This window comes from Ostrinia furnacalis, unplaced genomic scaffold (assembly GCF_004193835.3).
Source record: "Ostrinia furnacalis isolate ACB-3 unplaced genomic scaffold, ASM419383v2 OfSCF0890, whole genome shotgun sequence".
Lineage (NCBI taxonomy): Eukaryota > Metazoa > Arthropoda > Insecta > Lepidoptera > Crambidae > Ostrinia > Ostrinia furnacalis.
Genome location: NW_021131129.1, coordinates 335,946 through 457,841, shown reverse-complemented (window position 1 = coordinate 457,841; position 121,896 = coordinate 335,946). Strand labels below are relative to the sequence as shown.

At 35.1% G+C, this 121,896-nt stretch overlaps 1 protein-coding gene across 5 annotated transcripts; it reads right to left on the bottom strand.

Moving 5' to 3' along the window:
• Window positions 1-23,546: 23,546 nt before the first annotated feature.
• LOC114350424 (collagen alpha-1(XXV) chain) lies at window positions 23,547-117,052 on the bottom strand. 5 transcript variants are annotated; one of them, XM_028301231.1, is made up of 29 exons: window positions 116,905-117,052; window positions 69,305-69,354; window positions 66,746-67,245; window positions 41,885-41,947; window positions 41,492-41,512; window positions 40,662-40,685; window positions 39,271-39,292; window positions 39,145-39,185; window positions 38,982-39,062; window positions 38,753-38,875; window positions 38,450-38,644; window positions 38,052-38,201; window positions 37,606-37,723; window positions 37,349-37,438; window positions 35,067-35,128; window positions 34,773-34,970; window positions 34,553-34,687; window positions 34,319-34,405; window positions 33,922-34,162; window positions 33,489-33,571; window positions 31,952-32,044; window positions 31,049-31,147; window positions 30,532-30,588; window positions 30,289-30,342; window positions 27,199-27,341; window positions 26,005-26,190; window positions 25,253-25,396; window positions 24,763-24,849; window positions 23,547-24,517 (listed from the first exon to the last, which is right to left on the bottom strand). In XM_028301231.1, exons 1-29 carry the CDS (start codon window positions 116,916-116,918, stop codon window positions 24,442-24,444), a joined length of 3,237 nt encoding a protein of 1,078 aa, XP_028157032.1. In that variant the 5' UTR covers window positions 116,919-117,052; the 3' UTR covers window positions 23,547-24,441. The 5 variants fall into 5 exon arrangements, with proteins under 5 accessions (XP_028157032.1, XP_028157034.1, XP_028157033.1 ...); XM_028301233.1 differs by lacking the exon at window positions 40,662-40,685; XM_028301232.1 differs by lacking the exon at window positions 41,492-41,512 and having other exon boundaries at window positions 31,049-31,159.
• Between the last annotated feature and the right edge of the window lie 4,844 nt (window positions 117,053-121,896).

Genomic DNA, 121,896 nt, shown 5'->3' with positions numbered 1-121,896 from the left:
TCAACATGATTATCCGATAAAGGATGACTCCGTGTTTTGCATATCTTTGGCCCAATAATTCATGTCAAATGCCGGCTGATGAAGGCTGAAACTGAATTTGTGAGGAAATAGTAGTTGGAATGTTTACGTTTGGAGTTAGTTAGTCAACTATTTTTTAATTTAGTGAAAACGTTTTTTAATATTTTGATGCGTGTTTATTTGTTTGTGGCTAAATACTTGGCCAGAAAATTTATGAAAATAAGAATAATTATAAAACAATACTTTGAGCACAATTTAAAGCTCTTTCACTTACCAGTAAAGGTAAAAAGGTGTTTACTGACTGAAAACTATTTTTTCCCTTTATCATGCTTTGTCGAACACAATAGCAGATTTGCGTGGTTTCCAAACTCCACCTGCGAAAAAAATCGTTTGAAATCGTTTGAATATCGTTCGCCAGAATAACCTCTCGGGCTGCAGTCAGCAGGATTTGTGAATAAGCCCCGCTCACCCAGTTCTATTTGTTGCCAGATATTCACGTTCCTACGAAACTACTGGTTTTATGGTATATTAAAATATTTTAAGGCTTCCAACTCTTCAACAATGAGTCGTACAAAAATTTCACGAGATTCGCTGGCTAATGGAGAAAATGTGGGAAGTTGATCTGAATTTTTTAAAGTTTTATGCTACGGTAGCTTTTAGTTGATATTACTCGTACCTATGAAACTAGGTACAGTCTTAGGGAGAATATCTTTATAAGATTATTCTCTTAGCCTACAATTTTTACGAGTGTCTAGTCTATCTAACGTTAAATTCGCCACCTAAATATGAATGAAGGTTAAACAGCTCAAATGATCAAAATTATTGTGCTTTTCCGTTAGGCCTCAAGATCTTCTAGAACAAAAACCCTTTATAATTTGTAGTATTGTGTCTTTTGTTCCAATAGCTCCTTGTTCGCCAGCGAATCGGGATATAACCTAGTTCCAGGAATCACTTGCCTTTTGTACTATAAATGTGAATAATATTATAATTGTAACCACTACAGCGTTTACTCAGACATCAATTGATATTGATACAACAAAGCTGAGTAAATATTCTTCAGAATTGAGAAATATCTATTTGTAACAGTACTACAATAGATTTCGTAACATAAAAGCTTATTAAAATTTTATGTAAGTATACGAGCTTACCATAAATGTAAAAATGTTTAAAGGTTTAATCATACATATTTTGCTGAGAAAAATACTTAATTTTTCACTCTATGTATCTCTTCAAATAAGTAATCTAATTTGACTGAAACTGCGTGAATGACAAATGGGAGTGCGCTGAGTGATAAGACAGCCGGGGTCGAGTGGGACACACCATTTTCATTAGTTATTAGTTACTTTCTTCATAACAGGCGTATCAACTTGAGAAGAAAGCTCGAAGTATGATACTTCTCTTTCTCAAAATTGAGTGAAAGAGCGTTCAGTAAATTATGTTTTTATTATTGCAACTATAACTTCAACGAACTATTATGGTAAATTAAGTGTTTATTGATATTGTAACGATACGTAATAAAGAGCTACTAGACCTAATACCTAATTATCTCTTCAAATAAGTAATCTAATTTGACTGAAACTGCGGGAATGACAAATGCGAGTGCGCTGAGTGATAAGACAGCCGGGGTCGAGTGGGACACACCATTTTCATTAGTTATTGGTTACTTTCTTCATAACAGGCGTATCAACTTGAGAAGAGAGCGCAAAGTAGTATGATACTTCTCTTTCTCAAAATTGAGTGAAAGAGCGTTCAGTAAATTATGTTTATATTATTGCAACTATAACTTCAACAAACTATTATGGTAAATTAAGTGTTTATTGATATTGTAACGATACGTAATAAAGAGCTACTAGACTTAATACCTAAATAAGTAAGATTTCAATCAACTTGAGTAATTTTTGATTGAATAAAGTGGAACAATTCATGTAGCTTCATTCCGTACGGCATAAATTCGCTTATAGAAATAGATTTAAATCAAACAATATTTTTTTATTAAACAAATAAAGTTTAGTATAACTGTCTGCCCTAAATGGTTTCAGATAAGGTCTAATCCTACCCCTTTTATCTGTCCCGCGTCTTTTATTATTTGTCTGCAATTGCGTGAAAGACAAATGAGAGCGCGCGAGTGATTAGGAGCCGAGGCTGAGCGCTGACGCGTGATGTGTGCTAATTAGAGAGACGATTGGCCATACTAGAGATAATTGGATTGCTTGTTGGTTATTCTAAGAAGGTTTTTATTACATAGGTAGTGGGTTTGATTTAAGTTTTTAAAGGAAGAAAAAACCTTTTCACACTTTAAAATATTATGTGTTTTTGTATTAAACGTGCAATCTAAGGCGGTTATCACACTGCGCCGCGCTCCGCCGGGGACGCGTGATTTTCATATAAAAAATCACGCGCGCGGACGCGTTGTCAGTGTGAAGTGCCGCGCGTGTTTTCGGAGCGCGGCGCAGTGTGATAACCGCCTAACAGCGTGCTTGAAGAACTAAGCTTTCTCCTTGGAAAAGGTAAAATTTTGAATAGGGACAGTTTTCTTATTAATGGCTGATATATACTCAACATCAAATAAACCGCACCTTCCGCGACGCGAACTTTAACGATTTTCTTCTGACACAATCATGGTACCCCAACAATATTGGTGTTATTTGAAAGCCCAATAAATATCCTTAAAGAAAAACACATTTAATTTCTTAATAAATGATTAACATATACCATAAATGTGACTTGAAAAAATACCTCACTTTGGGTCCACCTATGGGATCAATTAGACCAATTTTTATGGTTATAAAACCAAATAATGATTTCACGTATCCTCTTTAACAGATGGATAGCAATTAAACCCAACTTAACAGTTTTATAGCCATAAAAGTTGGCTCTAGCGTAACTACCTATTTTTTGAAGAAGTGACTCTGGATCCTTGTAAAGACACATTTTTGGGGTAAAAACCTTTCCTTTAATGAAATGAAGGTTAGAACTAGGCTTTTAAATGGTATTAATATTGGTGGGAAGTGGGGATGCATACGTTTGAAAATGCTTGTTGCGGGAGGTGCGATTTATTTGACGTCGAGTGTATTTAAGAATCTTGCCTGTATTAATTGAAAAAAATGCACACGAATATTCAGGAAAAAGCTAATAAAAATGTGACTTTTTGTTTGTTCACGTCTCTCCTATTATTCGGCTGCAATTGCGTGAAAGACAAATGAGAGCGCGCGAGTGATTAGGCGCCGAGGCGAGCGCTGACGCGTGATGTGTGCTAATTAGAGAGACTATTGGCCATACTAGGGATAATTGGATTGCTGGTTGGTTATTCTAAGAAGGTTTTTATTACATAGGTAGTGGGTTTGATTTAAGTTTTTAAAGGAAGAAAAAACCTTTTCACACTTTAAAATATTATGTGTTTTTGTATTAAACGTGCAATCTAAGGCGGTTATCACACTGTGCCGCGCTCCGCCGCGGAGCGCGTGATTTTCATATAAAAAATCACGCGCGCGGACGCGTTGTCAGTGTGAAGTGCCGCGCGTGTTTTCGGAGCGCGGCGCAGTGTGATAACCGCCTAACAGCGTGCTTGAAGGACTAAGCTTTCTCCTTGGAAAAGGTAAAATTTTGAATAGGGACAGTTTTCTTATTAATGGCTGATATATTTAAGAATCTTGCCTGTATTAATTGAAAAAAATGCACACGAATATTCAGGAAAAAGCTAATAAAAATGTGACTTTTTGTTTGTTCACGTCTCTCCTATTATTCGGCTGCAATTGCGTGAAAGACAAATGAGAGCGCGCGAGTGATTAGGCGCCGAGGCGAGCGCTGACGCGTGATGTGTGCTAATTAGAGAGACGATTGGCCATAATAGGGATAATTGAATCGTTTTTTTGGTTATGGATAATGATTTTACTAGTTTGACACAAAAAATGATTCCTGGTTATACACAAATATTATCTTCACTAATATTATAAACAGGAAAACTTTGTTTGTTTGGTTGTAATGAATAGGCTCAAAAACTACTGGAACGTTTTAAAAAATTCTTTCACCATTCGAAAGCTACATTATCCACGAGTAACATAGGCTACATTTTATTTTGGAATAAAATATAGTATAATCCACGCGGGCGAAGCCGCGGGCGGAAAGCTAGTGTTTTATAAAATTATGTATTACAAAAATACATAAAGCGCAGGCATAAAACCGCCTTGTTTGAATACATGGCTTCAAAATATATTACCAATTTGGTAAGACAAAGTCAATTTAATTATACATGCTTTGAATAGCATGCCAAGCTTTTAACGGCTTAATTAAATGCCAGGCTGGGACGTACATAAGCTATAACAACCCAACAGTCTAGATTAGAAATGTAAGACGAGATACTTATTATATTGTAGTCCTCACTTGTGACTAAGTGCAGTTACTTTATTCTAATAGAAAAACATCTCCATGCCACCGCCATTGTGAATAAAATTCACTCTAGCGGAAAAAACGGCAAAAATTCCCCCTCGACATTGATTTATTACAATTTTTTTCGTGTAATTGTAAATATTTTCATATTGAATACAGAGCAAACCATGAAAGAAATCCATTCCGACGGTGTACTATGAATGTTTCAGTTTCAGCACATTTTCATTGGGTTCTGCAGCAAAATCTTTGAAATAATCTTCGGTTCAATTTGAAAATCTTCATCTATAAATTGTAACGAATAATACTTTTACAGAAATAAAAGTGAAACACTGAAATTTTCAGCTGCGTAACTATCAAGATAAATAAAACTGAAAAATATTTCATTTTGAACATCATTTGAATTGGTATTTTTCAGTTAAATCAAATGTTTCAAGAAAAAACAAAGATTTACATGATAACATTTTCAAGTAGCATGAAATCATGTTCGTAGATGTAATACCTTATCACGTGACATTTTTGTAAAATAACGCACGAAGAAATGCTGCTGTTTTTCAAACCATTTTACGGCGTTAGTTCACCAACTCGCCCACAAGCCTTTGGTCCTATTAAACGAACTGTTACTTTTTTCTTATAGATTTTGAAACGTTGTTATGGTTAAAGTACAAAATAGGAACTATAATTTTTTTTAAATATTGAAATGTTGCAATTGTTTACACTGGTTTTTTTTTTTTACAAAATATAGGTTTTAAGTAACACTTGTCCTTTTGCCTGCTGGTCTCCAAAACTCCAACGGCGAAAGGCGCGTTCAATTTATCCATGTCAACTCTCACGGGGCAGACACCGTGCTATACAAATTTCCCGATACGCTGTTGATCTGTACGTCAAGCCGTGATTATGTATCCAATTTCTTTTGAATACACCATTATTTGATGGCTTATTTAAGTGATTCTGTTGGAGCTTGAATTGAAATATTGTTTAAACATAATATTTTCCTCATTTTAATAATTGATATGAAAAAATAAGATTTTACCCACTTTATATTTTTCGGTAGACATTTACAGCAGCGGATTGTGTGAGCGAATTCTATTACGCGTCTTACACGTACTCGATAAATTAAACTCCCTGTCAGCAGTCGGTTAAAACCATATTTCTCTGAAATAAATAGGTAAGTCTTACTCAAGTAGGATACTATAGAATAGTACATTATGTACATTTATGTTCATTCTAATCTGTACCAAAATATACCGTCCAAATGTATCTTTCGACATTAAATCTACGCAACAAAAAATACATTACTTTGATGGAGTGCTAAAAAGGTGCCGGTTTCCATCGCTGCAGGGTACATCGATATATTTCCCGTCCTTTTAATTTCGGATTCGATATAAAATTCGTCACCCTGCCTATTATAATCCAGAAAATACCCGGCATACGTGTTAAAAGAAGGTTTTCGTCTCATTTATTAGGGCAGGTGAGCCCTGCTTAAGTGGATCGGCCTGCAAGCACGGTAGTGTTGTAACCGTGTCCTGAAAATATGTCGATATTACTGTCAATATTTTTATAATTATTATTTATTTAATTTAATAAATTTTTTTTTGGGGTAATGATATAGTTATAAGCACGTATTACTTTCTTATAATATTATTTGTGTTTGTTACTTGTTGTGCTTGCCTTTATATGAATAAAAAAAAACCTACAATTTGTTATCTTTATCGCAACGGACCGCATTGTTTTAGCTTAGTAATTGCATGAAATATAACACGATAAGTACACCATTTTTCCCTCCGTTAATTTACCTCTCAGATTGAACACAATGTGTTGTATGTATAGCATAGACCAGCTATAGTTATAAAATAACTTCTTTTCATAGCAGTAGAAGATAAAACTCCTGCACTGTATAATTAATTATGCATTAAGCTTTGAATTATAATGTCGACGTATCTATAATCTATATCCATAACAATCATTTTCAACAACACTACAATTTCCAAATCCACAGTATCAATAACAAAAAGAAATTTGCAATTACACCACATTAATTACGTATTCACTCCATTTGTCGACTACCGAAAGTTATCGACTCAAAAATGTATATTTAAAAGGCGATATCTTGACGTGCATCTCTACGTCGACGTTGATTGATGGGCCCAGTCACACGTTGGGCGCCAATAAGTCCATACTTTTGGAACTGGCTAGAAAATGTACAGAGAATTTTATAGATTTTTATTAGACGACAGAATACGTGGTGGTACCTGTACTCAAAATGCAATTGAACTTAGAACCTCTGAAAGCAGAGATTTAATTTTTGTATGTCATATAAAAAAAACTAGATTGAAGTTATTTTCTTTCTATAGATAGGACGTGGAATGTAGGCTAAAATCATCAATTTGCTTCCAAAAAATAGAGAGGGTCGTGATTCTGGAGCTGGTAATAATTGACCTGCTGAAGAAATCAATCCTAGGTGTCTCTACTCTCCATTTTTAAAAGACTTGATGACATTTATTATTCAAGGTGCAAAGTAAAACGCCAAATTCAAGTCAATTACAGCCGATGAATATTAAAATAATCTTTATGTTAAAAAATAAAATCGTTCTTTGGCCACGGCTCATGGCTGTCAACTTTATAATGACAGATTTAAATCCTGGACTCAACGTCAGCACAAAGATTGCTTGCGTGTTTTCCTATTGTTGTAAATAAAAGTTACACTCTAATATAGTATTTTGTTCCAGAAATGATTATACATTGTAAAACATACCCCGTTTCTATTTTAACTTGGTATACATTGGAATGCAATCATCGTTATAACACAACAGTGTTAGTTTCAAAAGCGTGTGACTGCTGAATGGTGACCGCGCTAACGGGCCAAACATTAGGGACAAATTACAAAGGACTAACCCCAATCCCATTAGCATTGCAGTGGGATTCAAACGGTGCTATACATCTATTGTATGCCCTGTTTCAATCAAGGGATAAGGGAATGAGCATGGACCTATAAAAAAATAGGTCCATGGGAATGAGGTAGAACTTTATTGACATTTTCGTATTGTATATTTTTGAGAGTATTGTAGTACTTATTATTATTCTGTGGTATTATATTGATTATTTAATTAAATGCGAAAGTCGTGCATTTGTTATAACAAAATTTACATTAATTATAAACAAAAGCATAAGTTGTGTCAAGATCAAAAGCTATTTGCTTTCAATCGAGCGTCTCGAATATCACGAATCAAATAATTCAATATAAAAACTCATTTTCCAAATTTCATCAATAATGTGAACGTGTGTAATATGAAAATTCAATATTCTCCATATCCATAGCATCTGAATCAAGGTTTTCCGCTTTTGATACATATAACACGAGTTCAGTACATTTGATTATCATATTTTTTTGTTTCTCCTTTCCTTTATTTTCCCCTTGTGATTTCGGGGTACGCCTATTTACATATTGAATTTCGATATGCCACTCATATTTATTACTCCCCAGGATATATTGTGTTGCATAATGTTAGTTTTGCATAGAATATTTATTTATTTTATCGTGCCTGGTAGGCTGGAGCATCTGTACCTGAAATTATTTCTCGTTCTTATTCCTTTTTATGTTTTTTGTTAGAGCATTTGTAACGCCTCCTGCGTCGCTTTTATTTTGTGACGCCATTTTCTTGTTCGCTACAACTTGGCGGGGACTAAAACGTGAATGATTTTTATTTCTATGGAAATACTCGTAAAGGCGCGCATTGTCTGTTATACAATTTTATGCTGAATTGTCAGTATCCATTTGTTTAATAGCATTAACTTCACATAAGTTTAAACTTCAGAAGCAAAAGCAGTAGGTAACTTACAAGTATATTATGAAATCTATGAAGAATATTAGAAGTTTTAATCGTCATCATCATTTATTCAGATTTAAAATGTCCACTGCTGAACATAGGTGGTGGCCCAATGATTGGTAGCGGCTTGCATCCAGCGCCTTCTTCCTGCCTTTATGAGGTCGTCGGTCCACCTTGATGTAGACATTTTAATACAAGCTAACTAATTTATTTAATGTATGACTGAATACTCGTGTGCATAGTAACATTTGACCAAGCTTTGATTTAAATTAAACCGCAAATAACTTTGTAGGGACCATGAACCACCAGGCCATAGATTACTTTGACATTCACATAATAAACCTTCGCACTAAATAACCACTTGAAATCTTTAAGACCAGTTTCGCTCTAGCATCTTGTAACCAAGTATAAATCAAGGCAAGGGGCTAACATTTTTGCGACTATTGTGTCAAGTTTGAGCGATGCCCTAATATCCGGCTGGGGATGGCGACTGTAATAATGCCATGAAACCGCAGATCGAACGAACAGATGGTGGTGGAGAATATGAAATACTGGAGAATGTGTTTACAATGTCTTCTTCTCTTAGATTATAAAAAATATAAGCTTCTCCTGAATAGCAGAGTACCTTTTCCTCACTGACACAGTAATACAGACTCCATTATGTATGAGTCTTAATAAACTTCGGATTCCTAATTTATTTCTGATTTTCTTTGCTGGTAGAAACCAGTGTAAAGCTACTACTATGGTTTTCCTTTTCTATCTGTAGTGAAAACTAAATGACCTGACGATAATGATGAACCTACTATGGTTTGATTCGACCGATGGTCAAACTGATTGTGATGGAAGTTTCAGTAGTTCAATTTTCAAAGACTATTCCAGCCTGAACGTAGAAATGAGTGTACTAGATAGATGGGTATGGTAGCCTCTTGCTTAAATCAAAAAAGTCAGACTAAGAATTTAAGAAATACCTATGGACTTTTCGACTTTCAGTTACTTCTAAGCTTTCAGCCTTTAAACATTGAAGATAAGCTTTTACTATCAAAAATCAAAGGAACAAGGGAGTAATGCTCTCAGCGCAAGCACGGAATAGCCGACAGTGAGAAACAAGTGGCTACGGCAGACAAATGGTGGCCCGTGTTATATATTATGAGTCCGTTCCCACTGCCATTGACCAAGTGTAGAAGGAGGCAAATGCCACTGAAAAAAAATGTTTGATATGCTTACACAACAAAAGTGACCACCGAACACTTTGGTTATGAGGAACAAAATGTTGTGTAAATTAAACAAATAATTCTGTAGTGAGCTAGACTTAGTTTGGTTATAGTTAACACTTAGTTTGGTGGTCACTTTTGTTGTGTAAACAGTAACCAAACATTTTTTTTGTTTAAACGTTATGAAGCCAGTAAACAGACCTTTATGGACTCGTTGGTTTCAGCCAATTGACGTCCACTGCTGGACAAAGGTTTCCTTCAAGGATTTCCACAATAACCGGTCCTGCACTGCCCGCACCCAAGCACCTCCCGCGACCTTCACCAGACTCCAGACATATGGACTCGTGCAAAGCAAATGATATGTTGTAAGATAAATCATAATATTATTTGCTCACAAGATTATTATTAAGTTTCAAAGAACGCTTATCAGACTATATAACTAGTCTCTTAATAATACTCAAGGAGCTTTCGAATAGAACAACTCTGAAAAAACGAGAATAATAAATTGCTTTGTGTTGTTACGAGTTTTATTTTTCGACTGTGTATAAAATGTGATTCGCTAGTAAAAAGGAGGATTTCGCGCAGGTAAAGCAGGACTTAGAAAATGTACACTCAGCGATACTTTTATTTAATCATCTGTTCATTAAAATGCTATTTAAATAAGTGTCTTTATAACTATCTTGTAAGCCAATTTTACAATTACTTAAAGAAGATTAATTCTTCTTTAAGTAGTAGTAATTACAGTGTGAAAAAAGATTGCTAACAATTTTTTTTCTCGTTGCTGCATTTTATACTAGGACAGTATACTTCCTTTAGTGCAGCGGTGTAACTTGTACGCGGTAATTGCAATTTGGCCGTAAAAAGTGTTGGTGATTATTCCGGAAAGTTTACAAGTAAAAAGGTTCTAGCTTTGAGATTAATAAAAGCCAATTTTAAGACCAACAGTTTAATGTAACAGTCTGAAGCACGAACCTTTAGGAACATGTTGATTCTAGCTTGAAATGTTCTGAAATAAACTGAAAAAACTTACATTTAAGTATCGTTTCAACGTCGCTCTTGGAACTGATCTTAGAACTTAGAAGTAAAGAGTACCTATGTATTTGAAATAATTTATGAAATATTATTAAAGATAACGTTTATATTTTTATGTTTCAATCATTTAAAAAAAAAAGAAATATTACGGCTGGTCGAACTTTAAAGTTTCTTTTAAGACAACATTTTTATTGATATTATAATAATTTGATAGAAATAGACTTTTGTTGAGTTTTCTTTGCGCAGAAAAAGTACCATAGTAGGTAGGTAAGTACTAACTTGATAATTGTAGAGTAGTCCGTCTCAAAAGTCAAATAATACATATACAAGCAGTACAAACTTTTTCCCCAAAAGACGGGGGAAATGTGTATGTGCTATTATTAGTAGGCATAATTTATTAAGATTCACAGCTACATAACACTGAATATCGTTAGTTGTTACTTTGACTGTAGACATGCTACCGAATTCCTATCTCTCTAGTAACGCCCAAATTGTCGATAAATGAAATATCGAGTGTTTGAATTGAATTGATGATAGCAATATTTAAAACACTATCACATAGTAGGATTATGATGGCTGAAGGATTATAGGTTTTCTATTACTTCTAATAAATTACTCGAATTGAAAATTCCTTAAATTGCGTTACTACCTACCAGATTGCGTCGTATGCAGCTTTCTCGTTGAGGATAACAAAAAAACTACATAGTAAACGTTTTTTTATCGACTTGTAGTACCTACTTAATCAAATCTTATCGATGGTGGCATACCGTACAACACTACTCCCTTGCATTCTCCAAATTCCCCGGCATCATTTATGTAAGAGGGAAAATATCAAAGCGACCAAAGCTGAAAGCACAATTTGGTCGTTGATAAGTAACTTAGTATTTGTGGAACGATAGTTAAGTTATAAGCCGTTGGAAGTTGCGGTTGAATTTGGCTCAGTTCCAGGAGCTAAATACTAAGGGACAAAAACCATCAGTTTTTGTTCACTACATTCAACTTGAATGGTACTTAGTAGTGCTTTACAGTGACAACGGCGCTTATCTGTGCTTTGGCTGCAGTTAGTTCTTGAGGTGGGTTTGAACGACTTACTGTTTTCTAAGTTAGTCGGCCGTTTGGTGTAGTGGTTCGAAACGGACTTCTATTCCGGAGGTTGCGGGTTCGATTCCCGCACAGTACAAACATTTGTGTGCATGAACATATTTGTTTGTATTGGACTGGGTGTTTTCTATGTATAATATGTATGTATTTACAAAAAAAAAAGTATTTAAGTATGTTTATATCCGTTGTCTAGTACCCATAGTACAAGCTTTGCTTAGTTTGGGACTAGAAGCGCAGTGTAAAATGTCCAAGGATCCAAGGATATTACTAGGAATTTTATAGAGTTGTGTTGTGTAACTTAATTGACACTAAGAATAATTTCTTTTATTGTTTAACGAGAAAGTTCTTGGCCTGCATCTCAGCTCTTCCTCAAGGTGGAAGTAAGCTTCACTTGAAATCTTCAACCACAGAGGAATTGGCTATCTACTCGTACAACCCGATCGAGCTAACTGCGCGCGGTATAAGTTTACATTGATTGCGTAGTTTTAAAGATTATTCAAACGTTAAATACTGATACCGCAGTGGATAATGAGCACACTCAAACTATAAGAATACATTTAATCGAACGTCACTGCGTATCTGTAGTGGTGCTGTATGTACACTACTTGCAACTTGGTAGGCGAACGAATCGGAATGCATTGTGTGCATGACACATTCTATGCGGTTTTGTTTTTATTTTGATTACTTTGTATGTGTGAATTCTAATGCGACGCTGGGTTTCGAACTCAGCGCATTAGTTGGCGTCTCTCTAAATCTCTATGACTGAGACATAAAGGATCAAGAAAGGACCTACCTAATCAGAACCTAACCTAACCTACCGATCCTAAGCTAGGCTTTACTCAGTGAATCGAATTATCCTGGCTTTATTATACCTCGGCATGCCAGTCATATCCCCGCTAATCATCTTTAATTGCGATAAACCTATTACGATAAAATTGAATCACAGACAAAGCTTCGTTAGGTATTTAATAATGTCTAGCCATCGTGACCGAGTTTAGGTATCTATTTCAATATGTGATTGGATTAGAGTTAGTGTAACCTTTGTCATTCAGATATAGGCTGACAATGAACAGACTTATTGTTTGACCTTTAATGAGATCAAAATCAAGTGATCTTAATAGGTAATGAGTCATTAGATCGAAATGTCATTGTTTAGATTGATGAACAGCCCCCCTAGACAAAACGCACTTTTTGATCGAATCGAAAATCGAATCCGTCAAAACTCCATACAAAAAAGGGGCTTTTCGACCACTTTGCGACTGGTTTGCGATTATAATTTGCACTTTGTCTAGACCCACTGTAACTGTTACCATAGAATAAAAATGATAATATTGCAAACAGTGCCAACTGAACAAAGTCTGTTCTTCGAGCAAAACAAAGTGGCATCGTAAGTTTGGATATTGTGATAGGTAATGACATATCGCGTGGACTGTCATTTGCCTATGATCGCGCCAGCGATGGCGATCTGCACGCGTTGGTGTGGTTGAAACTTTAGAAATGTTTTAATGTGCTCTCGACTGAAAAATGAAAAACGTGACGTCCTTGTTCATTAAGTTTAAATTCCAAATTATAATTTAATTATGAGACTGTACGAATCAAAATGATCTCCTTTTATGATGGCTGTTGTTACAAAAATACATCAGTTTTTAATATTCACAAATGGTTAGATCTAGCTAAATATAATTTGAAAAGCCTCAACATCGTTCAAAAACAGCTTTTAATGTATTGTGAAACTTCTTAGTATTTTACTTAGTATCAAAAGAGGTTCCCGAGAAGAACTGTCTGTCTCAATAATATACCACTTTGAAATCTTATTTCATAGTAAGACTGAAGATAATTCGATGAATTAAATTATTCTTTTAGGTTTCAATGTCGCTACACAAATAATATTTTATTCGTCAAAGAAGATTTTCGAGAATAACTACACATTTTTTCAGACGCGTTAGTTTTACTGATATAAAAAAACTGCTATTCCAAATTTAACTAAAATATTGAGTTGCTTTTTCTAATAATGTTTGAAGTTATTTCAAAGTATTTTATAATTAGACTAATAATTACTTAGGTACTTCTGAAAGCGTGAGAGTAAACAGATGCTGACAAATGAGACTATACCTACTCTAGCAGAAAAGTAGATAGGTAGTACCTAAGTATGAGTTTTTGAGAAATGTTGAAGCTTTACATAAAGATTAACTTACCTTTAGTCTGCTTACTTGCTAAGGTTTTGAGAAAATCCTCAATCCACATTCTGTTCGTTTCAGCCAAATGACGTCCACTACTGGACCAAGGAAAGATTTCATCGTATCTAGGTACTTCCCGCGACATTTACCAGGTCGTCGGTCCAATTAGTGGGAGGCCTGCTCACCATGTCTACGTCTTCCAGCTTGTGGTCGTCACACGAGTACGTTTCTGCCCCAGCGGACATCAGCTCTACGAGCTATTTGTCCCCCCCACTGCCATTTAAGTTTGGCAGTTCTGCGGGGTATGTCGGTTATTTTGGTTTTCTCTATGCATCTTCTCATTTCTGATTCGATCACACATGAAACTATTATGTACCTTCATGTAAGTACTAGATTTTAACCTGAAAAAGTGTAATGCAAATACAGGAGATACGAATAAATGTTCGTAGTTTTTTGTAGGTTCTGTATTGTTCGTTAAAAATTCACGGTTGAAAAATGTTCACGCATATTAAGTTTATCGTTGGTATGACTATTGAAAGACTGAAATGCATAAGTATGAAGTAACTGTACCTGCATCATGTGTGTTGCAGATTAAAATAAGAAACATTATTAATAAAGATTCTTGCAAAATAATGACTTGAAGAGTCATTTTGACATACCTAGTTGTACATTGGGTGGGACTAAGATAAATGTAATATTATTATGATTGTTGAAATAATATCTGGTGATTAAAATTTGTTCGTTTTCACTGCTGTGACCCCACATATACCTACTCGTACCTATGACATCTCATATAACCTGTCCTCTCCCTGAGTGCTCTGGAAGAGATTGCTTCCTAGCGATAAGCCTGTCCAAATTGTTCAGTTTTGTATTTCTTTTATTTAATTTTGTGTAATTTGCGCAACAAAGAGTAAAGCTATAAGAGAGTACTAATCAATTTTTAATCCGGCGTAAAAAGTACCAAAATACACTCTGAAAACAAATAAAACATATAACAGACAAATTGAAATACTCCTCTTTTTTGAGGTCGGTTAAAATAGCTGCCTATTCCACTCACAAACGCCCGTGACCATTGTGCATAATATGTCTGGTCTAACTCTACATTTATACGAAACTCAAATTGTGTCACCGTCGTTATATTAAAAAACTTTTCAGGCTGAAACTTTGTAGCGGTCCACATTTGTTATTAATAAATGATGAGAAAACTTTCTACTATTTGTAGTCATAAAAAGCTTTTCATTCCGGAGAAATAAGCTCGCAGTCAGCTTTATTAAATTCACGTCGGAACACCTTTAGTTGTTGTATATTTCGAAGAATTCTAGATTCAATTTTGTTCGTTTTCGTTTAATGAACGAGATAAATATTGAACCATATTTTCCCGACATGAACTGAACTGTATTGAAACATTTTATAAGACGTTTTGCGAAGTTTTTCAAAGGAATCATAGGGCTTCATTAATATTGCGTTTTGCAAAATTATTACATGGCTGCAATGGAATAAAGTCGACCTGTTTCTTAATTACTGGTTTTCGTATTGCAAGATTTTTAGTTTTCTTACTATGCATTTGTAAGATTCCAATTTTAAAAGGTTTTTCCTTTCCCTTTATCATCAGCATTATTATCATTTCAGCCACAGGACGTCCACGTTAAACATAGGCCTCTCCCAATGGTTGATAGCGGCCTACCTTTATGAGATCGTCTGTCCACCTTGTGGGTGGAAGTCACACGCTGCGTTTTCCGGTACGTGGCCTCCTCTCCAGAACCTTGCTGCCCCACCGAACTGCGTTTTGCGTACTATGTGCCCTGCCCTGTCTTCTGCCATTTCAGCTTGCTAGTTCGTCGGGCTATGTCAGCAACTTTAGTTACGGGACTATTCCCACTTCTCGTTCCCACCACCGCGACTCTTGTGTAGCCAGGATCTACAGCTTGACCGCCAATAAAAACCCAACCAGAGAAGCCCAAGTTTGTCCCGGGGGAAAGTTAACTTTCATTGGACAGCGACTTTAGTTAGACTGTATTTAAATAGCTAAATAGGTAAATGTACCTACCTGTAGGGTAAGGGTAGGTATAAAATATCTGAAATCCAGGAAACACAAAAGCAAATGTCAGATTACCCTCGAGATTTTCTTTCACAAATCACGGGCAAAGAAGCTAAAACACCGTAAACCCTAAATTCAAATATTTCAGACAGAAATTACTTCGTCTCAGATCATAAATTAGAACATGAAACGTTGATGTTTGAGACAAAGCCTTGTCGGATGTTCCTAAGTGAAATATTCGAAGGTAAGTGACAAACATATTAGTCTCTTAAGGGCTATCTGTTCGATAAGACAGAGTAGGGCTTCCTTCAGGGGCGGATTTGGTGAAAGAATTTGGAGAAAAAAAACATTCTATTGAACTTTATTGTACCTAATATTGAATCCAGAGTTCTATAAAATTGTTCTCCAAATTTAATTCAATAAAATGCTTAACATAAATACACTTAGCTTACCTTTAAGACAAGTATAACTAGACTTTAACTTCTTATATCATTGATTGTCATAATAAAAATTATGACAATCAAACCTACAAATTGCTAAGTACCTACTCGTAGGAGTAGGTACTTAGTTTGTAGGTGACCTGTAACATTAGATTTTATTTTGTGTTCCTTGTCACTTCGCTTAATCCGTCCATTTTATTAGGAATGTAACAGCAGCAGATTTTGACCCGCTATGAATGTTACAGCGTCCAAAGTACCTAACGCCCTTATTCACAAACATTACTATGAGGTCTCACAGTGCGCGTGGACGCACACGGTCACACACGAACCAATCACAGAGTTTTATTTAATGCTGTGCGTTCGATTTGTTGCTTCACTTAAGCAAGTATCGTTTGTGAATACGGGCGATAGTGTTAGTTCTAGAGTCGAGTAATCAAAAGGGAGCCCGGAGTATAAATGGCAATGCCAGATTTTGTATGGAAGGTGGCGTCTTTTTTTTTCGCGCGGCCATCGACCAATCCTTGTTTTTTGATTATAAAATAGTGTAATAAACCAAACTTACTATGACATGTATACCTCTAAACTCAGTCTGAACTGAGTTACGAGCATTAGAAGTTTGATGATTTCACATACTAGATTTGCTTTTTGCGCGCAAGTTTTGTAAGAAATTGCAACAAAATTCATTATCAAATCATTTATTCCCCTTTCGGATCGTGAGTACATCCCTGGTTTGCGAGTACCGACGGCGGGCCATTAACGGCCCTCCCAACCTCAAGTGTTCTGTGTAATGAGGCGTCCAAGGTCAGGCCCTCTATTCGATAGTTCACATCTTTGGATAGACAAATTGGGCTGTCTTGACGGACTTAGCTTTGATTAATTCGATACCACTGAATGAGTTAAAAAAACTATCCTAAAAATGAATCTACGGATGCTTTTGTGTCTTTACTCTTACTTGTAGCTGTGGATGGATGGAAGATGTGGAAAACGGGATGTGATAAAAATATTATTTCATGCCTAAACTGAAAAAAAAATAATTAAATATAATAGGTACTTATAACTGTCAAATACGTACTTAGGTGTATGTAAGATGATTTACTATTTAATTTAAGCTGCGTAATCGAATCAGAAATGAGGAGATCCGCAGGAGAACCAAAGTAACCGACATAGCTCGCGGAATTGCTAAAATCAAGTATTTAGTGGCAGTGGGCGGGGCACATAGCTCGTAGAGACGATGGCCGTTGGGGCAGGAAAGTTCTCGAGTGGCGACCACGGGCTGGAAGACGTAGCGTGGGCAGGCCTCCTACACTAGGTGGACCGACGATCTGGTAAAGGTCGCGGGAAGAGCCTGGAAGCGGGCAGCGCAGGACCGTTCATTGTGGAAAGCCTTGGGGGAGGCCTTTGTCCAGCAGTGGACGTCATTTGGCTGAAAAGAAGAAGAAGAAGAAGATTTAATTTAAGACAAAGAAGTAGGCGTTTGCCTATCACGTTATTGTTATTTGACGATGCGTTTTGTTTAAACGTAGTAGAAGCTCGACTCTCTGAGTTAAAGGCAGACCGCTTACAAACTAAAAGCTGAACAGTTGCTGTTATCGCAAAAGAAAAGCAACCCCCAAGTTGGTATTTATGTTTGAGCTTCAATTATATCGGACCAAGATTGGTGGCTGGAGCGACGCCAAATTCAGTCTTACAGCTTAGCTCGTTCATGTGTTAATCTTAAGCTTTGAGTTTCGTCGTATACGAGATTGATGTTTTAAACAAATTCTTATTGGACGATACGAGTAATGCGTCTGACATTATTAGATGGCTTATTTATCTTGTGATGAATATCGTGCTTGGTCATAGATGAATCCACGTCCACTAGCTAGACTACTAGTATAAGAGTGCCTAGAGGGTTATCTTAATAATCTATGTGGTCTAGTAACCACCTGATTCAGACCCAAAGCCCAGTGGGCAAAAATCTCTGGTCTGGCCTTACTCTCACAGCCCTGAGTTTTCCGTGATGAAAAAACTCTCCCAAGCTTGGTTCACTTCGTGAGAGCCTTTCAAAATCAAAATCTAAAATATTTTATTCAATTTAGACAACTGGTGGCACTTATGAACGTCAAAATATAGTAAATAAAAAAAAGGTAGCCCTTATGGGGCACTTTACATGTCTCCTTATCTTTTGGGCCCTACCAGCGCTTCGAGACAAACATAAGGCAAGGGCTGAGAAGAAACGCCGGAACAAACTCAGTCACCACCATTTGCCAGTAATTTTATCTAACGGTAAGAATAGCCAAATTCAAGTAGGTACATGAAATATGTGCAGACTGAACTGACCACGCATCCTTGTTATCAATATAGTCTCGAACCTTGTAGTACCCTTTGGGCATAAGGTTATTTGGAGGGCTTTGAAATTTCCTTACTGTCTTTTTCCTACTCCACTTACTGGCTACACACGAGCACTACTACACAGAAGTTTTGTGTTGCGAATAACTCAGTATAAGTAGTGATAGTGTAAAAGAGCACACGTCTAAGGAAATACCACTAGTGGCAAGAGGAACTCGCGCCGTGAGCAAAATTTAATTATATTCCGTTTCTTGGAATCTCACATGAAATTAATGCTAAGATTTACGTCAGTTAAACATTTAATTACGCTCCAGAAATGAAAGATTAAGGCACTGTGACAAGATTTGTAAATGAAATGTGGTTTTGAACTTTGCCAAAACTTTACTAATTAATGTGAACGTGTACAGGGGCGTAAGATATGTGGTTACCCGTGTAAAATATAGGTATATGTATGCTTAACTTAGGTATGAGGGGATTGAGAAACTTCAAACATTGTTACGTTTCTTGATTAGGGTATGATACCCTTATTTTTAGATAGATGAACCTACGTTACGTGTTACTTGGAAAAGGAAGCCCCTTCTATCGTGTGGGTTGTAAGAATTAAGTTCGCAATCCTAGACTTAGTCGCCGCAGGTATTTAACGGCTTAACGGCGCCTACGCACCCGGGATACCTTTTCGGAACATTCAGGCTCATTCAAACTTGCGACGTCTTAGCTAAAACAAAGTAAAAAATAGTTACCTTACAAGAAGAATCAATAGTTCCTTCAAGTCTACTTTTTGGTATAGTCAGCGTGAAATAGTTCATGACATCAAAATAGCTAAAAAGTCTGTGTTACAATTGGAATAAGGTTGTGTTGACAACTTTTTGGCCATTTTGGGTGTCATGAACTATTTGACCGTGACTGTATAAGACTCTCCCATAATATAATGCCACAGAGCTATGTCTCTCGGCCAATTTTTTCATGCATTCCTTGCTACGTCATGGGTACATCTGCAGTGAGGCCAACCTGGTCAGCCAGAGGTCACACCAAAAGCTTTCTACTGATGCGGAATCACACAAATAATACAATTAATGTCTCCTGTGGCCAAAATGATTCGTATCTCACTTAGGTACGTCTAACTATAAGACCTTTACACTCAATTAATGTGTTATCAAACTTTACCTAAAGTACTAAAACAACTCACTCGAAAAATACAGAAAACACTGACATCCTGTTGTTCCCGTTTTTCAACGAAACATACAGTTGAAATTAAATTTGCTTGTACACAGTGTTTATTATACTTTCAGCAACTTTATTTTAAACTATCCGTGTTGTGCGACATTAAACAGTGTTTACAGAACAACTATTATCCAACAAAAAAGCTGGTTGTGTTGGACAAATGTTTTGTTCAAACGACGAATCAAGCTAAGCATTATGGTACTTTATCTACTTGTAATAGGAGTTATATTACAACAAAAATGTCCACTCTACAGCTAACATGAATTGAATGGATCTGAAATAGATGCTACTTGTTTGATACTGTCCAAACTTTTTGCTTTGAAACTGCCGAGTGATTTGGGAAAACGTCCGATCGTGGTAATCATTTGTTTGTAGAGTTTACAAATCGGAACGAGTTGCGTTGGTGAAACATTTTTTGTAGTGTCCGACCGAATATGGATTTTCAGCCGAAAACGGAAACGAAAACGAAGCTTCGGCTGCAGTCTCATTTTCGGCCGAAAACGAAAACGAAAACGAAAATGACCTTCAACTCTTAAATTTCAATCTGAAATTATGTAAACACTTCGAAAACCAAAAACATAATGACGTTTGACAGTTGTTTTTGATAAGGATTGATTAAAGAAAACCGGCATTAAAACACAAAAAATTGAATTATGAATTCTTAGTAGAATATTATTTCCGGTGTATATTGAAATATTGGGAAGTTAAGAAGAAAAAAAGGGTGTCCAGTGGGAATTTTTCAACTTCAAAAGTGATTCATACAAATAAATTAATGATTTTTTATTATTTATTACTATTAATGCAAACTGGAGTTTAACAATGCGGATTTATTTTTTTATAGGCAATGTCTTTTAAATGATGCCCGTTTTACTATAAGCACTCTCACAGCCGGACCCTTACATTCGCAACTATGCGAAAGCAAATCGCGCTAATAATTTTCCTGCAACTTCACGGCGGATATTTTCTTACAGAACCTGAATTATTTAAGGATTGTTTGCTGTAAACTTTTGACTTGAGATATCCCCACAAGAAAAAGTCGCATGGTGTGAGATCTGGTGACCGAGGCGGCTAGAAAAAAATAGTCCTCAGTGTCTCCATCGAGGTACTCTCCGTGTGTGGTGAGACACCTTCTTGCTGAAATAGTAGTTGGCCGGGATGCAGTTGTAGTTGTGGTATCAGACATTCATCGATCATTCACAATACATTTCAAATACTTATTGCTCAACTGCGAACGCTCTGTAGGCTCCCGACCAGTGTAGACTCATGGCGTATTTCAAATCCGCATTAGACTCGTATTTTGAAACAATTAAACTTAATGAAAACTCTTTGGTTTTATTTGTATTCAATTTTGAACTTGGAAAATTTTCACTGGATTACAACGTAACCTCACTTCAAAACTTCAAAAGAGTGTGACAATACCTCGTCCGTTCAAGTCTGATTGGAACCATGAGTGCATCAGATTCACTCCCGAAGATATCGGAACGATAAACGTCCCTATCTTATTCACGTATTTCTGATATTCGGTTTGGCCGAAGCTTCGGCTGGTTTTTGGCCGAAAACGAAAATATGGCCGAATGTCCATTTTTTGGCCGAAAATGGCCGAAAACGAAAACGAAAACGAAAACGAATATTCGGTCGGTCACTAATTTTTTGTTAATTTATAGACGTTTGAAGTCAAACATTTTGCTTCTTCAAATTCTTTTTCTATGTGTAGGTCTTTTTTGTCTGGATTCACCTATTGGGAAGACACTGGCTCCTGAAATACAGTTTACACTAGTTTAGGAGCCAGGGTTTCAATATAAAATGTTACAGTGTATTACATCAATAAAAATAATCTTATTTTTATTATTCTTATTTTTACACTGAAAAATGTGTTTAAAGTAGCTAAACATTTTTTTCAGTGTAGAGCGTCGTTTCAGGGTAAATTGGTAAGTAGGTACATTTACAATAAAAATTAAGACCCAAAACTTAGAACAATTTCATGTCTAAGTTGTCTTTTTCACTATAAAACCAGAATACTCTTGTCTCCAAAGAAACCGAACAAACGACTCTATCTGCAGTACACAGTGGGGCAATCCCTTAAAAATCCCGGCAATGAGTTCCGGAACGACCCCGGTTATTGCACTGTGGGTGCAAATGCAGCGGAAAGCAGCCAAGTCGCATTAGACCTATCGTTGTGGTCGCACTTATGGCAAATGAGCTGTGCAGCTTAGGAGGAATTTGTCATGAAGGACTATAGTTCTGTGAATGGAAGAAAATTAGTATCATGTCGCAAAGGATTCCAAATCATTGTGTGGATATTTTTATAGGTAACGATCGTAACATCCACGAAGACGCGCTCCACCACTTTTTGGTCGAGGGAAGCGCGCGGTGTAGGGAGTTTGATCCGAGCAATCAGAGTGAGTAGTGTGCGTGTACAACAATAATCACGCATCCATGAGTGCACATGTACTTACAGTGTCCGATCAGTGTGTGATCAAACTCCCCGCACCCCGCGCTTTTCTCGACCAAAAATTGGAGGGGCGCGTTTTCGTGGCTGGAACGATCTTTAGCTACAGCGTCTCTGTAATAAAGCGCATAAAGCGCACATCACCATCATCTTTATCAAGTCATTTAGTCTCCACAACATGAGGTAGATGGTCTCTAATTTACTAAAGGCAAATGGAGGATTTATATCGCTGGCCAGGCGAATTAGAGTCCAAAGAAATTGAACTGAAATTAAAACAAAAGGCAAGTTTCAAGGTTTTAACTGAAAGATTTTTTTAAATGAAACATGTTTAGTTTTGTACCAAAAACTGTATTTTGATAAAATTATCTTTTATTATGGCACACACTTATTGAACATAAGATAATAAATAAAAAGAAACTTGTAATCTTACCAATAACTAAAATACTTTTCATCTTAATAAGTAGAACGACTGAACATAAAGATATAGACTGTGACCTCTTATGTAATGGTAATAGCTACTATTTTCCATTGAAAATTTAGTTTATTCGGATGTGTTGATTTCTGATAGTAAAAATGTTATAGACATACTATTTAATATACATTTTGTCACAGACTTATTCTTAAAACTATAAAGTTAGTAAGCAAAAAGAGTAGTTCGAAGGCAGTAAAAATATATCTAAATCAATGGTATTTACGTACTTTCAATATCTTATTTGGAATTCGAGACATTTTTTACAAAATACTTCTACCTTATTACAAAAACAAAGAATTTACTATTTAAACATTTGATAAAGAAGCTTAGGTATTTAAATATGAGTGTTATGTATTATGAGGTAGGTAAACTATAAAGACTTGTAAAATACTTTACCTATACCTAAATATTTTTAAAACTACATAAATGATATATTGGTGGTGGTTAGGTTATTAACCAGCGTTGCCAGTTTTTTTTTTCGCCAAGTCGGGACTTTGGAACTTTTTGAGTGAAAATAGCGGGATTCTTACGTCAAAAGCGGGACATAGTAAAAAAACGTATACAATCAAAGGTTTTCAAATATTTATCTTTTTATTTGACTTAAAATTACGTTTACGTGACAATATATAGCAAAAGTAGCCATAGACAATGTATTTTAACAAAAAAATAATATTTTAAATCAGATTTACTCTATCGTTAAATTCTTAGAATACTTTAGAATTAAAAAAAGAAAAAAAAAAACAGAATCGAAATAAAAAAAAATATTCTTTAGAATAATGTGGCGTTTCAAACGTCTGGTGAAGTGAGTGTCTCTCTCCGAAAAGCGGGACCGAGCCTGTCCCGCGCGGGACATATAAATTTTATTTAAAAATTGGGACGTCCCGCCAAAATCGGGACGTCTGGCAACGCTGTTTATAACCCTCTGAAATTAACTTTAAGTTCGTTAACCATTAACCAACAAGGGTTAATAAGTTAACAGGTTTAAAATATTTAGAGCTCTTTTCATCAGTTCTTGATGAAGTTCCAGATGATAAAAAGTCACTGATTCAACAAAATTGCCACCAATATAAAAGTAACTAAACAAACTTAAGTATAAGTTTTAATAATAAATTAAGCGTTTTACACAGTCATGTATTTGCATCTATCCTATAGTTAGGAAAATATTATATTGCTACCAATAACTTTATAAAAATGACTTAATAAACTGATAACATTTAACTTATCAAACGACTAAAAACTTTTGTAGTGTTAAGCTTAGTATAAAACACAATCAAATTCATTCATTCTTCTCGGTTACCAAACTCAACCAACAAAATTATTTTGGTAAGTTATTTATTACATTTCACTGTCAAATATTTTAAATCTTCGATTTCCAAATAACTGACCATTATTTTAATCATTCAAAGGACCTAGTGCAAGTTTACATCAAACGCGCTCACTAGTGAGCGCGTCAAAAAATGACATTTAATGTATGACGGATTGTACAGCGCCTCTAGCGGGAAACGTTCAAAAACTAAAATTTTCATACATTTTTTAAACGCGCTCACTAGGGAGCGTATTTGATGTAAACTGACACTAAGCCCACTGTTCTGTAGACATTTAACAAGCAAGTCAACCTCCCACGAAATGATCATCTCAATTAATCTTAAACCTTATGCTACAGACATAAAGTCCAGATAACACTAATAGGCTTACATTACTCACACAGTTATAATAATATATACAAACATTACATAGTTAATACCTATGAGGCTGGTATATGATTTTGATTATATGTCGGTGCTATACTGGACCGATAGTTTCGCCTTCGAGGTGGGTAACTGAAAATTATAAATGGTCTTATAAGTTTTATACATAATAGTTACGAGCAATTAGTGTAAAAAAACATTGTAATTAGAATCTCTCTGAATTCATAAAAAAGAACACTTAAAAAGTGATAATGTAGTAACTTTTTTTACAAGAAGCAGCTGCCAAGTTGTACGTGTATAATAGTAGTATCCATACCAGTATTATCATAATAATTATTGAATTTTTATACAACTTATATTTTTATATTATAACTTACTCAGTTCGTCGTCTTCTTAGAACAGCATTTGAGTGTGTTGATTTTACTTCAACACACAATACTATCAGCTTTCGTTGACAAGATACTCTGTCACCAAAAATAAACCAATGATGTAGATATTTTATATCAAGAGAAGAACGTTAATTACTTTCCTAATTGCTTATGTTACTCTTTGCTTTAATATGGGAAATGCATGAAGCCATAATAAAAAGAAAAAAAGTTACTTCTTTTACCATTATCTATATGCCAGTCAAGCAAGCCAAGCATTATTGTCATTTAAAACCGACAACTCTATCATTTTCACCCACAAGGTTGACCGATGACATTTTAAAGGTAGCAGGAAGGCGCTGAACGCATGCCGCTACCAACAGGGCAACATGTAAAGCATTGAGGGACGCATAATGTTCAGCAGTGCACATCCTATGGCTGAGATGATGATAATTATGAGGTATTTTAAATAACTAAACATTTTTGTAAAAAAAAAAATTACCTTTCTTGTCCTAAAAGCATGTGTCGTTCTAGTGGCGATGCATATGCAAAGTCGTAGGGATTGTCGCTTCTCCACTTATCGCATGAGCTGACATGGTCGATGCTGCCTGTGGCATTGGCGCCATGCCACATTAGTTTTTCAAGCCTGTAAGAAAAAGGTTAATATAAAGCATGGGTGAAATAATAAATATTAAATCCTTATGAGTATAGGTACAGGTGGTGATGGTGATACGGGACTATGAGTATTCCCAATTTCCCACCTCTTGTTCCATCTGCAACATTTGTGTATCCAGGATCTACAGCTTGACCGTCAATAAATAAACCCTACCAATGAAGGTCAATTTTGTCAAGGTAAGAAGTCCGATCCGGATCCGCAACGAAATTAATCAGAAGAACAAGAGGAGTTCGAAATTAAAGTTCCAATCCTCTTGTTCTTCCCTCCAGTGCAAAGGGAATGACAGGTGACAAAGAATGCTTAAGTAACCTAAGAAAAGATACATTTACACACCTTTAGGCGGTGGTGACGCTGATCATCAAAATAGTCGTTGTAAAAGGACTTTATCGAACAAGAACCAATAAGATTATTATAGTACGGTCTAAGTTATGGATAGGTGGACCGACGATCTGGTGAAGGCCGCGGGAGGTGCCTGGATGCGGGAGGCGCTGGACTGGTCGTTGTTGAATTCCTTGGAAGCTTTTGTCCAACAGTGACGTCAGTTGGCTGAAACGAAACGAAACTGTCTTAGGACTTACCAGGTATAGTTGTCATTCATGACGTTCTTCCCATCGAAACTGAAGATATGCGCGTTGGAAGAAGCAAATCTTGCTCCAGATCCGTCAAAAATGCTCTCCCAGGAATGGAAGAGCTTCTCTCCTCGTAGATTCAGCACGGGAAGGTGTCTGTGCGCAGGGTCCACTATGTACGGCAGCGCTTGAATGCTAAAAAAGAGAAAAATACTGCATTAAGCGAAGATACCAGTGACGTCACTCATTGCAAGAATTAAGTAAGTATGCGATTGATTAAAATGCTTTCCCTTAAGATCTAAATGCAAATTTGAGTTTTTATTGCAAAAAAATCCTATACTTTATTAGATTCTAGGGCAGTGCATAGCTAAGTTTTACAGTAGGTACACAATTTTAAAATTATACCATTTGTAATAACAAATGGTATAATTTTTTGTTCTAGGAAATAAGGTATCGAAAGAAAGGGCTGGTTTTTTATCAGGGTTTTTATTTTACGATGCGGATCTCTAACAAACATTGAAAAAGATATTTTATTTTTAATTTGACTAGACAAGACATTGATAGAATTATGTTATTATACGATATGAAACATTTACGAATGCGAGCAATAAATTCCGTTTAAAAACCAACAGATGTTGCGTACTTATTGCGCATTCGCTAAATGTGGCAAGATATTTTTCATACTAGTTGTGACTAAAATGAATCGTTTCTGATATTTCATTCTAAAATTCATGTCTTGTTTTGCTTTGTTGAACTGTACACTATGATATTATAACCCTTTATTTTTTAGTAAAATACTGAAGCAATAATGTTTTTCTTAAAAAAACAGGTAGGTATGTAAATGTATAAATTAACAGATAACAATAATGTTTTTTCTTAAAAAAAACAGGTAGGTATGTGAATGTATAAATTAACAGATAAAATATCGTCTAAACATCAAAGCTAAAGAGATAACTATAACAGTATGAATATAATTTATTATCCCAGAAATGTACCTATCTATTATGGCACTTTGAAATAAAATACGACACACTAAGATATAGGAATAGTCATCGATATCTTAAATGAGACCGCCATTTACACTATCTAGGCATTATCAAAGCCATATCCATTTACATCTGTTAAATTACGAACTGGAACATCTAGATTTTGGAACCTTACTTCGAATGTTACGTTCCTAAAATGAAAAACAAATCAACTTACTCAGAAGCCAGGAACGCTTTGAAGGTGCCACCTACAATGGCCTTCACTGACTGCCGGTGACACCTATTATTGGCTGCATTCCATCCAGATGTCTTTGATAGCATGTTGCCTGGATATGGCTGGTTGAGAGCTGCGATGCGAATCTGTGAGAAAGGATCATTTGTTGTAATGGGGCCTTAGACTTTTAGGATCAGATATCGGTGATTTTCAAAAATAGTCAAATCGATTCCGATATTAGACTTAATGAAAAAAATCATCATCATAATCATCACTTCAAATACAGGACTGCTGAACAAAGGCCTCCGACAATCCTCCCATTAAGTGAGGACGTGGTAGGTCCCGCCGTGTAGGACTTGGTTGTTTATAGTACCCAAAACGCCGACCACTATGCGGCAGAGGGATCACCCCAGGTTTTAGTGGGTTAGAGCCCCACATAACCTGCCATCCCCCGCCGGTAGTTATGGATACTATCTATTGGATAGGTCATTTTCCTGGGTAAATAAGGCCTCCCCCAATGATTTCCATGATTGGCCGGTTGACAGCGGCGGCCTGCATCCAGTGCCTTTCTGCAACCTTTATGAGGTCAGACGGGTTCACAGGGGTGGAATGCGATGCGCTTACAGCGGCTTCCATTCCAGAACCTCGATGCCCGACCGACCGTTAAAAAGTTTATTAAAAGTATGTTTATTTAAATGTATAATTTCAAGGAATACATAAATGAACAAGCTGTTATTTTGGCAGAACTAGCACAGGGTAAATTTTAAACACCACCTGAGTGAAATCGACGCATGTTAGTTTATTGCATTCATGTATTATTATGATATTTTTTCATTCAATGGGCCATGCTTCTATTTAAAATATGTACAGGCATAATAATAATACATATACAGTGGTAACTAAAAAACATACTTTGTCATGGTAAGGTAAGAGGGTCAAGCAGATTAATTTCGTCTAATCGGGAGTTTTTTATGCTTAACAAGGCAGTTTGCAATCGAATTCATTTCTCTTGTTCATACCCAAGTAACATTTTACTCCATTTAAGAGTTCACATTTAGTTCCAATGTGTACTTAAAGCATTAGTACAGTTCACTCGTGATGTATAAGCTGTATTATTGCAATTAATTACACCTATACCTGTCTAAGGGACTTATAGGAGTGTAGACTAGTGTAGAGTTATACTTTTATACGATTGTTGGTGTTATAATACTCTAACAACTATCCTTTAGTCAGCCGTCTGACTAAGAGCATTATAGGAGGGTAGAGATACGGCAACCGCTGTTTAACGGCCTACTTGTACGATGTTATAGAGCTAGCATTTTAATAGAACATACGTGGTCATTTATAAAGCCAAAGGCTGTTATGTTTACTTGTTTTAGACTGTTATACAGCTAGTAGCTGTAGTAGGACTTGTTTGTGTTAATAAAATAACCTTTTTTTACTATCTGTACAAAAGTGTTTCAATGGTTCGCATGTGCACTGTAGGCTGTTAAAAGGACTATATTAATATGTGTTGTCCATTAACATCAATAGCAGTTTATTTGTCCACAAGTACTACTCTTATTTGCTTTAAGCTGAAAATGAATGTGAATGTGATATTCTATTACACTTTTCCCCAAGCCTGTTTTTAGTTGTATTTATGGTGGTTCTGTACATGATGCAGAGGAAAATATTATGCCTGAACCTGAAAGTTCCCTTCAAAATATACAGATATCAGAGTGTGATGATTGCAGTTCTAGTGATAGTGAATACAATTTTGATTTAGACAATTATTTAACCTTTAGCAAAAAAATAAGAACATGGGCTATTGAAAATCGTATTCCTCATTCCGCTTTGAATAAATTGTCAGGCATAATAAACGAATTTAAACCGGGAACACTACCGTCTGATGCTTTAGGTATTCATACTTGACTATTAGTACCTGGGCTAGGCGATTTAACGGACATTAATAATTTTTATTGCGGATCTCTAAAATTTCAGTATTTGAAAGAATTAAAGATACACAATTGACCTGAACTAGGTACATCTTAAAGCTGTACATAAGTTCACATTAGAATAAATTTATAGACATTAGCGCTGTAGTGGTACAAATGTGGAACTTAATATAGATAACAGCATTCTAACAGAACACATGTGAACCTAATATACGCTCACCGCATTAAATTGGAGTTATAACAGTTCACATAGCCGTATTTCATTTCCACCATTTTGTTCTACATAACCTAAAATATTTACCAAATAAATCTCCAAAATTAATGCAGATTTATCACAAAATTCGCAGATAGAGCGATTGAGTTTTGGTTTCATGTTATAATTAATTACCGTAGTATAATTATAATGCCAATACAATATCAAAAACTGAAAATTGTAGATTTCCTCTCAGCCAGTTTTAAATATTTTAAAATGAATATCGCGTTTTTACAGAGGCGCGTAAATATTTTAGCTGTAAATATGTATACATTTCACGATAAAGTTGCATTCCCAATGGCATTAACATTATTAAGTATTTAAAACCCGTGTTATTATTTGCATAAATGATTATATTATCCGCCCGAGTTGTTTCCTCTTGGCACTCACGTACAAATACCAAACTAATATTAAAATGTGGAAATAATTTAGGACACACGTGAACTTTATGTAGCATTGGAGTACTTTTGTCGGACTTTATAACTTTGAAAGCTGTGCATTTAGCCACTTGTTACTCTTTATTGTCCTCACGTACGTTGTATGGTTCACACTGCGTCCCATATAGTGCCGTAAGTCAGCCTTAAGTACGATGTTACTACTTAAACTGCTATTATAATGCTATTATACTGCTAATGTACAGCCATAGTGAACTTAAAGCTGTCTAATTTGTGCCCAAACTGGTTCTATAAAAGCATTATAGCAAGCTATACAGCTCGTATACAGCTGACATACACAGCTTGTGGAGTACATGTGAACGACTATTGAACTCTTAAATGGAGTAAAATGTTACTTGGGTAATTAATATAGAGCATAAAGTAATGATTTTATATTGTTAGGCAATGACTTAATTGAGGTATTTGATTAATTGAATGATGTATTTATTGTAGCAAACATTAATTTACTCACACTGGTTCGTGGCCTAAGCGTTGTGGTACCAGATGGCTCTAACGTAGAGACCATCTGTAAAATATTGATAATAAATCAATAGGAAATTCATACTTTACAAAAGTTTTTTAAAAACATGCTTGCTAGACTTTTTAGAGAAAGTGGAAAAACTTGATCGACTTTAAAGTACCTTTTTGTCTTAACTCTAAAAAATCGTATCTATAACAAAGATATTAAAAACCAAATTTTTAGATCGATACTTACGTATTTTCCACGGACACTTCTACTCGTATCGTAGCCGTATCTAGGCGAAGATGTGACCTATGAATCAGATTGAGTAAAATAATTATTAAATATCAATAAATAAGTAATGGTTCCGAGGTGAAATGAGGACATTAAAAATTTACTTTGTACAGTGTTCACCCAGGTGATCAAAGTGGAATAAACCTTTTGGTCAAATGGCGGTCAGCTTGACCGCAGCACCGTAGATCCTGGATATCACAGAAGTTGTAGCGGTGGGAATATTATTCTATACTAGGTACGATATGTGTCGAATTAGCGATTATCAAAGCCACGATAGCCGAATGGTGAAGGGGTCGGACTGGCCGACTCGTGATCCGGGGAACGCGGGTTCGGTCCCCGCCGCCGCTCGACTATTTGTGGTGAGCTCACTCGTGATACAAGCATATACATTTTAGCTTTAGTACGAGGGGCTAATGGGGCTATTAGTAATTTGTGTAATAACGAATATATAATAATCTTAAAAAAAAGTTTAACTTACATGGGTTTCTTCAACAGGATAGTATCTTCTTGTTGTTGTTGGTTCCGTAGTTGTTTGTGGTGTGGTGCTTGCGTCAGCCGGATCTATTACGGCGCCCATCTGTGAAACCAACTTTATTGTCATTATTATAAAGACTTTAGTGTGACAGATCGTTTTGGGGTGTGAATTTATCACACTTTTGGAAAAAGATCCCAAAAGATATACGAATTTATGTAAATTTACATAATAATATTGTGATTACGTTAGCTGGTTGAAAAAGTTAGACAATTTGTTTGCAAAATAATTAACAAACTTTTTTAACATAACAATTTATTATTCCAAAGTAATCACAGGATTCATATTAAAATAAGTTGGGATATAAAAAGCTTTTTAAAAGCTTACATATTTACAGGAAATACAGTCATTATAATTTATGAGATGAATATTTATTACATTGCGTAAATAGTAATACTTTTTTAAATAACAATTTTCTATTACGTTTCGCGTCATAAAACATATTGTGCATTCAGACGAATGCATTTTATACTCGTACAGTAAGCGTCAAATAGGTCGTGACACCCAAAGTAGTCAAAAAGTTCGCAACACGTCTTTGTTACAATGAGGGCTATCGTTTTAGCGCTCACCAGTTGGCGCCACTGTAGAGTAAGGTCCTGTCACTTGCTAGTCGCGAAGACAGTGGCGCCAACTTGTGAGTGCTAAAGTGGTAGGAGGACTATCGCATTTGCACTCATCAAGAAGGCGCCACTGTAGAGTAAGGTCCTGTCAATCGCCAGGGGTGCCAACTGTTAAGTATAAAAACGATAGCTCTCATTGGAATAAGGTTGTGTTATCAACTTTTTGGTCACTTTGGGTGTCACGAACTATTTGACGCTGCCTGTACCATATGCATTATACCATACTCACAGAAACGTGTTGCCATCCCCTATCCACTCTTAGCAGCAGTATTTTCTCGTGCAGCACATACGCTAGTGTTCCCTCGCGGATGCTTGAGGTTCTCTGTGTAAGACATTAACACAAATGGTTCCGGTAATTGAAATATCTTCAAAATGTAAGGGTGGCTCCACATTCGTACTGTTAGAAAGAGCAAAGAACAAGCGCGTGAGCAACGCGAGATTATTAAATTCGAGTTAACTAAATACGGGTTCCGAATGTGAAATCAACTTAACGTCTTAGGCTGGATTGCACCATCTTTCTTTAACTTTGACAAACATCAAGTGTCAAACTCCATACAAAAAACATCGGTTATCATTATACTAGTTACGGTCAAAGTTAGGTGGTCGCAACTCAGCCTTATGGTTCCTTTTAAAATATTAATAAAATTCGTTACAATTTTATGTTTATAAGTGAGCCATCTATGCAGATTTACAGCGTAAGAGTCTACGCGAAAATGTTTTTGAAATACATACAGCTAAACTTTGTGAATTCATTCAGAGTAACAAAACGTTCACTAGAGTGACACCAATGCAACTAGGGACATCCTTCATATTATGAGGCAACGCATGTTGCGTTACTTGTTAACGACACAGTCTTTTGTGATGAGCTTTTATGCAACACACTTATTGCAATGAATGCAGAATGCGCCGTGGTGTACCGTTCTTTATAAGTAAAGTGAATTGTAAGAACCTAGTTCGTGGCTCCGTTTCTTTGGATTACGGTGGACACCGTTGGGTTTTAGTGGGTAGGCCCAGCCTTTAGTGAGAGTCCCACATTCATATAATTATAACCCACTGACCGTCCCCATCGAAAAGCATTTCCCGACGTTAAAAAAAATATGGCCTCCAAAAGTTACTATTTAAATGCTATTACCGGTGTATATTCGGGCAATTTTATTGTAATGTTACAGTGGAATGTGGAAGCACCCTTACTGAAATGTTGTTGTTTTGATAATAGTCCTGAGGCGAAGTAAGTTATTAACATTAAGGGAACAGTTTAGTTTTGTTATGGAAAGTCAACAAACGGTCTTGTAATATTATTGACTAATATTGGAATATTTTACAAATAAAGGTAGGTAATAGTAGTTTATTCTAAAAGTTACGTGAACATTTGACACTATTTTATCAGAATTTCAACGAATTGCAGTTTCCTGTTACGGAAGCCTAGTATACCAATACTACCTAGGTATACTATCTAGTTTTTCATCCAGCCGCTGATAGCTACTTTCTTGAAATCATCGGTCCATCGAACATGGCGTCTTACACTTTATTTGTGTGTGGTATTAAATTTTTGGACCTCTTAAAATTTACTCTCATTTTTAAGTGCGTAAATATTAAAGAAATAAAGCTTCAATCAAACCAACGCATGCAGATCGCCATCGCCATAGGGAAATGACAGGTCGCGTGAACTGTCATGGGTCGCGCGACCTGTCATTGGCCTTTGATCGCGCCGGCGATGACTATCTGCACGCGTTGGTGTGGTTGAAGCTTTAGGAAGTACGACCAACCTTAAAGAGAGCAGTTGTTGTTTTGTAGATCACAGTTGCTACGGTCACGGGTTCATCGTCATCATCATTGTTGTTTGGATTCGCTATAAAAAATTAAGTTGGTGAAAGGTGAATTTATTAAGATTCGGCCAAACCTACGCGATCACACGCGATCAGCCGGCGTGCAGCGATGGCGATCAGACTTAAATGCATTGATCGCCATCGCTGCACGCCGGCTGATCGCGTGTTATCGCGTTGGTTTGGCTGTACCCTTAGGGAGAATTAAGGAAAAAATCTTATATTTCAATATAGAGAATTGCTAATAAAAAATTAAATGTTTGAGCCGATGAAATAACATAATTATGTTAAACATTTTTATTAATAGTCAAAGATACCTTGAACAACATTCAATTTAAATAATATAATAATGTTAATTATTATTAAATGGTCTTACCAGCAACACTATCAGTGAATTTAAAATACGTCTGCTGTGATACAATGCCTCCAGGCTCGCCTTTAGGTCCAGTTATTGACAAACCCGGTGGGCCTGGTGGCCCTGGAGGTCCAGGGGGTCCCGGAGGGCCAATGACTGGTTTTTGAGCTGCTGCACAAGTTGAGTTGGCCCCAGGGGGTCCAGGTTTACCCGCTTCACCAGGTGGTCCGATTTCACCCCTGTCTCCTTTATCACCTTTCAACTGAAAGTTAAGTAAAATTAATAATTAATCCTTTAAATGCAGATCGATTTCAGTGGCAAAATCTATTCTTATAAAAGAAAGAAAGCCAACTTTGACTATATGAATGAATAATCTTAATTATAGGGTTCTACTGAAAATCAGTAAAAAAGTACCTACCTTTTTCAGATCAATAAACGGTGCACTTTCACCTTTCTCTCCCTTCTCGCCATGCGTTCCATTGATCCCAGGTGGTCCTATGGGGCCCTAAAATATTTAAATACTACAAAATATTAAGGTTTTAGATGCCTTATGTTCTATAAAGTTGATGAGTTTTCCTAATTTTACTATATTTTTTCATCTTTCATGGAAGATTGAAAAAAAACAAAAATGGACTATTAGAGCATTGCTTACCACAGGTCCTGTTTGACCCGTATATCCCCTGTCTCCTCTAAGTCCTTTTGATCCTTTGATACCTTTATCTCCCTTTTCTCCAGTTTTTCCTTGAGGCCCAGGGCTACCCTGGGGACCTGGACTACCTTCTGCACCCTAAAAACATATGATAAAAAACAATAAATAATGTTACATTTCACCGGATGAGATGACAATCATATTTGTAGTAGTCATAGAATACCTTTAAAACAGTAACATCTATGTTGACCGGTAGCCCAGGTGGTCCGATATCACCCCGGTCTCCCTTCGAGCCTTTTGGGCCAATATCGCCCTTTTCTCCTCTCTTTCCTGGTTCACCATCAGCCCCATCACTCCCAGGGTCACCGTCCCTGCCATCTCTTCCTGGTAGGCCAATCTCGCCTGCTTTACCCGTATCACCCTGTGCAATGTTAAAGTTAACGTGAAAATATGACATATCTGTGTATATTTGACACGTTATTTGCCACAACCCAGAATTTAAGCAGTGTCTGATTACCTTTGCTCCGTCAACTCCTGGTTCTCCTTTTGGTCCTCTGAGCAGCTTGGCGATTTCTTCTTCTGTAAAGGTTAAAACAAAAAATAAATAACTGACAAATTATTTTAGGTTATTTTAAAACAATAATAGGTTAGTTTGTATATTCAAAAACAAAAGCTTAACATTAATTTTTTTCCACAGATCTGTTCTTGAAAATTGATTAAGTAAAACAAATAAAACCTTACTATGTTCTCATTAGGGCATGAATATCGGAATCTCGGAATCTCGTAATATCGGAATCTCGGAAGACAAGATCCGATATTACAATTCCGATATTGAGCGACCCAATATCGTAATATCGGAATCAGATAAAGGTTTTAATTGAGACTTTAAACAAAGCGTTTAAAAGCGCCATAACCTTCTACAAAGCTCAAAGTACATGATTGGCAAAGACCAATGATTTTCTCATGTCTTTCAACATCACTTTTTCCACTGCAAATAATTATTAACCTATAACATGTTCTAAAACAATTTTAGCACTTGCCGTACTTGGTCTTAGCAATGAAAAACGACATCTCAACTCCCTTCCAAACATTAATAAAATTGGACTATGGCCCGTCAGTTCTGCGTACTATGTGCCCTGCCCATTGCCACTTCAGCTTGGTATTCCGTCGGACTATGTCAGCGACTTTAGTTCGTAAACAGAGCTTCTGATTCGAACTCGTAAAGAAACACCAAGCACAGCCCTCTTCATAGCACGCTGTGCAACTTTGAGAGGCCACGTTTCCGAGCCTTATATTATCACTGGTAACACACATTGTTTGAGGACTTTCGTCTTTAAGCACTGAGGTATTTTGGACGAAAAGATGTTGTGTAGTTTCCCGAACGCGGCCCAGCCGAGTAGGATTTGATGATTTACCGCTTTCTCGAAATTGAATCTACTTAGCTGAATCGTTTATCCGAGGTTGACATGCTTGTCAACAATCTCGAAAATCAGGCTCCCAACCGAAAATAGGTAGGGCGGAACATGGTCATAAGCTTCGTTTTGTCCATGTCCAAGGCCTACCTGTTGGGAGACTCGATTAGGTCTTCGAGCATTGTGCCGAGGTCTTCCAGCGATTCCGCCCTAGTACGCAAAACTGACGGCCGATGGGGCAGCAAGGTTCTGGAGTGGAGGCCACGTACCGGAAAGCGCAGCATAAGGCTGCCATCCACAAGGTAGACCGACGGCCTCATAAAGGTAGCAGGAAAGCGCTGGATGCAGGCCGCCACCAACCAGCCATTGTGGAAATTATTGGGGGAGGCCTATGTTCAGCAGTGGACGTCTTAGGGTTGAAATGATGACGATGATGATGCCCCGTGGTTTGTGTGTTGTACATCGATAATCAAAAAGGAACAAATTACAAGCATATTCAAGTTTTATACCACTGTCTAAAATTTTTGTAACATGTGACTTGAATGACTACAAATCGTTCGCCAGTATTGGTTGAAGGAGTAAAAGTTTGTTTGATACCTGTTTTACAAAAACACTTAAATTCTTTGCTAGTCCATTTCCATAATTGGCCCATTATCAGTTACCAAAATGCAATGGTTACCCATAACATACAAAATGGTTTTAAATACTTCAATATTATAATTTTAAGAAGTGTTATTTTGTACTAAATTAAAGATTTTGATTAAAATCATTATTTTACTGTATACAATCGAGAAATTATACGAATATAACCAAATATTTAAAATTTATAATACAAAACTCGATTCCGATATTAATATCGGAATTCCGATATTGAGATCGAATATCGGAATCCAATATCGGAATTGAAAACCTTCCGATATTACATGCCCTAGTTCTCATATCAATAAATATGAGTTACAAAAAATATGGGTTCCATTTTATATAAGAATGAGGCTTTGATAAGGATCCCCAAACGCGTTTCGTTCAACCGAAAAATGACAGAAGCAGCTGCGGTATCCAGTTATTCGGGCGAGAAAATTTTATAGGACAACCTCAGCTTAGTATCTTTCACCACTCTTTTCACTCATACGCTGACAAAAAGGGACAAATGCACAAAGCCGCCTTAATAAATCGACGAAACAAAACGCACTAGGGGCAGGATAAGGATCAAAGCCAATAAAGCCAATAGCAGCAAAAAATTCTTGGGGATTCAATCCACTTACGTTATTACACACACGTGAGCAGAATACTCTGTTTGGTATTGAAATTTATTCGGTGTATATGTCTTTTCAACTTGGTAAGGTTAAATAAACAGTGGATTGGTTGGAGGCGGGGTAGATTGACTTACTTTCTGTAGGGTCTGTATCTGAATCTAGTAGTGAAGACAGTTTCGCTGGAATACCAGGTTCGCCTGTGTTTCCTTTTGCACCAAAATCTCCTAGAAATAATAACAATCACATCAAATATTTAATAAAAGGGTACTTAAAATACATCTTGGCAAGTATTTTGAAGGATCGTATTTTCAAAATGGTTTTAAAATTAGTTTTTAGTTTTACTCGATATAAACAAAAAAGAATTTGGAAAGGTTGTTGATCAAGTTTTAACCTGTCATGCCCTTTTCACCACGAGGACCTTGGTCGCCTGGCGTCCCTGGTATGCCGTTCAACCCTGGTTCACCACGGCTGCCGGTTTCACCTCTGGGTCCTTGAACACCTGTATTACCCTGAATATAATTATATTAAATATAAAAATATACCTAAACGCCTTTTAAGTAAATACTCAAAAAGTATTTAGAAAAGTGCAACAATCGACATCAAATCATTTGCTATCTGCTCACAAGTCAAGGCAAACTGGAAACTATTCAATTTATCCAGCTTCCAAAATAATTTCCATTAAAAAAGTTACCAGACTACAATAAAAATATGACTGTTTTGTTAATATTAGCATAATTATTATACATAAAAGTTACTCAAACAAGATAAATCGGTCAAATAAACGTAGTTCCAGTTTCTAACTGGATACTGAATAATATTGAGCTTGATTCAACTTACCTGTTCTCCTTTTTGTCCTTTTAACCCCTCGGATCCTTTTTGGCCCTTATCACCAGCGACACCTTGAGGGCCAGGTGATCCTGGGGGTCCTATTGGCCCCTGTTCACCCCTTGGTCCAACGACTGGAATTTCTTTTCTCACTTCTGTGTCCTGTCAAAATAAACTCGGAGACAATTTTTCTCGGAATATTATTTTCTTACATTCTAAAATAGAATTATTCAATAAAAGATATTTTATTTATGAATCTTTCATTCCTGCACAACTTGGTCAAAACAGTAATTTTTAAAATTACTACAGGTAAGCTCATCTGATCTTGATCTCCGATCTTTAGCAATGATAAAGCCAAAAGTGACTGCTAAGCAGCTTAAAATAATGCAGCAGTGTTTAAATTTATTCACCTTAGCGCTAGGTCCAGGTGGACCTGGTGGACCAGGGTTCCCTTGAATGCCTTGTGGTCCAGGCTCTCCGTCTTTTCCTGCTGGTCCTCTAGGCCCTTCTATCCCATCGTGTCCAGGAATGCCGTCATCTCCTCTATCCCCCTTATCCCCTTTTGGACCTCTTGAACCTCTCTCACCTTGCTCCCCTGGTAAACCCTGTTCGGAAAGAGTACGGTGAGGCGAATACGAAAATGAATAAGATTAAAAAGTAAAGATAAATATTATTTACAGTAGGTAATTGACAGGTAGTAATAGTAAACAGACCGTCAGACCCATTGGACCTGGTTTTCCGGATTCTCCAATAGGCCCAGGATCACCAGAGGGGCCTCTCATCTCCGGCATTGTCTTCAGCAGGCTTGAAACTACAGTTTCTGTACATCTGCAATCCTATTAATTTGCAAAGCGAAAAATAACAGTTAATTATAAAATGAAAATAGTTACCATATTATCATAATATTAAACATTTTTGGTTCGTAAAGCTAAAAATTCTTACCCCAGTATCTCCTTTTAATCCAGGCTTTCCAGGGGGACCTATGGGACCTGATGGGCCTGTTACAAATTCTCCTGGTTCACCCTGTGAAAATATCATCACAATAAACACTTAGCTTATAGTTATGGAAATAAAATATTTTTTTAAACATGCTTTAATCTCTCACCTTAATTCCTTTATCTCCCTTTTCCCCCTTCTCACCCTTTTCTGTAAACAGAACAGAATTTGGTAACTAATAATATTTTGGTACAAAAAACATTCATAATAAACTTGATTATAAAAAAAATCTTACCACCAGGTTCACCTTGTGTAAACTGAAAAATTATACAACAAAATATAAATATCTTTATGGAAATTTTTTGGAGTTCTGTTATTATGTTAAGAAATTACTTATTTTGCTTAAAGCTTACTAGTTAGTTTTCTACTTTTGTTACATTAACTACAATGTATTATTGAACTACGCAGTGTACTTTTTAACATTTTATTAGTGTCAAGATTATAATTCAATTATTTGCTTGAAGCTTTCTACTTTTGTTACAATATTGCTACAATTAATGCAGTGCATTATTATTTTTATTATAAGTGCCAAGAATAAAATTTAATTATTTGGTTAATATTGTTTTTAAAGATGTTAAAATGTTTAGTATCCTTTTGATTTACTGTACAACTGTACAAGTCAATAGACGCGTTTTCAGCACTCACACCATTCAAACATTCAAATCCAATTTTTATGTAACTTCTTTTAGTTTTTTTTTGTTCAACATCTACTTATATCTTTTGTTGATAAGAAACTGTATCGCATGAAAATATCCCATATCCAAAACGACAGATTATCCCAATTAATTTTGAACTTTATTTCTCCATCGCTTTTAAGTTCAAAGTGATTGAGTGAATTTCTCACATTGTTATAGCTTGATGTGCTGACGATTGTTTTGAATCATGCGTTCATTTTCATGAAAATAGCCCCGTGACTGAATGAGTGAATGATTTTTATTGTTTTATGTTATGAGACAAAATAAAATCTATAAGTATATAAATATGATTAATAATAAACTAATTAGTTGCAAAATAGAAGTTAACACTTGAGGACTCGCGCCTTAATTTGTAACATCCATACTCGCTACCGGGTGCGCTGGACCCAGTATATAAAGTCCTATGTATTTTTCAAAAACACTTATTAAAAGTGAAAACTACTTTATTACAAGGATAAATGATATAAACAAAGACAATTAGTAAACCAAATAGTAATATTTATTACCTTTTTCTAAAATAACAACTTATTTCAAAAATTGTAGATATTTTGGCAAAATTATGGTTATTTTTGAAAATTTCTGTAATTAATTATTTTGAAAAATACCTTGTATATTTTCGTAAACTACTATGATTTGCTTACTTATACTAATTAACAAATAATGAGAAATTAGTACAGAACATTACAAAAATCATTTTATTTACCGGGTCCAGCGGACTCAAAAACACCTTTTTCGTCTGTAGCACTCACATGCATTGGGCTATCTGACGAGTACGACCGCTATTGGCCGTGCTACACAGTCGTGGAAAGGTACTAAGAGCGACAACATGGCAAACGTAAAAACTTAAAAGTTATTACACAAAAATTGAAGAACTGGGTCCGTTAGACCCATTAGCGAGTCCTTAAGTGTTAAAAAGCAAACTGGAACTTACGTCTTCCTCACCCTCCTCTTCAAACTAGGAAACAAAGTATAATTTGTTAATACATCGAAAGCAAATTAAAGCAGCAAAAGTTTATTATTATTTATATTTTCATCATTTTCATTATTATTATTATAGAAAATAATAGTAAGCTTTTGCTGCTGCTAATATTTAGCGAATGAAGTAATGTAAAATGGTTTAGAAAACATCATTATCTATTATCTAATTACATAAAGAGTCACGTAATTTTTTTCTAAACCATTTAACTTAGGATATAAAATTACATAAATATAACGAATAAAATTAGATTCCATAATATTTTTATGCTTGATTCAAAGCAAAGCACCTTTTGCATGTCATTAATTAATGAAAAAAAGAATTAAGTGATGATAATAATAAGTAGGTACTAGTTTTGTTGAAACTCTGTGCGTAGAAATGAAAAGGTGTTCCTGAAAAAGCAGCGACAGTACAATTTTGCCCCAATTTTTCGCCAAATACTCTGTAATTTGGAGTTAAATATTAATTGTTATTTTTTGACCGTAGCCGAAGTTTTCATGAAACTTATCTCCATATTAGTTGTTATCATTTTTTGTGCGTTTGTCTGTAATTGTTTGAAATAAGAAATAAAGTGACACACAGACAATAACACATGAAGGAATTTAGTGGAAAAACAAGAATTTACATTTTTGTAAGTAATTATTTCCGTACCAAAAGACAAATTATCCAAATTGTCCCCCCAATTTTGATTACCGAGATTTTAAAAGGAGTTTTGTGAGTTTAGAACATTGACAGCCTTCGAAGCATTTTTTAGACATAAAGATATACCAATGAATCATACTAACGCTATCTGGCAATTTGATATCCTGGAAAATAATGGTAATAACATAAATATTTTACTGATAAATAAAAAAAAATGTGAAAAGTTACAGAGAAATACAAATTCTGGTAAAACACAATAAAATAAACTTAAATCTACATTAAAATATTTTATTTTGGGATTGATTAAATAATAAAAACAGAAAAATCATTTAATATCTTTACTTAGATAAATAATTTTGTTCCATTGAACTCGTATTTTGTATAATTACTGCAAATACCTAATAATAATAATGCCTAATATGTATTTCTTATGATTGATTTTTAATTTACTAAGGATTAAGGATTTTTTCCTAATCAAACAAACCATAATTTTATTCCTAATTCTATTTAAATGAACATTTAAGTGGGCTACTTACCTCTGCTTTGCAAATACTCTCGTCGACTACGTTATAGTATATTTTAATTTGTCTCACTGCACCCTGCAAAAACATGAAACATTACATTAAATTATTACCTGGTTTTAAATAAAAAAATTATGGTTATTTTAACAAAAGAAGACGATTAATATTAGACAGAGCTGTAAAAAAAACTTTGTGGTCTATAAAATAAGTATGATACTATCAAAAATATTGAGCACAGCCATTTCTCAAGCTAAAATTTTACTATTTGGTAGACTATAAGGTAGTACGCAAAATAAGTATATACAAACTCTAAAAGGAAGAAAAATAACTAAAATCCTTCTTTCCAGCATCAACTATATAAAAATCCAATCTCATAAACCAGTGTCGATGGCAAGCGAATCTTTTCCAGCTTCAGTTTCATTAAAAATCTCGCTCCATCTCCTCACAAAAGAGTACCTACTGACTCCCGTCATATTTTTAATCTCAAGCGGACAATGAGACGGCGTGGGCGCAAAGAAAAATGATTTTACCGAGTCGCCTCTTGCCATTGTATCGTCTACCACAGCGTAGAAACACAGCTGAGTCAACCATTCAAAGTTTTCAGCTGACCAGTTGAACGGTAGAGATATTTTTCGTCTATGACCCAGTACTCATCCTGGCAACTTGGGGATTATTTCTTTATTGCTTAGAGAAAACGTGCGCTATTTCATTTTGACTTGACTACTCATGTAGTCTCATATAGTAGGTAAGCACCTAGGGGTTATGTAATGTGACACATTTTGCTCTTTATACCCTTTTATTTACTATGAGATACAAGATTTCTTTTGAGACTGTTCATGTTCATGATCTCGATCCTTCATGAACTGTAGTAGAATATAAATGAAAAGAATTACTTAGCTATATTAACTGAATTACTTACAAAACTATATTAGGGTCCATAATGATTAAGTAGTTCATTTAAGTTGCAGACCGTAGTAACCGGTTTGAAATAAAATAGGTAGTATAGGTACAAGACAATATTTGTTAGTCTATGTATTTTTGCTGTGATATTATAAAAAGGCATCAATTCAACATAATACACAATGAAAATAAATAAATAGACACTCAATACATAAACTCTATGTAACAGCGATAAAATCAGAATTTTCAATGAGCATTGAAGCAATTACTTTACAATGGTCTTCTAATTTCCCAGTATTAAATCCGGTTGCGCGGACTTAGATTTTAATCTTCGTAATCCCTTAAGTTGCTGTTCCTAAACTGATTTTCGGCTTTGATATCTGCCAAAGACTACTCGAATATTGATTTAGTACAGCTTAAGCCGGAGCAAGTTGTCATCCTTTACAAAGGTACCAACATTATTTTTAAACGGAAAATGTAAAACAAAACTTACAGCATTATAACTATGGTGATTGTTTATAAACTGATGCCTGTTTTCACCATCAATCCCTAATTTTTAAAGTGACCCCTATGAAAACAAAGTTCCTGTTATGTGTTACCATAGCGGTCACTTAAAAATTAGGGATTGATGGTGAAAACGGACATAAGGCTGAGTTGCACCACCTAACTTTAACAGTAACTATAACGATAACCAGTGTTTTTTGTATGGATTTTGACAGATTATTGACGTTAGTCAAAGTTAAAGTAAGATGGTGCAACCCAGCCTTAATGTTCATAGAGTCTGTACGACCCGCGACGTTAAATCAAAAAATATTAATATTATACACTTTACCCTATATTTAAAATTGAATCTTCGTTCCACTAATCGTAACTGACATAGTGTGTGCCAATCGTTAATACCAACAACTGTAAAATGCTTTCAAACATCTGAAATATTTTCTTTATCGTCTTCTTTTATAACCAGTTTGTGTTCGAGTGAAAATCGCGTCACCGCGGGAATATTGAATTTTATTACTTCTAAAATAAACGCTGTTAAATTTAAAATTAAATACTAGATCCAGCACGAGCAAGACTAGGTTTATGATCTCAAGTCAGATATAACTGTGACATTTCTAGGGTTGTCTAAGATTCGTTTCAGATGAGATTAAATCTTTAATCATCTACAGGATTAAATGTTTGATTTTACGAGGAAGTCCTCAAAGATGGTAATATCATGTTATTATTTTAAGTATTAATTTTGTTTTAGAATTAAAAATAAGCTTCAAATACGTTTTATTTGATCTTTCCTTCAAACCATGTCAAGGTAAGCTAAAAACATTATGCAGGTATACATACACATCATTATTGCTTCAGTACAAAATGGAGTAGGTCCAGTATAAATATTGAAACGTTGAACAAACTAGTCGAGTGTGCTTAATTGGCGATCCGATGGATAAACTAAAATCCTAAGGCTTTTATTGTCGCCTTAGGCCCGATTCGACCAAACTTTTATCCGAGAATAACTCCTGGTATAACTGGCACATTGGCAGTTTCAGTATGAGAAAATTATTTATTTATTTTTCATTTCTTAGGAAAACTTACAGCTAAATGTTACGTTAAGTGATATTTATAATAAAGTAAAGCCAATTACAAGTTTCCACCTATAACAATTAATTAATTTTATCGCGGATAAATATCGAATAATCAGTTATATGCTGAGATTAATATTTAGGTACAGCTGTTGTTTGGTCGAATCCTTCTTAGCTTATCTTCCTCTGAAACACAATATTCTGTTTTAAAACACAAAGTTATTTTATTTGTATTCTGGTTTTATTTCACCTTTATCTTACCAACACTATAAAAATATTCCCGCGGATCCCGAAATATTCTTCACGCCGCGCTATCTATAAAACTTATCCAACTTTCTAAGCGAAGTTATAAGAATGCAAAATTTCTGAACGTTATAACAACTCACGTACTTTTAGTTTAGAAGTTAGATTTCGAAACCTTACAACAAGGTAAGAGTGAGGTAACTGAGCGGTCCTTACGAGTTTAAGCCTTAAGCTGTTTTATTTTCTTGGAAATCTTGTTATATTTTAGCTTGGGGTTTTAATGTTCTTCGAGTTTTCTTGGGACATTTTTATTGCATTTTACTAGAAAGAGTGGGAAAAGGATTAATGCTTGTATGCATCAATGCAACTCCTGCATAACCTGAATCTAGAATATGGCTGCCATTGAAACCCAATCAGCAAAGGTTTAATTAGGGATATAGCCTGTCTTAGAAGGAAGTTAACCAAAGGAAAAATAAGTATAATAGATAGATAGATGACTGAACTGTATGAAATCTTTCTAGTTTATACATGATGAAATGTAAGGGCTCGTTCCCACGGCCAAACTGGACTGTCCTGTGAACATTCAATAATTATGTGTGTTTGAAATTCGAATCACAAATTCGAACGAATCGGTTTTTTGGGGGCACTACAGACAGGATAATTCGTATGACTGTAAATATTAAAACACGTACGAGTATACTACGGGATCCTGCAAAAAACGGATTGTACAGACGACGGTACGTCAACGTAACCACTGTGGGTTCTTGTGCAGTTGAAATGAATCCGTGTGAACAAGATTATTAACATAGCGTACGACATAGCGTGAGCGCAGTGTTACAATTATTCTAAGCTATTTGACAGCCAAGCGTGTTACAAAATTTAATGTAAACCAACTTTATAACAAGTGAAGCTTAAAAATAATTACAGTTGAGGTATTTAACTGCTAACAAGTCGAGTAACACCTACTAATTTGGCAACAAACTTGCGCCCCGTATTTATGGCGTCGCAGCTGCGAGTACGGCGAACTCTAGTTTTGGACTGTTTCGTAGTTTGATTCGGTACCTTAATTTAGTAAAAGGTGAAGAATCCTGTTTTAGACCGTACTTTAGTTAGGAGATACTGGCATTGTATTATCAAAATAGTTCGCATATTTTTTTTTAAAGAATATCAGCAGTTTGTTTGACCGCCTCTGTGGTCTAGTGGTAAGACCACCTGTTTCAGACGCAGAGGTCCCGGGTTCGATTCTCAGTTGGGGCAGATTTTTCTGTTCGGTTTGATTGGTGGTAGGGCTTGTTCTAAGTCCGCCTGGCTAGCTACCACCATCTTACCTAAGTCTGTCGCTGCAACAATGTTAACAGCATTGTTGTGTTCCGGCAGTTAGAGGTAAGATAGCCAGTTCCTCCGTGGTTGAGGATTCCGGGTGAAGCTCGCTTCCACCTTCGGCCTGATCATCACTTACCATCAGGTGAGATACAGGCCAAGAGCTTCCTCGTTGTGGATAAAAAAAGTACTATAACCGAAATCTAGTCCCTCCATCTAAGCTTGTGTTAGGAATGGGTAGGTTACACCATAAAATGTACAATAATCCAGCGCACTAGGTTCGAACTACCGGCCCTCGAATTTGCAGTCCGACATTGACACCATATTAATGTTACTGTCGCATTTCTGTGTATTCTTTAAGTACTTACCATCTCGCGGTATAGTTTTACTAACACATGATTTATATCATCTGTGTTCGTATTCGTGCAAATTATGCCACATGTGCTAACACTCGTAACAAAATAGAATTATGATATTTACGATGACACTTCAGCCGACATTAACTGACTCAAGCCAGACTATTCCGTCGCAGTTTGATTCGGCACGGAATCCTCCACCTCAATTTGAGGGTCAAGGATGGAAGAATCAGTGAGAACACCAGTTTATTTTATACCAAAATTTTAGGCTGAGGTTCACCACTTTACTTTAATCGTAACTATTAGCATAACTGGTGGATTTTGTATGGAATTTGACAGACTTTTGACGACTGTTAAAGTTAAAGTGGTGAAACTCAGCCTTATAAAATCAGTAAATGTTAGTTATCTGGGACATACTATGTTAAACTGCACTTGCTTTGCAAAGTTTGCAAGTTGAGTGTGATTTTTTCTCTAAGCTAATTCGTGACTTCTGTTCGTACTTCTTCTAGAGCTTCAATTTTCAAAGTATTCTAGCTTTAACCGCGACATAAATTATAGCCTATAGGTAGGTACTTATGTTAGTCTGGGTTACAAACAAAGATTCTGTAAAGTTGCAACAAAATCCGTTCAGTAGTTTTCCATACAAACTTTCGCATTTATAACATTAGTAGGAAGGATGTAGATCCTTTGTGAATATCACCTACCTACTGCGGTCAGATTTTTGTCACAAGTTTAAATCCTAACCAAAAGAGTAGGTAAAGCAAAAAATAGCTCTATGATACTTCACATCAATTTCTTAAACATAATTAGGTATTTAAGATGAAGAAATAGTCATTTCATCGGATGCCATATCATTGCGTTCGTGAATGAAGGTCCAAAAGGAAGTAGATCTGAAGCAGCTGTGAAGTTATGACACAACGGATATTACCCAACCGAACCTGAAGGTACTACCATTGCTCACTTTATACCTCTTTGCGGGAATACAGGATACTGAATAAATAGTAACAATAATGTTTCCTGGGTAAAAAAGCAAGAGTTTGAATTAGTCCGTCGGTTAACATATCAAAAAATACTCAACACGTTTTTTTAAAATTAACGAAAATTGGAAGAGATAAAGCGCGCCAAAGCTAAAAAAAAGAGGCCCGTGGCGTCAAGGCGTGCTTAAAAGTGTAGCACTTTGTGACGACGCGGAATTTCAACGCATCATAACTTCGTAAATACTTGATTGGTTGACAAATAAAAATATACGTTCCCAACATTTTTTGATAATGTACGGACATTTTTTTTTAAATAGAACCATAAAAGTATTTGTAACACTCATAAAATTTACAACTGATAGAGTTCTACATTTTTCTAGCAATAAGACACTCTGAATCATGCTGTTTAAACAATTTTATATTTCCTGCACTGCACCTAAAATATATTGTAAGGTACGTCATACAGATACCTATACCTCACCTCTTAAAATCGCGCCAAAAATAAAGTCGAAATAAGTATTACACTCGCATAAAAAAACGTTTTTTTTTTAAATATCTCACTCACACCCTTTTAGCCGTAAATAAAAATCTTTGTTATTTTTATAATGCAAATTAAGAAAGAGGTTGGGTCAAAAACATCCGGATTTGCAAAAAAGGGACAACCTAGGTACTTTAGAGGTTGATCCGAATATGCTCAGTTTTAATTCGATGTTAATTGCTACAATGATAAATAATTATACCTACTTACCTACGTCATAAACAACTATGCATTTTAATTGTGGTTTTGGTGATTCATGATCGAAGATTACTCCCATTTTTATACATTGGGGTTAGTACTTTATAGGGTTGTAATACGCGCTAATAGGAAAGCGCTGGACGTAGGCCGCTACCAACCGAATAACATGGAAAGCATTGGGGGAGGCCTATGTTCAGCAGTCTGTGGACATCCTATGGCTTAGATGATGATGATGATGAATACGCGCTAGTTTGCAACAAACTAATGTAGGATGCAATAAATTATACTGTTGACTATGACAAGGATAATAAGATTGTAACATTTAACACTTTATCTCTCTATGCTTAAACATCAATCTCCCAGAACCTGTGACGTTAACATACTCAAGTTAAACTTGGCAATTGCTGAAGATTCAGGCCAACCTTTAAAAACAAACGGTACAAGGCAAAATGAAACTGGCAACACTTGAGAACCCGGGTATTCAAACGTCAGCCGGGTGATGTATCTCCTGAATATATGGCAGTACTTTTTGCAAGTTTACAACTCCACGCGTAAAATTTACGGTTAGAAGGCTCACTTACAAATTAGCCGTTTCGAGAACATTCAGCCTCAGAGGTAGCAGTATAATTTGCCACCCTCATATTTTTTCGCACAATAAAAATGCAAAATTTGAATAGGATTTTCGTACGGTGCGCTTTGAACTCATTCCGTGGGTATATTCAATGCAAACTTCCTCGGCGTACCCTCAATTTTTCTTTTGAGAAATTTTTTACTCGGCCAAACATGAAAGAGCGTAATAAAACTCAATTTAGCTTATTTCACACGTCTCGTGTTATGAATTAAGGATGAAATACGGAATTCAAATGCATTCATGATGTACCCATTGTTCTGATGTATGCGCATGCTACTGCTACTCGTATTTTAGAGTTGTCATTAATAGCTCGGATACAAGCTTTAGATAAGAAGATTTCTTATGATCTAAGTGAATATTTTTCAGAGCTCTGATGAAAAGTCGTAAAACGCAATTTATTCAGAAATACTTTTCACAACTTTAGAATTTTACGTTTGGTTAGAACCTACAACCGCGCCCAATTTTGGGCTAATTATTATTAAATTTACTAAATTAAGTACCTTCATAGTTACCTTAAAATGTTCCGGTTAGTGTAACAAAATTAATGAAAATAGGTTTTCTGGGAATTTTTGAGTGTACAAATAATCCCCATCCAATATTTGTTATTTGTAATTCAATAATACTTACTAATTACATAAACCAATGACATTTCAATACAAGTTTTAGTGGTTGAACGATGTGTTTTATGATCAAATCGTTTGTAACTGAAAGCTCTCATGTTACGTGATAAATTCTAATTGATTTACAAATAGTAAAATGCGGTATCATACTATGTTAGTCAATGCAAACACTTACCTATTATAAATAAACTAAATTGGTCCTATTTTACTTTGAAACTAAATTGGTGATAGCAATTAATACAAACGTGGCGGCAATCTCGAACTAGGTATGTATACCTAAAGTGGCCATAAAGTTTAGAACACAACCTTATTCCAATTGTAACAAAGACGTGTTGCGAAATCTTTGACTACTTTGGGTGTCATGAACTATTTGACGCTGACTGTACAACACAACACTTCACCACAAAATAAACATTACTAGGAGGACTCACAGTACGCGTGGACGCACAGGGACACACACGAACGAATCACAGAGCTCTATTCAACGCTGTGCGTTCGATTTTCTGCTTCATTTAAGCAAGCATCGTTTGTGAATACGGGTGTAAGACTCTCATGGCTATTGGGAACAAAATTAATCACGTCTTGGGGTATAGAAATCCCATAACTGCATACAGAGACCAGATTATCCAATCTCTGGAAATTCAATTTTCTAGTTAAATTGTAATGAAGTTATTATAAACTTCAACCCTTCAACCTACGGTTAAAATCATATTATGTAATTCTAACTACGATTAATAGAGGAACGTCCATAAGTTTACGTGGGTTCATCAATAACTCTTGTTAACATAATTGAACCAAACAGGATTAGCAGCTAACCGATACCCGGCGTTGTAGTTGTCAGCTTGTTTAGTTACGATGAAATAGTTAAATTAACACAAAACTTCATGGTATGTATAACTAAGGCTGAGTTGAATTGCGTAACTTTGACGGTAAGTAGGTATAACTATAACCGGTGTTTTTTGTATGGAGTTTGACAGTTTTTTGACGTTTAAGAGAATAAACAAACATGAACCTATTAGAATCTAACATTATTTAAATATACTGTCTTAAGAATAACATGCAATGTATTTTTAAAAGCATAAATATGTTTTATGAAAGCAAATTTGAATAAGCGGATATTATTGTTACTCAAAATCCCTACGGTGTTGTATGTTACGTGTATTTTTACGCACAATGATAAATCATTGACTATTGAAATAAAATTTAGGTCCTTGTTTCCTTGATTTATCTTTAATACTCTGTTCTCTAAGGCTGAGTTGCACCACCAAACTTTAACGGTAATTATAACGATAACCAGTGGTTTTGTATGGAGTTTGACAGATTTTTGATGTTTGTCAAAGTTAAAGTAAGATGGTGCAACTCAGCCTAAGTATAGTTAAAATTATACGTTTAACGAGTATATTTACGAGTCAACAATTGTAAAACTTAGTACTTTAGGTCTAGCGCCTTAAACCCACAACATACTGTGAAACGCAACTGCAACTGCTAGTTACTTTTGAGTTTCATCTAAGTTTCTGCCATAGCGTCCGTTGAGAGACCACAGTCACATGACGCGACCAGTTTAAAACTTATAACACCGTCTGTTCTGGACCTTACTCAGTCAGTGCCTGAGGTATGGGAGCGGCGAGGGAGGGGTGACATTGACATATCCTGACGTCATAGAGCATACAAATCTGAAGTGTCGCTGACTCTTGATATTTCAAAAACACCCTCCCGTGCCGCTTTCATACATTAGGCACTGATAAGCGAGACCTTAAAATATTAACCCTTTACCTACGGGGCCCTTGGAAACCAAAGTCGCCTCTCAATACTCAAAAAATTAAAATACCTTACGTTAAAATACCCCTAACCTATAAAATTGTTTGCTCCACTTTACATCAAGATATTTTAAAAAGTATGAGGCTTGCGGTATTGAAATTTGGAATATTATATTTTGCAACTAATGTAGTTTCATAATTACAAGCGCATTTTACACTTAATTTGCAATTTTATTGTTTTATTGTCGTAAACCGTGATTTAGTATTGGCTTTGCTAAAATAACAAAAGATGCCACCCGTATTGAGAAGTGACTTTTGACTTGGCAACTTATAGGTGCCTCCCGTAGGTAAGAGGTTAAATTCATCATCATCATCATCATTTCAGCCATAGGACGTCCACTGCTGAACATAGGCCTCCCCTAATGCTTTCCACTTTGATCGATTGGTAGCAGCCTGCATCCAGCATTTCCCTGCCACCTTTACGATGTCGTATTGTCGTCAGTCTACCTTGTAGGTGGACGTCCCACGCTGCGTTTTCCGGTACGCGGCCTCCATTCCAGAACCTTGCTGCCCCATCGGCCGTCAGTTCTGCGTACTATATGCCCTACCCTACCCATTGCTACTTCAGCTTGCTAATCCGTCGGGCTATGTCAGCAACTTTAGTTTGTTTACTGGTGGTAATGGCCTCCCCCAATTATTTCCACAATGGTGGTAGGTAATATTAAAAATATCTATGAGTTTTTAAGAAAATGAAAATAATGTTCCTGAGTTTTAAATGTCCAGTTTAGAAGAACTACTGGTCATAAGTGTTAATAGACTTTATTTCTACAGAAGACCCATATTTCATAGCAGGTTGCGGCTTGGCACAGCGCCAGATACAACAGTATACACTTATATGGATACAGAAAAATAAAACTCATTGACTCTACAATACTTTTAGTAGCACATGCTTGATCATTAAAATCATTAAAATATAGGTTTGTTATACTTAACTAAAGTATTAAGTAGTAAGTATTGAAAATAATTTACTCTACAAAAGATAGATCCTTCAAAATTATTTTCTCCGGTGATAAATATAATTTTTGCACATCCTCTTTTTAATGCCATTTAATAAGTAGTATAAGATCTTAAGTTGGCGCTGCAGACTCCCAAAGTCCCAAACCTTGCGAGAGGTTTTTTTCTTATGGTCGAATAGATTTGCATTGTAGGTAATCCGTTTAACGAATGTTTTTACAGCAGAATAATACTATTCATGAATATGACTGGCTGTTCTATTTCAAGCTATGTCAGAGACTAGTGTCAACCAGCGTCTAGACTAGATGAATGGACCCTGCTTTAAGTTTTGCTATTATTTTTCTGTTTTGCTTTTGTTGGAGCATTTCATTTCACCTGAAATGTTTGGGAAAATTATCTGGATTCTCTTAGTATTTTTTGCTGATTTTAAGCCATCGTCAGGCTTTTGGTTTATGATGCTTTGAGTTTTGATTTGAGAATGAATGAAAATTATTATTTTCTACAAGTTATGGATTTTTTCATTTAATGTATGAAATAAATACTTTTGAAATACTTTGTGGTATCAATAATTTTTCATTTCTTATTCATAACAAACCCAAAATTCCATCCTGGAAAACTGTTTTCTCGACAGTAGCTACATCAAAGATGCAAAAGTAAAACTCCATTATTTCAAAGTAGGTACAGATGACAGCAAAGGATGATGGGCACAAATGTATGGAAAGTGGTACCCGCTCCAATAGCCATAACCAATATATATTTTAAAAGGCCTTTAGATGTAGGAAAATTTCTGCTATGGGGCCAGATCTAATTCACGTTTTGAAAGCAGTAATTCCACTAAGTATTATAATGAAAGTATAACACAATCATCCATGTATACGAGTATGTATTATGACTACAATCTATTAATATAACTAAAAGAAGCATTGAAAAGGAAATTATTATACCTACGATGAACTACCCAAGCTATTAGACCTTTATTCGCTTTCATCATCATCATCGTGATCATTTTAGCCATAGGACGTCCAGTTGAACATAGGCCTCCCCCAATGATTTCCACAATGCAATGGTCGGTTGGTGGCGGCCTGCATCCAGCGCCTTCCCGCTACCTTTGTGAGGTCATCGGTCCATCTTGTGGGTGGACTTGTTGGGTCTTGTGGGTTTATTCGCTTTAGCAACCCATAATAAAACCCTTAAGAAGTAATAAAACTTTAACCCCTTTATTAATAAAAGTTACACCCTAGTTGAACTCTGGCTTAAATTGTCATTTGGTATGGAAATGACATTTTAATCCAAGGTTCTTCCTAGGTGTAACTTTTTATTAATAAGGGGGTAGTACTTCTTTAAATAAAAATATTTATTTCACAATCATCCCCATCAATAATTATAGAGCTAAGGAACGATGCTGGAACAGTAAACCCTTCCTGACTCGCATAACCTAAGTACCATACGATGGACACGTATGATACTTCTTCTTTTTCTTCCTCGGTCTCTTCCTCCCTCACTGATGAGGATCGCGACCACAGATAGTGTTCCTCCACAGACTGCGGTCATAAGCTGTGTGGACCGCACGATGCAAACTCCCGCCCACCGTCTTCCTCACCGCGTCCGACCATCTCGTCGGTGCCTTAGATTAATAAAATAATCTAAGGTCGGTGCCCTGCCCCGAGCGCGTCCCCCTTCATACTGTATGATACTTAGGTTACACAAAAAGTATCTTTATCTTCGAACGCAACCAGATCTGAGGCTGGTGGCCATAGTAAATGTTGTTCGTCTTGGTAAGACCTTTCAAATGACACTACAAACATTACTATTGGAGCCGGGTACCATTCTGCAAAAAAGTATGTATATCTTCGTACACAACCAGATCTGAGGCTGGTGGTCATAGTAAAAGTTGTTCATCTTGGTAAGACCTTTCAAACGATACTAGACTCATATCTATTGGAGCCGGGTACCATTTTGCCCATTGTCCTTTAACTAAATACTGTAGAACCTTATGTAGGACCTTAATAAAACTCATTTTGCAATAAAATATAGTTGGATTTTTGTCGACTGTTCAACAAAATACAAATTGAAAGGACGCAGTCTAACTGTCATTCAATAAGATATTTGTTGCAAAAATACGAAAAGAACGTTCAAATATTATGAAAATAGGATGATTTCTCGGTTACTGTTCTTATTTTATTCATCAACTAGCGGCCGCCCGCGGCATCGTACGCGTGGATCCCGTTTTACCCCCTTAGGGGTTGAGTTTCGTAAAATCCTTTCTTAGCGGATGCCTACGTCATAATATTAGCATCTACCTGCATGCCAAAAGACAATGCCGGAAATTGGCGTCTTTTTTTTTTCGCGCGGCCATCGACCAAACTTTGTTTTTTGATTACAAAATAGTGTAATAAACCAAACTTACTATGACATGTATACCTCTAAACTCAGTCTGAACTGAGTTACGAGCATTAGAAGTTTGATGATTTTCATACTAGATTTGCTTTTTGCGCGCAAAGTTTTGTAAGAAATTGCAACAAAATAGTGACATTGTATGTGTAAACAAACAACACCATCCATTAAAGGCTCCAGACATCAGTATGGAGCAGAATCATCGCAATAAAAAAATAGCGCAATATTTTGTTGCAATTTCTTACAAAACTTGCGCACAAAAAGCAAATTTAGTATGAAAATCACCAAACTTCTAATGCTCGTAACTCAGTTCAGACTGAGTTTAGAGGTATACATGTCATAGTAAGTTTGGTTTATTACACTATTTTGTAATCAAAAAACAAAGTTTGGTCGATGGCCGCGCGAAAAAAAAAAGACGCCACTTTCCATACAAAATCTGGCATTGCCAAAATCAGCCCAATCCAACCAGTGGTTTGGGCTGTGCGTTGATAGATCACTATGTCAGTCAGTCAGTCAGTCAATTTGTATATAAAATAAATGTGTCGCGCGTGCTTTTAAAGATATATTATCCTAAAATATGTCGGTAATAGGTGCGAAGAGGAAATGAGTCAACCATTTTTAAGTCAAGGATATTTAAATTAAAATAAACTGAAACCTGCTTTCAGATACTTTTATTTAAGACAAGTTTTTATCTTCAGCTTTACCCGCGTGTTGTCTGCCAATGAAAAGCTTAATCGGAATAAAAACTATCCTATATCCTTTCGCGAAACTCTGACTTCTTCAAAAAGTTAAAGTTTTTTTCGCATGTTATAATATTAGTAGGGATTTCTTTAAATATTATCTTCTCACGTTGAGTCACATCGCTCCATCATTGTAAGCTAATATTACCCTTAACCTCTCCCAAGTGAAAATTCATGTTCTGCCTACTTTGAATATTGTACTTGTTTAGTTTTGGTACGTACCTTTAAAGAACATGGTACAACAAGAAGATGTAAGGTTAATGTACTCTTTAGGTAGCCATAACATCGTATTTTACAACTTTTAAATTACGTAGCGTAGTTATTTGGTTATGGGCTTTCTCTTGACAAAAATTTCACTACTACCTACATACAAACATTATGGAAAACTGCGTCAGCTAGCTGAGCTAAACTAACTCAGATTGGCCTGTTTGCATCTACACCCCCAATTGTCCTATGTCCCCTAGATGGGGCAGAGGGCGTCCACAACTGTCCTCCATCGCGTTCGGTCTTGAGCTTCGCGTTTGATCTCGCTCCAAGTCTTGCCGATCCTCTTCGCCTCGTCTGCCACAGTGCGCCGCCAAGTTTGCGTTTTTCTTGGGGGTTCCAATCCAGAGCCTGCTTGGGGATGTGACCGGGATCCCTTCGGAGAGTGTGGCCAATCCACTTCCACTTGCGGCGCTTGATCTGCTGGTCGATCGGAATTTCGTTACAGTGTTCCAATAGCTAGCTAGCAGAACATATTCTAGCTTTCTTTTAGCATTTTAAGGGATGTATGTACCATAGCGCTAAGTGCGAGTTGGATTTTATGTTTATCATGAAAGGTTGGTCCGTCCTGCAAATATTATGTTGACATTCGAAGACAGAAAGACGTAAGCAGAAGAAGTAGTGACCTTATTCAATTTTTATTCACCTTTTTTGTGAATTTTCGTTCACCTTTCCATGGAAGAAAGAGCTATTAACAAGGGCCACATCATTGAAAGTAGATTTGAAATGACATTGACAATGGGGATGTTGCCTGGGTCAAAAAGCAAGAGTTTTAATTAGTCCGTCAGTTAACTTATCAAAAAATACTCTACACGTATTTTTCACTTTTTCAAACTAATGAAAATTTAAAGAGATAAAGCGCCCCAAAGTTCATAAGAAGAGGCCCGTGACGTCAACGCTTGCTTAAAAATGCCGCACGTTGTGACGTCGTGCGCAACTTCAACGCACCATAACTATGTAATTATTTGTTAGATTGACAAATAAAAATATATGTGTCCAATATTTTTTGATATTAAACATTACGGACTAAAAATTTTTTTTAGGCAACTAGCCTATTCAATTACGCCCGTATGCACAAACTTTACTATGAGGCCTCACAGTGGGCGTGGACGCAATCACAGAGCTCTATCCAGAGCTGTGCGTTCGATTTGCTGCTTCACTTAAGCAAGTATCGTTTATGAATACGAGCATAATAGGATTGTACAAGCAAGATAATAATGATTTTTCATTGTAATACTTTGAAACTTTGAATATTCCTTTTAACCACAAAGAGAAAGGAAAATATGTTATCTCGAACTTAAAAGTTGGAAGAGTAAAATATTTTATTGAAAATTCTTTGAATGTAAGAAACAGTTGCTTTGATATTCGGACCTTTGTGTTAAAACTTGGGTTGGTATTTCAAGAAAGCCTTGTAAGTTATAACTTGAGCATTTTATAATTGTTTATCTAGTAACGTAAAGTAGGTACTTACATAAAAATAGTGGTAGCTTAGTAAGGCTGGTCCCACAAAACTAACCAAATATACTTAGTCTTGTTTGTTAACGTGATAATACCCAAGTTGTATAGGTCCTGAAAGGCCAATTATATTAATCAATCAATGAAAATTGTATAGAACTAATAAGCAAAATCGATCATTTACTCATTCACGTTCCTTCTAGAACAATCCAAATGAGGCAACCCCCGGTTAACATGCCGTTGACACCCCGGCCGGTACGGCCACACTGACTAGCTTCGGCCGTATCAGAAGTATGTTATGATGGTTCAGAATATTTACGCAGTTTACACTCTCGACAGACAGATTATTATAAACTAACGCTGCTGTAAAATAATACGATGACATAGGTAATTTTGTTTCAAGGTAAAAATGGCCATGCTGTTAAACAACTTTTAATTACATAATTACCAATTTATTGATCCTTACTTTTCATACCAATTAGTGTTAAGTTCTTTCTAAATGTAGCAACCCGAATGAAGCTACTGCCCCGGTAAGCATCCCGTTGAAACCCCGGCCGGTACGGGAGCGGCAAATCCGCTGATTTACCGGCTTCGGCCTTATCATAATCTGCCACGTCCCTCATACTTCACGCTGAGTTACTGCCCGCCTCCACTATTCAAATATCTCAAGTGAAAAAGTTTTGTGGGATATATTGGCAAGATTTTTAAGTTGAGATTAAAAGTTTGATTTTTTTATTTTCATACTTTATTTTTATATTCCCAAGAACAGTATATTCTAAACATTGTAAAAGAATCACATTTTGTTTAACATTGGTATTTGGGAACGATAACACTCGTAGTTCTATTAAGTAAGTTTTTATTAAAATAAATAAAAGTATTTTTATACGAACTATATAGCTAAAAACTATAAAGCTTTTAAGTGATTGCCCGGTGAAGCTGGAAAAGCTCATCAAGCTACCAGCGCGCGTCCCTTATAAAAAAACGTTATTACCTACGCATAAAATTATTAGCGAATAAACTAGAAGGTACCTATACCTCAGTATAAAATGAATTCTTTCATTTTCATTAAAAAAAATTAAATGAAATGCAAACGAACGTTATCATTCATCATCATCATTTCAGCCACAGGACGTCCACTGCTGAACATAGGCCTCCCCCAATGCTTTCCATGTTGATCGATTGGTAGCGGCCTGCGTCCAGCGCTTCCCTGCTACCTTTACGATGTCGTCGGTCCACCTTGTAGGTGGACGTCCCACGCTGCGTTTTCCGGTACGCGGCCTCCATTCCAGAACCTTTCTGCCCCATCGGCCGTCAGTTCTGCGTACTATGTGCCCTGCCCAACGAACGTTAAATACCTCATTAATATTGTCACGATTCCACATTCAATCTTATTAAATCTGGGTCAAATATTCAAAATACTTTCGTCTACATCTTTCTATCAGTGTCGCTCTTAGACTCCATAACTCTTCATTAATTATCCCAATTTACACATGAAATAAGACTTCAAAGGCCCTTGATACAATCGTCATAAATCTTGGTGTAGCGGGTTATCAAGCGGGGTTTACACGTTGCTATCCTACTAATATTATAAATGCGAAAGTTTGTAAGGATGTATGTTTGTTACTGTTTCACGCAAAAACTGAATTGCACGCGGGCAAAAGCTAGTTTCTTAATACTGAATAACCCATATTCACAAAGATTACGAGTACCTACTTTGAACTCCCACAGTGCGCGTGGACGCACAGGGTGATATACGAAGAAATCACAGAGCTCTATTCAACGCCGTGCGTTAGATTTGCTGCTTCACTTAAGCAAGCATCGGTTGTAAATACGGGTGTAAGTTTCTTGCGCTGCTCAAAAGTCCAAAAACATGTAACTTTTCCTATTTAGTACCTACCATTTCTAGAATTCTTAAAAAAAGCCAAACTTTCATAAAAACATCGCTATACTATAATATGTGGGTGTGTTTTTCAAATCATTTAATTTTGTTAAATTGATTTCAAAATTACGTAGCTTGAACACATTACACAAATAGTAAATACGTACTACATATTATTAAACTAAGATTAAACACCAAACTAAGATTAAACTAAGATTAAATACATCGGTAGAAATTTTTTTAAGATTTTTCCATCTTGTCGTGTCGACAACAAACCTATACACTGTCAGCCAAAAACTATATCATATTATATCTTAATTATATTAAAATAGAACAGTGTAAATTCACCCACCGAATGAGATCACGTATGAAGCGAGTTAGTTCGAAATGAAACGACGAGTTTTTCAACGTGTCTCACCTAATGGCAGTCGAGTTTCGTTTGTCTACAATATCTGATGATTTATGGCGTAAGAAATACAAGTTTGTATTTTTCCGAGCACTGTGAGTAAGAGAAAGATGGATTATCATGACAGCCTCTTTCTGATACGTCGGGTAATACAGATCTAATTTCATACTCTAGGAAATATGGAAGGCAGTTTGTCTCTGAGGTTCATATGGTGTCTAGTCTAGGAGCTGATTTAGTTGTCATAATTTCATGCATATTTTTACATTAACATTAGTACGGATTGTCTTGTTTGCCTTAGCGCTCCTGCACATGACGCCGCCGCCGCGCCGCCACCGCGCTATTAAAGCATAATTTCGCCCGCGGCGCGGCGGCGGCGCGGCGGTGGCGCGGCGGCGGCGCGGTGGCGGCGTAATTCGTTACCAGTTTTTAATAAGGAAGCAAGTACCTACTTAAGTCTCTTTCGTGAACTTATTTATTAACCAAAGACAACTGTAATTTCCGTAGTACTCTCAAAAGTAAATAAGTAAATGAAGTATTTAGACTCAATAAGCTACAGGTGCGCTAGAGCACTAGAGGCACTTGATATTTCGTGATTGACCAGCAAATATTAGTAACAAATAATTAATGTAACTAAACGGTAAGCATGCATACGACGAAGATAACACTGATTTTACTAGTAAATGCGCAATTGGAAGGAAAAACAAAGGATACGTATGCACCCGGAAAGGAAATGTACAAAACAAATTGTCTACTCGTTCCTTTAGAGGTCTCTTCAAAGAAAGTTCGAACAAAAACGTAGCGGACTTCTCCGAGAAACCCCACTCAAATCCTTGGGAAAGAGTCCCAAACCACCGTTTGGTCTCTTATGTGGATGTTGTGGGTCAAGTTAAGAGTGAGGAATATAGCTAGAATTTAAGCAGTGCTCCTAAAAACTTAACACCTCGGACATCGTTAAAAATTATGATTCCTCTACAACTTCTTAGATATTAATATTTGTATTTCCTTAAGCAGCTCAATAGCAGTTCAATGAATTATTCAGTTTTATTTTGCTTTCATGTGGAATATAGCAGAAAATTTTGGCTATTATGTTGGCAGAATCACTGCGTAGCGCTCTACGCACCAGCGGCATAGCAGCCATTATGGATCATGTACTTGACAACCACATTATGTAAAGGTTTCTTATTTAATTTCTGCACAATACAGACATTTTTGAGCATATTGGTTATATTAATTGTTTGAGATTTCTTTGTACAATTTTTTATCAAGAAAAAGTATGTAGGTATGATAGTATGTCCGTCATCTGTATCCATTGCACTTCAGCTTGAATTAGGATGTTCTTCTTCTTTTTTGCCTAGCCCTTTCTATTTTATCTGGGATCGGCCCTCCGTATCATGCGTCTCCTTGAATCTTCAGCTTGAATTAGGATGCTGTGTGGAAATTCCCAAGGACATTTTCCACCCGCTCATTCTCACAGCTTGGGCGCCACAAAGCTGTTCAAAGTTCGAAGCTGTGTGCCCACAGTTAATACAGGTACAGAGTTAGGAACTGTGTTAATAAAAGTTGCGTTTATGAGGTGATGGCTGAAAATCGTTTATTTAAAGTTTACTTTCTGCTTTGTAGAAAAATTAATTAGTATTAACGAACCAAAATGTCTTTATTGATTTACCTATGCATCATTGACATACTTATTTCTTTTATTCATGAATAATTATAGAGTCTTTGAGTCTTTTATCCACAAGGAGATAGCTCTCGGTATGCATCACACCTAATGGAAACTGATGATTAGGCTTAAGGTGGATGCGAGCTTCACCCGGAATTCTCAACTACTGAGGAACTGGCTATCCTTCCTCTAACTGCAACAACGCTGTTGTCTTAGTACCTACCTTAATTAAAGACCCAATCAAAAAATGTTAACACGCTTACTGTCAAAACAATCCGCCTAAAAACAATTGCCGTCTGTCTTTTAATATAACAGCAGTCAAACTGTTCACGACTTCATAACACATTATCACAATAAAGGAATATCTTTTCCTCATAACAGATAATATCTCCGCAACACAATCCATGGAGTCCCATAGATATAGATAATACGTGTAATATTGTCCCATTGAAGCAAACGCCACATATAAGAAATGGAGAGGAATCGGAAAAATTGGATTCTGCTAAAGCCAGTTCAATATAAAATTGAGGCCAGCTTGGAAGTGATACTGAAACACTGTGTTATGAAAGTGAGCTATAAAATTGAAATGTATGTGTAGATATACACACGTTAAATGTTTTGATTATGATTTTAAGCTTTACTTTATACAATAAAAAACTTGAAAAAATCGAGCTGCCTCGAACCCACGACTTTTCGCTTGCTTTGCTTTAGCTCTACTTATTTTTTAATTAAACGAATGTGAAGAAGACTACACACTTTTAAGAGTTTCTGTTAAGATTCAGCCAAACCAACGCGATCACACGCGATCAGCCGGCGTGCAGCGATGGCGATCAATGCATTTAAGTCTGATCGCCATCGCTGCACGCCGGCTGATCGCGTTGGTTTGACTGAACCTTTAGATGGAGATTATTAACTGGTTGATAGTTTTAAGTGGAGATTACATGAATAGGGGTGTGTGACAGTACAAAAATATTATTTTTTATAAATATTTATGAATTGCTCGTTATTATTATCACATTTCCTGGTTAGATACTTTTTACTAGATAGCGAAGTGTCAGTAAACTGTTCACCTTAGCAAAATGGGTCTGAAATATTCTGTCACTTTATAACAAATTACGATTAGCAAAAAACATTGTAATATACTATTTTTATTTAAAACTTCACTACTATCAACCAAAAATTCTCAGAGCTCTCAACTTTTCCATTTCCACTTAACCTAAAGGATTTAAACTCCGCTAAGTTATTCGTCGTCACTTTAAAAACTCGAATACTCAGCTTAAGCTATTTTTTAAACGTACTGAGCTATCCTAAATGGCATATTTATCGTCCGCCGTCAGGCACACTGAACGGGCGCAGACACTCATAAAAAGCACATAAAGTGTTTGACGAATTTGCATGAGCTCTGTTTCTATTGAATTCTAAACCAAATTGTCGTTGTAAAATGCGCTTTTTCCTCTATAGTCGAGGTCTTACGCTGTACAAACGATGCTTGCTTGTGAAGCAGCAAATCGTACGAACAGTATTGAATGGAGCTCTGTGATTTTGTTCGTGTTCGGGCGTCAAAGTTATAAATTAATAACATCTTTCTCATTTTCTTACGTGTAAGTACTTACTAGGCTTAACAAATATGCTGAAACCTTGAAAGGCCTGAATATTTACTTCAAAGACCTCTCATAATATCTTAGCTTGAATCTGAATTCTGAGTTTGAATTTGAGACTTGCGTCATTTCCTATTTTGGAACTCAAGTTTAATTCAGTGTGACATGTTTAAAAATACTTTGTGATTCAGTTATTCGAATATCAATAGGACAGATGTATTCGGTATGCGCATAATATCGGGTTAGTTCTAAATAAGCTGGTTTAAGTGAAACATTGTTAAACAAATAAATTAAAATAAAATAAAAGTATAAAGATTGTTATGCACAAAATATTCAAGAATATAATATGAAGTTCAAGTACTTATTGATAGATTTCCATTATGAGGCCATACGGGATCATCGCATTCTTGTCACAGATCAAATATCGTGTTCAAGTATATTCACACTTGCGAAAGTAAGCAAATACACACTGCTTTGTGTTTGACAATAAAAATCCATTCACTCCTAGGTGTGAAAATTCACATAAATACTATCATCATACCCAAACTGTTTGCTATTTTGTGCCTCTAATACTAAAGTTCAAAATGGAGTCTGTAATTGATTCAACATAATACTTACAAAATGTCAAATTAATGTAAACTTATCGCAACAAACAATCGCGGCAATGTGAATATTTGCATGAGATTTTGTATTTTTATCCAATGTTTTCTTTCGAAGCATTGAAAGACAAAAGCAGACACTACAGGATTTTTTTCATTCAATTATTATAATTAAGTTACACAATAAAATAGCTCTGAATTTGAGTTTTCTTTCGTCCTAACAAACTTTGTTGAATCCACAATCCTAACCATGTCTTACCCTAACCATACTTTGGTAGAAATAAGACTACTTTTTCTGAACTAATCTATTAGAGTTAGACTTAAATTATAATAACTACGTAGGTACCTGTGACTGCCTGTAGCTGACAGTAGTAAATATAAAGTACTAAAACGTACCCTTCTAAATGTTTACTAATAAAACTTAAAAGGGTTCACATTTCACTTCCAAATAAAACCATACACTCAAATGTACGACCTTCCAGTTACAGGGCTGATATTAGCGTATGGACGCCCCAAAATTAGATAACAATTTTCGGGTACAGTCACGCGTAATAAACTCAAACTCCAATTAGCGTTTTAGAACGCCGCACACTTAGCCACTAATCGCTACACTTTCTTGCTTTCTTATTGTGCTGGCGGCTGAGTGGCCCGTCCAAGACACTCGTACAAGCACCAAAGAACTTGTGGCGGCTGCTTGCTACTAGTAATGGTGAAGTGTGCGGCGCTTAGTACTGCCGTGTACTTTATAAGTGGCTTTTATAAAACGCAGGCATAAGTAGTTAGATACTCGTAAGGCAACGCACTGAATGCTGCAACTAGTAGCGGACTGTAATCATCGTGCGTAATTTCTTGGGGATGCGAAGTTTTTGACTGATTTCGGTGCATTTAACTCGTACCTAATAAATTACCATAGTTAATGCATGAAATACTGTCTAGTATGAGCGACGCAATACAGTAACAAGTTGCAGGGCAATTTCAGTTTACTTTGATTCCTAAGATATAAAAATGCATTGCCTTTTGTGGCGGCTTGTAGTGGCCAAGTGTGCGGCAGCGTCATAAGGAGTTTACCGTAAATAGTACAGTCAACAGCAAATCTGACAATACATTTTGTTGCATATCAGCACTTGTTACCACTACATAAGATGCAACTGTTCAAGTTAATGTGCTCATTCGTACTTACACCGCCGAATTCATATAAACAATAACTCTGCCTAACACGTGCTACGCCGAGTGCGAAAACGTAGCGGGGTGTTAGCTTAATGAACTCATAACGGCTGATTTAATATCGGGCTGGTTACATTAGCGTTAGAATGAAACCGAGTTTAGTCAGCTGTAGTTATGGAAGGAGACACACGAATGCTACGGATTGTTAACAATCGTACAAACTCTACCCTGATAACCTATAGTTTATTTGAACTGATAAAAGATAAAAAAAAAAAAAAAAAACTGTAACCCAACTACCAAAACAAATCCGTTTCGTTCGACTCGTTCTGATAAAATTAAATGCACGTTCACATTAAAAAGTCGATTCAAACTAGCAAACAAAGACGGATTTAGGACGATTAGATGATTTAATCAAGATACTCATTTTTTAAACATGAGACTTCATCCAGGATGTTAGTGTCAGAATAATTTTTATCAATACCCATATTATTTTAGTTACGGAGTCAAGAGGTAACATAGTTTTCGTACACAGAGTATAGATAGCCTATATTATCCTAAGTCTTAAGGGCAAGTATAATTTTTTTCTTCTCCAGTCCTACCTACAGAGCTGGATGCAAGGCGCTACTATCTGAATCATTAGGGTTTGCTCATCATCATAGGGGTGTCATTCAGCAGTGACTGAGATGACGATGAGAGAGAGACATTTTATAGTCTTATCAAAAACTTTAGACCTAGGGTGCTACTTAAAAAACAACGCGCTGTCTAAACTCAGGAACCGTGTGTGCGAAGCCACGGAGAATTCCAAATAGCGGGCCAATTTAACAAGGAAGCACTATAATTATGTACATAACACTAATCCGTTTAACGTTTATGTACCAGGCCATTGTCATAGAGAATTCTAAACCGACTATTACGCGAATCAGTTTGATTGATCTTAGTAATCAATCTCATTAGATATGTTAATGATACAACAACAAGGGTATAATATGCTTAACCTTTGTGCGTGTGTTGTTAAGTTGGATTTGTGTAAGCTGTGATTATGTTGATATCAATGAAGTACAAGGCACGTGATGTGAAACAGTTCGCCTGCAAAATTCGACTTTATTTTCGTGAAATAAGGATCAAATCAGATCAACTAACCATCTATTTTTTAATTCAGATAATCTATCTATATCTATACTTATAATAAATCTGTAGAGAGGTCAATTCTGTACATGAAATATATTTTCAAAATAACTATTTAAGGGTGATTAGTGATCGATACTGATGCCAAAAATGCAATCAGTAAAATTTTTGTCTGTCTGTCTGTATGTTCCTTATAGAAACAAAAACTGCTAGACGGATTTTAACGAAACTTGGTACAATTATTCTTCATACTCCTGGGCAGGTTATAGTATACTTAGGAATGCCCACGGGAACGGGAATTAGCGGGAAAATCCTTTTGTATGAAAAATCTGAACCGCTTAAGTTAGACGCTTGAAATTTGGCATGCAGGTACCTTAGTAAAGGACATTGTCAGAAACCGCCTTAGATTCCTGGGCACAGCAGTAAAGTATCAAAATTAATCTCTTACTTTTTGANTACAATTTGGCTGCGACAACTACAATACAGAACATCTCCCAAATCGATGTGCATAAAATAATATAATACAATACTAGTAAGTAAGAGGTTATGATAACAATATTGCTATCAATAAGTTTATAGAATTGGTCCGCCAGGAATAATTGTTCTTACATAAAGATTTGTGTCATTTAGAACCTAGAAAGTATTATTTCGGCACTGTTGATCTAACGGCGAACAATGTATGGAGAACGAACATTGTCCTTTAAAGCTTAGTTACAACAGGATATTGCAAAATTCCCACGGGAACGGGAGTTAGCGGGAGAAAAAATTTGTATGAAAAAATCTAAACCTCGTAAGATAGATGAATTGGGTAAAACGGGATCCACGCGAACGAAGTCGCGGGCGGCCGCTAGTAAAAACTAAAATTGTTAACATTTCTTAAACATAGGTTACTCATAGGCTAATGAAAAATGGGAGACAACTCACAAAGAAATGTTAACACCACAAATAACAAATTGCTTCTATCACGATATTTGACTTTGACTATATTTTACATATTTTTTCGAACACCTAGAATATTTTACAGAATACAGACTGATGTGGGTTACGAGCTGTAGAGTTCGACATCGCACAAAGCAAAACTGGATTGAAAGCAAACAAAAGATGAGCAGGTGAAAGAAACGTAATTTCACTCGGGACTGTGAATGAATCAAAGTTTCCTTATAAAATTAATAACATAGAAGCAGAGGATTTAATAGTGACTGATAGAATCTTGACCTGTTAAGGTTAAAGTTAAGGTAGTGTAACTTAGCTTTTAAATAAAGGCAGATTTATTTTGAAATGACTGTGCTCAAAGATAACTAAGGCGAAACAACTCATCAAGACGATGTTCTTTTAAATCTTTAAAATTCCTGGTGTGGCATAATAATAATAATCTATCAAATGTAGGGAGCAAGTGGGTGTCAACCAGGACGGACAATATTTTTTTACTAGGAATATTATTAAGTATTTATGAAAATAATTATTTCTTACCTCAGCTGCCGTAGTTTCCTCAATCTCACTTCTTCCCATAAACAAAGTGTCATCCGTGTCCAGATAAATTTCTCCAACTGGTCCCGAAAGCTTTTCAGTGTTGATCTCCAAGCAATCAGCGTATAACTTTACACTGTTTTCTTTCACATAAAACAGTAGTTGTGTCCATATTCCTTCTTTGACGATACGATTTACGAAATTTACTTCGCCCTTCGGTAGATGCTTGCTTTTGAGAGATATTGTGACTACGTCTGAATTGACTGGCGTGAAACACAATGCTAGTGTCATATCCTTGTCGTTCTCAATCGAAAATAGGCATGTTTTCTTGAAAACATCCAATCTGAATTCCACGGTTAGGGCGAAAGGTTGCGTTATTGTGTTACCGCTGGATGGTAACAGGCCAACATTTACAGCGATTGACGTCGTTTCGTCATTGAGGGTCAAATCATCGGTAGGTAAACCACGATTATCTTCGTACTCAAAAAAAATGTTGTAAACGTCTGAAAAAGAAAAAAAAAGTTGTATTTTGGTTAAAGTAATCATAAAAAATGTTCATAAAAAAAGAAAATACAATCTGAATATTTTTGTGTGTGTTGTTGAAGTGATTTTTACGAAACCTTATTCTATTTTTAAGTCCCAAAGCAACCTCAATCGAAACTTTAAAATTAGGTCAATTTTTTGGGCATAAACATCTCCATTTACACGAATTTCTTATCTATTGCTATTTGTCAAAGTGGAGGCAAACAAATTGCTGAATTAGCAGCGCCTCCCTACTGTAGAGGTGCGTTTAGACAAGTTTGCTGTTTGTTTGTTGTTTCAATCATTTAAATCACCTGTACATATACTTTAAAATAGGCATGTTTAATGTACAGGTGATCTAACAGCACATACACTTTATATTAATATATACGACAGAATATTTATTATAATAAACCAAATTAAAATTTTTAATGTCGTAAGCGACAGACATAATTTATGACAATAATTTTAATTTATGCGATAATTTCCTAGTATCCTCATGACAATATTGTTTACATCGTCTAGATAGTCTAGACAGTTTTTTCAAGAAGTCTTTAAGTTATAAATTAAGCTTATTTAAAACCTTCGGGTGTATAATAACACAATGTAGATTTGAGACATCGAATTTATTGGAACGCGAAAGTAAAAATTGTATAAATGTAGATATTACGTCTTAAAGACCAACCGGCTAATCTTTAAATCATTGGGGTGACACCTATGTTTAGGAGTGGACGTGTGTGTGGCTAAAATAATGATGATCTCATAGAGTAAAAAGTCGAAAGAGATAAACTGAATTTCTTTGCGCTGCAGCGCTGTTTCCCAAATGGCTTATTTATTGTCCCGAAGCAACTAACCTACTGGTTAAGGTAATACTGAAACGTGTGAAAAAGCTTTTTAAAAGCTACTAACATAATAAATGAACTTGAATTTGACTATAAGGTAATAAACCGTGTACCACATAATTCAGTGATAATCTAAACGAGGCTCCAAGACGCGCCTTTATATTAGCAGAAGCTGTTTTACTAATCTTGATCGAGTACTAATGGCGTCAGTCACGGTAGCTCTTCACTCCAATACAGTTGGTGTTAACAAACACGCCTCTGAACAATCTTCGAGTATCACGAAAGCATTAATACAAAACATTGTTGGTGTTTACGTCACTTTGAGTATTTAATTTTATGCGTGCCTAAGGGCCACTGTATCAATGCAGCTTCACGATTAGGCGACTTCATGCGTTTTAGCGACTGCTGTCACTGCGCCGAACTTCCGAAAAGCGTCTCAATCGCCACGTTTGGCGTTTTTAGGTGTGTGGTCGCTGCATACAGCTACTAAAAACGGCTTAATCACCCATCGCCGATGTTAATAATAGCAGTGTGCTGTGTCTATAATAAAAAAGAATAAGTAAAGATAGAGCGTACCAGGCACTGATTCGTTTCAGCCGAATGACGTCTACTGCTGGACAAAAGCCTCCCCAAGGATTTCCACAAAGACCGGTCCTGCGCCTCCTCGCATCTTAGTTTATAGTGATATTGACATCAATATTACTGACATTTCTTTCTTCGGTAAATCTCCCCGCATACAAATAGACGTGTCGCACTCAAGCTGTAAATTTTTCTTCATTCCAACCACCACACTGTCAGTATGTATTAAAGTAGTAATTATATTATTTCAATGTAACTGACAGTGGCTGATGTAACTTATTTGCAGATAGAAAGTAATCTTGAATTTCGGTGATTTTTGATTTACTTCAATTTGAGAATCATGTTACAATAGAGCTTAAAAGGCTTAAAAGCTTAAACAGAGCTTAATCCTTTAAATAGAGTTTCCAAACCGAAACAAAACACGTTTTCACTTTACAGAGACGTAATCTCAGAAAAAAAAAGAATTAATCAGTAAATCGTAGGCGTGAAAATACGGCAACTTTTAAATTGCTTAAATTCTTTGATAAACGAAGTGATACTTAAAGATTGTATTTATAAGCTTAATCCAGATTCTGTCTTTTCCATTTGTGAAAACCTACAAATACTAAAAAGCGCTTACCTTCTGATTGACAGTTTACTGTTTGCAGCCACGAATAAATAATTATGTACCTGAAAAGAAACAAACATGATTTAATATTACCTGAATAAATTAAATACTACCTACTTAAAGGGTCAATATTAAATAAATTATAATTTCATTTAAACTGTTTATTTTTCCTACTTAATTAACAAATAAATCTAAATTGAATATTTGGAATTAAGAATAATCAGAAATAATATAAAATTGTAATAAGTAATTTTGTCACTTAAGTATCTCTGTAAATTATGTTCCTTTCGTACTAGTAGTAGCCAGAGCGGTTAGAGTTAACAAAATAATGGAGATTTTTTTAAAAGTTACAACTGAGCTTTATACAAACACGTGCTATGAAGAAATACATTATCCCCAATTATTATGTTATATGTCTAATTGTCTATTCTTCTATGTGCAAAGAAGAATGCTTTCTTAAACAATTTCCTCTCGGTTGTTTCATGTATACAGTGTGTCCGGGCATGTAGTGATCAAACTTTAAGGGCGTAATCTATGGACAATTTTATCGGTGAAAATACTTTAAATTTGGGGCTTGACCCATTTCTCGCATATTTACAAGGATTTAAGTTTTTAAATTTAAGTTTTCACCTCTTCCTTCAAAAACAAGTGATAGCGTGGGTAGTTTAACATTAATAAGCAAAAATTTTATATCATGCGATAGCCAATAAAATTATCTATTAGTAGAAGTAGAAAACAGATACAAGTTTCATACATTTTAAGGGTGTAAGAATGGATTTCATTAGAAATAAACATGACTTTTTTCACATCTTTTTCAGTTATTTCCCAACACAAGAAAAACTAGGTCGTTAAGGTATGTTTTATTTGCATTGTATTATTAGTATTTGAGCTATTCTACAAAATGAATGTAAATTTATTACTCTACGTCTATTAGTTTCGACGTAATTGTTGAACAAAGATACCCCTTCCCAGCGGTTTCCATAGCGCACGCGACATGCGAAAATGCATTGCCTGAAAGAATCACACAACCTATTCCGATTACTATGGAAACCGCTGGGAATGGGTATCTCTGTTCAACAATTACGTCGAAACTAGTAGACGTAGAATAATAAATTTACATTCGTTTTGAAGAATGGCTCAAATACTAATAATACAATGCAAATAAAACATACCTTAACGACCTGGTTTTTCTTGTGTTGGGAAAAAACTGAAAAAGATGTGAAAAAAATCATGTTTATTTCTAATTAAATCCATTCTTACTCCCTTAAAATGTATGAAACTTGTGTCTGTTTTCTGCTTCTACTAATAGATAATTTTATTGGCTATCGCATGTTATAAAATTTTTGCTTATTAATGTTAAACTACCCACGCTATTACTTGTTTTTGAAGGAAGAGGTGAAAACTTAAAATTAAAAACTTAAATCCTTGTAAATATGCGAGAAATGGGTCAAGCCCCAAATTTAAAGTATTTTCACCGATAAAATTGTCCATAGATTACGCCCTTAAAGTTTGATCACTACAAGCCCGGACACACTGTATTTATTACGTAGTATTTTTATCATCTCAAGGAGGGAAAATATATTTTTTCTCCCCTAAATTCCGTTTTCCTTGTCGGCCTTTATATTAGCAGATCGCTTATTACATAAGCAAGTAATACGATATTGTGATATAACGGATCTTCGTTTAATTATAACGATGATAATGTTTTGTTCGTAATAATTATTAGAACACATCAAAATGACTAGTACTTATTTATAGGTACAAATTGTGAGTTGTAATGACCAAATAATTACATCCCAAAAGCTATGCTTTAATAGCATCATTATTACAATTTAATAGGTTTAAGATATTTATTTTCTCAAAAGATTACAAAAATCACTTACAGAGAAAATACAATTCAACAAAAATATTAATTATGTAAACGCGCGAACACAAAAGTGGGTACATATAAAAACATTCATAATAGTATGTAATGACACGTTAATAATTTAGACCAATAATTTATCTAACATTCTAGGACATTTTCGTCTTTTGATTCAATATTACAAGGAAAGAAAATGTACAATTAAAGAAAGTAAACCTAGAATCGTTTGTTTTTAAGCCACAAGGCTGACTTCAGACTATTTTAAAAAAAAAAAACATGTTTTTAAGTCAAAATTACAGAAGGAAGAAAATGTAAAGTTACAAATAAAACTTTATATGGATGGAACAACGTTATGGCTGGGTTGCATCATCTAAATCTAATGGTAACTTTAACGATAACTGGTGTTATTGTATGAAGTTTTACAGTTTTTTGACATTAATGTTAAAGTTAAATAAAGTAAGATGGTGTAACCCAGCCTATAACTATAAAATTTACAATAACATTGATTTCAGTTTCATTGAACTGCAATCATTTCATAAAGTCTAAAAATTGACTTAATCTCTTCTCCCACCCTCGTGACCCCGATAGATCATCTATCAACACGGTCACTCAAACGAGTTAACCTTTTACCGTGTCAGTTGACATCTCACAGATCCCTTAGGGATGAAAAATGGGGGTCCAAACTTTACGAAATTGGAATAGTTAGAAACCCTAAACGGTCCCTGAAACTATAACTGCGATAAATATGTGTCACGTTACTTCTGCTGACCCATTTGGTATGGAGAAATGTTATTGATGACATTATTGTACCTTTTTACCTTTGGACGGTAGTCAGCATTTTTTTATCGATACTTCTGAGTTTTCTGGGTCAAGTTCCCAATCCCAGAAAAAAGTAAATGGCAACCCTACAGATCTCATTTATTTTTTTATTTTTATTTTTTCCCCTTTTTATATCTGCAATCGACTTAGGTCATAATCAGATGTTTTGTTTTGCTTTTTTGTTTGTGTTCATGAGGAGGGGTATTCCAGTAAATTCTCTCCCTCGGTTTTTACTAATTCACGTAGCAATCTAGNTTCGGACGACTGACGGTGGTGAAGCCACCGTCATCGGCGTCTGAGACAGAGTCACATTCCATGTCCCTACTGGGGGCATGGGATTGGTGATCTATCACAATAGAGTGCTCGTTCGTGAGCGGGATTGGTAGCGGGGCCGAGTTAGGATCGCACATGGCGTCCTCGGGACATGACGGGGAAGCAGGCTCCTCATAGACGGAGCTTGCGAGGGATTTTGCCCGTATGTGGGCTTTAAACCCGGAGAGAACCTCCGGGTGAGTGGCCCGGAGGAACTTTAATAGTTCCTCCGTGTCCATGACATGGAGGGTGTATTCGCGACGCGTGAATCTACACCGGTTCGCAAGTCGCAACCACCGAGAAGAGCCGGCAAGAAACTCGGTGGTTATAGCGGTGTGTACCGAGTAAACGGGCGAGACAGTAAAATGTTTACTCGGTCGAGACAGTTGGGTGAGCGAGTCACATACTCGAGCGCTCGGCCGAGCACTCGGCATAATGTTCATACACACCGAGTACTCGGCCGAGAGCACTGTCTCGCCCGTTTGCTCAGTACATGTGATCAAGGCTTAAGATACTCGTATTAAACTTGAATATTGAACGAAAGACATTTATTCAAAATTTCTGTTCATTCAAAAGCATAATTATGGTCAGCCATTTCACAAAACATTGAATACAGATAATATTCTTGCACGTGTTAAGTGTTCTAATTAATTAGCGTTCCACGTGTATTTGAAATACGGTTATTATGAAATGTAAGATGGTTTCCGCACAGAGAAGCTTTATCGACGTGGTTTAACTAAACAATATAACAAGAATGGGTAGGTCTGCTAACCTCCGAAGTGAGAGGAGATAGGAGTCCGTTGGGTACTTTTTCACTGTCTGCTAGAGTCTATCTAGCAAGTTGTAGATCCTGGCTATAGAGGAGTTGAAGCGGTGTTAACGAGAGGTATAGATCCATGCCTATACGCGACGCAAAGACTCCTTGTAGGTTTCAAAAATTACTTACGGCCGCCATAAGTATTTTTTGAAACAGAGATACACTCTCCAATCATAATATAAACCGCTATGCCTGCCTCTGTGTGAAGTCCATAACCAGTGTAAGTGGGAGAAAAAACGTGATATGCACTGTCTTATTATTACACCGCCTGCCACGAGTCTTTCCGCCGATTAAAGTATTGGAATATAAGCCTTTGTCCAGCTTACAATAGAGGAAGCTGATAGTGGATGCTGCTTTGGATGGTGGACAATGAATCCATTTCAAACGGCATATCAGTCTAATAGTAGTAATCAATAAGTGCTTGAAGACGAAAGTCTACAACTAATGTGTGTTACCTGTGATGACTTATGGCTCGGAATCGTGGCCTCTCACTATAGGCCTTATTCAGAAGCTCAAAGTTGCACAGCGTGCAATGGAGAGGGCTATGCTCGGTGTTTCTTTACGAGATCGAATCAGAAATGAGGAGATCCGTAAAGGAACTAAAGTCGCTGAAAGTGGCCGTGGGCAGGGCACATAGTACGCAGAACTGACGGACGATGGGGCAGCAAGGTTCTGGAATGGAGGCTGCGTACCGGAAAACGCAGCGTGGGACGTCCACCCACAATGTGGACCGACGACCTGATAAAGGTAGCAGGAAGGCGCTGGATGCAGGCCGCTACCAACCGTGCGATGTAGAAGTCATTGGGGGAGGCCTATGTTCAGCAGAGGACGTCCTGTGGCTGAAATGATGATGATGATCAGTCTAATAAGTAAATGTAGAGTTGGCATAGTCTCTAAATTGAAAACTGCAGTCTTTAAGAAAATGTTGAAAGCCCCTGGTCTAAATAAAGCGCCTCTAATTTTAACCCTCCGTGTACGAGGTGACTAAAAGTTACGTCCCGTACCAGGTGGGGTATGACACACCCCAATATACAAAGTGATAAAATTTTCATTCAACATTTTTTTGGGTGGAATTTAATATTTAATATTGATTATTTACGTATGCTAATTAGGTTTAAGAAATGTTCTGAGCTGAAAATATGTATTATAACATTTTTATCATAAAAAACAAAAAGACACAATTTCCGTTGTTCTTGTAATTTAGGAATCAGTTTCTTATGTATAATTTTTAATTAGTGCCTTTAATTATGACAACCGTTTTTATTTAACAAAGTACAAGTCTTTACTTATAATTTAAAAGTAAATTAAAAACTGGAAGGGTATAAATTTGTTTTGATCATCGGTTTTCAATTTACCACAATTCTGATGAAAGAAAATGAGTATGCTCAATGCATAAAATGGGAGCGTAATAATTTTATTTATTTATAAAATATGTTATTCCATTTCAGTAGCCCATAAATTGTATCACCAAGTATAAATTGTAGCCCATAAGTGTATGTTCACATACATCTTTGGATCTCAGTACTAAACTTCCAGATTTGCACTAAAAGTCATCTCATTTGACTAAAAGTGCTTGAAAATTTCAGATACCGTAAAAATCACGAAAAATAATATTTGTACTGAATTCTATTCAATTGACAAAGCTAAAAATATATAAATTACACCAAAACTGTTAGATTTTTTTTTTAACTTTTTAACAACGTCCCGTACCAGGTGGGGTGTGTGACACCCACACGCACTTTAAAGCCATGTAACTCAGTTGGTAGTCACCGCTGGACTGATTTTGCAACGCTGATCGAAGCAGCAGTATCATAATTCCAGCTACTGAGAATTTCAAATTCAACACTTGCAAATTTTTAAAATTGTGGCTATTTTTAAATGACTGGGGTGTGTCACACCCCACCTCGTACAGCGAGGGTTAAACCTGTGTATTTTATCGTTTAATTACATCCTTCGCTCGTTAAAAAGCAACTATGTTGATGTGTAACAAGAATGTTAGGGAGCGACAATTTTAAAGTTAATAGAGCGATTAAACAAATTATTTACCTTTGAAATCGAAGGTAATAAATTGATAACTCTAGTCTTTGGATTTAAAAAATGTTTGATGATCTACTAACCAATCTAGCAATATATTGAAAAATAATGAAATATGCTTAAATTGTCCAAAAACCTTAATGCCTTGTCCTATCAAGCTTGGATGACTGTGTCATTATTACAAAAAATAATTACCACATTTTTAAAACCGTTTTGTAATAATAATTCGACGGAACTTATTTTTCCTTCTTGCTTTCTTTTCTTCGGGACTATTCTCATCATATATCCTGACATCATCATAAAAAAGTGTACATTAATTTTTCATTAATCATCTAATTAAATCTTCAAACAAAACTCATGTTTAATGACGTACACTCACTCGTGTAACATTATCGTGTGGGAGTAAGAACTTAGGTTGTCTAAATTCCACCGCTTAATTTTGTTAATTAATTCGCCGTCTTATTGCAAACTCGACAGAATAACTGCCTTTATACTCCACTCCAATCGCGCACTTTAAACGTTCAAATAGAAAACTGATTAGAGACTCCTTTGATTCGCAAATGTGAAAGATACACATATCACCGCCATACTAATTACCGCGCTTTCAATTAGGACGTGTTTTGAATGAAAATCACTAACTTCAACCTTCTTATCTTGAGTTTGTTACGTTCAATTTGGTTTGCCATTTTCATCTTTCACGACGTGGGGTGGCTGAAACATGTACATAAGGTTCAGAATCGCCTGATTCAGCTTTCAGTCTTCAGTGCTCTGTTGTCTATACCATCCAATGAACGAACATTCGCACTAATTTTGAACACAGACACTTATTGATATGGAAATTCGGTTCGCTTGTTTATATTTTACTCCTATACATGAAATTGCTTTCATGTAAATTAAATTAGTTATTCGTATGAGGTTTGATGAAGGCTTTGCTGCTACGGCAGGTATTAATTAAGCCCCGTGTAAGTGTTAGTATGTTGCGGTGTAACACTGAAATCGGTTATTGATCAAAGGTGTGTTACAAACAATCATAAAATTGGGTTTTGAAAGCATGGTTCGGAACTTGGTAAATTAAATCCTGACAGTCTCAAGGTTGCGGTGAACTGTGTGAGAGAGACAAAAAAATCAGAGGTGGAATTGTGTAAAGCAATCGTAATCATTTGACAGTTCATAACGTACGATAAAGTCAGTTAAACAAAGCGTTTGACAGAATAATCGTACGTTATGAACTGTCAAATGATAACGATTGCTTTACACAATTGGTTCCACTTCTGGTGTGATTACAGTCAAATATAAAAGAAAAAAACACTCGAAAGCATTTAATTTTCTTATCTTCATTACCTATATGCTTGCTGCCATTTTAGGTTTACTGATTAAAACAATAAAAAAATATCACTGTCAAAATTGGCAAAAAAGTATCTAACTTCGAAATATTTACTGTAACAATTAATTATTAATACACATTAAAAACGCGAGGTTGGCTGGAAAACAAAAGACGAGTGCAAAACGTTCGAAAATGATAAAAACAAAAACCGTGACGTGTGAAAGATCGTTAACTGCCAGTGTTTATTTAGTCGAATCAAATTGGTAGTTAATGCTAACGCTACCTATTAATTGCTATACTTTTTATGGCCTGTCAAAACGCGATTTCCTCATAGATTTGCTATAGAAATAGCACTTTGTGACTTAATTGTCAGTTAAAGTGTCTATAACAATAGGAATTTTAGAGCTAAACTACCTCCCTATTTTTGTTAAAAAATTAAGTTAATAATAATGTCAGTTAACCTGATTACCACCATCTCGTACAAATTAGATGCATATTTACCGAAAATTCGACTCAAACTCAAAAAAAAGCATGTAATAGGAATTTTGTTTACATAGGAGTCGCTTAAAAATAAGGAATTGATGCCATCATGAAGGTGAAAACGGGCATCAGACTTTTTAAAAGCACCCTACTCCACCACTCCGTCGCAACATCGTCTACGTGACGTCATCGAGTTCATTCCGTGCGTTCGTGATTATGACGACAATTTTCGTTTTATGCTCAGCAATTCATACTGATGCGTGAGGTGTAAAGCTAAACTGTTTGCATGTTTTAATACTCCGGCCCATTGTCTCGGAATTGCTTATTCTCGCTTGAATTTAGGTATTAATTAGAGTCAGTGTTGGGGAGTTTAAAGACATACCTATTTCAGTACAAAGTTACAAATTTTTTGGAAATGTTAATGGCTATTCACGACCACTAGTTAGCCGTGTAGTTCCCTAGAGAAGAAGAATAAGAGCGGTTTCGATATAACTTAGATCCGAATCCGACAAAATACGGAACTAGAAAACTACAAAAGAAATCAGATGACAGAAATTGAATGTAGTTCATAAACTACTAATAGTTTTACGACTTACTTCTCGGATCCGACGTAGTGAGTGAGTACCATTCCTACTCTTCCCATGAACACTGTCCTAAAGACGAAAATTACGTAAAAATATTATTATAGAAGGAAAAGCGATTGAAATTAAAATGAGGACGAGTCTGATACTTGCGTCATTATAAAAAATTAAGCATAAAAATATCCACCGTTTTCACTGTTATACCTACTTTGAAAACGGTAGTCAGCAATATTTTTAATAGACAACAATTCATAAAATAGCTTGCCATTTTACTATAAACTAGTCTACCTAGACTGCTGATCGAACAGAATATCGACATTCCAAAGGCAATGGTTGTCGAAGCGAATTCCATAGCGAAGTCAGCGCTATTGTAAGTGTTAACTCAGCCTGTTTGCTTACTTTTAGATGTAGCTAAAATAAAACGGCCAATGGTTTAGCGAAGTTAAGTATAAGAACTCTCTAATTTACGGTCTGCAAATAGAAATATGAGCAAACCAATATTAATAACTTAGCACTCGAACACATGGATGGTGTTTATGTAGAATGAACATAGATCAAAATCTGTTATGTTAATAATCAAATACTCTAAAAATATCCTGGATATAATAATATACAATCAAGTGTAGTGTGTTTAGATAGCTTCAAGCTCTATAAATCTTTAAAAATAATAAATGGTAGCTCATTTCAGTTAATGAAGATTTATTGTGCTAAAGTATCGGCATGACATTTTCTATGTATCTATCTAGATGTAAACAGACTGGCTGTTCTCCTTTTCTCAGTTCATTTATATTTTAAGTGGGTAGAAGAACTAAAGCTAGCTACATTCGAGAGCAGAAATCATAATCGAAACGTACCTACCTACATTGTTTATCTCTAGCATCGATATTCTATCTAATTAAATCGCATAGAATCACGACTTCAGGTCAGTTAATACAATGACGATTAGAACTATGCAGTTTTTACTTTTTATTTTATTTTTAAAATTTTATATTATTTTATTAATTTTTTATTATTTTATTTTTAAAAGAAAATTCCGTTAACCCCTCGGTTGTAGGATACTCGGAAGTATGATGGTGCAACCCACCCTTAGTTTAAGGGTGGGTTGCACCGTCATACTTTAACTTTGACAAAGGTCAAAAATCTGTCAAACTCCATACAAAAAACACCGGTTATCGTCATAGTTACTCAACGTTAGGTGGTGCAACTCAGCCTGTGTTACGAGTTGGTTCACCACGATAGTCGAGCGGCGGGTATCGAACCCGTGTTCCTCGGATCACGAATTGTTTGCATACACATTTCAAAGAATATAAGGTTTTACGTAGGTATTTACATTAAAGTGTAAATCGATTTGATCGAGACAATCGATTTTATATAGTTTCTTCGAACGCGAGCTATTCTTAGCCAGGTATTGTTACCATTTTGAGGGACCTTATAAAGCTTTGCCTAGCTTTCTGCTAAAACAGTAAATAATTGAATTCTCGAAATAGCCCGCTACAATTTAGCTTTCACCTTTTGTTGGCTTAATTGGGAAATAAAATTAATTTGACTGTGCCAATTTCAATTCGTTTCCGATTCGATATAAATAGGAATTCTGAAAATTGTAAGTAATATAATCTATCTGTTTTTCAGGATCGATATCCCATTCAACATTCCATTTCAATAACAGATTGATTGAAAACCGTTTTTCTGATTGAAATTAATAGGTATAATGTATTGTATTATTTAAACGCTTTATGTTTTAACATGATCAGTTTACATGTTTAAAAGTATCAATTTATTCGATAACGTTTCAAACAATTCAATAAATAGCCCAATGGTGTCGGGTCGGATCCGAGGAACGCGGGTTCGATCCCCACCGCGCCGCTGGACTATTGTGGTGAGCTCGCTCATAACACAATCATTTAGATTCGTGGTTATCTAAATGATTGTGTTGTGTGTGGGGTCAACGGAATTATGAGTAATTTGTATTTACAAACTAACTAATAATTTAAAAACTAATAAATTTAGAATAAAACATTCTAAAATTCAAATGGAATCCGTAGTTAATAAGACGTATAAAGTTATAATCTATCCCACTAACTGCTTGCTAGCTACGTGCAATCTTAATCAGGTCGTTTTTCTCTTTTCTAGTCAACTTTAACAACGTGACTAATTACTCATGGCTTAATCTGCCCTCCGGAGCTTGAACGAGGTAGGTAATGCATTTTTAAATATTATTTGAAAAATCTCTTACGTTTGAAAATTTTTACACATGCTTACGTTGGGTCGTCCTGAAATTCCTGAAAACGGCTACTAGTAAAGAATTTAGGCAAAAAAATCTATGTGCTTATTTTTTTTTAATTCCTTGGACATTTACTGCTATTTAATTTGCTATTTGAAGATGCATAAAACGCTTAGGCATTTAAGCAATCTATTTAAAAGTTTTACACTGTAATTTGAAATTATTTTTTTTTGGCATTTGGAGAGTTCTTACAGTCTAGTGAAAAATATAACTTATACCTGCCACAAAATTTTACTTGCTAAGATATTAAAGGTTGACTGACAATTTGAGAATTCCAATGTCCTTTTTGTACCTTATAATATGACTGTGTAGGCTATCATTACTGTCATCATCATCATTTTCATTCCACTGCTGAACATAGGCCTCCCCCAATGACAATTATACTGTCATTGACTGAAAATTATGATTTTTACTGAAACAAAAATAGCACCAAGACCGGTGTAACTGCTCCTCAGCTTGCAAAACTTGCAACTGTAATTTTCAACACTTGAAACTTGAAATGCTTCAATAAAATGCAAATTCGCTGCGGTCGGAACACCTCGTTAGCGCTAAATGATTGACTGGACGGCATTACGCCTCCGAACGAGTGTATTACCTAAGTAATTACTTAAATTAAAGGGCGAAGTGTGAGCTTCTAGTTTGGTGGTTCCGTGTTGGATTTTTGAAACTTATTTTGAAATATCTTAGAACCTTTGATCTAAATTTATATAAGCTCTAAACTACTTGGTATTGAACACCTATTGTATTTTATACGAAAAAAAAATGAAGTTAGTATTATTACCCGACTGTGCCAGAAAGAGGGTTATGTTCTTTTGGGTTAGTTTTTAAAATGTATGAGATATGATTTTTGAACCAATATAAGTTTATTATTGTAGTTAAACTCAAATCTGCTGAGCATTGTTTTCTAACCTTCTGGTTAGACGAAGTCGATGATGCAAGCTGAAACTATTGTTTTGAAATTGATTTCTTGTCAGCAAATATTTGTATTTATTGTTGAATGTCGATTTGTAATTGACATACATATTTTGTTTACATAACAGTACCTTCTTGTTTACATAAAGATAAATATTTAAACTATATTAAACGATGTACGATAATTCACTGATGCTGATGATTGAATGCTTGAATTCTTAAATAAATTCTTTGAAAGGTGTTTGTTTAATTTAGTCTTAGTTTTCTGTGAACTCAGAAATATTTATATTCTTGTACAATCCCTATACAGTAGAATCCCGATTATCCGGATCAATTAAAACAAAAAAAAAGTGTTCCGGATAATCGAAAATCCGGATAATCGATTTCAAACTAAAATCAAATAACAATTAACTTTTTACAATAGGAAGGGTTTTAAATACATCATTTAGGGTCTAATAAACTAAATTTTAGACCATTGGATGAATCCATTTCTTCTAACAATGTACTAAGACGACGTCCGTACCGTGTTACGGTAGCGGAAGCTTCCGTTTTTATGGATCCAGACCCTAAATCGGTAATTAGAAACCGTGAAGAATGAATCCGGATAATCGGATATCCGGATAATCGAATATCCAGATAATCGAAGTCCGGATAATCGAGATTCTACTGTACCAATAAAATGATCCCCAATTTGTAAGAAACTTAGTGATAAAAATACGATTGCATGAATAGTAGGACTTTATTTAGATCGTGTTTAATGTGTTGTAGTTACTATAGTTAGGGAACACAAAGCTTTCACCTTGACTTTAATTTAATAAATAAATAATAAGTGAGTAACAACATGAACTAATTAATTAACTTCCTAGTTATACGAGGAACAGTTCACGTCAAAAATACGTGTCCAAGTGCTTTTAAAGTATTTAACTCTTGAATCACTGTTCGTAATTTGTAGAGGATTTAAATTGATTTTAATAACACATTGTAAAGACATTAAATATTAATGACTATAATCGAACTATTGCCGGAGGCGTGGACACTTAAGTTAATTTACAAAAAAACATCTTAATTAATTTATTCTACCAGAAATCAAACTTGAACAAGTAAATCGACAACCGCCTGTCGTCGACGCAGTTGTCCAAGGTAGGAACGTATGTTAATGAAGAAAAAGGTTTGTTAATTATCTTCCAAATTAACCAGAACTCTTTTAAGAAGTTAAAGCTAAGTAACCGCTTCAGTGTGCCTACCATGAGTTTACGTTAGGTGTGCTCGCTAGCGACTGCGTATAAAAATGACATTAATTGTATGACATATTGTGCAGCGCCCCTAGCGGCTACTTTCAAGAAACAAAATCTTCATAGAGATTTTTGACGTACTCGCTAGCGAGCACACCTAACGTAAACTCATGGTAGGTACACTGTTCATCGACTGTTATTCATATAGGTCTACGCACAACTCAGTCTGTGCCTAAGGTGTGAGATCGGCAAGGGAGAGGTTTTTGTTGATTAAAGACTTCAGATTTTTATGCTCTGTCACGTCATAAATATGAGAAGTGGGAGTTCTTCAGTAAATAACACTGTAGTAAATTTGATAACTGAATATTAGAGATGAGACGTATTTACCACACACTAGGTATTTTACAGTACTAAGCGGCACCTATTCCAATTTTTTAAATACTTGATCCACCTAGTATTTTATAAATTACGCGATTTCCGACCCTACCTTCAAAGTAATAGAGGTTATTATTGCGTAATCCGTAGTCGCGTATTACGCGCACCGAGTATTTCTCGCTAAGCTTATGTGCAAACGTAGAGATTCACTCCATCTCTGTCTGACCAAACAAATTTGAGCGCGATGAAGCAAACGCACACAAACGTAGTCAAACCATATTCATGTAAATTCATGTAAAAAATAAAAAAATATTTAAATATTTTTATGAAATTGATATCTTATAAATACGCCAACTTTTAAGTTGACAGTCCTAAGCCTGTTGAAGTATGAAGGGAGGAATTGTTATACAATTTCAAATTACATTATTCATACTACGGTTGTATCTATTCAAAGAAAATTGTATTTTAAAGCCTTATTACGTGGATTAGTCCGCACCAGTCGCGTCAAGTATGCTAAATTACTACGTACTAGGTGGAATAGGTATTTGGATCGAGTATTAATAAATACTAGGAATAGGTGCACCTAGTATCAAATTTACCTAGTATAACCCATCTCTACTGGATATATTTATCTTCAATAGAATACATAGTATTACACGTCTTTTACTATAATAATTACACAACTAGTTCGTCTTCCGTCTTATGTCGTCCACCACACACTCTCTGCATAACAACAAACTCCTCATTTAAACTTTTAAACTACTATTCTCGCTCTGAATCCTCGTTCCTCATTCATACCTTCCGTTTCGTCCATAGACCAGAGACCACTAAAAAGAAGCGTTTAAAATCATAATCTTTCATCCGTCATCCTACTATTCCGTTACACACAAAACTCGTTAATCCTATATAAATGTCAATGCCACAGATCAGGCACAGACCGAGTTGAGCATGAGACCGATAAAAGGAACATCTCCTACAAAACCCTCAACTTCTTAAAAATAAATTAGCAAATAACTACATTGTAAAACCACCAAACTATTGATGGACCTAAGGTGCAAACTCGATTGGTCCCGTTGTCACCTCACCGAGGAACCTAATAAACTTCCTATCCTACTATATAATATTATAAATGCGAAAGTTTGGATGTCTGGATGTTTGTTACTCTTTCACGCAAAAACTACCGAACGAATTTTGTTGAAACTTTACAGTATAATTGTTTATAACCCAGATTAACATAAAGGCTATAATTTATGACAATATGTGACAAATAAATTTCAATAAATAAATAATACGTGTCTAAAAAGCGCCATCTATCGTCATTAGTTAAAATCTACAGCGTTGGACAAACTACTGTTTTTGACGTTCGTAAATGTTCATGCGGGGGAACGACATCTATCAACATGATATCAAACAACAGATTTTACGAACTAAGGGGTAAAACGAGGTTCACGCGTATGAGGTCGCGGGCGGCCGCTAGTTAAAAATAAATTAGCAAATAACTACACTGTAAAACCACCAAACTATTGATGAACCTAAGGTGCAAACTCGATTGGTCCCGTTGTCACCTCACCGATGAACCTAATAAACTTATGTTATGAAAAGCTCTGGGTTTACATTCGATTAACTTCCATGTCGCCGGCAAAGACCTGCCATTATTGGAACCTGATTTCACGCCGTATTATTAACCAGGGCCCGGGATAAAAAGCCTGTTCATATCAATTAGGGATGTCACAGACTATGAAAGTAACAAAATTAATGCGTTATAATTAGGTATGTCTTCAATAAAAAAATTATCGTGTTTCTTAAGTATTTTTCCAAGAAACAATAGAAAATCTATTTTTAGGTCACCGATGCTCCCAAGTAACAAATACGGTTTTACTGTCTACGGAATATCACGGTTTTAAGGTTATTATGAATAAGTACCAAAAATATTAAAATGGCTTTTCCATATTATCTTCAAAAACGACCTAGGTAAATAGAGTGCAATAAAAAGGCATGAAGATCAATGCAAAGAACATTTTGAAGAAGTTTTTTTTGCAACACTAAACAGGTTTTTGACTGCAATCGTACCTACCTGATGTTAAGTGAGATGCAATCTAAGATGGTACATCCTGCCCTGTAAGTATCAATTTACTCTCGCCTTGAAGAGGCCAGGATATAACGCTCGGGAAAAACAGAAGCTGTACGCATTATAAAAGAGTTAGCAAAACACTTAATTTTTTTTCTAAATGAGTTGGCTGTTCTTCCTGAGTCTTAATATTACCGCCATGATTACGCTAAAGGTGTTATGGAGCTTTGCTTAATACGCTTTAATGGCGCGGGCGAGTTCTTAGGATTAGTTACGTGCAGTTTGTTTTATTTTCTATTTATATGTTTATGCTAATTACGTGTGTTTCTGTACGCATTCCGGTTCGCCGTGAGAATTTACGATTCATTTGCATGTGATAGCTTGTTTGATATTTACTTGTAGGGTACTAACTAGTTGTCGCCTGCGGCTATGTTCAATGAACATAGTTCATGTGTGGTTTTAGATTTGACATGGTAAATTTATTTTTACAGTTACGAGGTTGTAGGTACAAGTTAAATTAAATGGGGATATGGAAGATCAATAAACAGCCTTTTGTCTATATTAAAACCCTGACTAGTATTAATAATATTCTAAAATTGTATGTAAGTAATTTCATTAAATAATAATAGATTAGAAGCTTAGGTATATTATAATAATAAATAATAATAAATATCCTTAGACATTTTACACTGCGCTTCTAGTCCCAAACTAAGCAAGGCTTGTACTATGGGTACTAGACAACGGATATAAACATACTTAAATACTTTTTTTTTGTAAATACATACTTATTATACATAGAAAACACCCAGTCCAATACAAACAAATATGTTCATGCACACAAATGTTTGTACTGTGCGGGAATCGAACCCGCTACCTCCGGAATAGTAGTCCGTTTCGAACCACTACACCAAACGGCCGACCAATTATGTATGTTCGTATTACGTATGATGCTCATACGGTAGCAGTTGACAAGTTACTCTATAATGCACACTACAAAAAATTTACAAACAATAAGGCTGAGTCGTACTATCTTACTTAAACTTTAATATCCGTCAAATATCTGTCAAACTCAATTAAAAAAAACACCGGTTACTGTTATAGTTACGGATAAAATAAGTTGGTGCAACTCAGCCTGTATTTAATAATAGTTATTAATAGATAAAGTATTAACAATAGCTGTCAATAGGTAAAGTATTTAGGGTGGGTTGCACCATCTTATTTTAACTTTGACAAACGTCAACGTCAAACTTACTTACTATTTTCGTGTCACTGTTTCACAATAGAGTACAAAGGACATTGTCAGAAACCGCCTAAAAAACCGCCCAAAAACATTAACCCATCATAATTATTTTCTATTTTTTTTAATACATTAAGCACCCTTTCATTCTAATGGACACTTAAGCATTGAAAAATTAAATAAATAAGTCTTTTAACGTTTATTCTATAATACTATTACAACTTCCGGACGTTTTGGTGCGTGGCATGGTCTAATACCTATCAAGTTCCTTAATTTTTGCCGATAAAATCTGTACNATCGGTGTTCATACATTCACACAATACATTAGACGCCATGTTGTCATAAACGACATATTATAAAATCGCTGTGATTTAATATTCTTAATCATTAATTTTATGGCAAGTGTCCATCAGGAATCATTGTTCTTACACACAGAATCGTATTATTTCGCTTTCGGGTAGTAATATGTCAAAATTGTTGGTTCTTTAGGCGAACAATGTATGGAGAACGAACATTGTCCTTTACTATCGGTCTGAAATCTCAAATACTGGTTTGCAAATACAGGTCCGACCTACATTCGACCGGTCCATGAGACAAATGCAGGAACCAACAATACCAAGTATTTTGAGAATTCACCACGTAAAACGACTCTATCCGTCTCATTCTCTCCCGAGAGTGCTAAAAGAGAGAGAGAGAGAGAGAGAGAGAAATGAATAGAGTTAATAATTTAACATAGTAGAGTGGTAGAGTCTAGTCATAGTAATTTTTTCTGCATGTAGTGGGCGATTACTGAGAACTATTAATATTTTGTAATAGCTTGGTTTGTAAAAGGCTTTGAAGGATGGCGAGGAGTGAACCAGTGCACAGTGGCCACTGAAAACAATGCTTTTGCCAGAAATATAACGTATAAAACCCACTGCACTTTTTCGGTTCTAAGCATAATATTTTGAGAGTAAAAATTTAAGGGCTTAGTTTCTATGCTAATTAAACGGTAGCATTACAATAATTTACTAAAATCAGTGTAGAATACCTATTTCTTATCTTTAGGGTACTATGTTACTTTTTAATTTCAAATTTAAAGCTCACTATAATACTCTGGTCAACTTTTTTACTTTCTCCAGACCATTTAATTTAAATCAACTCTAATAAAGTTAACTGCATCACCTTTGCCCCTAACACCTGCGAGAAAACATTAAACCAAAATTAAATAATGGTTGACCTTTGGTGATCAAGACTTAATTTTATTAGCTCGATCTATAATTTGTTCGCTTGTGAATGAAAAGTTTGACATTATTTTATGTATCAACATTCAACAGAGTGACTAACCGGTTATGTGAGTTTAATAATATCAAGAGAACATACATTATTTACTTTGAGGGTCGGTCAAAAATATAAGTCAACTGTGTTAATCCTTAGGTATTTATTTAGTAGGTATGACATAAGTACTTACTGGATTTATAGTCATGAAGAATATTCGTCCTTCTAAACTAATAGTTGAACTAAGATCTCTACAAGCGTGTGCTTCATAAATTGAAATTGGGAAGCACCATCATGAGAACAAGTCTGTGTAAAATTTGTATTAGGTAAACTCAGGTTGATCAATATAAAGATATTGATAACAAAATGCCACATTTAGGGCCTTGCCACACTGGCGGAATACAAGCGTTTCAAAGCGATTTAGCGCTTAGAAAACGCTTGCAATCCGCCAGTGTGGCAGCTCACTTGCACAGTTCAGGCATTTGTTTGTTTTCATTTAAAAATATTTTTCATATTAAATCCGGAAGAAACTTCCTTTAACTATAAAAAATACAGGACTCTAAAATAGGGATCATAGGGATTTTCCAACTTAGAGACAATATTTTTTGCTTTTGGTAACAAATAAATCTTATGTAATGATCGAGCAAACTCTAGAGAAAAGGCTAGTACTGTATTACCAATAAAGCGTATGCCCATGGGTGATTTCTCACTCGAGAAAAGGTATTAATTCAAATGAATTTTGTGATTGCGCTCATTTATCAATCGAGCAGGTGATTACAGTGATACTGATATTAATGAAGGTTTCTAATCTAGCTGCTAATAAACAACAAAATGCTCTCAGTCGAATCATTATTTTGTAAGATATACATTTTATATGCAGAATGAATTTTTAATCAGTTCAGTTCTATAGAGCTTATTAAAAAAATTGGATACTGTTTACAAAGTCAGCCTGTATATGAACCTATAATAATATACGTATCTGTTAAGGTGTTAGACATTATCATACGTTTACTTTTCTCTTCGCTTAGTTCAGTTTTTAAAAGACTGATAAATAAGCGTGTCTGGTGTTAGATGAACCTAATAATTAGTTAAGTTTCATCAAAATCTTTTCAGCAGTTTTGGCATGACAGAGTAACAAACATGCATTTATAATAGTCAATCCTAATTCAACGTTACGTAGACTCACCCATATTTTAAATCCACTTTTGCAAAAAAAAAAAAAACTTATTCCACTAGGTATCAATATTGAAAAACAATCAGCCATACATTTTGCACGTGAAAAAGCGCTGTACGACAATTATGCAGATGTACTACAAATGAGTGCTCAGCTCACGCCAGATCTCATGTAGGTATATATAGGTCACTTTATTCGTGTTTCGCGACCTAGAACCAGATTTATGTTTGCAAAATTGTATGTAATAGATATTTTAGAATCTAGCGTAGTGTAGTGCGTGCTATTATTCAGTCAGGGAATATCTCGACGAACAATAGAATTTTAATCAGACTAACGAACAACAATAAATTTTTATTTATATAGATGACATATTTGATTTGATTTGATAATTTTTGTAAGGAATATTTTAATTGGCGACATTGATAGGTACTATTAATTTAATTTTACATAGACATTTTTTTTAATCATTTGACATTTATATTATTGAATCCTATAATTTTGCGATCAGACTAAACACATGATCCTATTTTAATATTGTCACCCTGTATTACTGTGTTTTTAGCAAATAAACGTTTTGAATTTGAATTTGTAATATACTGAATATTAATCTGTATTATTCAGTTTGCCAGTAAGAGCTTTAACATTTATTTCAGCTATACCTAGATCGTGTTTTTTTTTTTTTTTTTTTTTTTTTTTTNCGACTCGGTGGTCGAGTTCGTCCGGGGGGACTGCGGCGCGGGGGCCGCGGAAGCCGCGGAGGCCCGGGGCGGGCTGGCGGGATCGGCCTGGATGTTGGCCGGAACCTAGATCGTGTCATCCACGAAGACGCGCCCTATTAATTTTTGGTCGAGGGAAACGCGGGGTGCGAGGAGTTTGATCCGAGCAATCCGAGCGTCATTATTGTAGTGTGCGTGTGCACTCATGGATAATTAAGCGTGTACCGATAACAGTCAAACATTATTTAGCGGAAGAATGGTGGGGCGCGTCTTCGTGGATGAATGATGAACATCTGTGTAAAGCACTATCACAATATGAAATTCTGTGACATAAAGCAGAATAAAGCCTAGTAAATTGACTAGTTACCACCAAATTAGAAAAAGTAGCTACTTACGACAAAGTGCCTATTTGAAAAGACCATTTTGCCCATTTTCAACCGACTTAAAAAAGGAGGAGGTTCTCAATTCGACCCGTATGTTTTTTTTCTATGTTTGTTACGCGATAACTCCGCCAATTATGAACCGATTTGAACAAATCTTTTTTCGGGGTATAGATAATACGTCAAGGGTGGTTCCATTTAAATTTGATAACAGAAAAAACAACCCCCAAGGGTGGAAAATTGGGGATGAACTTTTTTATACGCAATATCTCCGCCGATTATAAATCAATTTGAACGATTATTTTTTTGTTGAATAGGTATTATCATAAGGGTGGTTTCATGCGAATTTGAAGAAAATATTTCACCCCCAAGGGTGGAAAATTGGGGATGAACTTTTTTATACGCAATATTTTTAATTTTTAGATTTTTTTGTGTTCACGCATTTGAAGTCGGTTTTATTTTTTTAAAAAGTTAATTATTCAGGCCATTTTCGTAAACTTGCTAGTCTACTTAATTGAAAAAATCAATGGTTTGAATTTCAACTTAATGATTCAAAATAGTGTAAAAATCGCATAATAAACATAATATTGTAGATTTTGTGTGTACAATTTTAGCTCTGCATCTGGCTAATTAGGGGTGGTTAATTATGATAAGATTAATATTAATCATCATTTACACTAATTATAGTAACCTACTACATAATAACAGATGGCATAAACAGTGTTTATTAAACATATATCCCTCTCACAAATAAGTACTATTAATTTTCTTTGGCATAAAATGATGAAGTAGCAAAACCCGATGAAGACTATTTATATTTGTTAGCTCATACGGCATATCATGCTTAACACAGTGCTCTTATGTAATGGCAATAGGAGTTATTTTTCAATGAAAATGTAAAGCCTGACGTGCTACCGTAACTAGGCCAGTTTTGTTCGTGATCCGCAGCCGGCTCAATGGCAGCTGCTAGCAGGTGAGCTTTTAGACGATTTCGTTTATTTGCGATGCCTTATAACAGTTTTGAAGTACTAATAAAATTGGGAAAAATTCAATGGATCTAGTGATTTTCTTTAGAGATTTATAGGTAGTTGATGAAAGTTTGGTATGAAGAATGTATTACAATCAGATAATTATAATAAAAAAATTACGCAGTAAAAGTTTTAAAGTAACAATAAATTTAAAGTGAAATCAAAGTCCTATAATTTCCTATATGCACATCAAGCAATGATTTCGAAGATTAAGAAAAAAGCTTTCTATGTCCTCTCCCAGTAAAACTTTAGACAAAAATAAAAATTAAGACTGAACAAATTCTTAGAGATTACACAAATTTCACTATGTAATCGAATACGAATTAATTTTAAAGTCTAAAGTAACTTTGTCTACTAACAGTGCTTCTGAGATCGCCAGCTGTCCACCAAAGTCCAGACCGAACGGAAGACGAGAATAAACGAAAACTAATAATATTTTATTTGGCCCGTCGCGTCCATCCTATCGTCATACAAATGCATTTTGAATGATTAATGACTCGAGTGTCAAACGATTCCAGGAAATAATATTTAAGACATCCGAAAAAACTTATACGCATCCTTGACTCATTTTTCAAGCGTCCGTAATATTAATACAGGGTGATAAAATACATAATCATAATATGAGTTGTAATTCTTGAAGAGTACGTTCATAAGCTGCTGATTTTAAACCTTACAAAGTATCTTAAATAAAATATATTCTATCAGATTTTCAGTTTAAATAGTCTTTAAAACATAATATCTAATAGAGTCAAATAAAGGCATTTTAAACAAGAACTCAAACTTTATGCTTAAAATCCCTGGATCTGTTATTAGTTCGTATATCTTCTAATTAATTGCTATAATAACCTTTAAAACAAAGGTGCATTAAAGAAATAGGTAACCATACTAATAAAGAAGACATACCGATATACCTTTTATAGAAGAAAGACAGCTCGAAACTAGAAAGGTATTGGAAAAACATTAGTCCTCGCTCGAGATATGATAATAAAGCGCTACATGAACCATATTGATTCTGCATCTCGTTTGTTTTAAAGCTCTGTTTCATAATACAGGGTGATCTTATAAATTACATGCAGCCACAAAAATTGGTTGAACTGACTTCCATAATGGCAGGTTGGTGACTGCTTGCATCAAGCGCCTTCCTGCTACCTTCATGAGGTCGTCGGTCCACCTTGTGATGGACATCCTACGCTGCGCTGTAGTTCTACGCTGCGCTTTTGTTAGCAACCACTGTTAAAAATTGCGCTCTGCTGCCTTAAATTTAAACCTAAAACCTAATAACCTTTTTGAGACTTAAAGCTCTATTTTAAATCAAATTAATATGAAATTGATTACATTAGCATAATGAGCAGAAAACTTTTAGCACAGTAGATAAATCAAACAGTACGGAAGCTTCATACAAACGCTCGAAATCAGACTCACGCACACAGACGCACGCTTTACACGAGCTCTAAGCGAACCTCGCAGTCCATCCGTCGCGAGTGTCGCGCGCGTTGTGTTTTTAATAATAATTTTATTGCATGCACTGTCCGCTGTATTTTTAAAAAACATGCCACGAGTGTATTGCGTAGTATACGGCTGCTTGAACTCGGCATCTTCAAAACCAGAACTTTAATTTTTTAAACTTCGTAATAATTCGGAATTGTAAAAATGATTAAATATTACTTTTTAAATAAAGTGCTTACATCTGATTTTGTAATAGTTCTTTTTAAATTAGGTACGTAATTACGCTTTTTAACAATTTATGTGTTCTATTTGATAAAGTAATTTGCTTCGCGCGCTTTTGTACTAAGTGATGATTAATGTATTTAAAATGAGGCAATAGCTATGTGAAAGTAAGTATCCGGTATTTTATTTATGAGAATAGAATATCTTCTACCGGCCTCTAATAGTACTTAATCAATTTATTCGATTATGTATTCGATCATTATAGAACCTAATTAACGTTTTATTTTTTTGTTAACTACTTAGTCAATTAATTTATTCCATTAGGTATTTGATAATTAAAAAACCTAAATAAACGTTTTAATAAATAACTAACTCAGAACCTTATTAATATTATAAAGATTAAGAGTGCCAACCCTAACACTCAGTTGAAGTGTAGGTATTTAACTCGCCGAAAGGGCTAAGTTTCCGTACTGCTTTAGCTCATATATCTACTGTGCTTTAAGTTTATTAGTCTCATTAAGTACCTACTTCTACGACATCTTTAAACATCTTTAGGAAAAGCGGGTAATTTTTTTTAAAAATAATTCATACCATTGAAACTAAGTATGTGAGGCAAAGCCAGTTTGCTTCTCATAAATTTTTTAGGGTTCAACCAGTGTCTTCCGGAATCCTAAATGTGAAATTGCATTTTGTTCGTAATTCTGGTTTCCTCGTATAATATGAGCTAATCCTGTGGGTAATTTTACTTGACTAAAAATAGTCGTAATAATTTGGAAACAAAAGCATTTTGGTTAAAAATGTGAAACTTTTACTACCTAAATCCTCACAAAAATGTAGAGCCTGATGTATTGTATTCTCGATTTAACATCGTCTTTTCGACATTCAAGTAGGTAAATACTGTAATTATACTGTATTTACTTTTACTAGCTTTCAATGTGTTCAAAAAATTACTTTTTGGTCATTTATCAGAGAAAGGAAAAGCTTCAAGTTGTCAATTTAAATATTCATGAAAAACCTACATATTTGTAGGCATTGATTGATTTACTGTTATAATAATTTCGGCGGATGAATGATTTTGGAAACAATATTTCAACTCACTAAATAATGGGCATTTATATTTTAACCCATATTTATTTCCATACCAATTTCCTTGCTTAACCTTCGGAAGGCAACAGGGGTGACTGGTCACCCCACCAGTTCAAAAAAGTCTTGATATTTTTAGTTGCTGATGTTGTGTTTTTCTGTCGTTTGGTCTATTTTCTAATTGGAGGGAAAGCTATCAGTCGCATTCGTCAATATATAGCGTTAGGTTCCTGTTTTTGATATTTTGACACTGCTGGGGTGACTCATCACCCCTGTTGCCTATTACGTATACTTTATTTTTTCGTGTTGCTAAAGTAAATGATTGATTTTGGAGTAAAAATGGCTTTATTTTCGGATGGTCAAATCGAAAAATGCATTTATAGACTTGCTGATGTCACAATCACAAACCTGTTTATTTCAAATTGGATTTGTGGGGCGACTGGTCACCCCTGTTGCCTTTTACGTATACAAAAAAAGTGTTGCCTGCCGAAGGTTAAGGTGCACACAAACTTGTGATAGCGAACGAATAGTATAGTTCTGTGTCGCAATAACTCCCCGAAAACTCTTTTGAGAAAAGATAAATAAAAACACTCCGTGTGAGAGACAGGTTGGTATCAGCGGATTTAGATCAGTATCATGCATTCGACATCAATAATCTTTTTGCCTGAAACGAGAGTGAAGAGATTTTTTTCCATTTTCCGCTACGGACTGTAGCGTTTGGATTTCATAGTGAATGGGTTTTTTTGCGAAATTGAGTTTATTATTTTTGAAAATACACGTTTCATTTCTCACGTTCATTGGTACTGTTACTTACTTTAACTACATTTTTATTGCAAAACCGTCCATAGAAAACTACTTTAAACGGTCCAGGTCTGTCTTATCGTATACCTTCGTTATTCGGCGTTAGCGCATGTAGTTGTACAATCAGCATCAAATAGTTCGTGATACCAAAAGTAGCCAAGAAATTCGCAAAACGTCTTTCTTACAATAAAATTGGAATAAGGTAGTGTTATCAACTTTTTGGTCTCTTTGGGTGCCTCGAACTATTTGACGCTGACTGTACGAGCGAGTTCGCACACGTGACACTGTATTCACACTTTATGATACACAGTTTTTTTTAAAGATTCCCGTCAGACCCTCCTACTAAGCTAAATATGCTTGTGACACTAGTGAGCTCACCACAATAGTCGAGCGGCGGCGGGGACCGCAGCTGCGTTCCCCGGATCACGAGTCGGCCAGTCCGACCCCTTTACCGTTCAGCTATCGTGGCTTCATATTCATATTAATATTCACTTTAAATACACCCTGTATTCACATTAATCCTTTGAAACATCCATAAAATATCTTTAATATGCAAATGTAGTCGTGACTTAACGAATCAGAACAAGCGAACGATTAGTACATCTAAACCGGTCGGTACATTATCGTTGCCTAATATGGATCTAGGTTATCTAGCAGGCATTGTTGATACTCTATTCATAGAGTTGATGTATGAAAAACATAACATTCGTGATTCGTTTGACCTTATTTACCCTAAACTTGTCTTAGGTCATAGGAAGATTAATTGTGACTTTAAAACGATGCTTGTTTAAGTGAAGCAGGAAATCGAACGCACAGCGTTAAATAGAGCTCTGTGATTGGTTCGCGTGTGACCCTGTGCGTCCACGCGCACTGTGAGACTTCATAGTAATGTTTGTGAATACGGGCGTTAGTGTAAACGCATCCTTTAATTTCACGAAGTTATGATTCTACGAATCTTACAACTGCTATTAAAGATTAGTAACTAATAGGCTAGTTGCCTAAAAAAATTTTTTTAGTCCGTAATGTTTAATATCAAAAAATATTGGACACATATATTTTTATTTGTCAATCTAACAAATAATTACATATTTATGGTGCGTTGAAGTTGCGCACGACGTCACAACGTGCGGCATTTTTAAGCAAGCGTTGACGTCACGGGCCTCTTCTTATGAACTTTGGGGCGCTTTATCTCTTTAAATTTTCATTAGTTTGAAAAAGTGAAAAATACGTGTAGAGTATTTTTTGATAAGTTAACTGACGGACTAATTAAAACTCTTGCTTTTTGACCCAGGCAACATCCCCATTGCACGAGATACAATCCTTTAATTTGAAATGTCGATTTATCATGACCTTAATTATAGACGGCTTCCAGTTGCTTGATGCAATATGAGAAACATTTGTTTCCTGGCTTGACTGGAGAACAGTTAAGGTCATATAATTTATTACAGCTATGTGCTTAGTAATTAGAATCTATAATTTATTTATGTAGCATTTAACTGGTTTTCGATCGATCATTTTAGCAGTCTTGCAAATTTATGGTAGTATAACTCCTGCCAAGGTGAATAATCACGTAAGATTGATTAAAAGATATGTATTACGTTACTAAGAGATAAAATGATTCATTATAAATTAAAAAATACCTACACAAACTCGAAGCAGATGAAACGCTAAGGTATAATTTTTTCAAACATTTATAAGAGCCCTCAGCTCGGCAGGCACACGTAGTGTTTTTATTTTCAGATTCCACCCCTCACTTAAAACATAAGGCTTGGACATACTTACCCAAAAATATAGAATCGAAGTAAGGGTGTTGCATGTCAGGTTGTCACTCTAGGAATATTTTGATATTGACTTCTGATCTGACTCTTACGATCATATAGTTCATGTACGTACGTGTACATGCATATAACGATAGTGTAATATCTATCAAAAGTTTTGAAAAACAAAGGGTAGCGAGCCACCACACATGTAAAGTTCACTCCCTTTCGTGAATTGCAACAACAACTATACATGGTTCTGACACATTTATGTATAATTCGAGTGAAAACACTAATTTACATCAAGGTATGTTCTATATTGTTTTATATCGTGAGAAAAGTCAATCATATTTTTGGCTACAAAGTGGTCGGCAAAAAGTACAACGTCATTTTTTATTTCAGATAGACATAACACACAATCTCAGAATTGGACCCAGAGTAGCGCTAAAAAATTGGGACATATTTCATCCCGCATTATACGGACTTGTAAAAAGAAATGTCACCATAACTGTAGCACTTTGTAACCAAATTCGCAGCAGTGATATCACGAATTGTATGTTACATAAAACGTCAAATAACATGCGTTATATTCATAACTTCTTTTTCGTGTTCATTCCTACCACCATAATGTGACAATAATAAACTGGATACGTGCGGAAACATAATACAGTTTCTGGATCTTTGCCACGATTTGAACTAATGGAGTTTGTTATTTACTAAGTAGGTATTGCGAATAAATTACACACTGACCTAAGAAACTACTAAGAACAAAGAAGACTAAGTGTGTTCAAAATATGGCTTAGTCAGTACATAAATACGTTTTGAAGTAAAGTTATTCATTCATGTGTATGAAATATTTACCTCATAGGTATGAAATATTTATGCTACGGGCTACTTATCAAGGGAAATTTAGTCTTTAAAGTTAACCGAACTGAGCCAGAATCTTTTTCAATTGTATAAATGTTGTTTTGTGTTAGACATGAGATTTTGTTTTTGACTAAACGACGACCTAAAAAAGCTTTAGCCCTTTCAAAGATTGATGTAGGTACTCATTTAATGTAAACTTAAAGCCTTTTCCCACGACTTCAACCGCATAGAGTTCGCCAAAAACTAGCTTATCTAAACATCACGTCGCACAACAAAAGTGAGTCACTACCTTAATGAATAAAACTGTACACAGTCTCTGAGCGTACATTCTTTTATTCAAAAAACTTGAAAGGCATACCCGCAAAATCCATTAGGCAGTAGGTGTGTCTGACCCCAGTATTTTACCCGCATTCGTTTTTCTGGTCGGTGGATAAAAGGAATTGTTTTGACACACAGCCACAATATTTTTAGAGCAATCCAAACGCTTCGATCGCCAACAATTGGTCGGTTGAGCAAATGTTTTTGAAGTTTTTTTAGTTTGGGAAGGAAAGTGGCATCTTTTATGATTTAGACTTCATAAGATGTAGGTTCTAGTGAGAAGCTATGATTTTCAGTTCTTTCATCATCATCATCGTCTCAGCCATAGCCCCATAGGACGTCCATTGCTGAATATATGCCTCCCCCAATGCTTTCCATGTTGCCCGGTTGGTAGCGGGCTGTGCCCAGCGCCTTCCTGCTACCTTTACGATGTCGTCGGTCCACCTTGTGGGTGGCCGTCACACGCTACGTTCTCCAGTTTTTTTTTCTTTGTTTTCTAGCGATCAATTTATGCGCCGCTACGTCATTTCAAGGTCATGGTCGGGAAACCAGGTAGAAGCTCAGTTCTCCAGAACAAAATGCCCATATTTCACGCACTCAAATCCTAAATGTTTTATAGTCGTGACTCAGAACTGTCCCACTTAACTTTAGCAAATTAGACCGATAATGTAGCGTGAATATCGCCATCTGTCAACATTCTTGGCAAAGAGCCGCTACCAAAAACGTTGAAACGAAATACGTTATATCAGGTTTGTATTGGCTATTAATAGGGCATTAGTTTAAAAGAAGATTCTAAAAGAATTTAAATCGATTTGTCCCTAAGGCCGAGCACTAACATACTTTGACCGTAGGAAACTATAACGATAACCGGTGTTTTTTGTATGGAGATTGACAGATTTTTGACGTTTCTTAAAGTTAAAATAAGATGGTGCAACTCAGCCCAACATTTTCATTTCATTCATGCATTCTTGAATATTATATTCATGATACTTGCAAAATAATTCACAAAAATTAAAAGTAAGGAAGACGTAGCGTGGGCAGGCCTCCTACTAGGTGGACTGACGATCTCGTAAAGGTCGCGGGAAGAGCCTGGATGTGGGCAGCGCAGGACCGTGCATTGTGGAAAACCTTGGAGGAGGCCTTTGTCCAGCAGTGGACGTCATTTGGCTGAAACGAACGAACGAACGAAAAGTAACTTTCGTGAATTTTGCCAGTGACACTTTTAGGACTTGTAGGGAAGACTGAGAAAAGTTGTAAAAGAATCAAATTGTCCTAAAGCCAATTTTTCTACACCTATGATAGTTAATTAGCTGAAAGTTTCACGCAAACTGTGGAACGCAAACTGTGGAGTGTCGAAAAAGTAAGAAATTCGTGAAATTGTTGGCTTATTATATTAAACAGTCTTAGGTTCAGGGAAATTGACTTTCTTACAAACCTCTGTTACAACTATCTTAGGTCTCCCATATTTTTTTTAATCTAAAGCAATTTATTTTTCAAATGTCTTTGAAAATACGTTTCTTTGACTATGTAATAAAAAAGACCTGTAACGTGTTTGAAACTGAGAGGCTAATTATCTTGAAGTCTTCAGTTACATTCTATTATATTATTTTAACGTAACAAGCTCATTACTTCCATGGTTTTAATATCCATAATATAAAATACAAATGTTGCTATGACTACCCTTCATAAGCTTCCAAACTCGGCTCATAAATAGGACTCTATGTCTGTAATAATAGGGTCGATTTTGTTATTTATTAATATTGTAAATACCACCTGTACTGACGTCTAATTATCGTATTTGAGTTGACTCCTTAGATAATACTCTTTTGTGTAAAATTTTGAATTAGGTACGCCGTTACGCCCGTATTCACAAACGATGCTTGCGTAAGTAAAGCAGAAAATCGAACGCACAGCGTTGAATAGTGATATGTGTGGTGAAGCTTATTAAAGACTAACTTTCCGCCCGCGGCCTCGCCCGCGTGGAATTTTTCGGTTTTTTATATAATCTATGAAACTCAGCAATAATGTGGCTTTCTATTGGTGAAAGAATCTTGAAAATCGGTTCAGTAGATCCCTTACAATTTAACAAATATACAAACAGAAAAACTTTACCTCTATAAATTGATAATACAGAGCGAATTCCGAATGAAGCTTTGTTATGCATGAAATTCATAGTAACTACTAATGAAATCGTATTTCTGTTTGAATGTACCGGTACTGGGGAATTCCTTTGTCTGATTGGTAAGATTATATTTAGTAATACCAGGATAATTAGTTATAATATTTAGCAATACCAGCATCCAGCACAGACATAATTAGTAAGCGAAATAATAGAGGTATATTGAGGGAGGCCTATGTTCAGCAGTGGACGTCCTATGGCTGAAATGATGATGATGAAGATGACGATGGTGCAACCCAGCTTAAAACATTTAAATGTCACGAAATATTCACGTTTAAGCCATATTGGTCCATTAGGCTTATTTAAAACACTCCGCATTATAAAAACCGTTCGGTTTGAAATCCATTTTCGTATGAGTCTGACCCTTGTCAAGCCCCGGCTTTACAATTTACTAAGTATTTTAAGATTTGTCTAAAGTAAGCCCTAATACAACGTAGTTAAATGTTTTATATAAATCCGTACAAAGTGAATTTATAGTGTATTGTAACAAAAAATATGAAATTTAGATTCTGCAAATTGAAAATCATGAATTCTATGAAAATCACAATTGTTATGGTTATAAAACCAAATGGTAGGCAAGATAAATATTATAATGTTTTTCTACGAACTCGATGTAAATTGTAGCGCGTATTTTTTGTTCATTGTTATGTGAAAACTTTTCTGTTTCGATTCTATTTATTATTCTAAGTTACAATTTTCTTTTCAATAAATCATACATGTAAAACATCAGTGGGACATTAAAGTAATTTCTCAAATATACAACAAATGCATAATATCGAATAGAAGTAGGTAAGCATAACAAACCAATGTAGACTAGAGTATTAACATTGTGGAGTTTACCATAGAAACATTATTCTCGTAATCACAAATGACGTCACTGATATAAAAGCATTCAATTATTGTGATGCAGACAAAATTAAAATTACCTTTTTACTGAAAAATCAACATGTTTAGTAAATATTTAAATGTAAACTTAGACAAAGCTAAACTGATTAATAATGAGGACTGTATCTTACATCTTTGTACTAAAGAAATGACATCACAAAGCATTTTCAGTACAGATCAGCTAAAACTGATGTCTCTTAACTAGTCGTAATAGGTATGAAATTGCAACTAAAAATCCGATGTACTGTTTGACTGTACATCACTTTGTTTTATGCTATTATTAATAACACTACATCTAGCAAATTTATTTTTGTCTTTTGTCACGGACAAAACGCTGCGTTTGCGGCTAAAGTTGTCGAGTCACAAAATTGCAGTGTATTGCAAAATGTCTCATACATGCATGTCTGTACATTTCTGCAAATCTATATTCAGACGTGTGACGTTGTGACGTAGTTGAATCGACAGACAGTAGGTAAAGTAAATAGTAGGTCAAATAGTTCGTGATACCAGGCCTGTTCATCTCCGCGAGTTTACATCAAAAACAAAACACTCACGATGGCCCACTTACAGGATACTATTCGACAAGGCCTCACATACGAGCGAACATTGACTAACGCACGCGTATTCTTGTGTATGATGGAAGAAAATAAAGAAAATGGTGTACTAAATACTGTGGTGTATTTAACTGCCTAAATAATAATAAAAACACAGAATGTACTTTTTTAAGTTGCCTCAAGACACTGAGAGGTAAATAAGTAGTTAATATTATTCATGACTAGCTTTCCGCCCGCGGCTTCGCCCGCGTGGATTTTTGTCTGTCACAGAAAAACTTTATCGCGCGCGTCCCTGTTTCAAAAACCGGGATAAAAACTATCCTATGTTCTTTCCCGGGACTCAAACTATCTCTATGCCAAATTTCATCAAAATCGGTTGCGAGGTTTAAGCGGGAAAGCGTAATAGACAGACAGACAGACAGACAGACAGACAGAGTTACTTTCGCATTTATAATATTAGTTGGGATAATTCATGCTTAATCATGTATTTCCTCCGTCATTTTCTGCAGTTTGGCACCTCACGTCACACATCATTTTACCGAAGTCAGCCCTATGGCTTCGGCGCAGTGCCGATCACTGACGTTTGTCAACAAAATGGTGCTTGACTCTTGAGACAGGCTAAATTACACCATATTGTTAGTGACATTGAGCATACATTTTTTTAAATACCTTCGCGAAGTAAAACTTCTGTACGTAGTACTTATTATTATTCTGTGGTGATACCCAAAGTGGCCAAAAAGTTGACCACACAACCTTATTCCAATTATGACGTGTTGCGACCATAAGTAATTGGCAACTTTGGGGGTCTAACTATTTGACGCTATTCGAAGCTATTTGACGCTGACTGTACGATTTGATAGCTAGAGTAAAACCTAATTAGAATCAAACTGTAGTTAACAAATAAAACAAATCAAAATTCAAATCTGAATTTTATTATAAGCCGTGAACTACTCGGTGTCTCTGAGTATTTAGAAAATATAGTTTTCAGAAAATCTTTCTATTATAATAACAATACATGTAAATAAACTTTATTGCTTGTTTTGGCAAGTAATTAAAGGTCTGAAGTTAATGACTGCTGAATGCTTCGTTTAATTCAAAGGCTACCTAAAAACAACAGTTATTTTGCGAAGAGGGCGAACTTTCACCTAACCTTTGACCCTACGAGCGGCTTTGATGTGTTACCTTGAACTGTGCTTCGAGTAATTTCTTTAATATAAATAGAAAACCAATTTGACGTAAGCACTAAGTGAACGAATAATTCACAGAAAGAGCCCAGAACCCTTTATTATAAAGCCACTTTCATTATTTCCCTTGTCTTATGTTATTGAGAGAGATACACAAAAACTAAGCTATTATTCTATCATTTAGCTGTAACTTTTCTTTTTTTTTTTGAACCGCTCATACAGATCATAGTGATTCATGCCCTTCAAATTGAAACATAATATGTAATTGTTCCGAACTGGCGAATTTTCAAAGCAAATAAATTGTTAAATATCTTTAGATTAGTACAGTATTAAATATAGAAAATTCTTAGAAAATTACTACCGATAAAAGTCTGTGTAAACTTTTCATGATAAAAAATGTAAACACAAGCTCGTTGCTCGTTACCGACTATTTACGTACAGAGAAAATAATAAGAATCAATATTAACATAGTTTGCTCTACATTATTTCATAAATCATATAAAATTTGGATTTTTACATTTTTTTAGCACAAAACTGCCACTGTAATCGCCTTACATATTCTGCATCTATTCATTTTTCCTTTACTTCCTCACATCAATCACTACTTTAAAAAATATTTTCCCACCACCCTTTAGTCACGTGTGCCCTATCATGTGGCGTTGAATCACAGTATTAGTAACACATACTATTCATTTATCAGCATATACTTTATGCAAACATAGTACATTGTTGCTTGCATTGTGTATGCTTTTAACACGTTTGACAGATAGCACTGGATTAGCAAGCGATGGCTAGAATAAATATTATGGATCGTATTCATAACAAATGAAATCAGCTCATTAAAAGGCATAGTTGATAACACACAATAATTAGTATTATAAGTCACATAAAAAAAAATAAGTATAAAAAAGGTAATTTTTGAACGTTTCAAGAATGATAACTTTCGTAAGAAACTGTCGAGGAAATCCCAAGGAAAGATATAGGAATTATAAGAAAACAAAAAGTTTGTGTTGTTGGGACCGATTTTGTCGTGAGATGAAAACAAAAATATGGCTCTAAAAGAAGTACATTGATACGTAAAATTCTAAAATATATTATTCGCTATAGAAAACGGAGTTTTTACGCTAAAATTAAAACATCCCAACGACTCTATCAAAAAGAGATAGGTACCAACGCTGCAACGTAATGATATCAATCAATAAACGTCGCGTTAAGACACGGGGTCTTACTATCTTATTTGATATCAACCAAGTAAATATGTACATTCATGACTAACAATCATACGTCCGTATTCACAAACGATGTTTGCCTAAGCAAAGCAGCAAATTGAACGCACTGCGTTGAATAGAGCTCTGTGATTGGTTCGTGTATCACCATGTGCGTCCGCGCGCACTGTGAGACCTCATAGTAATGTTTGTGAATATGGGCGTTAATATTTTCCTCTCCTACTTAGCAATTGCAACATACATAGGTAGTAGGAAAATGAGAAAAGATCTAGACTCTAATGTAGTATTGTGTTGTCTAACATTGATAGATTATGCAAGCTTTTATATCTTCCTAGTTTAACAAGAACAAATCGATTTAGGCTGATAATAAATAACTGTGCGGGTTCTAGCCAGCAAACGTAGGCAGATGATAAAAATACTATCTACTAAGAGATCGGTGACAAATCTAAGAAAATAGCTTTGGGATTAAGCCAATATTTAATTTAATACACGCTTTTAACACTGCTTTTCCATTGATACTATGGGAACCATTGAGGAGTAATTTGTATTTTCTGCTGATCGGTTTATTAAATGTATTTACTATTTTTGTCTTTGGCATTGATATCGACTTTAAAATTAACTCCTGCTGGGATTAGAATCCAAAACTTCCTGGTGTTTAATATTTTTACTTGTTTTAATTGTACATAATGAAATTAGTAGGTACAGTCAGCGTCAAATAGCTCGTGACACCCAAAGTAACCAATAAGTTCACAACACGTATGTGTTACAATTGAAATAAAAAGTTGTTGCCTTTTTGGTCACTTTGTGTGCTACGAAATATTTGACGATGACTGTACTTGCAAAACTAATTATTTTGCTCAGGAGCCTTTACATGTCTCATTGCTTTTTGCTCTACCAAATTATTTGTATTGTCTTTATTTCTGTAATTGTCTACATAAGCCATATCGACAGTATTTTTTTTAATACACCTATCATTAGTCTAAACAGACACACACAACACGACAGACAAACACAGCGGGGTATTTATATGTAGGAAAGGTTGTTCCCAGTAGGTAGAGACCTGGTGACCCATCTGATACAGGTTTTGAGTTGCCACGGGCTTTAGCAAAGCGAACCAGAAATAAATATTATTATTATAATGGTTGTTTTTTTTTTGTTTTTGCTACCGGTTTTGGATGAAGATTTTGAATCTTACTGTAATTTGAATAAGTGGCCGAAGAAGCTTCTAGCGGGTTTATAATTACTATTGAAATTGATCAATTTTATGTCTTTTATAGTAATATTTCATTTCATTCATATGAAAAAAAAGTCCAAGTATACAGGGTGTCCAAAAATTAGCACGTCACACTGACATCGGAAGAAGCCTATAATGACTCATAATTACATGATTTTAGAGATATGACCAAATTTTGTTATTTTTTTTACACATACCTACAATTTGTTAGAGATGTATTTTGGACCCATCTACCTCCGGTGCTTTGACGTGCTAATTTTGAGACATCCTGTATACATTAACAATTCAAATACACGTAATATGTTTCTGCTGTTAAAGTCGATATTTACTTTTGACCTTCATCTAATACATCTAAATGGCAAATCCTTTCAACTTTCACCATTGTTAAACTATCTATGACTGATGGCTTTGATAATGATAAACTAGGCTTAGGTATGTTAACATTGTATAATATAATATCGCCCGTATTCACAAACGATGCTTGCTTAAGTGAAGCAGCAAATCGAACGCACAGCATTGAATAGAGCTCTGTGATTGGATTGTGTCACCTTATGCGTCCACGCGCACTGTAAGACCTCATAGTAATGTTTGTGAATACGGGTGCCTGAGACCTGAGTCATGTCTTACACTCGTGACTTCATTACTCACACTGTCAAATACCAGACCCTTGGTCATTATGAAATAATCTTGATCACAATTGGATAAGGTTTTATCACTATTGCATTTTAATATTTTAAACAGCAGTCTAAATCAAAAGTGTTATAATACGATCTACAATCTGCAGTCTTAAATAATGGTAGAGAGACTTTCCGAATCATTTATTGTTCCCCAAATGCCCGAAAAAAGTTTGTGAATTTAAAAAGTCCAGTTTTCAAAATTTAATACCGAGAATTGTCTGTTAAACCCTAGCAATATTCTAAGTGAAAATGCAATTTAGTGGTACTAACAATATCTCAGGGAATCTTAAGAATCCAATTTCGAAGTAAACCCGTTTCGCTATAAAGGGCCTTGCACTCAAAATTTATGCTTATTGGCCGAATTTCCGCGTCCGTACGTGAATATTATTTAAATTTGGTTGTCAGACGACAATCGTGACTAAAATTTCACTTTTCAAATACATTTGATTAGAAAAGATAATTAATGTAATAGCATATTATTATGTAATACAATGTATTGGTGTCAGCTGGACAGTTTCTGATCCAATCCTAATTAATACTTTGAATGCGAAAGGAACTCTGTCTATTTATCTTTATTTTTGCCATTTTTCGAAGCGAAGCCGCGGGCAAAAGTTAATCATTTATTGCCAAAACTGAAAGCAAGTTTACAATATCAGATATTTGAAACGCGAGATGACAACTCTATTTTGATAATGCAGAACACAATTTGCTACCAAACACGAAATTTTCTAATAAGCTTCTATTTTACATTTTCAAAATGTCTCCAAACGGGGTCAAAGGTCAATTATACCAGAAATTATTAGTATTTTATAAATAACCAATACGAATCGAGCTGGTTTTTACTGGACTGGTTTTGATATTATCAAGTTCAGGGCCAGTGCAGTTTTATTAAAATTGATTATAGCCAGTTTTTGTTCGATAATTTTAGGAAATACGAGTAATAATATGAATGAAATCTATTGGATTAGGCACATCATGTAGTGTATTTAGTACCTAAATAAATGTTTTTTTACTTACATCTCTTAATTTTTTTATGTTTATTTAGGTAGACCATATACATACAATAATTTACTCAATTTTCATCTAATTTATTATTTTGATGATTCATTTATTCTCGTCTGATGAACAGTCTACAGACACCGTAAGAATCAATAATATGTTGCGTCACTTCAGTTAAGGAAAATAATAATAACCATAATTAAAGTTATTTAGAACTAACTAAATATACCTTGATGACAAGTTGGTGACATGGAATTCCTTTTTCTAAGCAAAATAAGACAAATATAAAAAAAAACAGCAATAACGGTTCGTCACAGCACACTGGCAATTTTGTTTTAAAAGATATTGGCAACCCTCCAAATGAGCAAGGGTCTTTCCAGATTATTGAATGGGTAATATTTATGCCAGGATGCGGTTGCTGTGTACATACAAATTGTATGTAATGTATGGTTCGATGTCGTATTGGTTGGCTTTGGGAATTGATGACATATAAAATATGTTGTACTTGCTGCTGATTTAATTATATATTAAACCCACAATGGGGAAGGGGGAACTGAAATAAAATTACTGGACTACTAGATTAACATTATACTTCGTATCTCTCCCGAAGATGATTACGTTTTACATGCAGCAGTACCTGGGATGATGCCGTCCTTATCACACTTTTAGAGAATATTTATTTAAAAATATAAGTTTTAAATATAATAAAGTACGTGTTTTGACTCCTCAGCACCGTAGTACATTCCGCGGTCCGCCATATTTCTTGTCATTTTTCTTGTGTTGGTGTCCGTCCGACTCACACGTACTTTTTCAATAAAAATAACTTNACCGATCGAAAAAATTTGCTCTAAAATAATGACAAGAAATATGGCGGACCGCGGAATGTACTACGGTGCTGAGGAGTCAAAACACGTACTTTATTATATTTAAAACTTATATTTTTAAATAAATATTCTCTAAAAGTGTGATAAGGACGGCATCATCCCAGGTACTGCTGCATGTAAAACGTAATCATCTTCGGTCAAGACACTCGTATAATTAGATATCAAACATCACAGGTAAGTTCGTTTGATTCTTAAATATTGATAACATAATGTGATGACAAAATATAAACTACTTTCAAAGTTGACTAAAATAAGAACTTTCAATGTGAATAGCGCATTGCTAATCTTAAACAACGATTGTCCAATATAAATGGAAAACTGCTGTAAATGTGTAGTGCATTAAAATTATTAATTGTTACCTCAGTCAATGACTAATAATGCTCCTAAAGCTTTAAATACAAACAGACTTTGACAAATAATGGCCAAAGTCCTTGTTAAATAATCTGCTCATTTTATGCCAGGCGAGAAAATTGGCTTGTGCCCAGGTAGGTTAGTGTTCCTTTGTCACTTTGTCAATGGACGGAGTGATAGACAAGCGACAGTGCGTACACGCATGGTGCTTTCTTTTATTCTTTTTTCAATTTTGTAAAAGCTCGCGTCGTGTTACTGTGATTTTTTAGAAATATTTTTATTTATTTTTTCGTTCGTTCGCGCGCGATTCGTAACAAATGTATTATGTCAAAATTTCATTCACTTGTATTATTGGTATACTATTTTTATTGGTGTACGAATTTCCATGACCCCTTTTGTTTACATAAATGACACTAAAATAAGGATTTTACGTCTATCAGGGATGATTTTATCACTTATGCCTTATACTGAACAGGAACCTTTATGGCACAAAACCTTATAATAATATTGTGTGCCTTTTAATTTTTGTATCTCAAACATAATCCTTTTCCATTATTACGTCATCATTATCAAACCAGCTAATTTGATAGATACAGATCAAGGACCAACAATTCACTACAACAATATTGAACAAAGGTATTTCGACTTTCTTATAAATTTTTCAGCTACAACTGGGTCAAGCGGTTAGCAAGTATCTGAGGAAATCTCCGAAGGTGTTAACATTAGTGAAAATGTTCAAGCCAAAATAATTCTTCTTACATANTCCTGTATAATTGTTCTCACTTCCCTGTCCATCGAAAATAGAAAAACCGCTATAAAATCAATTTTTATCATAATTTTGTCTGGCCCGTTAAAAATTGGATATGTTGTAGTATATTCTCGGTCTTTAGTCACTGTTTATACTGATTACTAACAAAAACTGGACATTCATTTTATGGTCCTAAATAATTCCACCGTGAGTAGAACTACCCATATATCCAAGGGTGAAGTTCGGTTGAAAGTGCCAGAAATTTTGTTTGGTGACAACACGACACCGAGTGCAAGATTGATAGACTGGCAGTGAATGAACTCCGCAAATATAGTGCCAATTTTGTGCAAGCTCAAAATGTATCTTTTTTGTTGCAAAATCACTCCTATTATAACCAAGATAAAGATAACTATTGTTTATTTTTATGTCCAAACCAAAGTACTGAATCAAAGATTTGGTTTTACTTTTTTAGTTCTAGATTTTATTGGTTGAAAAACATTACAGGTCTTATAAGATAAAGGGGTTTTTCCTTGTGCCCAATATTTCTACTAATAAGGTAAAAGTAATTTTGACGCACGAACTTGATACTGTATCAGCTTGACCTATAACATTATAAGAATAAGTATATTAATTATTTATATCATAATAATTTTCAAGTCTTTCTTGATATTCTTGTTATTTCAATCATCATCCACTTTTCATTATTATCAGTGGGAATTACTGCTCCTAGTCTGTGATATTATGTTACATCATTGCCAATAAATTAGAACAAATGAAAGGCATAAGTTATAATTATCACACTACTTCATAATAATCACGTCATAACTGACCCATATAGAGTGAATCAGTTGCTCCTTGAATGATATTAAATATCAGAAATCAATATGTATGAATTTCATTGTCAAGGCATCATATTAATGAAGTAATGAATGTTCAGATATTAATGGTAACTTGTAGTGTATGGAACTTATTGACATTTCACTCGTGGCAGGTGGTGTAATTTTCTTTCGCACTCATTCGTTTTTAATAATACAATATAGGCGAGTGTGCATTTCTGATTCAAAAATTACTTATGGCCCCGCCTTTGCGTTGAGTATAGATATACGGGTGGAAACGTTAAGTGATCTCACGCGATTAATTCTAAATTATACAAGATATCGAAAAACTGATTACTGATCCTGAAAGTGCTTCACGAGCTCTTTCAAACGATATCAGTAATAGGTTACAGAATTAACTGGATCTATCCGAAAATTCAATGTTTTCAGCCTCCATACTAAATGTATGCCACTATGCCAGCCACACAATATTAGAAGTGTAATTTTTTTTATTTTAAATAATAAACACTTCAAATTAACTCGTAAATTGCATTGTAATTTAAAATTATTCATGGAAAACATTGGTTTTAGGCTTTACATGCTATAATATTATCAAGACATGCGTGCCATGACTGTGGCAGTACTAAATGTATGAAAGCTGGAAACATTGAATTTTCGGATAGATCCATTTTATTTTATAACTTATTATTGGTACCGTTGAATAGAGCTCGTGAAGCACTTTCAGGATCAGTTACCAGTTTTTGGATATCTTGTATAGTTTTTAATATTATGTGGTTTTACTAAATGTATGGAGGCTGGAAACATTGAATTTTCAGATAGATTCAGTTTATTTTGTAACCTATTATTAGTACCGTTGGATAGAGCTCGTGAAGCACTTTTAGGATCAGTAATCAGTTTTTGGATATCTTGTGTAGTTTAGAAATAATCGAGTGAGATCACTTAGCGTTTCCACCCTGTAGAGCTCGTCTTAGAACAGTCTAAACATATAAGGAGGACATTAGTTAAGAAGTAAACGTTTCCTGGATCATAAAGTAAAACAAGTAACAAGTCGGGAACACGTTCATACTATTTCCAAGGATCTCAAAATAAATTTTGTTCTTGTATCCCATACATTTTGTCGTGTTCCGAGACAGGTTCTGCGTCCCTTATATGGTACAGGTTGTAACTGTGTACTGGGTAATGGGTGTAATTTTGTGTATGAGAACTTTCTTCGACAGATCTTCAATCTCCATAAATTATTTTTAAATTCCCATGATTCAGGAATATCTTTATAATAAGCTCCAATTCTTAATAATAACGCTGTATTGCTCTTGAGATCCAACTGTTTTATTTCATTTAAGTAGTTTATTTTTTTCTACTTATGTTTTTTAACAATTTCTTTACCTATATTATTTCGCTTCTTGAAAGTTACATTTAAGTTTTTATTTTCTTTCTAATTCAAAATCAATTGGGATAAATTAATATTGATATAGTTTCGAGAGCTAATTGAAACCTCTTTATAGAGGTAGGTAATGTTTATACATTAGGTTCAGAAAAGTCTAGGTATTTGGACAACCTAATTCCAATATTGGTAAGCATTTGGCAAACCCACTATCATGAGTGATAAATTAACAGTTACGATGTGCGTGACTAGAGATGTAAATTGACTAAATCTGACCGGTCACGATGGTCATTTACTGTCAAATTCAGTCAATTTGAATCAAATTTTACTGTACTACCACCGAATATTTTTTTATTTAGGTACTCAATTTATATGCAATTTTAAATATGTGTGCACGGCGATGCGACGTTGTCATTTTTCACCTATAATGCACGTGAACGGGGTGCGGGGCACTTACGTAGGGAAAGAAATCATTACAAAACACTTTCTGTTTCAATTTAGAAGTTTTAGACTCACTGTAAAATGTTTAACTATAATAAATAATTACAAACCACTTTTTATTTCAATTTGTAGACTTTTATCCATCACAAAATCTAAGAAATACTAAAAAAAGTACTAAACTATATTATTACTGAAATCAAATTGACCGAAAATGACCGTTTTTGACCACTGTCAAAACTAGTCATTACACTTAGATTAGACCAATTACAATTACAAACAATTACAAAGACTGTAAATGACGGTCAGTCAAATTAAGCCGCTTTAGTCATTTTCAACACTATACGTGACGTGTATCAGGTGAACATTGTATATATAACCCAAATTGTTTTTTTCGTGCAAACATTCGGCGAGCCAAATAGATTAGCCATTGCAAATACTACTGAAGATGGATGGCGGCACGTTTATCTACTTATTTATTATCGGTCAAGTTGATCGTGACCCCACTTATGAGAGTTATGAATGGACACGTCCGCAGATATTGGTGGAATGAACATGATATTGAAATAAATACTTAGATCAATGATGGTCAAGTATGAAGATACTTATATCTATGAAGAAATTGAACTGTACCTTAGCAACGGAAATACATACCTAAATGATAAGTGATAAAGCATTTGACGTATGTAAACAAACTTAGCACTAACTGGTGATTGATATGAGTCATTATTATTTTTAGATTTTATTTGGTTCAAGCAGAACATTATTTCGATGAACATGTTTGTTAAAATTTTTATTCTACATGACTAACTAAAGTTACATACAAGATAACTTTCACAGGCTATTTTCATCTTTATGTGAATTCATATTAAAATAACTTCTAAAAAAACATTTACATAAAAATAATCTTACTATGATGGACGACAAAAATGGAAACAAGTGACCGACCGCGATCTTATGGGATCATTTTTTTAACTTACGGATACGAAACCATTTAAATAAATTAAAGTGTAAATAAGATTCGGTAATAATAATACCTAGATACAGATTATTTTATCAAATTAGCGTATTTAATGTTTGTTTAGAATTGCCGACAAATTAGATATAAGCAATAGAGATGTAAGCACTAGAGAATTCCTAGATCGATGGGTGATTCGGGTCATTCATTGATTGACGTTATCTATCAAATGGTTATAATAAATGGCAAATGGTTAAATCAGCGATAATTACAACGGATTCCTGCTTCATTTGCTTGGAGAACCCAAAATAAATAAGTTTTATTTTAGGTGGATAAAACGTTTTGCATTTATTTTGCACTATTGATTGACCTAGAATTATGGTACATTTGGTAATATCCTACAGTTTAACTACACAAAATTAAATAGAGATAAATGTACGGTGTGGTGAACAGGTTATCCAAAACTTGATCCAACTAATTTTAAAGATTTTGTATTTTGTCTATGGTCTAGCTAGAATAAAATGAGGATTTTTGGTGTGCAACATTCTAGTATTACCACACCCAATGAAAATGTTTTTTGTGTGCGTTTTCAGCGGGTCCCTAAAAATATTAAAATATACATTGCGCGCGTAACATAGAGAGTATTTTATTTAAATTGTTATTATAGACATTTGTTTATTTTTCACAAAAGCCAGTGTATCAGATGGAATAATTCTTGCGAATGGATTACACAGTAGATAACGACCTATGTCGTTAAAGTCGTACCTATGTGATTTGTGCTGTGACATAAAATGTAACTGTCTCATGTGTCTGAATGGCAAGGCTTAATTGGCAACATATTTTATAGATAGGTAGGTTGGTAAAATATAAAATAAACTTCTCAAATTGCTTCGGACTGGAGTGGTTTACATAATAAAGTACATTGAAACATGTGCTTATTAACTTAATTTTGATTAAGTAAGTACACAGTCATGATTTACACAAAAATATATTTAATTTTTTTTTTAAGAAAGTCCTGTGCCGTGCCGCAAGATTTTTTTATTATAATTTGAGTTTTGATATACTTATACTACTAATTTTAATGGTTCGAATCTTAGAGTAGGTATTTCAATGTCATTAATATGTTTAGATGTTTCAATTTACATTGTTTTGTATTTTTTCATACATGCCAGATTTACAAAATCTGCATACAATTGTTCGAAAATGAATTGCAGTTAACAAAAAATATAGGTAGGCACTTCATTTGTCCTGGGTCATAAAACTGCCGGCGCTCAAAATACTTGAAATAAAATGAAAATATTTGTTCGATATAAAACTTCAAAATAAAGCTTTAGTTTATTTACTGTGTATAATTATTTTATGTATACAGGGTGTTAGGTAAATGGGTATATGAGCCGACACTAGCCCATGTTAACATGGTCATATAAATGGTATGGTGAAGTCAGAAAATTGATATCTTCATTTTAATTATTTTAATTTTCATACAAATTGGATTTTATAAAAAAAAAATTGTTTGAAGAAGATGATATCAAATTTCTGACTTCACCATACCATTTCTATGACCATGTTAACATGGGCTAGTGTCGGCTCATATACCCATTTACCTAACACCCTGTATAAACTACATAATTTAACTTTTCACGCTATGTGTATTCTGTATCCGTGTAAGCCCCCTCATAAGAATTTGCATGTTAAGCCTTAAACTTTTCATATAATTTTTGATTGTTGACACACCGGTTAATTATACACGCTGACAGCTGTCAATTTGTATGAAAAGGTCACCCACGCTCTCGTCGTGTTGCACTCTTGGCAGAAACCAGAAGCTTTATAGCAGCCGCTTGTAAATATTGTTACATTTTATTAGATTGGTTACTTGTGACCACACAATAATATGGAATATTTAAAACACTATTCTAAAACCACTTAATACCTAATTTGTGTAAAATATTTCTGATAACAATACTTGTGTAAGAGTTGTCAAACTTGTAGTCTAGTGGGTTACATTGGGCTTAATATTTATATTATCGCACTAGCTTTGCCCACGGCTTCGCCTGCGTTAATTTCGGTCTATCACCAAATGTATTTGTTCATCCATTGTATAGCATAAAAAAGTCATTAGCGATAATTTTAGAAGTATAATGGTGAAGGAATTTTCCAAATCAGTCAGGTAGTTTCGGAGTCTATACAAACAATCAAATCTTTCATCTTTATAATATTAGAATGTGTCTTTACTACTTCTATTTTTAATAGGTATTTGGTCGCTTCTTTATGTCAAAGATTTGTTTTAATATGTTATTGACATGTTGATAAATAATGGCATAGATAATAAAGATACGGGTCACATTTTATAAATTGGAAGAGATTTGAATAAATCGGTAGTAAAATTACATTATTTCTCTCAATATGCAAATCAAATGCAAATTCATCGATAAAATAAGTCACAGTTTAATTCTATCGCCTATTGTATAATAAATAGTATAGAGATCATAGTTATTTTTATATCAGAGTCAGACTAAACATAAGCTGCTGTTATTCAGTCGTTTTTATTACGAACTAGCTGACCCGGCGAACTTTGTTCCGCCTTAATGGCAATAAATAAGCAGATTTTTTTTTATTTCGAACGGGATAAAAAGTATCCTATGTCCTTCTCCTCGCTCTAAACTACCTCCCTGACAATTTTCAGCTAAATCGGTTCAGCCGTTCTTGAGTTATAAGTGGTGTAACTAACACGACTTTCTTTTATACAGGGTGTTAGGTAAATGGGTATATGAGCCGACACTAGCTCATGTCATGGTCATATAAATAGTATGGTGAAGTCAGAAAATTGATATCTTCATTATAATTATTTTAATTTTCATACAAATCGGATTTTATTAAATTTATTTTGTATGAAAATTAAAAAAAATAAAATGATGATATCAAATTTCTGACTTTACCATACCATTTATATGACCATGATAACATGGGCTAGTGTCGGCTCATATACCCATTTACCTAACACCCTGTATATAAGATAAGTCCCATTTTATAAAAAAAAATATCGACTAACATTTCGCTTCATATTTACTACAAGGAGATTATCATTTCCTATCTTTGGTTTATATTAAATTTTTATATCGTTTCAGATTTTTGTTATTCTTGGTGTGCGTCCAAAATCTACTCCAAAAATTTTGCTCATCTGAAAATCGATCTCATATTTTGTACACTCAGGCTCCAAAATCCAGGTAAAGTCACGTATTACGACAATAATATTCATCGCCGCCGCCAATACATGTCCAATATTGAAAATTCTTAGTCATATAGGTAAAATTTTCTTAACACATGAACTACACACGGGGTTAAAGACCGGTGAACAAACCTCACTCATTTTCTGAATGTAAAAGAGTGATTGTTTTTAAACGCGAGATAGCATTAAGTAAATATGTAATCAATTTACATAATATTATTAGCTTGTAGGAAGAGTGTGACTAACTGGTTTTTTGTGTCACTGCCAAAGATCGAGCAATGCTTTTTCAATAATAATATGTGATAACAGGTCATAGGTCATTACATGATAGATTATTATGGTATTGTAATAGTACATACTCGTCATTGTTTTTCTCAAACTAAAACAAGTATATTAATATCCGAACACAATATTTACATGAAGCACTACTGTATTTAAATAGCTACTCGTACTCACTAAAGATTTTGATGAAATTTCGTTTCATCAAAATCTGTTCAGTACCTAGGGTAGCGCATTTTCTTACATAACTTTTCAATTCCTATCATTGGAGGTCCGAAAATATTTCTCATACAATTTGATACCATAATGATCATTCTTCATAAAAAAATTAAAACCTACATATTTAAAAACATAATCATTGATATTCATAATATCACTTAGTTTTTACCTTTTTACTAATATTTGTTTTCATATATTTTTCTATACTAATGATCGAAACTCATAATCATTCGAATAAATAACTATAATATTCATAAATGTGATGTATCCTAATATTTGTTTTCATAAATTTATTACTCATAAGTGTATTTATCCATATTATTGAAAATCATGATGTCTATATTCGTATTAAATCGTATTTTAACATTAAATTAATTTGAAATGGTCCAAAACAGGCAATATTTTGTGCCACAAAACTAACGTGACAGAAACGAATCGCTGCAAAACCGACTCCACGTAGTCTTGTCTGCCCTACCCCTAGAGTGTAATTTAAAAGCCGGAGGCGCGGAGGGAGGGCAGCCCTCGCCCGCTGTAACGAGGCTCAGGCGCCCGGGTGAGCTGGAGCGGCTGAGGCTGGTCGCCGAGGCGCCGAAGGCGCCGATGGCGATCCAAAAAGCCGAAGCTGCGGAAGCAAGCGTGGGTGCCTGAGCCTCGTTACGCAAGGGCGGAAGGGCTGCACATCCCGCAGCGCCGGAGACGAGGAGATACCAATGCATGCTGCATGCTTATCTACTCTATTAAATTATATATGATTTTTTTAAAGATACGAGTATGTCTGTAAAGATAAAGTAAATTATTCTGAACAACAACATTATGAGTTGAAGTATGTTCTTAGTAACAACATTGTTAATTAAAACAATATGATCAATGAATGTTATGAAGAAAAAAGATCTGAAAATAAAAATTATGTATTTTAAATGGTTCTTGGTAGTAACAGTATTGATAAAAAAATTATGATCACTAACTGTTATGAGCTCCGATGGTAGTAATAAAAATGTATGAATAAATAAGTATGAAAAATAAAATTATGAAGAGAGATTATTATGAACACAAATCGGTAGTAAGACAAAGAATAGGATTTAGAATTTTATGTGAGCCAATATAGAACCGTACCTAGTTTATTCGTTAAAGAGTGACAAACATCCTCGCAAACTTTCACATTAATTATATCAGTGAGATATGAGTAATTAGATATTTTAGTATGCTGTGTTGAAATGGATTCGTAGTTTTGTGTTACACAGGAGATTTTAAATTTTTGTGCGCACATGCTCGCCTTTTTCAAGGCCCGTATGTATAACAAAGCCCTAAGCCCGGTATTGCATGTTGTCACGTAACCTTATAAATTTTTAGTATAATGCAAACAGCTTCAGCTCCACATTGACACTGACGGTTATTGGATGGTATTCGGATTTCGGGACTTTAGATGCTTTGATGTTTTATATGGCTTTTATTCTTATTTGTGTACTATCGAATGTCAATAAAATGAAGAGTTAGAACGCTTTTGTTTTTGTGATTTAATTAATAAATGTGTAGGGTTTATTGAACTTATTTTCAAGTTTCAGTTAGGTGTGTATGTCAGTATAATTGTCGTTTATTTACAGATACTTAGAAACTGTTATCTTAATGTTAACTACTTTATTAATTAAAGTAATAAAAAAGTTAAGATATTATTAGATAATAAAAGTACCTACTTTAAGTTTTAATTCAATACTGTTTCCAACACAATTATCTCATTCACTCATCACTTGAATTTAACATACCTAATGTAAATTACATTTCAATAAAAAAATAATTTTTCGAATATTAATTATTCAAAATAAAGGATTTAAAAATAATGGACCTTTAAAATAAAAATTTTTTTTTTTTTTTCAAAAAATAAACAAACAACTTGCAAAAACGATTTCATGACGGTTAAAATATGAAAATCCTGAAAATAAAAACTGTTTGTAAAAACAAAAAAAAAACTTACAAAAACGCTTTCATGATGGTAGAAAGGCACCAGAAATATCACTCAAAACAAACTAGATCCCACTCATCACTTCACTAATCACTGCAATTCGCGGAACATGTCGGAATATTTCGCGCGCTTGTGACATCGACAGACGTGCGTACGCGCAGAACACTCGGAAGCTACTGTCCGCTGTCACTAAGATACACTATGTGTTGCGAATCTTTGAACTGAATTTTCGCGATTCATTGGGACTTCCCGAACGTTTTCAGTAGTTTCCAAATTGTTCTCCGTCTCATAAAGTGAGATACAATATGCTCGAAAGACGGTGATAGTAGACCTGAAAAAAAAACGCACCGTGCGTTGAGGGTTAGGATCACAGGGCCGTTATCACTATTACTACTCCATAAGATTTAAGCTTGAAAAATAACAGCTGTCCCATACCGCCGGGAAGCTACTGTCCGTACTAAGATACACTGATGTGTTGCGAATCTTTGAACTGAATTTACGCGACTCATTGGGACTTCCCGAACGTTTTCAGTAGTTTCCAATACTGATATCAATCCTGTACAAGCAAATTAAACGTTTCCAATACCTATACTTATCTTTAAATCGTGTTAATTAGATAATATAGGTAGACAGGCCTACTCCAACATTTCCAAGAACCACCGGTCCTGCGCTGCTCAAAAATAGAACTAATACATACTTTAATAGAATTAGATAACTTAATCATCATCATCAGCATCATCATTTCAGCCACAGGACGTCCACTGCTGAACATAGGCCTTCCCCAATGACTTCCACATCGCACGGTTGGTAGCGGCCTGCATTCAGCGCCTTATTGCTACCTTTATCAGGTCGTCGGTCCACCTTGTGGGTGGACGTCTCACGCTGCGTTTTCCGGTACGCGGCCTCCATTCCAGAACCTTGCTGCCCCATCAGCCGTCAGTTCTGCGTACTATGTGCCCTGCCCACTGCCACTTCAGCTTGCTAATCCGACAACTTAATGCTAACATGTATTGTTACACAGGGTGACATTTAAATCGTTGGAATCCTTTCAAACTAAGACTACTCATGGTAAATAGTACATTCCCTGAATATGAGACAAATCCAATGAGTAAAAATTTTAAATATTAATACCTTGTACAGACTACAGTAGATCAAACCTAACACTGTGGCATCTTATTTCGATGTATCAGGTGTTATTCTGCAACAACAATATATAGTCTGATGTGCTGTTAACTGTGCAATCGTTTTAAACTCTTTTTAATAGCACACTAATACAAATAAATAGTAAATTAGGACAAAAAAACTCATTGGATTTGTCTCGAATTCAGGGAATGTGCTATGTATCATGAGTAGTCTTAGTTTAAAAGGATGCCAACGATTTCAATGTCACCCTGTAGTGCTATAAGAAGACTGACATTGACTCTCACAGACGAAATACACAATCTAATAAAAGTGCAATAAAATCAATGAGTATAAATTAATTAAAGAACAACACAGTCAATGCTTTCATTGAATTGGTATAAAAGCAATTTGCAATTTGTATTGTTTTATTTCAGTGCACAGACAAATTTTCAGCATAGACACCGCTGAAGCGACGACCGGACCCCTTGAGAAATGCCTGAACTTAATTTGCAAGGTTTTTATGTAAAATGACATTATAATAATTTGTATACTTAGTCTCTCTCCTCTTAGTCAATTAATACACAAGTTTTTGAAAGTAGGTACTTATTTATAACCCATTTATAGATTAACATCTGTCTGTATTAGAAACATTTGTACGCTTCGTGTGCTCTTCTGTTCTGCCAATATCGCACGACCTTAATAAAATTAACCCAGAGTATACAAACAAAATATTTGAGTTTGGGAAACCTTCAACATTTTCTCTCAAAGGTTGAAACGACGCGACATAATCTGTCGTAAGGCCAAAGCAAAGTTTTATAGAAAGAGTAAAAGTGGTCTAAACCACTTTCCTAGAATGTGTCATTTGTGTCAATATACGAATGAGTGTCATAAAATGTTTGGCTTCTATGACATTAATTTGCTAATAAGTTCAACGGACATTGTAATGCCTACATACAAGTATCGTTGATTTGTGCAATTAACTTTAGAATACCTTAACCATGATACATCTTCACAGTTACGTGCGTAGGTGGTTAATAACCTACGTTCAAGAATTCGTAAGACTGTGTACGTTTTAACTTAAAATGTTTAGAGACAAATTGATAACATCCGTGAGATTTGGTTGCTAGTACCTAGTAAGTGAACTAGTTTGCAAGTATGTACGTATGTATGTAGGGCAGATATGTACCATCCTAAACTGCATCTCACTTAACACCAGGTGCGATTGCGGTCAAATACCTGCCTTGTCTAGCATAAAAAAAAAGTTTGCTTTTAGTGGAGTTATTTTTTTTAGGCAGAACAAGGCAGTTGTATGACCGCAATCTGTAGCAGCTATAGGTCTGACAGGAAATATCTTAGTTTTGAGCAGGAACCTACTGTGTATGACTTCCATTCCAGAATCTTGCTGCCCCATCGGCTGTCAGCTGTTCTGCGTTCTATGTGCCCTGCCCATTGCCACTTCATCTGCTATTCCGGCAGCCAGCCAGACAATCTGGAAATCATTGGGGGAAGCCTACGTTTAGCAGTGGACATTCTGTGCCTGAAATTATGATGATTATAAATAATGGTAAAGTCAAAGTCAAAATTTCTTTATTTGTACAGACTATTAAATAGTGCTTACAAATCGTCAAATATTTTGCTCCTAAGGAGCCTCTACATGTCTCATAATCTTTTTACCCTACCAGCGCTTCGAGACCAACATTTGGCAAGTGCTGAGAAATCGAGGTAAGAAATTGACAATAGAATTCAAAATAAAATTACTGATCGAAAATATGTCATGATTGATTGATGAACTCATCTTAATCTATGACGTAGTAAAACGCATTTATCGTATCCGATATTTCACATTTTTGAATGCAAATAACAAATTAAGTGTATAATTTTTATAACATTATCAAGTAAAAGTTGTGAAAACTCATTCGAATTGGTTTTTATACTAATTAACCACATTCAATCTTAATAAATTAAAATAACAATAAAGATTTATTTGGAAATAAAATTAAAATGCTAATCAAAATATTGACGGCATCGTTGGATATGCAAAAAATAATGTTACTAGAGGTCAATGTTTGACCCAAAATCCAGTTTTGGGAGGGGTCAATACAAATAGGTGTAGAATTTTGGAAGTGTCCATAAAATTAATATGTTCAACTGTGGTTTAACTACACGTTTAACTGTACATATTGTGTGGGTTAGTATAATACAATGAAAATAGAGGCTTATGTTGTAAAACTATAAAAAGTGTTAATCATCAGGTTTTTATTCCAAGAAATTCAATTCTTAGTTAGCTTTGCAGTTATTAACATAAACAATTTACTAATAAAACGTTTATAAATTAGCCGTTCCTACTAATTATTGCAATATATGTAAGCACCTGCCTGTGTCAGTTACCGATCAAATAATATTTTTTATCAATATAATTTAATTAATTTTGCAGTATGTGAATGAGAGATACCTATACTTTTGATAATGTAATATGATAGAATTTAGATTTCTATATTTTTTAAGTTCTTATGTGTCATCAATGTGAGAGTAAACATTTATTAAATCCTTTGATAAGGTTGATAAGAGGCAAGACGCGCAGTCAAGTCCAATGCCCGACATCTTGGTCCGTGGCAAATTATAATTATATTTTTAATTCAAAGTAGGTATTTAATTCCGCAATTAATTACCTACGTTGCTTACTTAATAGAAGGAAAGAGTGTAGAGTTATTATTATTAAGACTCAGAGAATGCAAAGACGGTTATTGGTCGAATTAGACTAATCACTGGTTTTGCAGCTAGCAGTAGTTTTTTTTTCATAACACATATAAGCCTGACTTGACCTTTTGACCCAAATACTAACTAACGTCAAAGCCAACAAGGAACTAAGATTATAAGAAGACTTCTTTACCATATTGTTTATCCCCTCTTTTGTAGTCCACTTCTCCTCGAAGTGATTTCAAAGTAGACCACTTCCTCAACCACATGAATATTTTCGACCACCTCTTACGCGTAACTTTCATACACGTTTGATATGATACGGGAATTGGGCCAATATCAACCCCAGAGTGCAATTAATAATCGTTGCGGGATTAACGAGCGCTCAAGAGCTGTACAATGGCTGGTTTATTTGCGTGTGAGATAACGAGCAGCTAATGATCCTTACATCCGCACGTTATCGGTTTGACGTGCTGTCTATTTCATCTACAGGGCTTAAAGCCTTTTTGGTTGGCTATCTTCTGTTTGAGATGAAGGGATTTTGATACTGCAAACTCTTGGATTCTTCTGATTAAATTAGTAATAGGTAATACAATTTTAAGATGTTCCCTATCTCGTTTCGTTCGTTCGTTCGTTTCAGCCGAAGGACGTCCACTGTTGGACAAAGGCCTCCCCCAAGGATTTCCACAAAGACCGGTCCTGCGCCGCTCGCATCCAGGCACCCTATCTATCACACTACATATATGACAAAATTGCTGAATAAGCGGAAATATGACTCAGTGTGAGTCGAGCTCGACAGCCAGCCCTCGCCAGTTGTTCTCCATCACGTCTATGGCTATCCCTCTACCAAGCCATTTTAGTATTATACAGGTAGGTAGGTTGCTTTGGAATTTTATTAAAATTTCGTCTTCGAAATTAACCTTCTGTAGAGTCAACGTTATGTTTGGTAATTAATTAACAGCATAATACACTTTGCCAAAGCATACGAGTAGGTGTTTTATTCGAGGCGATACATTGGCTATATGAAATCTATACATAATGTTGCTTCTACTCGTATGTGTGTACATATTTCATATAACAATCGCTTCACGAAGCGAAGAATCTACGTCCAAAAAATCGCTGGTGCTATTTCGGAGCTAAAACTGTCATGTACGTTACTTTGTCTAAGGGGCTGGCGATGCCGAG

Bases quoted from the DNA above. Each gene is read 5' to 3' on its own strand.
- LOC114350424 (XM_028301231.1), bottom strand. The intron at 33,572-33,921 runs GTAAGACCATTT...AATTTTTTATAG, and splicing joins ATTCACTGATAGTGTTGCTG to CGAATCCAAACAACAATGAT. The intron at 24,518-24,762 runs GTAAGTTATAAT...TATAATTTTCAG, and splicing joins CTAAGAAGACGACGAACTGA to TTACCCACCTCGAAGGCGAA.